At 42.0% G+C, this 111,846-nt stretch overlaps 3 protein-coding genes across 18 annotated transcripts; 1 reads left to right on the top strand and 2 right to left on the bottom strand.

The window, feature by feature from the left end:
* The first annotated feature begins 32,012 nt into the window (after nt 1-32,012).
* CTPS1 (CTP synthase 1) lies at nt 32,013-52,555 on the top strand. 3 transcript variants are annotated; one of them, XM_087939864.1, is made up of 19 exons: nt 32,013-32,242; nt 35,657-35,834; nt 36,773-36,943; nt 37,681-37,781; nt 38,191-38,307; nt 38,609-38,692; nt 38,934-39,014; nt 39,498-39,649; nt 41,769-41,901; nt 43,196-43,284; nt 44,315-44,409; nt 45,191-45,253; nt 46,293-46,336; nt 46,981-47,077; nt 49,124-49,179; nt 49,271-49,367; nt 49,784-49,928; nt 51,221-51,312; nt 51,507-52,555. In XM_087939864.1, the coding sequence occupies exons 2-18, from the start codon at nt 35,669-35,671 to the stop codon at nt 51,303-51,305; spliced, it is 1,776 nt and encodes a 591-aa protein (XP_087795990.1). In that variant the 5' UTR covers nt 32,013-32,242; nt 35,657-35,668; the 3' UTR covers nt 51,306-51,312; nt 51,507-52,555. The 3 variants fall into 3 exon arrangements, with proteins under 3 accessions (XP_087795990.1, XP_087795992.1, XP_087795991.1); XM_087939866.1 differs by having other exon boundaries at nt 32,064-32,242; nt 35,691-35,834; XM_087939865.1 differs by lacking the exon at nt 51,221-51,312 and having other exon boundaries at nt 32,064-32,242.
* Nucleotides 52,556-53,113: 558 nt separating this feature from the next.
* On the bottom strand, nt 53,114-58,125 carry SLFNL1 (schlafen like 1). The gene is made up of 3 exons (XM_026702431.2): nt 57,556-58,125; nt 54,413-55,090; nt 53,114-53,588 (listed from the first exon to the last, which is right to left on the bottom strand). The coding sequence occupies exons 1-3, from the start codon at nt 57,991-57,993 to the stop codon at nt 53,466-53,468; spliced, it is 1,239 nt and encodes a 412-aa protein (XP_026558216.1). The 5' UTR covers nt 57,994-58,125; the 3' UTR covers nt 53,114-53,465.
* A 2,324-nt stretch (nt 58,126-60,449) lies between these two features.
* On the bottom strand, nt 60,450-102,045 carry SCMH1 (Scm polycomb group protein homolog 1). Of its 14 annotated transcripts, none has more exons than XM_087939857.1 (16): nt 101,938-102,045; nt 97,286-97,350; nt 95,030-95,115; nt 91,338-91,406; nt 88,048-88,241; nt 86,261-86,495; nt 84,046-84,152; nt 82,192-82,435; nt 73,956-74,188; nt 72,945-73,071; nt 71,526-71,726; nt 70,905-71,087; nt 68,638-68,769; nt 64,939-65,142; nt 63,403-63,545; nt 60,450-62,435 (listed from the first exon to the last, which is right to left on the bottom strand). In XM_087939857.1, the coding sequence occupies exons 6-16, from the start codon at nt 86,457-86,459 to the stop codon at nt 62,310-62,312; spliced, it is 1,899 nt and encodes a 632-aa protein (XP_087795983.1). In that variant the 5' UTR covers nt 86,460-86,495; nt 88,048-88,241; nt 91,338-91,406; nt 95,030-95,115; nt 97,286-97,350; nt 101,938-102,045; the 3' UTR covers nt 60,450-62,309. The 14 variants fall into 14 exon arrangements, with proteins under 14 accessions (XP_087795983.1, XP_026558220.1, XP_087795987.1 ...); XM_026702435.2 differs by having other exon boundaries at nt 84,046-84,134; XM_087939861.1 differs by having other exon boundaries at nt 74,046-74,188; nt 84,046-84,134.
* Between the last annotated feature and the right edge of the window lie 9,801 nt (nt 102,046-111,846).

Below are 111,846 nucleotides of genomic sequence, written 5' to 3'. Positions count from 1 at the left end.
TTTGTGTGATTTATTTGCAGGCATGGCAGTTAAAAAAAAAAAAAAGCCTCGCAGCTTCTCTCATTTATGTCATGTGTCAACATTGTTAGGGCATGGCTAAAAAGGCATTCATCATCTCTTTCTGCCCCCTAGGCCCAGCCTTCCTCCTAATCTCATGCTTTCTAGATCTCTCAGATTAGACAAGGCATTTGCAAGAGCAACCTGGGAGCTGTAGTCCAAGAGAATTTGGAGGGCACCAGGTGGGGGAAAGCCAGCGCCTCCCTCTTCTTCGTTCTATTTGGTGGTAGAATCGTTTGATGTTGGTGTTGTTGCTTCCTCTTCCAGGTCTCCTTACATCCACCTTGTTTAATTGCACCCTCAAAAGCTCGTTCCGAAAAGAGTCAAGCACAAGAGCTGGCAGGAAAAGAGCAACATTGAATTCAGACCTAACAACAATACATTCCTGCCTCGATCAAAATTCGTGCTTTGCACAGCAGTCTGATTTGAATAAAACAGACTTTTAAGTTCTGGAGGTGGAAAAAACATTGCATCCGTGTTGTAGTGGCTTAACGTTCAAAGGTTTTTTTTTTTAAACAACAGGAGTTGCAATGCAAAGCCCGGTCTCTTCCTCAGCCTCTCCTCCGTGAATCATCTTTTCTTCCTTTCATAGCTCCTGCCAACGGTGGCTTTGCATTCAGCTGAGCGCCTGGCCTCAAACAATGAAAAAAGGCAGATCACAGTTGCAAATGACAGGAAAGGTTGAATTTCCAGCAGCGCACCAGGCTGTTTGTTTTGCAAAACTGCAGCTGGAGAAGAGTCACCTCTCCAGGAGGTGTTGCATTTGAGGCTACTTTTCTCCTGTGTTTAACTCAGTAACAGCTGGTAAAAACCTTGAGCCAGGGCTTCTTTTAATCACCCTGGGCCCTGGATGGCTCCAGCCACATGAATGAGCCGGCAAGGAATCGGAGAAGCAAGGGGTTATTTCTAACAGGTGGAAAGCCAATTGTACCGACAGAGGAGACTATGAGTAGCTCAGGGTTGAAATTGCTGGGGTGGGGTGATCCTTAGTGCTCTTTGAGCTTGCTTGTTTTGGGCACTGATGATGATGTTGCCTAATTTGGATAGATAACAACCAAGCTCAGAAAGCACCAAGGATCCCTCAAAGCAACTGTGGCTTACGGTGATACACGTACCCCTCCATCATTTTTTCCTGTTCTTGCCAGAGCTCCCAAGACCAGAACATCAAAACTGTGTCTGTATGTGTGTGAGAATAATTACTAATAATTATAGTATGGTTTGGGGGTCATTTGCAACTAATAAGTGAGATAGCATTGATCAACTTAATGAATACATGTATTAACACTAAAACGTAATCTTAGTTTCAATCCTTCAAGTCACTTTTTTGGGTCACCACTATGCTCCTTGCAGATCTCCACACAAACACACATCCAGAATTGATGGATCATTTAATAAATGTGTCTTCTGGCAGAAATAAAGTTTGTTCTCCCTGTTTTCTGCTAAAAGTATCAGCTTTTTCTCTCTCTCAAGACATTCCAATTCTCTCTCTCTCTCTCTCTCTCTCTCTCTCTCTCACACACACACACACACACACTCATTTATTTATTATCTGTCTGTTGTCTTTTTCTGTTTAATTTTTCTTAATTAAATAAATGTGGATATTAAAACATACTTTACAGGTAATAAATAAATTGATGCAGCCTTTCAGCCTCGCCAGCTTAGGGCTGTGATGTATCCATCTCCCCAAAGCCTTTTTTCTAAATATTTTAAAAACATGTGTGAATTCAAAATTTCCTCCAAAACCAATACCATAATGCCTCCTTCAGATGAAAATGATGATGAAAGCTTTGTCATAATAAATGAATTGTTTTTTAAAACTTCACTCTAGTCATTGATACAGGTTCATACAATATACTTACAATTGGGCTTACAAAATGCATTTCCTAGATTTACATAGTCTTGGGCCTAATCTATTAAGTCCATACAACATGTTGACCCATATATCACCCAAGACTAAGTCAGTCTAGGCCAGGGATGTCAAACTCAAGGCTTAAATCTGGCCCACGGGGCCATCCTGGAAATAGCAAAGGACCCACCCGCAGTGCCTCTGCTAGCAAAAATGGGGTGGGGGGCAGAGGTGGTATTCAGCAGGTTCTGACCAGTTCTGGAGAACCGGTAGCAGAAGTTTTGAGTAGTTCGGAGAACTAGCAAATCCCACCTCTGACTGGCCCCGCCCCCATCTATTCTCTGCCTTCTGAGTAACAGCTGATTGGCTGGGTCTTCTTTTGTTGTCCTGCACAGGAGAACGGAGCTGGAAAGCAGGTTAGTGGGGTGGGGAGGGAATGGGGATTTTGCAGTATCCTTCCCCTGCCGTGCCAAGCCACACCCACTAAGCCACACCCACCAAGCCATGCCCACAGAATTGGTAGTAAAACATTTTTGAATTCCACCATTGGTGGGGAGGAGGTGCCCCATTTTTGGCCTGGACAGCCTCCCGTAGCCCCCTGGCAGCCAAAATGGTTGACTCACTTAACAACATAAATTTTGGCCTCAATTGTGGTCATACATTGAGGACTACCTGTGAAGTGCTAATCGCAGAATAATGAGGTTGCTAAATATCTACAGCAGTGGCTTTGACTTACCTTGGAAAGTTAAGCAGAGTTGCACAGCCTAGCCAGTTCCTGGTAGGAAAACTCTTAGAAAATCCCAGGGAGGTAGACTAGACTGGGGAGTTGGAAAAGAAAAACCTAGAAAAGGGCAAGAAGAAATAAGAACTTCAATATTGCTGTCATGAAAACTACATGGATACATCCAGGTGGTCATCAGGAATTGATCTTGACCTGAAGGGATCTTATCTTTTATTTGCATGTGGGATCTATGGATGTTTCCTGGCACTGCAAAGGTGGGGTTTGATAATGGGGCTTCTGCGAAATCACCTCCAAATGAATATCCCAAAGGTGCTTTTTCAAGAGGTAACTGGACTTTCTGGTTTTTTCTTTCTTTCTTTTGCTTCTCACTAGAGCTGAAGAAGCTTCTGGGATGAGAAGCAAAATGTCTTCAAAAACAAAACAAAACCGGAAAGTCCAATTACCTCTTGAAATAGCACCTTTGGGACAACCATGACCTGGATGACTGAGAATCTCCATAAATACTCCAAAAGAACCTGAAATCATTTTCAGCATTGTGAGAAATCATTTCCCCTCTCACCTTGTGAAATGTTACCTCTTTTATGTATGATCGTGCAAAACTGCAATTTTTGCTAAGTCAGGCTTTCTGGACCAGAAAAATTGCCAACTATGAATGTTTTTCACTAGAAAATCAGGATAGAAAGAATAAAACAATGTCAATGCCACTAGAGACTTTTTGAGAAATCAATTTTTCTCTGCACTGTAGTCTGCCGCTAATCTGAATTGAAACCTTTAAGAAGTACTCGTGCCCTGGATACTTTAAAACAATTCTTTAATTTATAGGATACCAACAAGGTTAAATGGCTAGATGGTTGTAGAAAAAGATTGATAAAGGAAATAGCACAGATTGACTGAATGGCTTCAGATGCAAGCAGGAAAAAAAGTGTTTATGAAATCAAAGCTGGGGAAAAAATAATAAGAGAGATAGAGAGAGTTAGGGATATTTTGAAGAAGATGGTTGCTGGGATTGATTGATATGCCAGCAAGTTGCTTTGGACTCCTAGCAATCACAGAAGTAGATTTTTCTCCATGACAATCTGTCCATAACCTGGTTCTTCAGCTCTTACAATGGTGTGCCATTATAACTTCATTTCCACCACCACCCCTTCTCATTTCTCTTCCCTGGCATTACAGTCTCTATAAAAAGGAAGGACTTCAGTTGTGACATTGCTGCCTTCCAAATTTTTGACCTAAGAGAAGAGAATATTTGTAGGTTGTGGCTGATCTGTGGAGTCCTTGGTGCTTTCTGAGCTTAGTTGTTTTCTTGCAGACGTTTCATTACCCAGCTAGATAACAGCTTCAGTGTTAGCACTGAAGATGTTACCTAATTGGGTAATGAAACGTCTGCCAGGAAATAACCAAGCTCAAAGAGCATCAAGCACAGATTTTGACCCCTCCTACAGATGTCCCTGGATGATTTGGTGAGGAGAAGGGAGCGTATGGAAAACTACTGTATATCTAAGCTAATATATTAGAGAGAAATAGGCGTTCTCATTCATTCCGGTTTGATACAAAAGCATTTTTGTTGTCTTATCTATGTTGCCATTGAAACAAGCAAACAAACAAATGATGACAAGGATGCTTCAAAATGGGATTTTAATTTTAAAAAGCCATGCACTGGTGACCATATATTTCATCAGCTCCTTTTGATTTCAGAATGGAATAATGCTGCATTGAATGAATTCCTAATGTGGATCAAAATTGACTTTTTGTCAATGGCTGCATGTAGTATTTTCATGTAACGAACAGAATATCGTGGTGCTTGAAATTCATTTTTTGAAAAACCACACTCCTCCTGTGTTTTAAAGAAAGCAGAGAGAAATAGCAGCTTTGAAATCAAGCATACCTAATTGTCCATTTTAAGTGTCCCAGCTTCATTTGGGCTATTAAAACTTTATTAAAACTATTAAAATTCTAATCTGAAAGGATATGGCTCACTGTCAAGAATGTTACCATCAGTGATATTATTAGAAGCAGAACATGCCGCAAAATGTGGCAGGATGAAGTCCTTGCTTTTAGCTATGTCTTCATCCAAAATATTCCATTACATTCTTCCATTTGCAAGTTTTCAGTGTAGATTCAACTTCTCTCAGCCACAAAGACAGTTCTGACTTCAGACCTTGGAGGTCATCCAAACATGTTGATATATAGTACATTATATTTGGGGCAGAATCATGGAGCCACTGGGATCAAGTACTATCTGCTACAATGTCCTACCAGTCAATGGCTACTTCAGCTTCAACCACAATAGTACAAGAGCATACAACAGATACAAACTCAATGTAAACCTCTTCAAACTTGATTGCAGAAAGTATGACTTCAGCAACAGAGTGGTCAATGCCTGGAATGCACTACCTGATTCTGTTGTTACATCCTCAAACCCCCATTCCTTTAACCTCAAACTAACCACTATTGATCTCACCCATTCCTAAGAGGTCTGTAAAGGGCGTACATAAGTGCACTATCGTGCCTACCGTCCCTGTCCTATTGTCCCCATTTATTCGTACCTATTTATTCATATACTTACTCGTGTTTATACTTATACCTATTATCTTGTAAGCGATTTTATTTATTTTAAAATAAAATAAACACTATAAGGATCAAAAAACGAGTAATATATGGAAACCAGAACCCACTATCATACAGTTAGTTCTTGACTTGTTGAGTAACCATTTGAATTTAAAATGGTACTCAAATTTGCAACCGTTTGTTTAGCGACCATTCAAAGACCACGGTACTGAAAAAAGTGACTTATGACCATTTTCACACTTATAACCGTTGCGGCATACCCACGTCACTTGATCAAAATTTGGACTTTTGGCAACTGGCATGTATTTATGATGGTTGCAATATCCCTGTGGTCACTTTTTCGATCTTCTGACAAGCAAGGTTAAGGGGGAAGCCAGATTCACTTAAAATCCAGGTTACTATCTTAACTACTACAGGGATTTGCTTAACAGCTTCAATCAGAATTGAGCTGGAAGGGAACTTTGATGAAGCAGCCATAACTTCTGGAGGCAAGCAGTTCCACTGGTTAATTGTCCTCACTGTTAGGAAGTTTCTCCTTAGTTCTATGTTGCTTCTGCCCTTGATAAGTTTCCGTCCATTATTTTTGGTCTTCCTTCTGGTGCTTTGGTAAATAAGTTGACCCCCTTCTCTTTGTGGCAACTTCTCATTAATACTGGAATTCTGCTATTGTGTCACCCCTAGTCCTTCTGTCAGGATTCTGGCACTTAACCCCATTTAAATCATGAGTCTCGAGCCAAACTTCCAAAACTTCAAAATGATTTATTGGGAGTTAACATGCAAGCACTGCCTGGGTGTGGCTGACTCTGAGACCCATAATTCATTGTCACCCTTGACCCTGGTTTTCTGTCCACCCCCTGGGTGTATCATAATTCATATTCTCCAATGGGACACATCCATAGCTAAGAGTCATCAATCATGCTCTCTAGTTAGAATTTTGCACGGCAGAAACTTCAGTCACCTAGCTACTATCTTTGAAAACATTTATGGAATGCAGTTTTGATTTTGTAAGCTGCTGCACTGCTCCCCCTTCCCTTTCTGTTGGTAACTCCAAAAGACCATAGAAATATTTTATGAGTTGACACCTTCTTTTCTCTAGACTAGGCAAAGCCAACTCCTGCAACCATTCTTTTGTATGTTTAGGGTCTATGGTAAGAAAAAAATTCATAAAATGGAGAAAAACACACGTAACAACTGTCTTACTTAGCAACAGAAATTTTGGGCTCAAGTTTGGTAAGTTGAGGACTATGTATACAACAGCACTGTCCGTACACTTACACCCCTTGCAGCCTTCCACTGTAACATCATCAAAGATCGGGCTGGGTTGCCTTGAATTTTGAACATGAAGCTTCTTTAACCGAGAATGACACGAAAAGAAGAGACAAAACCAAGTCTATAAACTCTGCAGAAAATGCCAGATTGCTGCATCTCATGAGGGAATGGGGGAACAAGCAAGGAAAAAACAACTTGGGAGCATGGCCGGTTCCTCCCGATCCTTTTTACTCTTGCATGTAAATGATTAATGGGAGATATTGTGGAAGCAGATGTGGTTGCCACAGTAACCAAGGGGAGTTGTGGAAAAAAAAAAGCCATGCACAGAATACTAAGCCCGGCCTGCTCCTTTGCAATGCAGTAATCTTAGGCATCCTGAGATCCTGGATATCAACACCTAGTTGTCCTCACCCAAATGAGCACATTTAAGCATGTACATAGATCAAAAGCGGCCTAGTAGCACCTTTTCCAACCAATAGGTTTTGTTCGAGGACTTTCCTGGGCTGCAGCTAACTTCATGAAATGCATAGAGCCAGGGTGTCAAACTGGATTTCTTCAAGGGTTGGACAGCACTGTGGTTCTTCTCCATGGGCCGGCTGGGGTGGGGTGGGGGAGACGGGACAGATGCCTCCTGCTGCACTTGGCCAGCCAAAGCGGCCCCACGCACCCCGTTTTCAGCCTGGACGATCTCCTGCAGTACTCTGTTGGCCAAAATGGGGTGCAAGGTGGCCGCTTTGGGGTCCAGGGCAGAGGTGGGTATTCAGCAGGTTCTGATCAATTCTGGAGAACCAGTAGCAGAAATTTTGAGTAGTTCAGAGAACCGGAAAATACCACCTCTGACTGGCCCCATCTATTCTCTGCCTCCTGAGTCCCAGCTGATTGCCTGGGTCTTCTTTGGTTGCCCAGCACAGGAGAACAGAGCTGGAAAGCAGGTTAGTGAGGTGGGGAGGGAATGGGGATTTTGCAGTATCCTTCCCCTGCCACGCCCACCAAGCCAAGCCACACCCACTGAGCCACGTCCACAGAACCGGTAGTCAAAATTTTTGAATCCCGCCACTGGTGCAGGGTGGCCTGTTTTGGGCCTGGACTGCCTCCTGCAGCACTTTGCTGGCCAAAACAGGGTGCTGGGGTGTGTCGTGTGGCCCCCCTGCATCCCATTTTGATCGGCAGAGCGCTGCAGGAGGCCCTCCAGCCAAAAATGGTGCACAGGAGGGGAGAGCCCTGCATGCAGCCCTGCCATGCCCCATTTTGACTGCCAGAAGCACCCCAGGCCAGTCCTTTGCTATTTCCAGGCTAGCCCCGCAGGCTAGATTTAAGCAACCTGTGGGCTTGATCTGGCTCACAGGCCTTGAGTTTGGCACCCCTAGCATAGAGGCCAGACTGGTATAGGATTGGAATTGGGGTGAGGTGTAGGAGGGAGAGAGGGGAAGGGAGGTTGGTTTTGGAGAAGCAGGTTGCAAGAGAATGCATCACAAGAACCTTGGATATGTGTCCGTGCCTTTGAGTCAGTGTTGACTCCTTGTCTAGTTCCCGCAGTTTTCTTGACAAGGTTTCAGGAGTGGTTTGTCACCATACCAAAAGGATGCAGAGAGAACAGCAAGAAAGAGGATACAAGTTCTGGAGGCCACATCGTATGACGGACAGTTGAGGGAGTTAGATATGTCTGGTCTATCAAAGAGGACAACTGCAGGGGACGTGACAGCTGTCTTCCAGTACTTGAGGGGCTGTCACAGAGAAGAGGGATTGGCTTATTCTGCAAAGCTCCAGAGGGCAGGACAATAAGTAATGGGTGGAAAGCTTGCTAAAGAGAGATCCAACCTAGAAGTAAGGAGATTTTTTCTGACAGGGAGAACACTTAATCAATGGAATAGTTTGCCTCCTACAGCTGTGGATGCTCCATCACTTGAGGTCTTCAAAAATAGATTGGACAACTATTTGACAGGGATAGTGTAAGGTCTCCTGCCTTGACCTGTGGTTGGAGTAGAAGACCTCCGTGGTCCATTTCAACCTTACGATTCTGTCTTCTATTGCCTTCTTCCTATGGCGGAGAGAGAGAGGGACTGGCCCAAGATCTCCCACTTGGCTATGCCCAAAGAGGGACTAGAAGCCACCATCTCCCAATTTCTAGCCTGCTGCCTCAACCACTACAAGTAGCCCTCAACTTACAACAGTTCGTTTCATGACCTTTCAAAGTTTCAGCGGCACTGAAAAAGGTGACTTATGGCTATTTTTCACAGTTACGACCTTTCCATCCTCCCCATGGTCATGTCATAAAAATTTGGATACTTGGCAACTATCTCATATTTATGCCAGTTGCAGTATTCTGGAGTCACGTGATCCCTTTTTGTAACCTTCTGACAAACGAACTCATTGGAAAAGTCGGATTCACTTAAACCAGGTTACTAACTTACCAACTGCGGCGATTCACTTAATAACTGAGGCAAACAAGGTCACAAAATGGGGCAAAATTCATTTCACAAGTGTCTGACTAAACCACAGAAATTTTGGGCTCAGTTGTGGTTGTAAGTCGAGGATTATGTTCACACCAAATATAACCTTATATTTTCAAGTCAGTATTTATTCCTGGCAACGGACTGGACTAGTTGCTGCAGTTTTCTTGGCAAGGTTTCAGGAATGGTTTGGCATTTCCTGCTTCTTCCTCTGACTGAGCAAGAGACACTGGCTCAAGGTCACTGAACTGGTTTCATGAGTGAGGCTGGACTAGAACTCAGCAACTCTCTGATGTCCTAACTGTCAGAGTTTGCAGCAATCCAATCAGCACACAAGTAAATAATTCAGCAGGATTCATTTATCTAAGAAACTTCTTTATATGCAATAACATAAAGTATGATGCATGTATACAGTACCCATGCAGCAGAAGCCAGAACCAGAACTCAGAATCCAGAAGTCATAATCACAGAAGCAATATATCACAGAGGCACTCAACTCATGTGTGTGTGTGTGTGTGTATGAGAGAGTGGGGGAGAGTGAGAGGGAGGGAGGGAGGGAGGGAGAGAGAGAGAGAGAGAGAGAGAGAATGAATCTAAGCTATGCCCAGGCTCCGAAGCATCTGGGTCACCAAACGGTCCCCATTGGCTGACCTGTTACCATGTCTATTCCAATTTATGAACCTTATACACTGACGCTAACCACTACATCAAACTGGCTCTACAAGTACTTTATCAGATGAGAATTGTAACATCTTAAAAACCTCACTGAGTTTATTGAGAACTTTGAGGATTGCCTGAAACCTTTTGATGGGTTTCAGTTCTGCAATCTATTGCTCAATGGTGCTGTTAAAGTCTCCTTTTTCCAACCTGGTCTCTTTGAGGTGTGCAACGGAGGGCTGAAATGCGGTGATATGACTGAGAATGAAACGGTCTGAAATTACTTTGTCCTAGTTCTGGATCCTGATGTCAATCTTGTGCCCATTACAGGTAGTCCTTGGTTAAAGATAGCAGTAGCAGTAGCACTTAGACTTCTATACTGCTTTACAATGCTTTACAGCTCTCTCTAAGCGGTTTACAGAGTCAGCCTCTTGCCCCCAACAATCTGGGTCCTTATTTTACCCACATAGGAAAGAAGGAAGGCTGAGTCAACCTTGAGCTGGGTGAGATATGAACTGCCAAATTGCAGGCAGTCAGCAGTCAGCAGAAGTAGCCTGCAGTACTGTACTCTAACCACTGCGCCACAGAGATCATAGAAAAGTCGCTGAATGACCACTCATTCAGTGACTTTTCAAAATCATGAAGGTGCTGAACGAGGAGACTTGAATTTGAGAGTTGAAATCCACACATTACCAAGATTGTGAAACACAGCACTGTGAACCAGAATCCATTGTGAGTAAAAATGACGTCATGGCTTCCAGGAATCTCCAAAGATTGGATTTAAATTATTCATTGAATTGATTGAGTTCAGGTGAATCAATTCAATTCAGGTCAAAAACTGTGTTGTTTCAGTTTCAAAGTTTATTGGGTTTGAAGAATCAGGTTAATTCTGAATTGCCAATTCAAATGGTTGAAGTGACTTGATTTTAAAAATGTGTGTTGAAGTGTGTGAACATTGAATTTTCAAACCTATTTAAGGCCCCTTGTCTGATCTACTGAATCCGTTTAACACTTTATTCAAAGTGGCTATTTGTAACTTTCTCCAAACTTAATAAATTCCTTATTTGTATGTGGTTTTTAGTGAATTAACTGGATAATTAGTTTAATAAATTTAATTGGGTGGATTTTAATTGATAATAATTTTAATTTAGTGGAGTTTGGCAATTCGTCTTCTAGAAAAAACATAACGTATAAATTTTTATGCATCCAAGTAGCAATAGCAATGAGTCTATAGAGATTCTTATTCATCCAATTCATAGTTGTCCCAAAGGTGCTTTTTCAGGAGGGAACTGGACTTTCTTGGTTTTTCTTGGAAGACGTTTCACTTCTCATCCAAGAAGCTTGTTTCGCTCTGACTGGATGGTGGGGAATGGAAGGATTTATAGATCTTGCAGACAGCTGGTAATTTGCATCCTTTTAGAGGGTTGTTGAAGCTCTTGAAGGTTTATCTGTTCCCTCAGGGTTACCTGAGTAGTGCCAACCATTCTCCACACCATTCTTTGCACTACCCAGGTAACCCTGAGGACACAGATAAACTTCCAAGTGGCCTGAACGACTCTCTAAAAAGGATGCAATTGACCAGCTGTCTGCAAGGAATATAAATCCTTCCATTCCCCACTATACTGTCAGAGCTGAATAAGCTTTTTGGATGAGAAGCAAAACATTTTCAAAAGAAAAACCAAAAAAGTCCACAGTTGCCTCCTGAAAAAGCACCTTTGGGACAGCAAAAAGCAATAGCACTTAGACCAGTGATGGCGAACCTTTTTGTTGTGGTGTGCCGAAAGTGTGCGCACATGCCAGCACCCACAATGCAATGCAACCCCCCCGCGCATGTGCGTGCAATACCCCCACTTCACCCCCTTACCTGCGTTGCATATGTGTACACCTCCCAGATGATTTTCTGCCGTTTGAGGCCGTTTTTGCCCTCCCGGAGGCTCAAGAGAAACCTCTGCAGCCTCAGGAGGCCGAAAACAGGCCTCCTGGAAATACCGGAAGTGCCTGTTTTCAGCCTCCAGAGGGCCTCTGGAGCTCGGGGGAGGCTGTTTTCACCCTCCTGGAGGCTCGAGGGAAGCCTCTGGAGCCTGAAAATGGGCCCGTTTCAGCACTTCCAGTATTTCCGGAAGGCCTGTTTTTCAGTCTCCCAAGGCTGCATAGATTTCCCTCAAGCCTCCGGGAGGGCGAAAACGGCCTCAAACAGGCAAAAAATCAGCTGGGAGGTGCGCGCATGCGCAGTACAGTTAAGTTTGGCTGGGGCTTGTGTGCCTGCACAAATGGCTTTGCGTGCCGCCTGTGGCATGCATGCCATAGGTTCGCCATCACGGACTTAGACTTATATACTGCTTCGCAGTGCTTTATAGCACCCTCTAAGCAGTTTTCCATGTTGTTAGGGAAGCTACTGAAAAAAAAGATAACTTGACTGGATTGACCTGTAAAGGAAACAGACCTAGTTCCCAAGCTGAGTCTTGGCCTGCTGCCCTCTTATTTTCTTGCAGCTCAGGGAGCCTCTTCTATCTTGCTTTTCGATCAGCTCCTTGCTCAAGATGGCTTGAATGGAAACCTCTGTCCATGATAGTGGCATGGCTTTAGTGCTAGATAACAATTGGCCTTCATGGAAACGTTGACAGGCAGAGCAGGGTGCCAAGAAACAGCTCACATTGTCAGCAATGTCCTCACCTCCCCCATTGTTAAAACCAGGCAAACGTTCACCCCACCCACCAGACCCTTCCTGATTTCGATAATGGAGGAGATCTGGCATATTTTATGCGGCTCTGTCGTTGCTCCTGGGTTGCCATCGTCATTCTCCTTCAACGTAAATCATGTCTTCCGCACTTCCTCATATTGCTAGTGGTTTCCTATTATTTCATTTCTGGTTTTTGGTAGGATCTCCAGCTGAAGTGCCCTTTTGAACCCGGTCATTTTTCTTTCCCTGGGAACTTCTGGGGCTTTCAGAAACTACAATAACAACACAAAATGTTACCTGGAAGAGTGTGGAAGTCCCCCCAACTTCTGTGGAATGTTAGGTGTCCTCAGATTCAAGGAACGCAACTTTCCAAGGATCTAGTCACACTTCCTTGTTCTCCTGAACCTTGTTTTGAAGATTTACTATTAATGGGGTGGTGCTGGATTCAGAGGATCTACAAATAAATGCCTTGATGGCCTGCATATTATCCTATCTTCTATCTATAGCACATGCTTCAAAAGCAGGCTTATGCAGAAAATTATGCATGAAGTATAATTCAGCCCACTGTCTTAGTGCTGGTCCTTCCTCCTCCCTTCCTTCCCCTTCCTCTTCCCCTTCTTTCTCCTTCTCCTCCCCCTCCCCTCCCCTCCCCTTCCCTTCTTCCTCCTCTCTTCCTTCCCCTTCCTCTTCTCCTTCTTTCTCCTTCTCCTCCTCCTCCCCTCCCCTCCCCTCCCCTTCCTCCTCCTCCCCTCCCCTTCCTCCTCCTCTCTTCCTTCCCCTTCCTCTTCCCCTTCTTTCTCCTTCTCCCTTTCTTCTCCTTCCCCTTCTCCCTCTTTCTACCCCCCTTCTTCCTCCCTCCCTTCTCCTCCTCCTGCTCCTCCTCCTCCTCCTTCCCCTTCCCCTTCATATGCAATGAGGCCTCCTTACTCAATTAGTATGTCATCTCCTGATTTTCCCATCAACTGGAAAGAGCTCAGAAACTTGCCCGCAGAGATGAGCCACTCAGTGTGCTAACAAAGGCCAGGTGAGGTGGAGGTGTTTCACGGACAATGGAATGATTGACATTTCTCTGTCAGTAGGCTGTTCTGCTCAGCTGCATCAGTGTCTTTTATATAGACAAGTGCATGCCTGCCTAAGAGAAACCTCAGGGTTATCCCTCTGTCTAAATTTTCTTTCTTATTTACTGTATTGATTTCTCCGAACTCATTTGCCATGAACTGTAAATATGCTTCTAGTAAGGACCGAGGTTTCTCACAAACAAGACCAGGTTAAATGCTTCTGTCTCTGGTTATGCAGCAATATATTTCTGCTCCCCCTCCACCAAAGTCTCTACTTATTATTTTTTTAAAAAGAAACTCTTCAAAGAACCTTGTATTACTGGGCTAAAAAAAGGAGTGAAGAAACGGAAAAGACAAAAAAAAAATGGCCCTGCAGAATGTAATTATAGATTACTGGCCTTCATTTGTTTGGATAATTACCTCAAAGATACAATAAATAGCAACATCCTACCTTATGTAAGTAGTCCTTGGTTTACAAACGGTCATTCAGTTACAATGGTACTGGAAAAAGTGACATGATCAAGGTGGGATTCAAAAATCACAGCAACCAGTTCGCTGCTTGGTTGCTGGGTGGGCGTGGCCATGGTGGGCGTGACCTACTGGAACTTTTGGACGGGCTGTTTTTCACCTTCCTCAGAATCCGGAGGCTTCCCTCAGACCTCTGGGAGGGTGAAAACAGCCTCCCCCAGGGTCTGGAGGTGCTCCGTAAGCTGGAAACAGGTCTGTTTCCAGACTTCCAGAAGGCCCATTTTTCACTCTCCCAGAGCCTCTGTGCAGACCCTACACTTACCTGCATCCAAAACAGGCCGTGTGGAGATTACTGGGAGGGGCACGGCAGGGCAGGACAGGTGGGGCAAGTCGATCGGTTCAACAACCGGTTCGATGAACCAGATATAAATTTAACATCCGGTTCTGCCGAACTGGTCTGAACCGGCTGAATCCCACTCCTGATTTTGATGATCAAAATTCAGGGACTTGGCCATTGACTCATATTTATGACGGTTGCAATGTCCAGGGGGTCGCACGATCAACTTTGGCAACCTTCTGACAAGCGAAGTCAATGAGGAAGCCAGATTCACTTAACAACCATGTTGCTAATTGAACAACTGCAGTGATTCGCTTAAAAATGGGGGCAAGAAGATTTGTCAAATGGAGCAGAACTTGCTTAGCAAGAGAAAATTGGGGTTTCGTTGTGGTCGAGGACTACCTGGCATTAAAATAATTAAAAGATGTTGAGACTGTGGAAAAAGTGCAAAAACCCCCAAACAACTAAGATGATTAGTTGACTGGAAACAAAAACATGAGGAACAGTTGCAAGCATTGAGTATGGCTAGTTTAGAGAAAAGAAGGACTAGGGATGACATGATAGTATTTTGGTATTTGAGGGGCTGCCACAAAGAAGAAGGGGGGTCAATTTATTTTCTAAAGCACCAGAAGACAAGAAACAATGGATGGAAACTAACTTTCTTGTCCCAGGTAATCTTATCTTCCCCAAATTCCTGGGATAAGCAGCTAAATGCTACAGAGGCTTCCATACAAAGTTTCTTTATTGGATTATATCAGGCATCCTCAAGGTATAACTCACAGTTTATGCTGATAATGTCCAATCTTTGCATTGTTGTCTTCATAGTGTAAAATGAGAGTTAACTTCATCCCATAATGATACAGCAAGAGAAGACTCCAGCACGATGCTGCGGTTCAGGTAAGAATGACCAAAACTCCCCCCAACCCAACCAGAGATCAATTCAGTGACCAATCAGGATTACAGATGTGACCACATGACATGAACTACATCTACCAAGAGGCATTAACTACATTTCCCATGAAGCATTCCTTTAGGGGGACAGCTCTCATTCCCAAACTAACTATATACTGTCTAACCAGCACAGTAACCAAGGAGAGAAGCAACTTAGAATTGAGAAATTTCCCAATAGTGAGAACAATTAACCAGTGTAATAGATTGCCTTCAGAAGTTATAGATGCTTCATTACGGGAGGCTTTTTAAGAAAAGACTGGACAACCACCTATCTGAAATGGCATACAGTCTCCTGCTTGAGCGGGGTGGGGGTGGACTAGAAGACCCCCAAGTCCCCTTCCAGCTCTATTTTGATTGATTAATCAGAACAGGCTATTAAACCTGTGTATGAGTTGGGGCCAACGTGGGCATTTTGACCCAGTCGGTTGTTAGATAGGCAAGGAATAGTGCACTCCAGATAGGATGGGACACAACTCCTTTTTCGACTGCACAGCCCCTTGGCAGTGAAAAAAAAATAGCCCGGAGTTAGGGGGAAAGTATTATCCCTGCCTGAGTCTTTGATGAAACCTTTGCAGGAAGCAAAGTTGTTCATTCTGTTTGGATTAACCCTTGAAGCTCTGTGTGGACTTTATACTTTGGTTGGTTTTTTTTTTATAATTCATTTGGCACTCTAGTTGTTGGCAGCAATTCAAAGGAAAGAAAGGTGGGTGCTTATCTCAAAGGGACTGTTTGGGACTCATTACTAGCTGGGAATGAAAATAATTCCCAGTGTTGAAATAAAACAAGATTTGTTTTAACTAAGCGTGTGCTTAATTATGGTCCCAGGAAGCCTTGGTCAGAACAGCAGGTAATCTTCAACTGGCAGCCATAATTTTGCCCTACTTAATGGCCTCTCTTGTCACAGTTGTAGCAGCGAATCACAGTGTCCCTGGGGGTCATGGGATCCCCTTTTCTGACCTTCTGCCAAACAAAGTCAATGAGGAAGCCAGATTCACTAAATAACCATGTCACTAACTTAACAATAGCACTGATTCCCTTAACAACTGTGGCAAGGATGGTTGTAAAATGGGGCAAAACTCACTTAACACATGTCTCACTTAGCAACAGAAATTTTGGGCTCAATTGAGGTCGTAAGTTGAGAACTGCCTGTATTTTTCTCTCTCACTCTTATCTTTCTTATCTCTCTCTTTCTATTATCTATTTTCTATCTACACACATACACACCCACACACACACACACACACACATGTGACTGAGTGATGTGCAATGTTAAAAACACAGAAAGGTAATAAAATAAAAAAAATCATTGAAAAAGGCATTAAAAACAATAAAAAGTAATATATAAATCCCATCCATTCAGATGAAAAAGCATTGCCCTTGGGTTTTTTTTGCAAAAGGATTAATAGGGTTGCATAATTCTCTTCTTAAACCATATATAATTATGATATGTTAATTTGAGAACAAATGCATATTGGTGGAATTTGATTCCTCTGTTCACTTTTTTAACCAGTTACACTTTCTCTTTGCCCATGTTTGGCTTGTAAATAGCACCATTAATAGTGTAAGAAATCACTTCTCCACGTATCACTGGCACATTATTGATACTGCTTAGTTTTTAAAAACGGAGGCCCCTCTATTGGTTGAAAAACATATCTCTTTGGTAAATGGTGAAACGATATACCCTCTCTGGTAGAAAAAGTGTGACTACATTCATAATTAACCAGGTCAGTTACAAGCGATATTTTTATATTATGCGAAGATTAATTGATGTTAGCCTTGGTTAGGATTCTTGTGTTTTAAAATAATTTAATGCATTACGTGAATCCAAACAATTTAGTTCACTGAAGGATGTATACACAAAAATGGGTTTAAAGAGTCAGGTTAATCAGATAAGTATTTGTTGTTGCTTGCATTATGATTTGTTGCATCTCTTTTCCAGTTCTTGTTTTTAAAAGTCTTCAGGATTCAGGTTGCAACTCCACCGCCTTTGGTGGGAATCCATTCTACTGAACCGAGGGAGCTTTGCTTTTGAGAACATCTGTATAAGATTGTACTGCAATAAAGACAGACCAGCAATCCGTTTCATTGCTTTCTATTTCATATAGAGGAGGTGGCGGAGGAAGAGGAGGAGGAGGAGGATGAGATGGAGGAGGAGGAGGAGGAGGAGGAGGAGAAGAAAAAGAAGAAGAGGAGGAGTGGTAGAGGTAGGAGAAGGAGGAGGAGGAGGTGGAGGAGGAGGAAAAAGAGGAGGAGGCGGAGGAGGAGGAGGAGGAGGAAAGGGAGGAGGGGGAGGGGGAGAAGAAGAAGAAGAAAAAGAAGAAGAATAAGAAGAAGAGTAAGTAGAAGAGTAAGTAGAAGAGTAAGTGGAAGAGTAAGTGGAAGAGTCAGAAGAATATGAAGAAGAAAAGGATGATGAAGAGGAAAAGGAAGAGGAAAAGGAGGAAGAAGAGGAGGAAGAGGATGATGAAGAAGAGGAAGAAGAGGAAGAGGAGGAGGAAGAAGAGGAAGAGAAGGAGGAAGAGGCAGAGGAGGAGGCGGCGGAGGAGGAGGAAGAAGAGGAGGAAGAGGAAGCAGAGGAGGAAGAACCGGAGGAGGAGGAGGAACTGGAGGAGGAGGAGGAGGAGGAGGAGGAGGAACCAGAGGAGGAGGAGGAGAAACCGGAGGAGAAGGAGGAAGCAGAGGAGTAGGGGGAGGACATTTGGGGGCTTTTTATTTCTGTCCATTCTTTTGCCATCCTTGGCGTATTGACCTAGCAGAGATTTTTCTTCAAGGAAATAATTTTGCAAGCATCCAGGATTGTATTTTCAAAAGTTTCCCCAAAGAATATAGTTCAGGATTAGTGCATCTCCCTAGATGAAGAGATGTCTTCTAATGACCTCCGCAATATCAGATATCTCACCATAAAGGTTCAAGCATAGATATAAACACCTATGTAGGGGGGAAAAAATAGATAATTTATCACAGGTCTTCTACTGCCTCTTTTGCAGCAAAGCCTGCCATGGAAATGGCATTTCTAAATAAGTCATGAGGGCTTCAGAAGCAGTAGGTCTCCGGGCGAGAGGGGGAGAGAAGACAAAGGTTTTTCTCAAAAGAACCTTTTTTCAGGTTTCTCTCCTGGGGTGGCTACACATTCTGTGTTTCCAGGGATAATCTTATAACCAGTGGTGGGATTCAGCCAGTTTGCACCAGTTTGGGAGAACAGGTTATTAACTTTCTGAGCAATTTGGCAAACTGGTTATTGGAAGAAATCATTAGGGCAGAGAACCGGTTGTTAAATTATTTGAATCCCACCACTGCTTGTAACCCCCTTTTTTTGAAGGGCTATGCAATCCAAACAGGTTAAAGATGAAGAATTAGAATGAAAAGACAAGTAGACTCCTTAAAACCGTTGACCAAGAGGTAGTATTTTTAGAGCCAACTTGATAGACAGGAGCATGAGTCAAATCACCCCGATCACAGTCCTTCTGCTAAAGTAAGGTATAATGTCTAAATATGCATACCTAATCAACAATAATCTCTATTTATTCCTATAGCAGATAAGGTATGTACAGCATTCCTCTTATAAGTAATGATGGAGGCACTATTAGCAGGCTACAGTTTTAAAGATATCTGCAATGGCTGCAGGAAAGCAGAACAAGGTTTGCATTATTACTCTTCCTCTTTTCTTTACTGACATTTTTTTTTTGGTGGGGGGAGTAGGGAAACAACTTTCCAACATCTTTTGGAAAAGAGGGGAATACATTACCAAGAAAACTGGGGGGAGGGGACTTGTCCAGGGAGTTGCCAGGAGTCAAGACTGACTTGAAGATATCAAAAAGTTTAAGTGAGCTCACCAATCTGGGGATTAAAGCAGACAGGGTTATTAATCACTTGCAGATTCCTAGCATAATTCAAATGTAGATTAACATTGAAATTTTAGCACCTCCCAATGTTTCAAGTTGTCGTCCTTCTTCTTCTTCTTCTTCTTCTTCTTCTTCTTCTTCTTCTTCTTCTTCTTCTTCTTCTTCTTCTTCTTCTTCTTCTTCTTCTTCTTCTTCTTCTTCTTCTTCTTCTTCTTCCTCCTTTCCCTCCCCCTCCTCCTCCTCCTCCATCATCATCAGAGACTTGGAGGTCTTCTAATCCAACCCGCTACTCAAACAGGAGACCCTATATCATTTCAGACAGTCTTTTCTTAAAAACCTGCAGTGATGAAACACCTACAACTTCTGAAGAAAAGTTGTTTCACTGGTTAATTGTTTTCACTGTTGGGAAGTTTCCCCTTAATTTCAGGCTGCTTCCCTCCTTGATTAGTTTCTACCTATTGCTTCTTCTCTTCTTTTCTGGTCTTCTTCTTTGTGGCAGCCCCTCACATACCGGAATACTTCTATCATGTCACCCCAGTCCTTTTTTTTCTCCAGACTAGCCATACCCAATCCCTGCAACCATTCTTCATATGTTTTTTTTTGCCTCCAGGCCTTTAATTATCTTAGTTCCTCTTGTCTGAACTTTTTCCAAAGTCTCAACATCTTTTTTATAATGTGGTGACCCAAACTGGATGCAGTATTCCAGGTGTGGTCTTACTGAGGATTTATAAAGTGGTACTAATACTTCACGTGATTTTGATTCAATGCCTCTGATTATACAACCAACGATTATATTAGCTGTTTTGGTTGCTGTTGCACACTCCTGGTTGCAGCCAAAAAAGCTAACACAATCTTCCTCCTTTTCCTCTCTCCTCCTTCCTTTATTATAGCCAAGGACCAGAATATTAAACAGTAGTAAACATAGTAAAAGAAACATTAGATACCATCAAATTGGCTGACAAACAAACTAAATTATAGCTGTGGGAGAACTTGCATTAATTGGTCCCTTGTCTTTACTGCTGCTATACAGTTTACGGCTATAGCATGAGTGACAAAATCAGAAAAAGTTAACTAGGGTATAAAATATATATCTTCTTCCAGGGAATTGATGTCAGGATTACAGATGTCTCACAGATACTACAAAAAAAAATAACACACATGTAGCTGTTTTAATTTCTCCAACTCTAATTTATAAAACACCTTCACCTTATCTGTTGGCACAGCTGCCATTGTCTACCCACGTCCATTATCTGTTGTGAGCTTTTCTAACCCCCTGCCAAGAATTTCTCTGCAAAGGGGCGAAGATGGGATGTTCTCTGGACAAATTCCTGTAGACGGTTTTGCGTTGTAATTAGTATACGCCCAGCATTGGAGCATGGGGAGAAGGGCAAGCTAAAGGCAAGCTAATGAGGTCAGAAGATGGCAGGCTGCCATCCTGTGAATAAGGGGAACAAAAAGAGCAACGAGAAAGCCATCTGCCTAGAAACGTATCCCGGGGCTCTGGTGTCAAATGCAGATGGGTTTTGTTGAAGAAGCCAGAGACTTGAAGATCCTTCGCTCTGTTTGTTGTTTCAGAGGCTAATTGGGTCAATGGAAAGCTTGTCAAATGAAGGCAGCCTTTTTGCCTTTGTCCAACTTAGGGCTAATACTTGAATGGCAAGAAGGCTATAAGTTGGCTTGAATTTGTTCCGCACAACTCTCCCTTCCTTCTTAACCTTCCCTAATTAAGAGGCTTCGTCGATCATCCCATATACCTTCAATGTCTTCTGGCATCACGTTCCACATATACGATATCTATTTATTTAATATTTATTTGGAGTTCTTTTTAACGACTGTAGAGATTCTCAGTCATCCAGGTCATGGTTGTCCCCAAAGTGCTTTTTCAGGAGGCAACTGGACTTTCTTGCTTTTTTTTCTTTGAAGATATTTCGCTTCTCATCCAAGAAGCGAAACGTCTTCAAAGAAAAACAAAACAAAACAAGAAAGTCCTTTTGCCTCCTGAAAAAGCACCTTTGGGATAGTTTTTTTTAAAAAAACTGCCTTTATTATTTTTATAAATAACTCAAGGTGGTGAACATACCTCATATACCTTCTTCTTTCTCTTTTTCCCCACAGCAACAATTCTGTGAGGTTTGTTGGGTTGAAAGAGTCTGCCCAAAGTCACCCAGCTGGCTTTCATGCCTAAGGCGGGAATAGAACTCAGAGTCTCCTGGTGATTGGCCTAAAGTCACCCAGCTGGCTTTTATGCCTAAAGCAGGACTAGAACTCACAGTCTCCTGGTGATTGGCCAAAGCCAACTAGCTAGCTTTTATACCTAAGGCAACTAGAACTCAGTCTCCTAGTGATTAGCCCAAAGTTACACAGCCAGCTTTCATGCTTAAAGTGGGACTAGAACTTATAGTCTCCCAGTCTCTAGCCAGAACATTATCCATTATATTCCACTCCTTGGCCTCTAATAATTTGCTAATAGTGACAAATTTAGAATGCCTTGGATCACAAGCTTTGGATCAGAAAAGGTAATTCTTAAGGTTGTTGGACGAAGAATCAAAAAATATTTAGCTGGATGATATCTTTATTAGGACCATTTATTGTAATACAAATAGGATGTGTGAGAGGCAACACAAAACTTCCAAATTAGGCTTGATTGTGTAAACCATGAGGCCAGCTGTGCTCAAAACCAGTGCTCAAATCTATATTAAGGTCTGAATGGCTGTGTTTACATGTTTTAGTGCTATAAGCTGCCTGGAGTCACCACCAGTGGTGGGATTCAAAATACTACCAGTTCTGTGGGTGTGGCTTGGTGGGCATGGCAGGGGAAGGATACTGCAAAATCTCTATTCCCTCCCCACCCCACTAACCTGCTTTCCAGCTCCGTTCTCCTGTGCAGGGCAACCAAAGAAGACCCAGCCGATCAGCTGGGACTCAGGAGGCAGAGAATAGATGGGGTTGGTCGGGCCAGTCAGAGGTGGTATTTGGCGGTTCTCTGAACTACTCAAAATTTCTGCTACCAGTTCTCCAGAATAGGTCAGAACCTGCTGAATACCACCTCTGGCCACCATGTGTGAATTGGGCGGCCATGTAATTGTTTAGAATAAATGGATAGATGTTTAAATAAATCAACATTGCAGATGAACCAGATTTTGCATATCGCATAAATGCAGCTAATAGGTTTGTAACTGTCCATGATGTATACATTATTTGGATACAGTACTTTTATGATACTGGAAAGCCCCTGTTAACTGTTGCTGGTATCTTTATAGCTATCCCCAAGGACAGGAGAAATGTCTACTAATAAGCCCTAAAGCTCAGTTCAGTAATCCACTGGTGAATGTATATTTCATTCTCTTTGGTGAATTTGTTCTTGCTGGACAAGACGGGACCCCAATTCTCAGTGCAGAAGACACTTAGCTTCCTAATTGAATCTTAGTTAGCTTCTAGCTATTTGTGTATGCTTGGTGCTTGTTATATATAAAAATAATACAGGTGGGAAACAGGAGATGAGAGGAGAGGAGAAGAGAAAAGAAGAGAAAAGAAAACCCAGAAGAAGATTCCTGCCAAAAATGATGTTATAAAGGACTTTTATTTATGATGCAGGAACAACAATGCCAAATGAATGTTTGGAAAAACATCTCAAGAGCAAAATCACTTTTGGCCCTGCAGCCATTTTCCAAGGAAGGGTGTGGACTTCTCTACGTTGGATGTTTATTTCCAAGTGGACGTTTCATATAAGGAAATTCTCTGGAAGACGTTGTCAAGCAAAAATCACCTTAATGCGTCATTTAGGATTAAAAGTTATCTGGAAGTCAATCTGGAAGTCATATCACTGAGCAGGGAAAATCTGCTAAATCCCAAAGTGATTGGAAACAGGTCATTCAAACATTGCCACAAACAATGAAGGGTCATCACAAAATCTGCATGGTCATGCCTTGTTCATGATGATTGCAAGATCATTGTAAGAGGAAAAAACAAAGCTATTGTGTCACGTAACCTTAATATAATTCACCTAGAAAATCCTATTCCAATGTAGGGGTTGTTGGCATTCATGGGCTTCAAAGTTCTATGCCATGGCCATTGGCCTCCCTTTTTTGGCAAGCTGCCCAGAGACATTTTGAAGTTGGGTGGTCATAGATAGATGATAGATATATGATATATAGAAAATGATGAAAGAAAGAAAGAAAGAAAGAGGTAGGTAGGTAGGTAGATAGGGTAGGTATGTAGATGATAGATATATAGGTGTGATGGAAAACCTATTACATGTGTGCCGGAAGTGGCATGCAAAGCCATTGCTCCGGGCATGCCAGCCATCGCCCATTGCTCTTCTGGGTTCTGGCACGCATGCTGGTCTTCACACGTGTGAGAGTGTTGGAAACCAGAAGCTCAGATTCCCAACGTGCACATGTGTGCCAGGGAGCTGCTCTTCCAGTTTCTGGTGCTTTCCCCACACACGCGCACTCCCATTTTGGCACTCGGTGCTGTAAAGGTTTGCCCACACCGATATATAAGTAGTAGGTAGGTAGGTAAGGTAGGTAGGTAGACAGATTAGACAGATAGACATGCTTGCTGTCTATCACATTTGGATCTCTGGGCTAAGTCGAGAGGTGGACTTAATGACCTCAAACACTCTTTCCAACTCTAGGCTTCTGTCACTTGTGACCAGATTGACTGTCCTTTGTGACTTTATTTGGGAGAGAGAAGAGTCTTGTTCAAAAGTGCTTTGACAGAAGCCTCTTAAGAAAGAAGCACCGTGCCAATCTGCATTTCTAATCTGACATGGATAAAAAATTATTCCTAGAGAAATGGTGGATGACAGCCTACTTATTCTTTTCTCCTTAACTAAGAGGCCCCCATCCCATATTGTCGCTTGGATAATGGGTGGGAAGGACGTTCTTTCCATTTCATTTCCTTCCTCATCACCAGCCTTTCCTTTTGTCTTGCCTCTCCTTTAGAAATGTTAATTCTAGCGGATCTATCGACAGTACTCATTTTCCTGCATTGTCATTTCCAAGAGAACTTGCGCTTTTATTTTTGCAAAAATAAATGAAAGGGAGAGAGAGAGAGAGAGAGAGAAGACGGCAGAATCAGCCAAAGCAGCTGCAGTGCGGAAGGGAGGGCTACCATTAATGACTGGGATAATTAGAATAATAATAATTTCTTCAGGCGGCAGGGATGGGTGAGGGGGGAGAGTTGCTTGTAAACTACTGTTCTTGGAAGTTCGTGACTTGAGTACTTTCTGAAATGCAGAGTTAAAGATACAAAAAGAATGAGCGTGTTGGGCCTCATGTTGCTTCCACATTAGGAATTAGTGTCTTTTTGTTCAGTTTTTTTTTACTAGTGCATTGTTGCACAATCACACAAGGCCAGGCTTTTTTTTAAGGGGAGGGTGAGGAATTGTAGCCTGCATTAGCATGATATCTTTGTCTGGAGATTTTGAATACATCATGATTTCTTTCCCCATTAGCCTCCCTTCTCCTGTTTTTATTTTAGGGCTGACATATATATATATATATATATATATATATATATATATATATATATATATATATATATATATATATATGTGGAATTTTATACATTAATAAAAGCATTATAAAATTTAACAAAGAGAATACAGAAAAGTAATGAATAGATAAAGAAAAGAAAAAGAAAGGAACAAGGAAAAGAGAAAAGAAGGTATAAAGAAGTAACCTGGTTTTCATTATAGCACATACAAATAAATTTATCATCCATCCTTCCTCTTTACAGCTACAATTCCTTTCTTCCTATTTGAGGACTGATGAACTATTGGTTTACAGATGACATGAAAAATGCAGAACTTACAGGCATCAGATATAGTGTTGAATCTTTCAATCCTAACCAGTTATACAGCAGGCCAAGAATTGCTTTCTTTATTTCCTTCCTTCCTTCCTTCCTTCCTTCCTTCCTTCCTTCCTTCCTTCCTTCCTTCCTTCCTTCCTTCCTTCCTTCCTTCCTTCCTTCCTTCCTTCCTTCCTTCCTTCCTCTCTCCTCTTCTCATTCAAAATTATATGGCCACTCACCCCAAATACAGGTAGTCCTTGACCAGAGGTGGTATTCAGCAGGTTCTGACCAGTTCTGGAGAACTGGTAGCAGAAATTTTGAGTTCTTCAGAGAACCGGCAAATACCACCTCTGACTGGAGATTTTGCAGTATACTTCCCCTGCCATGCCCACCAAGCCACGCCCACAGAACCGGTAGTAAAAGAATTTGAATCGCACCACTGGCCCTTGACTCACGACCACAACTGACACAGTTTCTGTGTGAGATGTTTATTAAGTCAGTTTTGCACTATTTTACAACTTTCCTTGCCATCCTGGTTAAGTGAATCCCTGCAGTTGTTAAATTAGTAATATGGTTGTTAAGTGAATATGGCTTCCCCATTGGCTTTGCTTGTCAGAAGGTTACAAAACTGGATCCCTTGACCCCACTGTGATTGTCATAAGTCAGCTGCCAAACATCTGGATTTTGACCTCGTGACCATGGGAATGCTGCAACAGTTGTGAATGTGAAAAATGCTCATAAGTCCCTTTTTTCCAGTGCTGTTGTAACTTTCAACAGGACTACCTGTACAGAATCACAAATCTGGTGGACCATTACGTTCCACGAGAGTTTGGCTTCATCTTGAACTTCTCCCAGGTGCTCAGACATTAATTTGTTCTATTTCAACCTGGCCTTGAAGGTCATTTGGAGGTTTCAGCTAGGCGAGCAGATGGTTACCGAGTTAATTATAAGCACTCTGAGGATTGCCCATATAACACCACTACTATGACAGTTGCATTGTTCATCAGTTAGCTTCCAGATGGATATTTCTAAGACCACTTTCTCTGGGTTGAATTCATCTTGTGAAGTCAAGGAGAAAATGGCTCGCTGAGGATCGCACTCTCATCTGCGCTGGATCTGAATGTCAGATCTTCTCACTAATGACACCTTCCCTTTGGAATAGTTTAGCCTTGAATACCTATTCCTTACTACCTTTAAAATAAAACTGTGAAAACTTTTAGAATCAGTGCAACTATAATGTCATCAAATGGTGGGGCATCAGGTTGGTAGCACTACGTTGAAATTTATTGCTAAACTTTTACATTTATTTATGCTGGTCTATAATAAGTGGGGGGGACACAGAGGAAGGTAAACCAAAGCAAATCAGTAAATCAGTCAATAAATTCCTACAATTCTGTACCTACCTAGTTGGTTGAAGTAAATAGAAATTGTGTACATACATTTTCAGCAGCTGGAAGACTTTACATTTGGGAAGTATCTATGTTAGGAAAGATAGAGAATAATAGCACATCCATGCAGTAACACTTATACAGCATTAATCTTAATTTAAAAACCTCAACAACCCCTTAATTCTTGCTTTTGCTGAAATTCTAGCCTCTATTATTAAAAAGGTTCATTTTTTCCCCTTGCTTTTTGTAACAAGCTGTTCAAACACAATGCCTCCTGATGCCTGGGAAGTCCCTTTCAAATCTGTTTATTGTTTATAGTGAAAGGGCAGACTTCCAACCACTTTCCAAGGCAGAAGGCTCTCACAGTTGTAAACAAAGGGGCATCTCTCCTTAAGCAACTAGAAGAGAAAACCACCTGCTTTTTTCTTAGATCCAGCAAATAACATAGCTGGAAAGGATCTTGGAGCTCTTCAAATCCAACCTCCTGCTCAGGCAAGAAACCCTCAGCCTTATAAAATGATCTTGAATCTAGCCATTTAATTCATTAATTAACTTTTTAATCTTCTTTCCTCATGCATTTCACTAGTTTCCTCTTTGCTCATATCAAAACTTACATTTCAGCACTGTTTTTAGATATTATTTGACACCACATTATTAGAAGTACATTATTTGGCGGACTTCTGCACTAAGCACTCAGCTACAATGTCCGTTCCCTGAATATGAGTTTGCTAAATTCTTATATCATGAGGTTCCAGCCCTCCTTCATCCGGAATGGCAAATAATAAAATATACAGGAAGGAAGAGGAGAGAAATTTGCTGTAATTCACACTTTCTTGCTAGAAGAACAAAAGCATCTCATGGGGATAGTTGTGTGATCTTAAAAGGATTGGATTAGCCAGTTTTATACTATGCACACGGGACAAATTGCCTTCCAGCTAATTCAATCTCAGTTTCAGTTGACTTGCTGGTTAATTTGATCAAGAGACACAGAGCTAACCATTTGCATACCCAGTATCAAGGCTTTGCTGCACCTTCGGATCCATGTGGTCATAATTCACTTTAATATCTTAGTACAAGTAAGTGGGGCGGGGGGAACCCAATGTCTCATTTCTGGACTTGTTTGAGAGCTCATCCGTTTCATCAGTAATATTTTCTGTAATTTGTCGGGATTATCTTTGAAAGCGACAACACTGGAGGCTTACAGTATTACTGTAGCATTTAAAAGCTGCAGGGTTTTTACAAAACTGTAGCTCAGTTTCTGAAATGTCCTAATCAGGCAAGATAATTAGATGCCAGTAGAATTGCTGTGAAGTAGAGGAGACGGGAGTTTATGCAGTATTTTTAATATCAGTATTGTTAATAAATGGGTTTTTTTTAAAAAAGGATCCCAAGATTGGAAAAAGAGTGTGGTTTTGGTTACATGGCTATGACCATGATCTTGACTTTTTTGACCGCGCTCTCCAACAATGCTTCCAAATGGCAGTTCAAGCATTTTTTTTTCAAGCGTCTTCCAAGTGGTTGTTCAAGCATCTTTGATAGCAGATTCCTTCCTCCCTTGTGAATAGACATCGATCTGAACGCTCACTGACAAGCAACCTAACAGAGAAAATCCATTGGTTAAGAGACCTATAAGAGTGGAAAGGGCTTGGATCTCTGAAATCCTTCTAGAATGGTATAAGATTCTGGTGAGGTAGTTCTGGCTGACAATTGAAATGCTTAGAAATGGCACGTCAGCTGGAACTGTCAGGCCTCAGGAAACCAAGCAGGTGGAATGACTTCTGAACAGTTTTCTTTCTTGTTCCTCACCTGTAGACCAAAATCTTGCCAAAAGAAAGCAACTTATTTGCTTCACTTTAGATATCATTATTATTTATTAAATTAATTGACCACTTGTTTTACTACAAGCTAACTCTAGGTCAGTGGTCACCAACCAGTGGGCCAGGGACCACTGGTGGTCCATGAGAAAATTTTGGTGGTCCGCAAAGAAATGATACCCCCAAAGCACCTCCCAAAGCAATTAATCCAGGTGACGCGGGAACACAAGGTTTGGGTCACTTGCATTGCGAACAACACAAGGTAGTGAGGGGAGGGGGAAAAGGGCGGAGGGGGGGAAACTTGCCCCACGCACCTCACCTGGCCACTGGGCTGCTTCTTTCCATGTCTTCCTTCTTCTGCTTTTGGCTGCATGCAGGGAAAGCAGCAAAAGTCTTTCTTTCTCTCCCCCAAACTCCGCCAGAAATGAGTCTTTGGGATCCTGCAAGGCCTCCTGCTCCAAGAGGCTGTGCTGGCAAAGACTCCTTTCGGAGGCTGTGCCGGCGGAGTTTGGGGGAGAGAAAGAAAGGCTTCTGCTGCTTTCCATGCATGAAGCCAAAACACACTCACTCACACTCTCTCTCTCTTTCTCCCTCCCCGCCCCCGGGGACGGAGCTGGAAATGGTATCCTGCGATCCCAAATAAAGAATGATCGATCGGTAGGTAAACGGGGTGGGGAATTTTCCTGCAGACTTTTGGGGGGATTTTCCCAGGGTCTCTGGTCCATGGAATTTAAAATTATGAGTTTGGTGGTCCCTGAGGTCCAAAAGATTGGCGACCCCTGGACTAGGTGATTTACAATACTAAATATTATATACCCTGAGAATTACTAGGGAGGAGACTGTTAAATTCTCTTTTCCCCAATCAAACTATCAAAGTTTCACTATTACTTTGTCCTCTTGAATGAAGCCCCCCACCCCACAAAATAAAAAGTTAAGTTATATTCAGAGGGGCAGATTACTAGGAAATCCCAGGCTCTAGATTAACTTGGAAAGACGTTTTCAGAAACCCTGGAAGGTTGATGGCTAACCAGTTCTGCGGTAAAAAAAAAACTCAACATGGATACTTCCACATAGTACTGAAAGTAATATTCAGTTCTCTCTATACCTTTTCATGGGTCACCATCCCTGTCGCTGGAAATAGCAAATAACTAAGGAAAAGAGAAATCATTTGGTCCACTGAGTGACATGCCAACGTTTAAGGGCAAACAGTTTTCACAATCAGTTTCTCTCCCAAAGACCCTCAATTTCAAAGTAAAACTTGAACCTGTACAGGGCAAGTATTTCAACCTTCTTGCATTGGGCCAAATAACAGCTCTCTAGGGATGACACTTGGTGATGTTAACCATGTTTCATGGATTCATTCTGACATCTAGTGGTCGCATCCTCTATTTGCACACTTGTGTTGCACATCCATTATTTGCACAGAAAAGCAATGGCAGATTGTGTCAAGTAAAGTACACAAGATAGATGTGCCCATAAAAATCACCAGTAATGAAGCCTTTATGTTCCAGGGGAATGCCATAAACCTGATTCACATATCCAATCTAACATCCAAAGGAGCTCCTGATCCTGTTCTACAGAGGACTTATTGAGTCTGTCATCTGCACCTCAGTAACTGTCTGGTTTGGTTTTGCAACCCAACAAGACAGACACAGAGTTCAGAGAGTAATTAGGACTGCAGAAAAAACAATGGCTACCAACCTGCCTTCAATCGAGGACCCGTATACTGCACGAGTCAAAAAGAGGGCTGGAAAATATTTACAGACCCCTCACATCCCGGACATAAACTGTTTCAACTCCTACCCTCAAAATGACACTATAAAGCACTGCACACCAGAACAACTAGACACAAGGACAGTTTTTCCCCAAACGCCATCACTCTGCTAAACAAATAATTCCCTCAACACTGTCCAACTACTTACTAAACCTGCACTACTATTACTATTAATCCTCCCATCCTTCCTTTCACCCATCCCCTCTCACTTGTGACTGTATGACTGTAACTTTGTAGCTAGTATCTTTAGGATTTTTATTGACTGTTTCCTAGTATGATATGATTGCTTATTCTACTCTATGACTATTATTAAGTGTTGTACCTGATGATTCTTGACAGACGTATCTTTTCTTTTATGTACACTGAGAGCATTTGCACCAAGACAAATTCCTCGTGTGTTTAATTACACTTGGTCAATAAAGAATTCTATCTAATGTGAACTTTGGTTTTAGCTCAACTCAGCATGTTATTTGAATGTGGCACTGTGGTTTATAAGTCAAGGTTTGTGCTTAGTATGTTGTATGAATCCAGTCAATTGTGCTTTCTTAAAAAAAATCAAGATTAGGCACACAATAGCTTAGTGAAGTATAAAAACCAAGCCATCTACTCTTGCCTCTAATGAGACTTGAAAACTAGTTTTAGACTTTAATCTGAAGAGAAAAGTGGAATAGCTCTAAAATAGCCTTGTTCAGTTGCTTCTGATTCTTCATGAGCTGACAACAGATCAGCAGAATTTTATAACCCAAAGGGCTTCTCTGAGATCTCCTATTGGTGTTATCAACGATAATATCTAGTCATCTTGTACTCTTTGGGTTTCTTTTTAGTTTGCCTTTGATTTTCCCACACATTAGGATCTACTCCAATAACTTTTGCCTTGCTTTCATATGGCCAGATATTTTAGGTTTAGCTTTATTATTCCTGTATCCAAAACCAGTCTGATTTCACCCCTTTTTGAATGAGTTCTTTTTTGAATCTAAGATACTCTCAACTGTTGTCTCTGGCGCTACAGTCTAAAAGAGATTTTCAATCATCCAGGTCATGGTTGCTCCGAAGGTGCTTTTTCAAAAGGCAAGGATGATAACCGCAAGGAATATAAATCCTTCCATTACCCCAACATTTAATGAAAATTGAAGAAGCTTCTTAGAGAAGCAAAACATTTTCAAGGAAAAACAAAGAAAGTCCAGTTGCCTTTTGGGATAATTCAAAGACACCTATTTTTCTGTACTCAGCATTTCTGACGTCCAGTATTCAGAGTCATTTGTTACAACTGGCAAAGGCACGAACTTAACAATATACTTCTTGTTCTCATTGTGATGTCTTCAATATTTTGTCTAGATCTGTCATAGTAACAAACACCACTGTATTTCATGGCTACAATTACCATCTCTGTGAATTTTTGAGCCTAGAAAGATGAAACTTGTCCATTTTTAAATTTGTTCCACCTTTAAACATCAGGTAAGGTTGACACTACTTATCACAATGTTAGGGTTTTTAATTTTAGGTAGCAAAGCATCTCAACAGAGCTTTTGTCTTCATCTGCTTCCTTTCTACATGTGTGGCTATTTTTCTTCTTTAATAATGTCACAACTTTCAACCCATAATTCCTCAGGCAGTCAAATCTAATCAATTAAATGTTAAGTATGTCTTTGTATAATGTACCTGAAGTAAGATAGTTTGAGTGTAGTCATTATTGCCTAAAGTTATTGTATAAAAGTCCAACTTTCACTTTGGTAGACTGTATTGCTATCTTTATTTTCATATACATGTGTGTATGTGTGCGCATATTTTTATACACACACACACAATCAGGGCTGCAAAAAAGTTCCGCAGAAAATCTTTGCTGGCAGGAGAGATATATGAACGAAGGTGACAGCGAGAGGATAGTGCAATATACACATATACACAATATACACAATATACACATACAATATACATTCATTCCGCTGTGTATAGATAAAACCAATACAAATATAAGAAAATAAAATGGTACAAATAATAATAACTCTTTATTGATTATCCCTTGGGCCATATCAAAATGCAAAGTTCCAGCAACAGTTTGTTACTAAAATTTAATAAAAGCAAATCAAAATGAAATTGGATAAACACATCCATTCATTCATTCGTCTATGTTCAACCTCGGTCTCTCGGAGACACGCCCACTCACCCCGCCTCCTCCCGAAACCCCAGCCTATAGAAAACAACTTTGGGAAGAAGGCGGACCAACCGCGCTCTCCAAGTTAGCGCAGGCGTATAGACCCAATCCGAAAAAAAAAATTGTATGTGTAAAATGCTTTTCCATCGCGCCCGGCCTCACTCCGCCCCGCCTTTCGCTCCGCCCTTCTCTCCCCCCCTCCCCCGCCTCCAGCGTGCGTTTTAAGCGCGCGCGCGCCGGCTCCATGCGTTTGTATCTTTGATTTCGCCCCGGCCTCGCAAAGATTCTTCTGCAGACGCGGACGGGCTCTTTTTTTTTTTTTTTAAATTAAGAATAAAGCCTTGGGAGGGCTCCGCGTCCACGCGCCTGCGCAGTGGCCAGGACCGGTGGAGGGTCAGTATCGGGGGAGAGGAATTTGGGCGCGGGGGAGGGGGAGGGCTTTCCTGGGCCTGGCCCGGGAGGAGGGGGAGGCTCTCGGGCAGCAGCTGTCAAACGCCAGACCCGCCCTGCTTCGTGCTGGGATAACAGTAGCTGCACCGGGGCTGGCCCTTGACACGGCTACAAGAAGCGGGGTGGGGGGGCTCTTTTTCCTCCCCTCCCCCTCCTCGGACAACAAAGCCCAGAGTTCCCGGCTGCCTGCGCGGGGATGAGTCCGATCTTCTGGGCGGAGGGCGGGTGGGTGATAAAGCGGCTGCCCTCGCTTGCCTTTCGGGGGTCTCCCCCGATCCTTTTGGGCGACCCCGTTTGCCACGTGGACGGAGGAGGGGTGGCGGCTGCAGACGAGCGGTTTGCCCGGGTCTTTTGCTCGGGTTCTCACGGTGTGCAGCAAGACGTGCAGGCGGGTTTGTTGGGTAAACTGGGTGCAACTGGTCGTGGGAAAGCAGCCCTGGAGAAGTCAGCGGAGGCTCTTGAAAAAGCTCCAGGAGGTTTTGCACTGGTGGCCCTAAATGCGGGGCTGCATTATGGCAGCATCTGGACACCCTCCATGCCTGCTATCTCCTAGTCCAGCTCTTCTGTCACTCGTTGGCCATCTTTCCTTTCTCTTAGCTGGCTTAGGACAGTCTTTCTTAAACTCTGGTCTCTCAAGACGCCTTCCTTCCTACTTTTAAGATGTACGTGTGTATGTATGTCTCTCCTCTCTCCCATCTACCTCAGCTCTCTCTCATCTCTATCTCTACCCCTCTCTACCTCTATTTGTGTATGTGTGTATGCTCAAATCAAAAGGTCTGTGGAGATTCTCCATCATCCAGGGCATGGTTGTCCCAAAGGTGCTTTTTTCAAGAAGCAACTGGACTTTTCTGGTTTTTCTTTGAAGACTTCTGACCACCCTCCAGTCAGAGCTGAAGAAGTTTCTTGGATGAGAAGTGAAACGTCTTCAAAGAAAAACCAGAAAGTCCAGTTGCCTCCTGAAAAAAGCACCTTTGGATGCTCAAGTCAAAAGGTTGACTCTTTGGCAAATGCCATCCCTGCGGTTTTCGTGACAGATGTTCAGAAGGGCTTTGCCATTGCTTGCTTCCTGGAGCTGAGTAAGACCCGCTGGCCCAAGATCCCCCCACCCCCGCTGGCTTAATGCCTAAAGCAGGATTGGAACTCCCAGCCTTTGCAATTTCTATCCCAGTGTCTTAAGCACTACACCAAATTGGGAGTTTAAAAATGTATTTTTAGGGTGTTTTGATTTTGCAGACCTGAGAGGGTGTTGGGGACTCCCAGAGGTCCTCAGATCACATTTTTTTAAAAACTGGCTGAGGAGGATAACATGGGTGAGGGGAAAAAACACCATGAAATCAGCAATGTGAAAATTAGCATCAGTTAAATGTAATGCATTTAATTATGCTCAGCCTTTCTCTTGTGTCTTTTTATTCATCTCCCCACCCGCAAATTGCAACCTTGGTTTTTAGTGAAATAGTCTATCTTATATTCAGACTCTTATTTCCAAATTCCTTTGTGGTTCCCAGTTGGTAATTAACTGGGTTCTGTTCAGCAATGACCTGAAATATCTCTCTTATTTCTAATAATTGTAATGGTTTGGTTGTTCAACAACAACAAAGCCCAGTCCAGGAGCTTTCATCTTGTCCTTTAAAAAAAATATTGTTATACAAAATGGAGGATAAATCTCTCAAAATAGCACAGAATGGGATCGTATTTGGTGTGGCGAAAGAAACTTGAGAGAAGAAAGACTTGAGTTTTAAAAAACGGACCACATTCATCTGGGACTTTGTGTGTGTGTGTGTGGGGGGGGATAAAAATGCTCTCTGCTTTTCCCATTGCATCCCAATGGGAGAGGCAGGGAAGCAGTGACTCAGGTTGTCATCACTGTTCCATTCTAAGGCTTCCCTTCTCCCTCTAGGCCACATGAGGCAAAGTGAAGCACATGCTGCCCACCCCATGCCTCCCAGGGCACGCATGTTTGCATAGTTATTGCTCCAGAAGAAGCTGTTGTTTGGCAGCCCTGTTAAGTTAGGGAGTAACAGACTGAAAAGTAGTGGAGATTTCAAGACTCAGGTTCGTCTGGTTCACCAGGTTACTTGCAATCGCATTCTTTGTCACCAACTCTGCCTGAAGGTGCCTTTATGTTGAGTCATGCAAACATCTGGGAAATTCTAGAACATCTTCTTTTGGCAGGTCTTACCTTCTACATCCCCTCTGATTTTTAATGGCAACATTCCTGTTTATTGAATTATTATATTGTTTTACTAAATCTTCATCCCTCTCACTTCTGATCTAAAAATTTTCTCTTCTCTTTTCCTGGCTATGCTTGGCAACAGTCCTTCAGTAACCCTGTTAGTGTGTCCCTCCCCAGCTGAATTGCTGCTTGTGCTTATATGAATTTTCTTTATGTGAGGCCTCTTGCCATGATCAGCATGAAGTAATTGTGCATCTTATATTGCTTTTTCCATGATTTCATTGAGAACATTATATCTCTAGAAGATCCTATATTATCTGTTTGTCCATCCAATTTCTACACCACCTATCACATTTGAGCGACTCTAGGTGGTTTATATACCTATAACTGAGGCTTCCTTATTTCAGAATTTTAATCTGAGGCAAAATATTTATTGCTGATGTCTTCTTAATCTTTCTCCTGATCCATTGTGCTCTTTGTTTATTTCAGTGTATATAATGGGCCCATCTTGTGGAATAAAAAGATATAAAATTAATTAGCAAATTGCTCCCATTTTCACTCTGTTCTTTAGTCTCATATTGATCTGGGAACCCGTGCATTTTGATGTCTCATGATCCTTTTAATAAAACATTGTTTTTCAACTTTGGTAGCTTTAAGATGTGTGTCAAGGTTGAAACACACTGTTTTAAAGAAAATGAAGGATTGTAAATTGAACAATTTGCTCAAGTCTTTAGTTGTTCTGACCTCTGTCAAAGTGAGCAACTTGGTTATGTATTGTAGAGGCCACGAAGGGTAAAGGTACATTTGTTACTAATTCCTTAAAAGTGCTAGTTTATGGGGAGAAGCAATAGTGAAAAGTGAGTCTGATTTTCATTAGTATCTTATTTATGAACTGGGAGCATGGTGCTTTATTAAACAGTACTGCATATATAGACAAAGTAGCTTGCAAAACATCAAGACAAGTGCAAAACAAGGTTAAAGTGAAAAGTTAGATGGAAAACAAATGGACAGACAAAATCAATAACAATTTAAAATTGAATTGTGGCTTTAAATCTGCTGGATGTACAATAAATATAACCTTGTTTTATATTAATAGATACGTATTGGTCAGCAAGACTGATCAAAGCCAAAAATAACAAATCAGTAGCTATATTTTATGAAATGTAACTTTTTTCTTTGTTTAGACATTGAAACAAATGAAGTACATTTTGGTAACAGGTGGTGTCATCTCTGGGATTGGAAAAGGAATCATTGCTAGCAGCGTTGGGACAATCCTCAAATCATGTGGATTACACGTCACTTCCATTAAAATTGACCCTTATATTAACATTGATGCAGGCACATTCTCTCCTTATGAGCACGGTAAGACAAGGTGAAAACGTCTTCTTAATGTAGCAGCAAGGACTGAGTATCTCCACATTCTAATTTTGAAGGTACATTTTGCAGAGTAGAGTAGAGCATAACAGTTGGAAGCATAACTTCCTGCTCAAGCAAGAGACCCTATACCAGGGGTCTTCAAACTTGACAGCTTTAAGACTTCAACTCCCAGAATTCCGCCTCCAGTTATGTTAGCTCAGGAATTCTGGGAGTTGAAGTCCACAAGTCTTAAACTTGTGCCAAGTTTGAAGACCCTTGCCCTATACCATTTCTGACAGATGATAGTCCAGTCTCTTATTTCTCTACTTAAAAAAAAAACACCAAATACAGTATAGAGGGTCCAATCTGTGTATTGGGCTACTTAAATTATTTATATTTATAATGTTTGCTTTTGTGTTTCTAATTTTATTTTCTTGAACCTCAGCTCCTCTCCTAGATGGGTAGAAAATGGGCAGCCATATACATGGCTTGAATGTGGACTTCAGTCCGTTGAAGTCCACTCATCTTAAAGATGCCAAGAGTGAGAAACACTGCTGTAGATTGTTCAGGCAACAAAAGTGACAGGCAGCAGAGTCCTTGGTGGGGTTGGGTCTACAGTGGGAAACATGTTGATTATCCTTCAGAAGGCTGTACAGTAGGTCCTAGGATGTCCAGCTACCCTTACCATTGCTAACCAACTGGGAATATGCTAGATGTTTTGGAGCAGGGGTCTCCAACCTTGGCAACTTTAAGACTCGTGGACTTCAACTCCCAGAGTTCCTCAGCCAGCTTTGCTGGCTGAGGAACTCTTGGAGTTGAAGTCCACAAGTCTTAAAGTTGCCAAGGTTGGAGACCCCTGTTTTGGAGGATGCTTTCAGTACACAAACATGGCTATATGGAAGAAGGTGACGAAAAGCTTACCTGTGGTTGCCATTTTGTTTTAGGGGAGGTCTTTGTGTTGGATGATGGAGGAGAAGTGGATTTGGATCTGGGTAACTATGAACGGTTTCTTGATATCCGACTCACAAAGGACAATAACCTGACCACAGGAAAAATATACCAATATGTCATCAACAAGGAAAGGAAGGGAGACTACTTAGGTAAAACTGTGCAAGGTAAAGTATTAAACATGGATTCATTTTCCTTTGACTGCTGCCTTTGGCTGGAGACTTTGTTGAATTTCAACCATAAAGATCATGGCTACTAGTTTATGTTCTGTAGCTACTGTCTCTCCTGGTTGTTTTTATAACCTGGAGATGAGAAATTTGGGCACTTTGAGACACAATTGAAAACATTATTTAAAAAACATTTTTTTTTCCAGTACTATAAATAAATAGAGAATAATTGTTAGAGCAATTCAAGGATGTTTTTAGGAGTGGTTTAAAAAAAAAAAGATATCAGCCATGGTGAAACAAAGCTTCACAGTGATCAATGCTTCATAATTTTTTATGTGTGTCATGTACATGGAGCTTCGATTGCATTGTTCAAGTCGCCATCTTGACTTTTTTGACCTTACTCTGCTGGCATCCCTGGAACACCTAACACTATTCTAGTTGTATTTGCATGTTGCTGTAAGCCAGAACAGTGGAGAGTTTGGGATTTTCACTCAGGAACATGTTCACAAGAATGCAGTCACGCTAGCCAACAGGAATGATAAGGTATCCAGTAACCTTATTGGGTAAAATAAAATAGCCAAATTGGTTAGAGTTGGATAGCATCCAGGTTGAATTCATAAAATCAAATCAGCAGAAATTCACCAAGAAATGAATGTTTAGTGTTAATGAGATGATTCTGACTGAGCATGTAGCCAGAAATTATTGAAACATTATCTTTTTTAAAAATGTTTTTACAGTTGTGCCCCACATTACTGATGCCATCCAGGAGTGGGTGATGAGACAGGCACGGATCCCAGTAGATGAAGATGGCATGGAGCCCCAAGTCTGTGTGATAGAGGTTGGTGTCCATGACCTTCTATGTCTCCTGCCAGGATTTCACCTGTAAGATATTGGTTGATGATTACTACCTGGATGTTTTTAAAGATGCTTTACAGTTATTACCATTACAATACTTTATGGTCATTAATCAGTACAAGAAAATTAATATGCAAATATTCAAAATATCCAAAGGTAAATTGATAATGTCTGGATGGCTGAGGGCAATATGTAAACCACTTAGAGAGGGCTGTAAACCACTATGAAGTGGTACATAAGTCCAAGTGCTGCTGTTACAGTTAAGAAAAGTACACGAAGGGATTTGGCTGAAATATTGCTAAACTTGAATATGGTAAAAGGAGATGTGGGGGACGGGATTTGTGCTTTTAAGAAAAGAGCATTGCATTTAATTTTAGATGTCTGTATTTTAGCTCGGAGGAACGGTGGGAGATATTGAAAGCATGCCTTTCATTGAAGCATTCCGCCAATTTCAATTCAAAGTCAAGCGCGAGAACTTCTGTAATATTCACGTCAGCCTAGTTCCCCAGGTAAGATTCCACAAGGCAGCTCCTTGTAGTGTTGGCCCTAGAGAACCAAGGTAGCTCTTTTTCTAAGGCTCTGGGGTTAGGACATCCAAAGGGTTGGGAATTGTTTTTCCTCTTGTTTGTTTTGTTTTTAACCGTATGAAGCTGTTTGTGGAATTGGCTGGCCTAGAAACTAGACAAATAAACAAATGAATAAACAGATTGCAGGAATGACCTGAGGGTTTTCAAAGAGATTGGAAAATGAATCTGATCTTAATTTGACACACTGTCTTCTTGTTTATATTTCTTGGCCTGGGTCTATTAGCCAAGTTCTACAGGGGAGCAGAAGACAAAACCTACTCAGAATAGTGTTCGTGAACTTCGGGGCCTGGGTCTATCACCAGATCTAGTAAGTTTTGCTATAATGTATGTTAAAATTACTGGCTGGATTTCAAACTGCTGTCAGGCTGAGGGTGGGAAGATGTTATTCAGCTATTTGAGAAATTGCTATGAAAGAGATAATAATCTGTTCACAGTTGAGAAAGTACAATGTGGTTAATTGTTCTTCAGTGAGCTAACCAAATTCTGTTTGAAGGCTAGATTTAATCCTTGGACAAATCTTTTGAAGATTTCACTATTTTCTTTACTAGATTGTGTGTAGATGTTCCACGCCCCTGGATACCTCAGTGAAAGAGAAAATTTCCATGTTTTGTCATGTAGAACCAGAACAGGTAAAGTTGCTTCATGTTAGCAAAGTAACTATATGTGTTTTCTGCAGGCTTTTGATTTCATGTAATAGTTTCTGCATGCACAGAACAGATTAAAGTTACAAACTCCTATGTAACATTAATTATCTAGAAAAAAAAAAGAAATGCACACGGTGGATTTTCAATCATTTATCACCAGATCACGGTGGTGACGAATTGTAAAACAGGTGTTGAAGCATTGCCTGTAGGCTGCTGGTTGCCTATCTTCCCTTTTCGTCAAAGCTCGGGAGACCCACATCTGGGTCAAATCAGAGAGTTCGGTGTAGCAGATTTTATGTATGTAAGCCCCCTTTTTTCCAGTTAGCTGTGACTTGCAATGCACCTTATTTTGATCTTCTGTTTGCCAGAGCAGCAATTAATTCTGTGCATCGTTATGTGTATTTGCGGATATGGTTCGGATATCTTAGTAATATTTGCTTAACCAAATAATTTGCTTTGCTTCAACAGGTAATCTGTGTCCATGATGTCTCTTCCATCTATCGGGTTCCTCTGTTGCTAGAGGAGCAAGGAGTGGTGGATTATTTTCGACACAGGCTCAACCTTCCCATTGAAAAGCAGCCCCAGAGAATGCTGATGAAATGGAAGGAGATGGCGGACAGGTGAGAGCTTCTTTGGGCAAGCAGTTATTCTGGTTACTTTCAAGCAATACAATAAAATAAACCTTTAAACCTAACACAACAAAGCACCATGGCTGTGCAGTTCGATATGCTAAAAGAAAGCATATTATTTGCTTGCAGTGATGGCCTGGTTACCCCAACCAGCTAAGACAACCACTGGACTCTCACAACAATGAACCATACAGCGCCCAAACTTAGATTGCCATAGTGTTGACCGCACCACTTCAGACCACAGATGAAAAGGAATTCTCTATTATAATGGTGCAGCCATGGTGGTGCAGTGGTTAGAATGCAGTATTGCAGGCTGACTCAGCTTACTGCCAGAAGTTCAATGCCTTCAGTCCTGAGTGGCTCAAGGTTGACTCAGCCTTCCATCCTTCTGAGGTCCATAAAATGAGAACCCAGATTGTTGGGGGAATAAGCTGGCTCTATAAACCGCTTAGAGAGGGCTGTAAAGCACTGAAGTGGTATATAAATGCTATTGCTATTTTTAAAAAGGATCTTTTGGAGAGAGATGCTGGACTAGTACTGTATTTTTGTTAGGAATATGAGTCACCTAACAGGTATTTGGGTTAGAAATATATAAACCAGGATAGACATTTTAATACCGTCTCTTTAAGAGCATGCTAAAAAATGCAATTGGGTGTGGTTACTCAAACGGCCATAAGATGGAGCCAGAAACCTGGGTTGTCTTAGTCTTAGTCTCAGAAGAGAGTGTGTCTGAGTGAGTCTCTCTTTCCTTCTGTTGGAAAGTATTGCCGTTCCTCCATTTTTCCTAATTGACTGATATTTCTGGATTTAATGTAAGTCTGATACTGAACTTTTTTTTTTCACACTGGACTTTGATATTTGGATTATCCCTGGATTGAAAAACTGACTGATCTACCTGTGAATGACTTTCGGACTGCTTATCTTGAACTTTGCTTAAACTGTCTGGAAGTAAAAACCTACATTTACTGTACAGTGTATCTGTGTGCTGTATGTGTATTATTCAAACACTACTCTCAAATACGTCTCCCTGTATGCGCTCATTCTCCTAACAGGGAATTACCTCAACAGTTTTCCCCGAAAATAAGACCCTGTCTTTTTTTTTTGCCACAAAAAAGGCACCAGGTCTTAATTTTGGGGTGGGATGTTGTCCACAGATTCACTTCATTTGCATATGTTGCCCCCGGCTTCCTTTTCTCTGTCAGAGGCCTTCAGGAACTTCTGTGGCTGGCAAGGCTTTCCGGAAGATCTCTGCAGCTGATAACAGCTCCGGATTGATCCAAGCTCTGTTATTGGCTGCAGAGGCTTTAGGAAAATCTTGCCAGCTGCAGAAGAAATGGCTGTCAAGGCAGGTGTCAGAGTGTATGAGGCCTGGCTCCAATGCTCCGAAGGTAAGTAGTAGGGCAGCTCCAACCCCTATCCCCATCCTAGCTTAATTTTTACCCGTGCACCCTGGAGTGGGTGGGGTCTTAATTAGGGCTTATTTTGGAGGTAGGGCTTATACTGGGTGCACATATAAAAATCAAGCCAGGACTTAACTTTCGGGAGAGGTCGTATTTTCCGGGAAACGGGATATCTCCTGACTTGTAGACCCAATTCGTTCAGCTTGGTTCTGCTAAGCTAAGTTTTAGTTTGCAGAACGTCTTTAAGGAAGCCACCTCTGCATCCAAGTGCCTAGTGTACCTTTTTAGATGTTACAGTCTACTTGCTTTGGACAGAGAGATGGGGCGGCATATAAATTTAACAATAAATTTAGCAATGTTAATAATTTGCATTTTGTCCAATTTATTGAATGTGTGGGCTGGGCTTAAGTGGATTTTGATGGGGTGGTAATGGTGATAGTGCTTTGAGTTGGAATTGAGTCCTGGCAGCTACGTGGACAAGCTTTTGTCATTTTTTAGGTAGCAGTTTCAGAAAGGGTTGCTCTGGCCTTCTTCTTAGGGTTGCGAGTCAGTCACCCAGCTAGTTTTTGTGCCTATCCATGTTTCCCTGTTTCTGGTCTGGCATATTAACCACTAAACTGTCTTGTAAGATGATAATGTTAATATTGGCTTTCTCATTCCATACTTTCGATATTCACTTTTTAAAGACGTGGTTTTGGTTTTTTGCACAGATATGATCGCTTATTGGAAACCTGTTCTATTGCCCTGGTTGGCAAATATACAAAGTTTTCAGATTCATATGCCTCTGTCATTAAAGCCTTGGAACATTCTGCTCTAGCAATCAATCACAAACTCGAGATAAAGGTATGCTTTTTGCACTGACTACCAACAAAACCCGAACTTTCTTGCTTGGTTTAGTTTGAAACTTAAAGTCTATGGGTATCTGCTCTAAGTTCATAACTTCTATTGCATCTAAAATGCTACTTCTGGCAAAAATTCTACTATGTTTACCAACAACAACAAAAACCAGCCTGTCTCATATATTCCAGCAATGTTAGAAATTATGGAGCTTATTAACGTGATAACTACGATGCAAGCATTGGTCACAATATGTAGGAAAATCTTTGTGATGTTGATATTGTGTCAGTGCCCTCAATTGGCTACTACTGTACACTTTTCCATAGCTATAATAAACACAATAGGGAAAATGAATCAAAAGACACACTGTACACCAGCATTTCTTAGTGTGATTCAAAGGCTCCTGAGGGTCCTTCATTGAGGGCCGCATCAGGGTTGTGTTTGACCTGGGGGGGGCGGGCGTAGCCAGCGTGTGTGTGGCCAGCTCGACATCACTCATGTCAGGGGTGCCTGTGGTGGCCTGAGTGCTCGTGGCCCTCTTGAGCTCCCTTTTCACTGGCAAAGGGTGGCAGGAGGGCGTTGCAGCCAAAAACTTAGCTCGGGAGGACTGTGCGTAGCCCTCCCAAGCTGGCCGGCTCCGACTCCTGGGCCTTGAGTTTGACCCTCTTGGATGCACGAAGAACTATTTTCCAGATAGTGGAGATGTACGTAGAAATGGTAGACATATCAGTCTTAGTTTTTTATTTGTTAAAATAGTTTTTTCCTGAAAATGCTTATGTTAATATGTTTAATATTATTTTTACATGATTCAATAAATAAATATTCTATGAATGTGTTAATTTTAATACAGTAGCAATCGACGTAACCCACACAAAAAAATGCTCTTTTGGGGTCCTTCATGATTTTTAAAAGTGAGAAGTGCTCCTGAGAGCGAAAAGTTAGAGATCGACATTGGGAATTTCCTCTGTTCCTCAAAAAAGGACCGAACCCTCTCTAAGAATGTTGATTGCTTTGAAGACATCATGATGATGTGACCATTTAAATGATCTTTTTTTGAAAAAAAAATCATCAGCTTCCTACAGAAATGTTTTTCATTGATTATTGAACTATTTTAAGATGAAAAACCTCCAAGGTCTATAACTTGGAACAGAAGTTTTTTTTTTTTAACTCATAAGGATTAGGGATGAGAATCATTCGGTCAATATTTTGTCAGTTAACAGAGTAATCAAGGCAATGATCAACAAACATTGACATTCAAGGTCTAAAATTAGACGATCTTTCTTTCTTTCTTTCTTTCCAGTATATTGATTCTGCTAATTTGGAACCAGTTACATTACAAGAAGAACCAGTTCGATACCACGAAGCCTGGCAGAAGCTTTGCAGTGCTGAGTAAGGCATTTGTCTTCCTTTCTATTATGAGAAAATGTCTCCTCATTTGATTGAAGCTGTTTTTGTACTTCTCCCAGAGATAACTTCATTTTTATTGTTGAGACAGTGTTTAAATACCTTCCTTTTATGAGCCAGGCCTTGATGTCTGTTTCTGAACAACAGGATGAAGTATATCACAAACAAGTTTATAATGCGGGCTCTAATTCCAGGTGGTTTGGAATTTTATTTAACATATGGGGTGACATATAGCAAGCTCCTTTAACTGTTTTGTTTTGTTTATAAATGTCATTATAAATAAATGCCATGGAGAAGTTCTCTGTTCACAAATCACATGCTGCAGATTGCCTCTGAGTGATGGTCATATGATTCTGCCACAGAATGGACAAATGGTATCCCGAGACTCTTGATACGGGTGGCAGGGGCTCTCTAAAACTCAAATATCAATAGCACTTAGGCTTATATACCACTTCACCGTGCATTTACAGCCCTCGCTAAGTGGTTTTACAGAGTCAGCCTATGGTCCCCAACAACGTGGGTCCTCATTATACCCACCTCGGAAGGATGGAAGGCTGAGTCAACCTTAAGCCTGGTGAGATTTGATCTGCCAAATTGCAGGCAGCCGGCAGTCAGCAGAAGTAACTTGCAATACTGCATTCTAACCACTGCGCCACCGTGGCTCTTAGTTGTTTTCCTAGAGGTTTCGAGAGGTTGAACTTTGGACAATCAACATTCAATAGAGGGGTGTTACTATCATCTTTCAAATGTCAGGTGCAAATTCCTGCTTGGCTGAAACATCTTCATTCATGGTGATTTCCATGAAAGTTGTTAAATAAAGCACCATGGCTGTGGTTTATAAACAACATGACTGGGATTGTTTTCACGAAGCCTCCTTAGTTCAAACTAGGCAGAGTGCATTGTGGTGTGTATTTTACTAGGTGAATGCAATTCATTTTCAGAGGACTAGGATAAAATATACTGCAAAAGTGAATGCTCAGGTTTATCCAATAGGCTTCCTCCTTCTTTTGTTTAGTGGAGTCTTGGTTCCAGGTGGTTTTGGTGTTCGAGGCACAGAAGGAAAAATTCAAGCCATTTCTTGGGCAAGAAAGCAGAAGAAACCTTTCCTAGGTGAGAAAATGTGCTTGAATGTTATTTTTTGTATGGAGTAAGTTATAGCAGAACTTTAGTTTACAAGGGGTTGGGTCTATTCTTTGAGAGATCTCTGTGTCCAACAGTTTCTGCCTGTCCAGTAGAACCAGTAGAATTGGGTGCCTTCCGGATCCTTTCTGGATGTCATCTCTTGAGATCTAAGAAGGATGCCTTTTCTGTCACGGCACATGCCTTCTGGAAGAGCATCTCTACAGAGATTCATGTGACTCACCCTTATGATGTTCCCAAAATCTTTAAAGACGTGGCTTTGTTCCCAGGCCTGGGGATAAAGTGGTTGTTGAGTCTGTTGAATGTTCTTTGGCAGGTTGATGTTTTTTCCTCTGCCCACACATGATCTTTTTCTCATAGTTCTTTATTACAGCATAAACTGTTGGTTGGCCTCTAAAGTTACTGCAATCAATTAGATAAATACTGCTTGATTAGATAAATAGCATTCAACTAATTGCTTTGAATGTGAACCAGAATTGAAATGATCCTTTCTGTACCAGCTTGCTTGAAATGATAAGTTAAAGAAATATTGTTCAGTATTATCCCAAGAAACTGTATCTGATGTCTTTGAAATCATGTGTGTCCAGACTGATGCATAATTGTAAGGCCATAAATTATCCCAAAGGTCCTCCTGTATCTGATCTTCAACTGCTCATGTAGAGTCTAATAAAGAAATAATGGGAATTCTGTTGGGTATATGATAATACCAGTGCATATTTTTTAATACATCTCCTGTCTCTGTTTTCTATAGGAGTCTGTCTGGGAATGCAGTTGGCTGTTGTGGAGTTTGCCCGCAATGTCCTTGGCTGGCAAGGTAAAAATGTGGGAAAATAAACATTTGGGCTTCTCTTTAAGAATTCTATTCCTTAAAATCATTTGTAAGACCAGACCTAGAATACTGCATCCAGTTTTGGTCACCAGACAATAAAAAAGATGTTGAGACTCTAGAAGAAGTACAGAGAAGAGCAACCAGGATGATTAGGGGACTGGAGGCTGAAACATATGAAAAACAGTTGCAGGAACTGGGCATGGCTAGTCTAATGAAGAGAAGAACCAGGAGAGACATGATAGCAGTCTTCCAATATCTCAGGGGCTGCCACAGAGAGGAAGGGGTCAAGCTATTTTCTAAAGCACCCGAAGGCCAGACAAGGAATAATGGATGGAAACAGAACAAGGAGAGATTTAACCTGGAAATAAGGAGAAACTTTCTGACAGTGGAAACAATCAACCAATGGAACAGAAGTTGCCCGCAGAAGTTGTGGGAGCGCCATCACTTGAGACTTTCAAGAAGAGACCGGACTGCCATCTGTCAGAAATGGTGTAGGGTCTCTCCTGCTTGGGCAGGGGGTTGGATTAGATGGACCTACAAGGTCCCTTCCAACTCTGATTATCTGTTATCTTTGTGATATAATTGCTGTAAGGTAGCAGTATACTGGGAACATTTAAACCTCAATAAAGCTTTTTATACTCTTTAGGTAATTCTACCTATTTCACTTTATCCATTTTACAAGAGTTTCTAAAGGAATGAGCTTTTAATTTTCTAAATTGTTTGCAAATTAAAATATAAATCTCCATGTTTTTATTGCTTTATTTACTAGCCTAAGTGTAGAGGTCTTAATAAGAAAGCACTTATTTACAACATTCAAACTTAAGTAGTGGATTATTAAAATATACAACATGGTATGTTAATGACTTGGGTAGGACTGCATTGACCATGTTATGTGAAGTGTTTGCTCCAAGTCTTGGGTTACATTGTCATTAATGCAAATTAATGGAAAAGCTGCTTTCTACTGGAAATGTAGATTTTTTCTTAAGATCTGAGACTTTATGTGATCAAAGCCTATCATCCACAGATGCCAACTCTACAGAATTTGACCCCAAAACTACACACCCAGTGGTAAGTGTGATGATACTTTTTTAATCCATTGAGCTTTCTTTTCATGTATACCAAGAATATTTTTCCCTCCCTTCTCACAATTATTTTGAAAGGAAATGTAAAAAATGGCCTAATTAGAATGAATTATAAGAATAATCAGACTTCCCCATAGTGCTACGATTCAATAACTTCTGTTAAAATGTTGTCTGATATTTGAAGTTAGTTGTTTCTCAGAGAATTGCTCTGCCATATTTTTTTTTGTAGATATGAAATTTATTTTATTTAATTTGGAGCCAGTGACTCTCAATTTGACCAATAGGATGTGTGTTTTTACATTTACTTGACTTTCTATTGCTTTAGATACCGTAAAAGTAACCTTTTGCATGTTTGTATATGTGTATATTACATACACATATAATTTTACACATAGGAATGCACTCTAAAACTCACGTTAGACGTGAAAAATATTGTATTAGCAGTTAGAATGGGGTTTAAGCCCTTCTGATGGATAACCAATGCCAGAAACCATTGTTTCGTTTTTAGATACTACTAATCCCATGGAAATGAAACAGCTTACAGATTTTGTTGCATACCTGCATACTTGCTTAACATCCTTAGTTTGTCTTAACTTTTTCTCCATCACATCATACTCTTCGATTTCTCAGGTAATTGACATGCCGGAACACAATCCAGGTCAAATGGGTGGAACCATGAGGCTGGGCAAGAGAAGAACTATCTTCCAAACCAAGAATTCAGTCATGAGTATGCTTTTCTTAGCCTTCCTTTTGTCCCCCCGACTTCCTTCCTTTTGACTCCTGATTGTATTTTGATTAAACAAATGCTGAAGCTGCCTTAAAGTGTGGGAAATTATAGCTACCGTGTTTCTCACAAAATAAGGCCGGGCCTTTTTTTTTTTTGACCAATGAAAAAACGGCTAGACCATCTTTTCGGGGGTGACTTAATTTCCTCCCCCACCTAGAGCGGCCCATATGCACATACCTCGCCACGAGACCGCTTCTATCAGCCAATGAAAGCTCCCTGAAGGCAGAGTCCCCAGCTGCTTCAGGGCGTGGCGTGGCTGCCCATGTCCCCTCGCCTTTAGGCAGTCTCTTTCGGGCGATGGAAGCTCCCCAAATGCAGTCACCAGCCACTTCAATTGGCCGGTAGAAGCGGCCTCGTGGCGAGGGGAATGTGTGTGCGCTTGCCCCGAGGATGCTTCTACCGGCCGATCGAAGTGGCTGGTGACTGCACTTGGGGAGCTTCCATCGCCCGAAAGAGACTGCCTAAAGATGAGGGGACACGGGCAGCTATGCCACGCCCTGAAGCGGCTGGGGACTCTACCTTCAGGGAGCTTCTATCGGCTATCGGGGTATTCTAGCCTAGGTTACCTGCAGGGCACTCCTAAAGGCAAGTTTCCCCCCCCGCCCTTCTCCCGCCCATTTTTCTTCATCTCGTGTAGTTCTAACGAACGATGTGAGAAATGGCGGGGAAACACATGATTTAAATAGGCCTAAATTTGGAGGTCGGGGCTTAATTTCACCTCATGCCTAGAAATCATGCTGGGCCTTCCTATTGGTGGAGGCCGTATTGTTGGAGAAACGTGGTAGCGGCAGTCCCACTTTCCTAGGCATTTGGGGCAACTTGATGACATTGGTAATAGCTCTACAAAGAAAAAAAAAAGATATACCTCAAACTTTGTATTATAAACTTAGGTATTTGCTAGACCACCTGTGAACCCATGTATCATAGTTTCAGAGATACTTCCTTGCCAGATTCCTCAGTGCTTTCAGCAGCGGCAGAGATTCTAGTGTGTACTTGAAAAGTTCTGTAAAATTCAGGGAAATATTCAGCGATCTGTCTGTCTTGAAAGGCGTCCATGTTGAACAGCATAGCACAGTCAAACATCAGGAGTTGACTACAGGAAATGTTCTATGACATTTAGTATTAGGTCATAAAATGATTTATGATAATGTTTAGGTCACAAAATGTTATATAAACGTGGCCAAATTTCAATTCAGCGGGAGTCATGGATCCTGGATTTTAGATGCATTCTGTAAACTAGCTCATTTGAGGCACTTTGATTCAAAATGTTTTGCCCTACGATGCATTGTTTTGTCAATTAAAGATTACAGATGAAAGTTTTAGTATATGGATAACAGCAAGCTAATGTGATAGCTACTTAGCAATTAAACACATTCACAGAGGAAAAGTCAGTTTGCAGTTGTTAATTGTAACATGAAACTCCAGGTATAGAGAGGGTATATGGCATCACTGAATAACAGCTGCTGTGGTATCACAGGTGGGAAAAGCTATTGTCTTCACACCATTGATGGACTTCTTGATGCCCTGGTTCAGATGAAAAGCTTAGAGATATAGCATATTTGAGAGCCAGTTTTGTCTAATGGTTTAAGGCACCAGGCTAGAAACAAGAGACAGTGAGTTCAAGTCCCGCCTTAGCTATGAAAGCCAACTGAGGTGACTTTGAGCCAACCTATACTCTCTCAGCCCAACTCACCTCACAGGGTTGTTGTAGAAAAATTAAGAAGAAGGTTTGTTGGTTCACTGCCTTGAATTACTTATGAAAACGATAAAGGCGGGATGTAAGCAAATGAATAAATATTAGACTAGAAGATAGGCTCCCGCATTCTTTTTTTTGTTGTATGTTGCTAAGCACAGGAACTGCTTTCCAATAAACTTTTCTGTAAGAAGAAGAAAATCAACATTATACAGGAAAAGGCAAGGGGAAAGTATGGTATTAATAAGTATGCTTCAAATAAGCAAATGGCCATTTATTTTCTCCATCAATAGGAAAACTGTATGGCGATGGTGATTACTTGGAAGAAAGGCACAGGCACAGATTTGAGGTATGGCTACTTGTAGTAGAGAAAAGCAGGGGTGGACCCCTTTTCTCCGAAGCCCAGTTTAAAAAGATGTGGTGTAATCTTCTCTTCATAGGTAAACCCAGAGCTGAAAAACTCATTTGAGGAGAAAGGTATGAAGTTTGTGGGCCAGGATGTGGAAGGAGAGCGAATGGAAGTGGTTGAGTTGGAAGGTGAGCACTGATCTGTCACAAGAAGGTTGCTATTGTTAATTGTGGAAAAGTTTTAGGGGTGTCTCTTGAGATTTGTGGAAGTGATCTTTCCTTAGATTAAAAAAAAACCTGAGCATTGCTATATTAGTCCTTTAAAAAATGAATTTCAGCGATGGCTAACGTGAGGTCCTTGGTGCTCTCTGAGCTTGGTTTTCTTGTTGACATTTCATTACCAAACTGGGTAACACCAGTCTGCAAAAGAAAAAAACGTCTCCAACCAAGCTCAGAGAGTGCCAAGGACCCCACAGTTCAACCCTGAGTATAAATATTCTCTTCCATGGCTACATACCGGTAGTTTTTTTATAGGATATTCATGCAGCCTTATGAATAGTTTTGGCCATTAAGCTAATTAAAGCATGCCTTATTTTCTCCTCTAGAGCATCCCTTTTTTGTGGGAGTTCAGTATCACCCAGAATTCCTATCCAGACCCATAAAACCGTCTCCTCCTTACTTTGGCCTCCTCCTGGCTTCTGCAGGAAGACTCTCACATTATCTCCAGAAAGGTTGCAGACTCTCTCCCAGGTAAGTCCAGCCTGCCGTACACCTTTGGAACGTGCTTTGGGAGTGTGCGAGCTCAAGGTTTACACCCACCTTTCACTGTAGCCTTCACGATACACCCTTTCCCCTTGCACCTGGGCTAAAATATTAATGGTGCACCGTGAGGAAAGTAAGTACACGATCAAGGCCTCCATGCCCTGACTGCGTCTGGTTTGATTCTCTCTGAAAGATACCTTAGTCTTTTAAAGATAAATCAGTCTTTTTCGGTGGTCATCAAAGATGGTATGTTGATTATATATTTGGGAAGATTTAGGGCGCCGGTTCATGGTTAAAGGAAGGTCACTTCTTTGATTATCCCTCTACTTTTTTTTTCATTGCCGCTAACAAAAAGCTTGGATCTCTCTCTGTTCCCAAGTCAGTTCTGGTCCTGTAAATTTGGCAAAGGATGAAAGTTATGACAAACCAGAAACGGCTTCTTTGTCAAATTATATTAGAAAGGTTAAAGGAGGAAGAAAACTCCTCTCTCTTTCCCTCCCTCCCTCTTTCTCCCTCTCCTTCCTTTCTTCTTCCCCCACCCCTTCCTCCCTTTCTCTCTCTTCTTCTCCCCTGTCCCTCCCTCTCCCTCCTCTCTCTCCCCATCTCTCCCTCTTTCCTTCCTTATCCTTGTCCCTTCCTCTCCCTCTCTCCCTCTCCCTCATTCCTCTCCCTTTTCTACTTCTCCCCGTCCCTCCTTCTCCCTTCCTTCTCCCCGTCGCTTCCTTCCTCTCCCTCTCTCCCTCTTCTCCCTCTCCCTGATTCTCCCTCTCCCTCCCTCTCTCCTTCTCCCTCTCCCTCCCTCTCTCCTTCTCCGTCCCTCCCTCCCTCTCTCCCTCCCTCCCATACACACATGCATGTTCAAACTATGAATTCTAATTTACAATTTATTTTTCTGCCTTTTATGTTGATGTTTGAATTCCAAGTATTTTGTTTTCCGCAACTAATCAAAATAAGTTTCTTTCATGTACTCCCGTTTTAAAAATTAGCAAAAATTTTCAAGACCCTTTGTGGCCTGGGCCCAGATGCTGAGTCATCCTGTAACAGATCATTAGGTTACCAAACAAGAAGGGATCCCCACTATGTAAAAAGGTTTTTTGTATAAATTCAGCCAAGCAACCTTATCTTCTGGAATGTTGAGGGTAGATCACAGTATGTTCTTTCTCTTGATTTTTCTTGCCTCAGTGGCCAGGAATTCTAGCTGAACCAGTAGACCAGGAACAGGGTTTGTTAATGTATATAAGAGAAATCCTGTTATTTTTCTAACAGCCTGAATTTTTCAGGGATACCTATAGTGACAGAAGTGGAAGTAGCTCCCCCGATTCTGACATCACAGAACTGAAATTTACTGCAGTGAATCTTGAGTAAACTGCTGGTAAAATCTTATTTTTCATTTTCTGGGTTTTTAAAATGGTTTCTTTCCCTCTTTGCTTGCCTCACATTTCCTGGGAACAGGGGATGGTGTGGGAGTCAAAATTACCAGGTTAAAGAATATTTTTCAAAATACCGATAAATTGGATATAAATATCTCTGATCTTCCTCTTTTTCTCTCTCTTCATCCCAACCTAGCCACCGTCCAGGTGTTTGGAAATTCTTCACTGGACAACCCTACATCCTGAGGATCTTGTAGATCATGTTATTATAATTGTTTTTATTTTTGGGGGACATCTTGTCATTATTTTTATTTTATTTTATTTTTTAAAAGAAATTATTCCGAGAAACTGACACTGCTGCTTTCTTGTGCTCAGCGGTGAGCTTACAAACCTGAAGTGCAGACGCTTGAGGGCAGGAAGAGACGTGAGGAGGACACGTGAGGAGCTTTAACAGGCCAATGGAGATGCTCGCAGAAGAGGCCACGCAGAATCTCTCTTCAGGGTTTTGATTCTTCTCCAGTGTTGGAGGTGCACCATGGCAGGCTACCCCAAGCTTTTAAAGTATTCTAAAACCAAACTGGTGCTACTAGACCTAACGTTGCTTATTAACCTTTCCCGAGAGTATGATTTCCCTGTTCACAAGATGAAGGGCACTCTGACGCCAAGCAAGTGTGGCCCCACATTTAAAGATGTTTTTGAAAATGCGAGTACGTCCATCCCCTTCCCCCCCCTGCCATTTTACACATTCACTGGGGACGGGGGAAGCATGGTTTTCTTTTAGTTCAGCTTCCTGAACTGATCCCAATTCCTTGCATCAAGGGGTGGGGGTGGCAGGGTGGGGGGAGTACACGTGTATGAAAAAGTGACTTTTCAAGAAGTTGCCTTTTGCACCTCTCGTGGAGAGCTTTGCCTTGGACTCGAAAGAAGCACTGAGGGGTTCGGGGAGAGACCTCCCTACACGGAACGAAGAGCCTCTGTTGGCGTGTGGGCCGTCCCAGGCACTTGTCATTTACAGGGGGATGCACCTGCCCAGCGACACGCAGGTGCAGCCTTAGGAGAGAGAAAGGATGAGCCTGCAGATCTGGAGGGGTTTTTTTTTTTTTTAAGAAAAATGTGGTTTGAGATCTTTTCCCAGGGGCAGGTTCTAAACTTGGTTTTCCAGCAAGTTAGGTGAAACAGTGTGTTAGTGCAAAGATATTGGATGTACAGATCCTTTTCAGTTCATTAAAACTTTGGGAAACAGTTGGTCTGCTCTGTCTGTTTATATAACTTGAAAACTCCCCCCCCCCATGCCCTCCCCATTTCTCTTAAAATTACATCATATTGTCCCTTCCTTCCTTCCTTCCTTCCTTCCTTCCTTCCTTCCTCCCTCCCTCCCTCCCTCCCTCCTGATTATTGCTGACATACCTGGAATACTACGGTAGAAAATGATGGTAGAAATAGTACCATCCCAACTCCACTGCCCCCAAATCGCATTAAAGGGCCAACTGAAAACTTCCCAGGACCCATTGTCTAATGTTTACTCAAGGAATTAACTTAGCTGCTGTTCATTAACACATGGAAAGGAGGTCGCTATTATTTATAATCTGAAACATCCACCCATATAAATGCAGGTAGATGTCAGTTAAAGAATATTAGCCATAAGCCAGGTTTAGACTTGCTTGAACATCACTGGAATCCCAGCAGTAACCCTGTTTCCCCCCCCCCCTTTTTCTAAGGGGAGAATTGCCCATAGCAGTGATAGCCACACGGTGAAAAGCGGCAGAAGGAAGGGCAGGTTAGAGAAGGGGAAATGATGCCGTGTTAATATAGTTGCAGATAATGTTTTTTTTCCCTTTAAATACCCATAACATGAAATGTATTGATGCACAAGAGTGCATGTGCAAAAGGGGTGGGTTTTCCTTCACTTTCATCAACCTGACTGGTTGGATAACACACACACACATGCAGAGAGAAGGGAAAAATTGCTTTCTCCAATGTTGGTTGCCATAGGATATTCTACATGGATTGGAAAGAGGTAAGCCAAGCCCAATAACGGCCACCATACTCTTGACACAAGATGACCGTAGGTAGATCCAAGCTTTTAACTGGGCCACGTTTTCTTTGCCCTGGTATGTGCTGTCCTCCAGCTGATTATGGACGGCATGGCTTAAAGTTACAAGATGACGCAGCATTTCGTGCTGTTACTCTGCGAACGTATTTGCTGTTGCAGGTTTTCTTTCTCCTTCAGCAAGTCACCTGTTTTCACTTCCAGCTTCTTGATTTCCTGTGTCCATTTCTGGGAAATTTACAAAGTCATGGTCATTCCCTTCCCCATAATAGTGATGGCCCAATGACCAGCTTGTTTTGCAAGTTGGACTCTGGTGATGGCATCAGGAAAGCCAGAAAGTCTCTTAAAGGCGTAAGGAGATTATCTGGCTTGTCCTTCTTTCTTGCATGAGCCTAGCAGGAACGTGTTATTTCGGAGCACCTTAATCTTTATTCTGCAGAAGGTTGACTTCAAAGCACCGTAGCAGGAAAAAAAAATTGTCTTGAATATTTTAATTGCTGGGTTGCTAGAGAGAAGATTGACCCCAGTGCTCATCAGTGGCTAAACTCTACCTATGATTTTAATTGGAAAGGATTTAGCAGTAAGGTAAAACTGCTTCCTTCCAATGGCCTTTGAGAGCTTTAAACTTGCTTTTCAAGGATGAAAGTATTCCTGAGAAAAAGCATCAATTCTGACACAAGCCACCTCCTTCAACCCCCTCGCTCCAATTTTATATGTTGGGGAACTTTCAAATTTACTTCTTTATGTCATCATCATTTTTTAACTACCCCATAATCCCTTGCGGGATGGAGTCTGGGCAGCTGAACGGAACTAGCAGAGAGTTTAATGGCCGTATGCCTTTCCTGTCACCAGTGTGGAGTTTTGTTCAGCAGATATATTCTCACTTGGGCCCAGAGAAATATCTGCACCTACCTAGGATTGAACTCACAGCCTCACAGAACTCCACCTCTAGGCCTCTGTGTGTGTGTGTGTGTGTGTGTGTGTGTTCAACAGCTAGAATTTGGTTTGGTCCCCAAGCGCTTTATACAAGATACACAAAATCTGAACGTTACCTGCCGGCACCACTCTTGGATAGCGCTTCCAGAGAGGGGTCCTTGGATGCTGCCATCTCGCCTCAGGTACACCTCCCCCTGATCTGTTTCGTACAGGAGAGGTTCTGCGTGCGGCTTGGGAGGATGGACGCTGAGCCGGATGACTTTGAGAAAGATGCCCGTGTCTTCTGCTTTGATAACTGGGACGAAGCTCAGCGTGTAGGCGGTGGGGAAAACCTGCGGCTTGAAGGTTTTTAAAAGAGAGTCGGTCAGCAGGCGGATTCTGTCTTCTTCTTTGTGGTCGCATTTGACGCCACGCACCAAGCCGTTGTCCTCAACCCCCACGAAAAGACTGCCCCCTTCACTGTTGAGAAAAGCACAGGTGTACTTCCGCAAGTGATGCTTCAGCGTTGTCGTCAGGTATTCTCCGCTTCCTTGCTTGAATTCCACGTTCCGCGTCTCTCCACCAATGAAAGCTCCGTAGAACAGGCATTCTCTCCCAACAATCTCTTTGTGGACAATGGCACTGTCAGAGCGGGTGCTGTTCAGGAAAGTCACTGGCCAGTCGACCAGTCTCCAAGGGTAACGAACACTTTTTCTGAGGGGATTAGCTCTGTTGTCATTTGGCAGTGGCTTCCTTCTCTCAGGTCCCGAGGATCCTCCTAGGATTGCATCTGATCTGCTTCCCATGGAATCACTCTGTAGGCATGATGAGTAAAATTCAAGCGTATAGTCAAATGTCACCAGAAAAAGGACTTGCGGCTTTGTAAGAATGTAGGTTCCTGTTTTGGTTGAGCAATTGTGATAAAAATTACATACCTGCATTGATCCAATCTTTCCTGTTGTGCTTTATATACAAACACTGGTGTTTAAATGAGGAAGGAAGGGCTTAAATATTGGCTCTGATTGTTTTTGAATTCTAAAAGCTGAATGGCTCTCCCAAAGGTGCTGTCATGCCCCTGTTGGAGTCTGAATCTGAGGAGGAAGACGAACAGCTGACAGGGAGCAGGAATGTGGCTCTATTGGCTGTGGAGGAAACGGGAAGAGCCAAGTCTGGCTGGGCAGAGCAGGGAAGAGGTAGAATAAGGGAGAAGGAGTTCAGAGGAAGACCCAGGCCCACCCCCTCTTCATCCTAGGGCACTGTGGGAACGGAGAAGAGAGCAACATGAGTTGCATGGCTTACCGGGAGGAAAGGGCCCTGATTCCCTTCATTAGCCACATCTGGGAATGTTTAAAAGAGTTTAAAAGAACTGAATGATGACTGCGGCAGCTGCTGGGAGCAAACATGACTATCTTGTGTTGACTTTGGTTATCTGCGTTCCTGGCATCCTCCCAACCATGTTGAATTACTGTTGTTCCTTCATGTCTGAAATTCCTTCTCTTTCCCTGCCAGACTAATTATCTCATCTTGATTGGACTTATAGTTACAATTTTTGTTGACCACATTTTCGACTTGATTCTCTGCAGCCAAAGGCTGTTTCTGGGAGAGTTTTTCTCCAGCCAGAAGGTAACCAGGATATTGGGGGGCAAAGTTGGAGCTAACAAAGGGACTCTACTGACTATCTGACTATGTTGCCTTTGTGCCAAGCCCCAGGTCATCATAGGTGCTTTTTCAAAAGGCAACTGAATTTTATTTTTCCTTGAAGACTTTTTGCTCCTCATCCAAGAAGCTTTTTCAGTTCATGAACTAAAGAAGCTTCTTGGACGAGAAGCGAAACGTCTTCAGGGAAAAACAAAGTCCAGATGCCTTTTGAAACATCTTTGAGGCAACCATGACCTGGATGACCGAGAATCTCCATAGACACCGAATGGCTGTCGTTGATGAAAACTCTGAAACTAAGCAAGAGTTTACAATTCCAGATCTATACTGAGTTTGTCTCCTTTGTTGATTTAGAATAGCCAATTGTTAATATGTATAGGATACTTTGGGTCTCTGGTGAGGAATCATAATTGGCCTAGGATCTTAATATGCCATGGACATATTTCCCCCAAAATTTATGGCTAATAGGGCCATAAATTCCCCCCAAAATACAAGTTTCCTAGAGCTATATGGTTCAGCAATTATGAGTGTGACAATCCAATACATTTATATGATGTATTGATGTATCACATTGTTGGTGAGGCCTATATAAAATAAGTCAGTTTGAAATAATCATACCACATTTGTCTAAATTTCTTATTGCCTGTTGGCAATAATATGCTCTGAAGCGTATTGCAATAACTTGGGAGTTATTTAGTCAAATGGAATCAACATCTCCAGAGAACAAATCTGTTCTGTGTTAAATCCATTTGAACTGACACTTAAAAGCTGACTTTACCTTGCCTGCTGCAAATTAAACCTTGCTTAAGGGAACACAGAATTGTGGTGATAGACTTGAGAGAAGGTAGCTGGGTCCAGGCAACATGCTAAACCACAAATCTTTGGGGGGCTTTTTTAAACAAAAAAACAATTGCTGCAAAAGGTACTGTCTGCAAACAATGCCTAGATTTACCGTGACATGCTCATTTTAAGTACCTGGTGGATGCGCAGTTAAGACTATTCTGCTTTAATATTATTTTAAAGGAACGTGGAAAAATATCTAGACGTGCTAGAAATATTTTGTAATACACGTCATAGTGAATTAGATTGGGTGCTATCGGTTTGCTGAGAGAGAAAAGAAAAAAGGGCTTATGTGGCAAGGAATAAATCCCTTATTAGAATAGCCAGGCTTCTCCTTGCTATTCTGGGGGAAGGGAATTTATTTCCTTGCAAGGGAGAGGAAAAAGGCAAAAGGTGTACATTTCATGCACCTTGCTTCTTACACATGTATGTACATCTTTCCCCTAGTGTGCTTGGAGAAGGGGAGGATTCCAAGAACTTTTAAGTATCAGTAGCAGTTCACCAGTGGACTTGGACTTTTCCACCGTTCTGGCCTGCTTCAAGAATGCAACCTGGTATTAAATACCTTTCATGGTTGGTTTTTAAATGGAAGTTCGTAGGGGAATTCTAAGTACAAGAACGCTCTAGCTGGTGCAGTTTGCGTGATTCTTGATTTCTTTCTTCTCAGTGTTGCACAGCTGGGAAGCTCTTATATATTCTCAAGACTTTAGTAGTATATAATAGCTATCCTGCTTTTCCCACATAGTGTGTAACGAATAGATAGTATAGCTTTCTGTCACCTTACCTCTCTGCTAATTTTGGTAGCAGGTGCAGGCTTTTTGCCTGGTCCCACAACAAGATTTTTCCCCTTCTGCACAAGCTCTTTGGAGAGGTTGTGTTCTGCCTCGGAAGCAAGCAGCAGTTGTTTGAGGACTTGCTCCAGGCTGGTTTCTGTGGCCACCTGAACAAAAGCATAGGCCTGCTTACGTTTCTTGATCACTTCAATATCGTATCTTTGGAATGTGACACTTGCCATACTGAGGGTGTCCTTCAACATACTGCAAAGATCTTCGCTGGAATGTTTGGGGTTTAAGTTTCCAACGTAAAGGAGATAGGTTTGGGTCTGACCAGAATGATCTTTCTCAGCGTTTGCTTCTTCCAAAGCTGCCTCTGGAACCTGATCGGCATTGCCAGCTACTTGTATGGCTTCTACTACGATTTCTGGAATTACGTCCATTTCCATTTTCAGACCTTAACGAAAGGTTTGCATTTGGTTGTATTTCTCAGGGGTGGCTGGATGGAGCGCAGAAGAGCTTATTAGGTCATTCTACGTTGGTCTTGCTTGAAGGTATCCGTAGTGCATGATTCAAGAATGACCTCTTCTTTTATGGCTTGCTTCTGCGAAATAGAAACAGGATTTTGCTCTTACAAATGGCCAAGGGCATAACCTCTCTGTATGGAGATCAAAGCTTATGGGAGAAATAACACCCATGCACCCCACACACAAAATAACACTTAGGAGAATGAGGGGTGTTAACATAGGAGATTGCTGCTGGTGTAACTTAACAGCTATCTCCCAAACAATAAAGAAAAGTTTACAATCAGATTTGACTTACTAGAGCATATAATGAAGATTCAGACATTAGACTGATGAAATGATTTCATGATTTTTTTTTCAGTGACTATTCTATTGTTATTTTTCCACACTTCTCCTGAGAAGTTTCTTCAGGATGAAGCAACTTCCCTCTCAGGGAGACATTAGTTGCAATTACTCCATTCTCCCAGGTAATTCTGATACTTCAGGGTTAGCTACAATTGTGATTGTGTCATCTATCCTAATTCCAGCTTGTACGTTTATTCTATCCTTGACTAGAATGTTGGGATCTATCTGCTTGTGGTTGTAAAAAGTGAAACATTATAAATTCAGAAATTGTTCGAACAGGAGTCAGTGTCATTCCTTACGTGAATCTGTTAGGATATTCTTTTCCTTCCCTTTCTCATCTTTCTTAATTTCACCAAAATCATCTGCGCCAGGTGGAGAAGTCCTTCCTTTGTTGCTGTTTTTAAGATATTGGGAATGACAATTGTCCTGCTGCAAGCTACCCACTGCCTACCTGCCTTCTATCCACCCCCCGTTTATCCTATCTCATCATGGCCAAATATCAGGCTTGTTGTTTGGTCGATGAAAAGAGATGGAAAGATAAAGACTGATGAAATGGCCTGAATAAATGGCAAAACTAACACAAGCCAGTTATTGTTACTATTACTGAGCTTGTAGCATGATTAACTTGACATGCCATCCAAAGCTGAACAAACTTTTGTCTTACCTTCAGTTTCACATCCTTAAAAACCTTGTGCCATATAAGGAGTTGGTTCTTATGCATTTCTTTAATAGCTCCAGGTTTCTTCAAAAATTGTGCTGCTGCTAGCCATGCTATTTCTCGGGCATATATTCCAAGTCTCTCTTAAGAGTTTAAATTATGAGGTCATAGATGTTCTTGTGACAATTCTAACATATTCACTTGAGCCCATAGTAGACTACATGGTTAGGAGGTATTTCCCCATATTAAAAGATGTCCTTTATTGGCTCCAGTCTGAATGTCTTTAAAAAAAAAATCAATGTACAGAGATATTAAAACAATGGGAAAGTAATAGTAGTTGCTATTGAAACTAACCAGTTTTAAGACTGGTATTTAGGTGGTAAACAGTGTATAGCAAACCTGTGTCACAAATTGCTTCTGCTGTGGCCATTAAGCAATTGGTAGTCATTAAGCAATCCTATTGTGTTAGCCATGGACTTTTGTTGCCAGACACTGACCATAAACCCTGATTTCTGAAAGAAAGTTGTGAATTATGACCACGTGATCACAGAATGCTGCAAACAGTTGTAAATGCAGTCTGGTTGCTGAGCAACCTTATCATGTATTTTGGGTCCAGATCAGCAGGTTCTGACCAGTTCTGGAGAACCGGTAGCAGAAATTTTGAGTTCTTCAGAGAATCGGCAAACACCACCTGTGTCTGGAGATTTTATAGTATCCTTCCCCTGCCACGCCCACCAAGCCACACCCACAGAACCGGTAGTAAAATTTTTTGAATCCCACCGCTGGTCCAGATGTAAGGTTTTTTTTTGGGGGGGGGGAGGCAGGCATTGTAACTTCAAATGGCTGCTGAGCAACTGGTAGTAAAGTTAAGGACTACCTGTAGTTATTCTGACCGGGAGCCATCCAAACTGGTGATAAGATGGGCAGCTAAATTAATGTTCTAAATAAATAAATTTATTGTGTATGTCCTGACAGTTCATGGGGTAGAAGTACAAAGCAATAATTCCCACCAATCCGAGACCATGCAGTTATCCCAGTAAAATTGTTTTCCAACATTACTGGCTTACTGAAGTAACTTTAAAGGTCTATGGAGCTTAAGTCATCCAGGTCATGGTTGTCCCAAAGGTGCTTTTTCAAGAGGCAGCTAGACTTTCTGGTTTTTCTTTGAAAAGGTTTCACTTCTCACCCAAGAAGCTTCTTCAGAGGTTTTGGGATGAGAAACGAAATGCCTTCAAAGAAAAACCAGGAAGTCCAGTTGCCTCTTGAAAAAGCACCTTTGAAGCAACTTTTTCCTTCTTTTGAGCTGTAACATGAACTGGGATCTCGGAAGGCCTGCATTTAGTGTTTTGTGATTGACTTTGAGCTGACAGAAACCCACTCGTCTTTTTTAATTTTATTTATAAACAAAATCATCAGAGTAAGTGCAGAATAGAACACTGGCAGGATTCTCCTTGCTACCTGCCGTAGGCAGTGCTTACAGAAACGGTACTCTGCAACCAGGCAGTAATAGCAGAAACAGATGGCTGGCCTGCCCCAGGGGGTTAAACTGGACAACCAAGATGGTGGCCGAGTCGCTCCATTCCAGCACTAGTTGCAGTCATTGCTGGATCTTCCTTCCTGGAATTTATTTATTGCCTGTGAATTTTCATTCTTTGTTTTAGAGGCCCTCCTGCCTTGCCTTCTGGCCTGGCCTGCGGAGCTCCTCTTCCGGAAGTGTCTGGGAGAGAAAGAAGCGACCCTGGGAAGAAGCGGCAGAGTGTGTAACTTGGCAGAAAGAAATGCCATGAAAGGCTTGTACCTTTGCCTAGCCCTTTTTTTCCAGTTCAGGAATCAGAGCAGGCGAACAGCCACGGGCAACTGAGTCTCAGCATTCATTTGTTTGCACCCCAAAGGACAAGCTGCTATGGTTATTCTGGAGGAATTAAAAAAAAAAAAAGAGCATCACATACTTGCTTTCCAGACACAAAGCCCACTTCAAGGGGAGGGTCTGGAGAAAAAGCAGAATTGTGGAGCATCAGGTTACGACCTCCTCCTCCTCCACTATTCTCACCAGCCAGCAGCAAAACCTCTCTTAACTACAGGACATTGGGGCCACCCACTCAAGTGCCATAAAAATAAATACATTATTTTCCAGCGTACACATACAATGATTCAGGTTTCCCTACTGGAATTGGTGGAGCCACGTGAAAAAAAGGAGGCCCATTTCTGCATCCCTCTGCTACCCCACGTGCCTACTAGGTAGCGATTCAGGAAGCACCCGCCAGGGTGAAGTAGGAGGTATATCTAATGGTACCATGGTAGAAGGAGGAGACGTGGAATTCCCCAGGGGAAAAGTTAAAATGGTTGCCATCCCAAGAGCAAAGAGAAAAATTTCAAGATGGAGGGGAAGAATGAGGGGGAAATGGGGGGTGGGGGTTGCTTAGTTGTTACGCCCCGGGCCACTTCAAGGTAGGACCACATGCCTCTCTGGCTCACTTGTAGTGCTGGAATGGTAAACAGCACAAACGCAGAGCCGCCGCTGCTTGTGTCAAAATAAATATAAAGAATCGACTGCCCATCAGCCAGCAGGGTGTGGGTGTTGTGTGTGTGTTGTGTGTGTGAAACAAAGCCAGAGTCCTCAATACAGGAAGAGATTAACAGCACCAAGTGAGCAGTAAGAAGAGTGATCTGCAGGCAGGGAGTAGAGTCGCTGGACGGGGCTCCTGACCACCCCATCCCTGCATCCATCCTCTGGAGAGCAGCAGCCCCTTGTCCTCCTCAGGTGGCTCCTAATCAGTCTCTTCTGTATGGCACAGAAAAGGGGCCTCTTGACGTCCTCCTCGTCCTCCTCCTCCTATGGCACAAAGAGGCTTCTCAAAGAGAGCGGCAAAAGAAGAGGGGTGTGATTACAAGAGATGGGCCATACAGCCGAGTTGAATGCGCGGGGTGGCCCTGCCACAGCTCCACCCACCGGAGGCGTCCTCGCCCCTGTCAGACACGGTCCCAGAGGCCACCAGCGGAGAGCTGAGGAGTCCTCTCCCTTTGCGAGAATCCATCGGAAGCGTCATACGAGGATTGGGGGTGCCTAGGACCTTCCTCCTGCAGGAAGTCACCTTTCTCCCACTGGTTAAGAAAGGTGTCCTAGGGATTCCGTGGACGTGGTGGCTGCAGAAGGGAGACACGTGTTTTACGCGCCTTTCGTGGAGAGCTGAGAGGGCCATGATTGTGCCAGGAAGAGTCTCTTTTTTTTTTCTTTTCTTCAGAACTTGCCCTGTTTCAACTTATCGATGTGGTAGGTGAGTTTCAGCGCTGGCCCCAGCTTCAAGCCCATGTACTTCATCATCATGTCACTACGCAACAAGAGTAAGGCCTTGCCGTCAATCTCCTGTAGGCATAGAGCAGAAAGAGGCATGTTTGTGTTGTGCCTGAAGTAAGAAGAGGCTGGAGGAGGGCGACTGCTGATCTATGAGGTGATACGTGACAGGGCTGCCTCACTCTGAGACATCGGTTGCAGAGAAAAAAAAGAATTTCTTTCACGTGCCTTGACGCTAGGAGTGACACTATATCAAAAAACCCTTCATTTGCGTAAGCGTTACAGGGAGATTAGAGGCTTAAGGTTGGGCTTCTTTCTCAGCTACTTGGGGGAAAGTCTTTAAAAGTGGAATTCAGCCTTTTGATAATACGCCTCAAGTAAAGCTCCTGGGAACAGCTGTTTACATCTGCACTGTATCAGTCCGTCTCTCTACTTCGGGGGGGGGTCAAACTCATTTTCATGGAGGGCCGCAGGGTCATGGGGGAGGCAGGGGAGGCGTGGCCAGGGTGGGTGTGTCCAGCTCGACATCACTCATGGTGGCCTAAGCACTCTGCCAGTGAAAGGTGGCTCCCGAGCTCCGTTTTTGGCTGTGACAGCCTCCTGCAATCTTCTGCCAGCAAAAACGGAGCACAGGAGGGCCGCATGCAACCCGCCAAGCTCCATTTTCGCTGGCAGAGGCACCGCGGGTCAGTCCCTCGCTGCTTCCAGGGTGGCCTGATGGGTCAGATCTAAGCACCCCATGGGCTGGATCCAGCCTTCAGGGGGCCTTGAGTTTGACACCCTGCTCTACTTAAAGTCTTACGTTAAGACTGATGGTCAAATATATTCATCCGACATTGCTCAAATAATCCTGTTTACCGCTGGAAGACACCAAAGCTTTGCCTGCTCAGTGCGTCACCGAGAGACACTGACCTTCTCGCAGGGAAGAAAACCCCACAGAATTATTAATAATGCAGGAACCATTTGCTAGGTGGCAGCACTTCCATCCGGAGGGAAGTACTACTCAAGCCAAGTCTGATGGCCCTGAAGTCATATTTACGTGCTTTCGGAAGAGATCTGCATGGGGTCCCAGCTGGGGGTCAGCATCTCTTACAAACTGCATGACATCTTCTACTGTCCAGGCAGAGGGATCCCGGGTACCCAACCGTGAAGTGTCTCGAGAACTCAGGTATCTGTCAGAGCCTGAAGGCACAATGAAAAAATACAAATAAACCCTGGCCGCAGAAGCTCAGGGACCCAATGCTATTGAAATAGCAATTTTTAAACATGCAGATTTTAAACCTGAACTGTTTCTATTAGGCATAATACCGGAAAAACGTGATAAGCAAACAATATATTTAATATTGCATGTCTTAACAACAGCGAGGATGACATTTGGACAATATTGGAAAAATGAAGAAACACCGTGAGACGAAGAGATAATTAGGACCCTAGATTGTGCAGAAATGGACAGACTTGCATTGAAAATTACACAGAGAGAAGATACAGAATATGATCAAACATGGAATTTATTTTACCAGTGCCTGGAAAAAAAGGGGTGGAGATTAAGAATGTAATCTGTCTTAAGCAAATTAAATACCCAGACAACACGGTGCTTATTAAGCCCTAACAAATGTAAACAACAGAAAATTAATAAAATTTATTAAAAAGAAATCATGGTTTCTGGTGACACTTTTTAAAAACCACCACCACTCTTGTCAAGTTTAATTAATTATGGGTGGTCCTCGACTTATGACCACAATTGAGCCCAAAATTTATGTTGCTATGTGACACATTTGTTAAGTGAGTTTTGCCCCATTTTACAATCTTTCTTGCCACAGTTGTTGGAAGGAATCACTCCAGTTGATAAGTTAGTCACATGAAGTGAATCTGGCTTCCCCGCTGACCAGGGATGGGTTGCCCCTCCCCTCCCAGGAGTCCCCACGCAGCCTGTTTTGGATGCAGGTAAGTGCAGGGTGCACCTGGAGGCTTGGGGAGGGCGAAAAACGGGCATCCTGGAAGTTCAGGAAGGCCAGAAATGGGCCTGTTCCCGGCTTCCAGAGAGACTCTGGAGTCCGGGGAGGCCATTTTCGGTCGTCACGGAACTCGAGGAAAGCCTCCAGAGCCTGGGGAGGGCAAAAACGGCCCCCTTCTATGGCGCAGGAGACCGACTAGGCCACACCCACTATGGCCACGCCCCACTCAGCAACCGGGCAGAGAACCCTTTGCTAAAATTTTTGAAGCCCACCCCTGCCACTGATTTTGCCTTTAAGAAGATCGCAGAACACTGCAACCGTCATAAATATGGGTCAGTGGCCAAGCATCCAAATTATGATCACATGACCGTGGGGATGCTGCAAAGGTCACAAGCGTGAAAACAGTCATAAGTCGCTTTTCGGTGCCACTGTAACTTCTAACAGTCACCAGACGAACGGCTGTTAAGTTGGGGATTTGCCTGTATTTGCACCAGACGCTTCTAGAGGGATAACAGGAGTGCCGCTTGCTGCCCAGGATTCATGAGGTCCCTGCCCGCCTTTTAGTGGGCTAAAGGCAAAGCTAGACTGCTTCACAGAAGGAGGGTTTTGAGGCCTCTTACCCCCAGCACTCAGCCTATGCCCAGCAGGGGTACTGCACTGAGTGAGGCTGGAGGGCTGATGAAGGTGTCGGTATCCCTGAAGTCGGAAGTCCCTGGAGTTCCGAATGGGACTGGAAACGCTAACGGCATTCAAGGCTGAGTCGATCGGGTCCAAGCGAGGCTCCAGAGGACCAGGGAGACTGTCCTTCAAGACAAAGGTTTCACCTGGAAGACATAAACAACTGGTGAGAGAGATGCAAGCAACAGCGATGGGTGCTGTCATGTATACAAACATCTCCAGTTGTTAAGTCAACAACATGGAGCAAATTTACTCAGCTAGAAAGTTGGGGAGGAGGAATTACGTTCATCACTTTGTATCGAGTTCTTCGAGATCATTTCTTGAGCCGTGTTGGTGCGGTGCTTAAAGTGCAGTATTGCAGGCTACTTCCGCTGACTGCCAGCTGCCTTCAGCTTGGCAGATCGAATCTCACCAGGCTCAAGGTTGATCCAGCCTTCCAGCCTTCCGAGGTGGGTCAAATGAGGACCCAGATTGTTAGGGGCAATTATGCTGACTCTCTAAACCGCTTAGAGAGGGCTGTAAAAGCACAGTGAAGCAGTATGTAAGTCTAAGGGCTATTGCTATTGCTATTCTCCCTACGAAACCAAGTTCAGTCATTCTCTTCATGTCCTAGAAGTTCTTCTGCATGGAAAACAACGTTCATCCTGGAACACTCCTGAGATTTCTTTGACCGGCAAATGCAGTGGACAGGCCAAATCTTTTCTTGTTAAAAGAGACCATCTTGGCATGTTATGGCAAGACTGCATTAAAACAAAGCACTAAAAACCCTATAACTTTGATTCTACTTTTTCTGTTGAAATAGGAAGCTATCTAGACATTCCTTCATCTGTGCTGCTCTTTTCGTATTCAGGTGCCAGCTCTTGGGCAGAATAAACACGGAGCATTATCTGGCACCCATTCCTCCTTTCCTTCTGAAAGGAAAGTAAATTGTGGCTAAAGAAGAAACTTTTCACAAACTCTGAAGTTCAGCACTGAAATATTCAAGCCAAATTCCAACAAACAGCCATTTCTTATCTGCTGCTGTTGGTTCAATGCTACATGAAGAATGCAGAGAACAGCTTGTGCCAGTAATGCTTCTGGACCATGTAAACCATCAAGCCCTCCCATCTTCTGTGTGTGAGATTTTGATCTGCTAAGCTATGGCATCATCTTTAAAACATCCCCAAAGGAGTGTCACACATCGGTCACCCAATGGTATCAGAGTGTGTGTTCATGGTTCAGTTAATGAGATAAGTTCAAGTCACTTTATTTTTTAAAAAAATCACATCTTACTCGAGCTGCTCATCATAAGCTTTTCAAGATAGTAAACAAGCCACAGTCCATACAAACTTTTCCTTTGGTTATACAGAACAACAGAATTGGAAGGGAAATCAGAGATCTTCTAGTCCAGGGCTCTTCAAACTTGACAGCTTTAAGGCTTGTGGATTTCAACTCCCAGAATTCCTCCCCCAGTCATGTTAGCTCAGGAATTCTGGGAGATGGAAGTTCACAAGTCTTAAACTTGCCAAGTTTGAAGACCCTTGTTCCAGTCCGAGCCTTTCCTCAAGACTATACCTATACCATTTCAGACAAATGGCTGTCCTATCTTTTCTTGAAAACCTTCCGTGATGGAGCACCTACAATGTCTATGGCCAAGCCATTCCACTGATAAATTGTTCTGTCAGGAAAATTCTCCTTAGTTCTAGATTTCTTCTCTCCTTGTTTAGTTTCCATCCATTGCTTCTTGTCCTACCTTCAGGTGCTTTGGAGAATAGGTTGACTGCCCTATTCTTTGTGGCAGCCCCTCAAATATTGGAACACTGCTATTGTGTCATCCCTAGTCCTTGTATTCACTAGACTAGACATACCCAATCCTTGCAACATTTCTTCTTACGTTTTAACCTAATCATTTTTGTTGCTTTTTCTGCACTCCCCCCCCCCCGACTCAACATCTGGTTTATATGGTGGTGACCCAAACTGGATGCAATATTCCAAGTGTGGTTCTGTTTTCCTGGCACTTTCCTACTGAAAGCAAGGAAAATTACTGCAAGCATAAGAAAGTACTATTTTTCCTCCTGAAACAGTTGTAGAGGCTTATGTGTCCATCGTCATATGGCAACATACATTCATAAACGAGAAGAAGTCTCTTCTCTTTTTACTGAGAAGAGACCATTTGCCGTTACTTGCCTGGAAGAAGCTGAGGGGAACTCTCAAAGAAGTAAGAGATTACAAATGTTGAGGGCTCGCTTACTGGTCTTAGTAAAGAAAGAAACAGCATTAATTAAGAGTTCAACTAGCTCAGAGACCTGTTCCATCCAATCATGAATCCTATTCCCAAGAATGTCCTTAGATGCTATCCGGGAAGCTCACTAGAAGATGAAGATGTTGTTCTTAATAGCTTGTATCCAAAGGCCCTTAAGAAACATGTTCCATACAGTTATCATAGATAAGTAACAGTGACAAAAAGTCATGGGCAACAGGCTTAATTTTGCCTTTCAAACCAGTAGGCATAAATGTCAGATGGGAACTGAACATTCACCTTCAGCCGACAAAACTCCTTGCAAGGAGATCCTTCTTGTGCTTGCTTGCACTGAGAAATAAGCTTGTACTAGAGAAGACCATTCACCCCAGCTTCACAGAAATGGTAGAACTGATCACATGCAAGAATCAAAAGGCGTTTTGCCCATCTGAACACAACCGAATAACACCTTGTATGGGGACAGGAGAGGCTGATATTTTACTTCAGGATATCGTGATTGCTAGAAGAGCCAGGGTGCCGCAGTGGTTAGAATATAGTATTTGCAAGCTAACTCTGCCAACTGCCAGCAGTTCGATTTTGATTGGCTTAGCCTCCCATCTTTCTGAGGTCAGTAAAATGAGGACCCAGATTGTTGGGGGCAATATGCTGACCCTGTAACCCGCTTAGAGGGGGCTCTAAAGCACTAGTGAAGCGGTATATAAGTCTAAGTACTATTGCTATAATAGCACATTTTTTGGATGACATCTTTGTTTGAGGAAGTCACACAACATTCTCAGAGACTCTTCCCATCCTGCTTACAATCTTTGTATTAGAACTTGGAGTTCTACAATTAGAACTCGGACCACACGTTTTCTGAATAGTTTTTATCCCAGAGCTATAATTGCACTTAACAATGAACTGAAGGACCACCATCAGTGAGCGTTGGATAGTATTACTTGGTCTGTTGTATGGATACTTGTATGTGTTTTTAGGGAGTGGGTGGGGGTGTGTTTGGGGATTGTCATGTGTGTGTGTTGGGTCTGGTCTCTGGGTGTTATGTGAATTTCGTTTTATGTATATATACGTACAATGGCAATAAATTATTGTTATTGTTATTATGTATAGAAAGAATCTCAGTTCTAGTAATTTAAATTTATAGATAGCTTTTGTTCTTATAGTTATGCACAGATAATGGGGAGCATAGGGATTAAGGAGCCCACCCAAGAAATTAGAAGGAAGGAAGGAAGGAAATGTGCTGCCTTGCTGTGGCCCACTGTCTGCAATCCAGCTTGACAAAGAGGAGCAGAAGGCCATGTCTACAGTGCACAGCTGGGCTAGGAATAGACCGCAGACGTGAGTTTCAACCTATGCTGCTTGTTAAAGGAATAATATCAGCAAGGCTGGGAAAAGAGGCTGTGCTCACCTTCCAAAGGGTGACGGTCATTCTTTGGTAACTTGGGGGACAGAGGAGCACTGTATGGAAGGAACTCTTGGGAATACCTCTTTGTACCCCGGCCTGGTCCCTGCAGAGAGCCGTCTAACGAAATGCTCCTGTCTAGGAAGAGAGAACAAGCCCTGCTTAAGATCAGCACCTTCTTTGGGAAACGGGACGTTCTGCCTCGTTTTCAGCAGAATTGCCATAGATTGGTCATTGGCTGCCATAAAGATTCTTTTGCTTCTCTCAAATGGCCTATACCAGCATCTATCACTCCACCAGCAGAAACGAAAACTCTGGGTGTTTCAACCAACCATCTCATTATTGGTTTTATACAATATTTGGAGAATTTTAGGAAAGGGACAGTGGCATTTCCAAGGCCAATAACTGCTTTATTTGGAGAGAACTTTTAATTTTTTAAAAAAGTCTTTTTATTCTCCTGACTGAAAAAATGGTGTACCATTTCCCATATATCTTAATTCTTATACACGCGATGGGGAATCTATTGCATGCTCTTAATAGAGTTAAGGAATGACAAAATGCCTCTTTATTGTTAATTTGCTCCCCTCGGTTGTTTTGTGCAATTGCTGGTTTCAAGCTTCCCGCATGTCATTATTCTTTGATTGTTTGCAGTGGTGCTTTTCAAAGTGATTCTTAAATGTATTTTTGCTCATCACAGGGAAATTTCAAAGCCCTTTGTTTGGCTGACTGGGTAAGCTTTAGAATATGAAGCTAAATGGCAAGACAGCTATTTGTGAAAATTGTGTAAAGCTCAATATACAAATACACAAAAAAGAAACAAAATATTCAACATTTCCTTCTTCATGCAATGCCTGCTTTTCTAACCCAAGACTGGCACTGGTTGGTATTAAAACATATGGGATCTCCTGCCACCCAAGGACATTGATTAATTAGATTTAAAATTTACCAGTGGTTCTCTAAAAGAAGAAATCAATAATATTATACAAATCAATAATATTATACGACCTAGATATAATGCCTAGGTATCTGATGATTGGCCACCTCAACTGGTCAAATGTAATATCTCCAAGTCATTCTAATAACATAATCCTCAAGTATTATGTCAAGTCGCAACTGGGAAACTCACACACGAATTATTTCAAAAACCCACATATTACATCTTTGACATGCCAAAGAGAATTCGAGGGGAAGCATTACTTTTCTGAAAGCGGTTCAAAAATAAGATAAATAAAGTGAAACTTCAACTTAATGGAACTTAATGGACTTTGGATGCAACAAATTTCCATCCAGAGATTCTTCTGAAATAACTGATAAATTCACTGTATCTGAAGTAGTCTGGACATTTATGTTAATGATGCAAGAGACACAACTGAAATAATTGCAATGAATGAGGTAAACTTCCATTTCCACAGATATTTGGAGTAATCAGCAGTCTCTCCCCCGCCAGCTGGTCTATTCAATCAAACTTTTATTATAACACGTTACTTTTTAGTTTTCAAGTGAGCTATCTGCCATATTAATCATCACTGTCGCCACCAAAAACAACCCACGAACAATATTAAGTCTGTCATTGCATTTTTGACTCAAGTAATGTACTTAGAACATAGAATCTGAGGCACTTAATATCATTAGGAGAAAGGCCCTATCAATATGTTCTGTGCTGTATCAAGTAAAATAATATGCATATAATCCTTGACTTATGACTGGTTGCTTAGCAGCCATTCAAAGTTATGATGGACTCCCCTAAAGGTATTTATGACCTGATTCTAAAGTTCAGACTGGCAAACAGGAAGCCCCCCCACAAATAGTTGTGACCATATGTCAGATACTCAGCATTGCATTGCAGCACGTTTTACAACTTTTTTTTTTTTTGCTAAAACTAGCATTTACTTCTGGTTTTCAGGAAAAAAACACCCCATAGCAAACAATGGGTTCATTTTACAACTAGGGTGTTTGCTTTTAAGATTCCAACAGTCATTTTAGGACCATGGCATTTGCTTAACGTCCTCTGCAAAAAAGGTCATAACATGAGGTCAGTCATGTGAGTGATCTGTTTTATGACTGTCGTGAGTTACAACTGAAATGGATGGGCTCTGTTATGGCCATAAGTTGAGAACTACCCATATAGCTTTGCTCCAAGTTTAAAAGAGGCACACAAGAACAGGCAGGTGGTAGGAATAGGTTCCAAATGATTAATGATGGACAACTGGTTTGGAATCTGTTTGGGAAACACTGTATTCCACCTGCAGAGTTTTCTCTGCCCCAGTCCTTACCGGGTAGGTATTTCTCATGGTCGTATTCCCTGGAATGATGCATGTGGTGCTGAGTGAAGGGCTGGTTCCCAAAGAGGTTGTCACCACGCAGGTTGTGGCAAAGCTTCTCAAGGAAACGGAGGACGTAAGTAATGCTATTCACTGCTGGTAAGTTTAGAGTGTGCTGCTCATGATCAAACACAGCTGGAAGAGGAAACCAAGAAAGCCAAATACATAAAAATGTTACAGAGATGACCAGCAAAACTCACCCCCTTCTCCACCCTCAGCTGTCTGCTTGTCACTTCCAGATTTTGTTGAGATTTCAATATTCCAGCCAGAATAAATTAGAACGTTACTCTATTAGACTAGAAGATTACTCCAATGCAGGGGTGGACAATAAGGACCCCTTTGCTACTTGTGGACTACAAGTCCCAGAATTCCTCAGGCAGCCAGAATTCTGGGAGTTGAAGCCAACAGGTTGAAAAAGGGCCACAGTTTGCCCACCCTTGCTCCAAAGGTTTCTGAAAAGCACACGATGCTGCATTGCTACTATTAGAACCTCATGGCTAGACTGTGGCTAGCAGACATGTTTCCCAAGAGATATTTTCCCAACGAAGCAGGACAGATCGACATGCATGTTACCTGAAATAACCTCTCCTCCGTGGCCTTGCTTAAGGAATGAGAAGACAGTCTTCTGGTGGTAAGCACAGTCAATGCAAGCTTGGACTGCTTGCTGTAGGACTACGGACGCTCGAGCTGGACCGAAATGGTCAGGCAATTGCTGGATTTTCTTTTTGTCCAGATGAGGCCCGGGGCTGCCGTTTTTATTCAAGTAGATGCAAACTGGAGGAAGCGGGGGGGAAATGCAGGGGAGAAAGGAGAAGCAAACACGTAAGAAGCCCCTAATACTTAATTTGAAAAAGCAGAGATAAATGTCTTGTAAACTCTAGATCAGGCAACAATCCTTTAATCTTTCTTTTCTGCAAATGAGTTCTCTAACCTGGCTGAGATCCAGAGAACAGATCCATATGCTGCATTAGTTTTTGAGAGTCTATACATCCTGAAAATTGCTCTTTTTTTCTCTCCGTTATATAATTTAATTTGCCCAAAGCTGCTTGATAAACTACGAGGATGAGAGGATGAGACTCGAGCTGCAGATACGTGCTCTGTTTCTCAACCATAGCAACTTTAAGAGGTGTGGACTTCACTTCCCAGAATCCTTTCATCCAGCATCCCTCTGTAGTGAATGAAAAGCACTGCACCTGTATCTGCAAAACAGCCTTGCCCCTTTTAATTGCGTAGGTCTCCTGGAGATTCTTCTTCAGGGTGAGTGATCCTACGTAGCTATGTTTGGGAATCCATTCAGCAGACTCTAACAGAGATATTTAACCCCCACAGAATGGATTGTTCAACGTATGTCAAACGTTCAGATTCCGCTCCTTTATAATAGTGAAATTTATCCTTAATTGGTTGATTTATTCCAAATGCATGAACAGGTGTAAATACAATTTTTTTTAAAAAAAACAATGTTTTCTAGCCTATGTAACGAAGATATGTCTTTCTTCTTCTTTTTAACATGCTTATGAATTCATCTTGAAATGCTGTCTCATAATTCCTGGAAAAATTGTCCAGTTAAACGGGTCAACCACAAAACACTCCAATATTTCTAGTTTGATGCCAGTTACACGAACACAATGTGAAGACCCCAAGGAAATAATTATTCTTTTTCCCTAATTGTTTTTTTCCTCTATCATATTTGAAAGTTGCTACTTTCAAACCCCCCCCCCCCTTATTAGGTTTATATATTTGTTCATTTGTTCAATTTCTAGTTCCATCCAAGTGCCAAATGACTCCAGGTGGCTTACAAAGAAAATGTCAAGATACTGTAATAAACCACAAAATCAAGATAGTAGAACAGCCACCCCAGAGGAAGAGAAAACTCAAAATACGCTGCCGCTGCCGTAAGTTCACTAATCATCCCAGCAAAAGTGCCTGCGGGAGGAGCCAGTTTTTAAATAAGATAGCAGGAACTTTCAGAATTAATAGGAGGCGGTTCTTTACCTGTAGGGGCCTGCATAGCAGAACTGGGAATAGTAGCTGCATCTTGGGGTACCGTACTTGTGTCAGGCTCAGGAGTGCTTGTTGTTGGGGAAGTGGGTGCCGGATTGAGTAACATTCGCTGCTTTCTCTGAAAGAAATTAAAAAAAAAAAAATTCAATGGAGGAACAAAGGCTACTTAGGTAAAAGGAAGAAGCTGTCCAGAAGTGATATTACTGCATCAAGGACAGGCTCTCGGGAACATAAAGAGGAAATGGTATGTATCTCTGTGACAAAAGGGTGCGAAGGCTAACCAGCAATAAAAATGTCTTGAGTCAACAGCAACCACCACAGGGACTGGCATAAATATTGTGATTTATAGCATTGATAAAGATTTTAAGCAGTCGGCTGTCTTGGCTTCCTGCTTTTCCTCTAGGGAGCGTGAAAGGCAGCCTACAAAGAACCCTGACCCCAACCCACAGCCTGCTCAGCTTTAGAATTCAAGCTCTTTCAAAGGTTTCAGTCCTGGGGAGTCCTTCCAGTGATTTTAAGGTAGTAAGCAGGAGTACACAAACAGTGTACTGTATCTAATCAAATGTTTTTAATTAATTGATTGTTGGTCTGGTGGTTAAGGTGCTGGTCTAGAAACCAGGAAACCACGAGTTCTAGTCTTGCCTTAGGCATGAAAACCAGCTGGGTGATTTTGGACCAATCACCAGGAAACTGTGACTTCTAGTTCTGCAATATGCAAATCAGCTGGGTGACTCTGGGCCAGTCACTCTCTCTCTCTCTCTCTCTCTCTCTCTCTCTCTCTCGATCCAACCCACCTCACAGGATTGTTGTAGGAAAATTAGGAGGAGGGAAGAATATTAGATATGTTTGCCACCTTGAGTTATTTATAAAAAGTAAAGTTGGGGTAATCAGCAAGCAAGCATTATTCTTCCATCGATGGACGTCCACTAATCTTGTTGCAGTGGCCATATTGAAGAGGGAGGCTTATGTCCGATAGTTCAGCCCTGCACATTGACCACCTACCTTCCCACCAGGCTTTGGCCCCCTCTTTTTTGGGAATTTTAAAGGCTCCGCTGCCTTGGAAGGGTTGGGGTTGGGGTGGCTGGTCAGCACCTTGGGTGTCCGGCCTCTTTTACGACCAGGTTTGCGGCCTCTTTGTCCAGGCAGATGTTCCAGGATATTCCTTGGGGTGTTGTGCATGGTGCTTTTTTCGGAGATCACGTCAGGGGCAGGGAACGGGGTCTTTGGAATGACAACTGGTATAAAAGAGGAAGGAGAGGAGACGGTCAAGGACCACCACAGCCTCATTCAAAAGACCGCCTGGAGGACCTAACATATACAATCATTCTGCTGGTGTGCTTGTAAGTAAGGTTTAAACTAGGGGTGTCCAACTTTGGCACCTTTTAAGACTGGTGGACTTCATTTCCAAGGACTGGTTGGAGAATTCTGGGAGTTGATGTCCACTGGTCTTAAAAGTTTCCGAAGTTGGACACCCCTGGTTAAACACTTTGAATTTTTTTTTGAAATAATTACTTGTTTTGTACATGAGTAGTTCTTTTAATCTGTCTCAGTAAGTAAAGAAATGTGACAATTGGTTAAATCAGCAAAATGAATGGACCCCTTGAAATAATGTCACAGTTTTCCTGCATTTTCAACATGAATCCATGTTACAAACATGCACCCAGTGTTCACAGGGTCTAACAACAAGTTTTAGCTGTACAACTTTTTTCCACCCTTTTAATCCGTTTCCATTTAATGAGACCATCTGGAAGATTATTTTTCATGGGACGGTTCAAAAACACGAAGTCACTCAACCTGAGATAGACCGTCTATATGAAAGGAGACTGAAGGAAATCCAGAATTAGAATATCCTCACAACATATCCAGTCTCTGTTCAGGGAGCGGGAGACTCCATATTCTTCTAGGAAATGGTCTTTGGTATCACCTTATGTACTTTCAAGGGATTTCTCCTGATGTGCTACCCAAACTGCCCGAACATACTTAAAAGGGAGGATGCTAATGATTTGCACATGAAGTATCTCGCCATTATATAAACGCTGTCTCTTTTCAACATGTACAGATACATATGGGATGTAAGCTAACACTCTGCAATCTGTACAGCATCAGAGTCTACTTTAAATAAGCCATCAAATGATTTTGAGCTATCAGTATCTCCAACTCAATGCTAATATTATATTCCATGATTGCCACAAGACCAGGGTAAAGTTTAATCCCTATTTTCAGTCCCATATTAGTTATAGCGCATTAAATAATCCTCTGCCTTGCTTCCTGGAGAGTTAACAGACTTTATAGATATAAGAAAAGGCATCAGACAAGGCTGTTGTTTGTGTTAACACTGGAAGTGCTGAATAGGAACATCAGAGAAGAAAAAGAAATAAAAGGAATGAAAATTAAAAAAGAAGAGTAAAAATTACAAGCTTTTGCAGATGACCTGGTTATTTATATTAGAGGATCCATTGGAGTCTGCACCTAAACTGATAGAAAAGATAGAAGAGTATGGGAAGGGAGCAGATAAAACAAAGATTTTAGCAAAGAACACGTTAATAAGACGAAAGAAAGAATTGGAGGAAGTTTTGGGGATCCAGGTCACAAACAAGGTTAAGTATTTAGGGATACATATAACACCAAGATGTAGCACACTTAAGGAGGACAATTATCTCAAACTTAAACAACAGATTGCGATTTGATAAAACCCAGAGTTTTACCTTTATCTATCCTCTAAAATGGAATTCTTTAACTTGAAACAGACAATAGAAATCTCCCTGTCATAACTCTCTTGATGGTTGCTAAAATCTATGTTCTTTATTTCCAGAATGCATTGTTCCAAGCATCTAATTATTTCTTACCAAAATCTTAAGGGAAAGTTAGTACAAATTTATGGTGGAATTTGGAACGTTGCAATCCAACAATATCAAACCTACTGTTACTTCCATTATTTGGAACCGGATATTTGACTGATTATGGACCATCAAGTCATTTTTCAACTCATTTTTGATTCTCTCCATGACAACCTGTCCATATCTTGGTCTCTTAGGTCTTCCAACTATCACTCATCATCACTGTAATTGAATCCATCAACCTTGCTACTGGTTGTTCTCCTCTTCACTTTCTTTCCACTGTTCTCAGCATTCAAGCCTTCTCTAGCGAGCTAGGTATAATAGCTTCAACCAACAGGAGGATGCGCATCTACTATGAACATATGAAATCCACAAAACTAGTGCTTCTCAACCTGGGCAATTTTAAGAGATGTGGACTTCAACACTGAATTCCCCAGTCAGCATTACTGACTAGTAATGCTGATTAGATGCCTGTGTAGACTATTATGGAATACAGAATGCACAACTCCAAAATAAACTAATGTTGAATTCTAGGGATTTTAATGATTTTATTTTTATTCATCAAATTTATATAGTTGCCCATTTCATACAAGGTGACTCTGGGCAGCATACAATAAAGCCAATTATCCAAACCGATTATCATCAATCATACTATCTAGACAAAGTAATGATAGTGGGCAAGCACATACTTTTAATATGCTGCCATATATTGTGTTTGATATTTTATGTTTCTATTTTTTAAATAATTGAAAGCTTTGCTGAACAGCGGTCTGGATAGCTTTTAAAAACAAGCCACACAGAGAAAATGTGTAAAAATGTGTGAGATGAAAAGTACTTCATTTCAGAAGATACCCGTGGGTAGAGCATAGCGTCACCTAAGTCAACATAGTTATGCCCAAGAGCAAACTCACTACTCATACTCAGAAGCAAGCATTTTCCTGAAGCCGTAATACTCAACAGCAAAGGCTACAGAATGACTCTGGTCCCCGATTACATCTTCTGCCACTACACAATACAGTAAAATACCAAGTTTTCCATTCAACTTTCAAAACAGGCAGAGAACTGGGAAATGGTAAAGTCTAGATAGACCAATCTACAATTACGTCAGGGTTTATCTTCTGGCAATTCAACTGAATGAGGAGGAGGAATAGAGATACAGATCTTCTGACAGAGACATCATTCCTACCGATTTCTGCCTGAAGCTATTCTCCCTTCCAGCCCAAAGTATTAAAGCTGATTAAACCCTTAATCCGTTCACAATTATTTTTTTTAAAAAAAGCCTGACAAGTAGGGGAAGAATTGTCAGGTGCCATTTAACACATAGCTATAGTAACTTTAAAAACAATTAACTTTTGCATGCCTGCTAAGCACAATAAAGTTGTTTCAATGGGTGACTGCCTCAACCAGAACAAAGGAAACTGGGAAAGATGCCTATGGTTGTGCTCCAGTGCTGTAACTTTCATTGCCCTTGGCACAGCAATGAAAAGAGTGCATCTTTTTAAAAAGTCTCCTTTGCTTGGCAAGACCTCCCTGCGTCTCTGCCAGCTGGAAGGGTACCAAGGTTGAAGCCCTACTCTTCACATTCCAGATCTCTTGATAATGCAGAAAACTGCCTTTAGCTCACAGCCTGTCCAAAGACAATTAACTCTTATCATCCTGTCTCCCAGCTGCTTAGGAACGCCAGGCAATCCAGCTTCATTAGTGTTGACTCTGAATCCAAAGAGTACTGCTTGATCCAGAGTGGTGCATGTTACAGTTAAAAATTCAGTACACGTCGATTTTTGCCAGGAATTTTTGAACATTTCTATTTAATTATAGGTAGTCCTCAACTTACGACCACAATTGAGACCAAAGTTTCTCTGGCTTAAGTGAGACAATTGTTAAGTGAGTTTTGTTCCATTTTACGACTTTTCTTGCCACCTTTGTTAATCACTACAGTTGTTAAGCTAGTGATGAAGTTGTTAAATGAATCTGGCTTCCCCACTGACTTCGCTTGTAAAAAGGTCACCAAAAGGCGATCACACGACCCTGGAATGCTGAATATGAATATGAATATAAATATGAGCCAGTTATGAAGCTTCTGAACTTCGATCATGTGACCAGGGGAATGCTGCGGCGGATGTAAGTGTGAAAATCGTTCAGTATCATTGTAAACTTTGAATGGCGACTAAACAAACTGTTTTTTCTGTAGAATTTCTCCATAACAAAGATTATTTGCCTGAGCTGCTCTTGCTGATAAAGGCATCCTCCTTGACGACTAACCATTCATTTTGCTCTCCATGATCTGGAAGATTTACAACAGGGCAACAAGCAGCACACAATCATTGCGTAAGTCCTAAAACCAAGACAGCAACAAAGATTAGGCAGAAAGGCTCCATCTGAAAATGGCACCTCTTGCCAGCCAAGAGGCATGTGAAGGGATCATTAGCTGAGGCAAGATCAGTTGTTAGTCGATCACGCTAAAAAAATAGGAACCGAGAATCTGGCTTGCCAGTTTCTCACTCCCTGAAAAAAAAAAACTTTGAAAATTAGATGCAAACAAAGAGAGAAGAATGAATCTTAGTCCTTTTTAAAAAAAAAGATGGTTAATTGTTCCTGTGATATGCATATATGTCCATAAAAATGTCATCAACATGTTGGGGTAATTATCAAAAACTGGTTAAATGTTGATAGGTAATTATAGATACCCTGTTTCTCCAACAATACGGCCTCCCCCAATAGGAAGTCCCAGCATGTTTTATAGGCATGAAATGAAATTAAGCCCCTCCCCCAAATTAAGGCCTATATTAAAACATGCGAAATGGTGGGGAAATGGTGGGGGGGCTTGCTGTTAGGAAGTACTTTTGTTGCACACCCGGATATGGTGCTGCCTGCGTTGACCCCGATACAAAGTGCCCCACCAACGCCGAGGTCAACATCCAAGCTGTCGCCGCCCGCCCGCCCGAAGATACAAAGGGGGGGAATTAAGTCACCCCTGAAAAGACGGCCTAGCCATTTTTTCGGGGCTCAAACAAAAAATAAGACCTGGCCTTATTATATGAGAAACACGGTAATAAGAAGTAAAAAGCAAACTATAGAAGATTAATACATTTGCCATTTTCAATTTTCGACACTGAGATTTTTTTGAATTTCTCCATCAGCCCACTGAAATACCGATTCACAGTTATTCTGATGGTTACTAAAACTGTGTGTACAGGATCACGAGGCAAGAATCCTTGAAATTAGAGCTTTGTTTTAAATGGAGAGTTGCTTATTACATACATGAAGCTGGCAGCTCCTGCAAACTCAAGATTACCGAACAGATAATCTGCTCCCTCTAGTGCTAAAGAAGCTAAAATGCTCCAGAGTTTTTTTTGCTTCCAACTAGCCAAACTCTAGTCCTAAAATATCAGCATATACTCATTTTTCAACTATTTTCAAAGCTTGCATTATCAGTTGATACGCTTGAACAGTAATAACCAAAGAAGGACAATTTGCAAGACTAGAGATATCCGTGGAATAATTGTCTTCAGCTGTCCCAGACCTCCCATTATCCTCAACTAGCATACCCAAGGGCATGGGATTGTGTAAACTAATTAGGAGGACATCAGATTAGAGAAAACTCATATCATTGTAGGACACCACTGCCCATTTAAGCTTCTACTGTTGAACTGCAGTTAACCTTGGGATCTTTAGCATATAAAGCACATTTTCCACCACTAAGCTACACTCCAACTATAGATCATTTCTTGCAATGGGTCAATAGCTGGGAAAATTAAGTGTTGCTGCTGAAGGGATGGAATGGATTTACAAATTACTACAAAGAATGAACTTGAACTACAATCTTCTAATTTACACGAGATCAGTTTTTAACATACACTGTAAGCAGAACTAGTGGATATATTTATTTATTTATCTGAATTTAAAATCCACCCAAATTCAACAGATTCCAAAGTTTTGCTTTCTAAAACACTATCAAAACTTGCAATTTTGTTCGGTGGGCAACTCTAAGCCATCTAGGGCCTCTGCCAGTGGTGGGATTTGATTTTTTTTTTTACTACCAGTTCTGTGGGCGTGGCGTGGCTTGGTGGGCGTGGCAGGGAAAGGATACTGTAAAATCCCCATTCCCTCCCCATTCCTGGGGGAAGGTTACTGCAAAAATCCCATTCCCTCCTCACCTCACTAACCTACTTTCCAGCTCCGTTCTCCCTTTTTAGGGCAACAAAAGAAGACGCAGCCAATCAGCTGGGACTCGGGAAGCAGAGAATAGATGGGGGCGGGGCCAGTCAGAGGTGGTATTTGCCGGTTTTCCGAACTATCCAACATTTCTGCTACCAGTTCTCCAGAACTGGTCAGAACCTGCTGAATACCGCCTCTGGCCTCTGCTAAATCTTATGGTGATTTGAACAGATGAGGAAGATTTATCAGCACAGATAAAAGCAGCACAGCATCCCAGCAAAGTGCGAGAAGGTAATGGGATCTTCCTTTGCAATCCTGTATATTTTGCGGGGGGAATATGTTTGCAATCTTGAGAAAAGAATGCTTTGGGCCCCTTATTATTGCACTTTGTCCTAGTCAAAAATTCCAGAAAATCCAGAAGAATATTCCACACCTGCTTCTAAACTTGGTATATGTTCAAGGAATCAAAAAAAATGTGTGACTGCATCGCTACTGCTTACTTCAATGTTTGTGGTGGAATTGCCAGCACTCAGATCAGAGTTGCAATATATTGTTAGTATTATGGGGATCCAGCAACGGTCAACCTAAACAAAAATGAAAGGAAGCACTAATACACGGCAGTTGTTATTATTGATGCTAACTGGAGCAGGGTTTTGATTTCAAAACATCTAATGGGGTGAGTACAAATGAGATGAAGGCCAAAAGAGAAAAGGATGCAGAGAAGGAGCAGGACAGAGATAGGCAGTTCTTCAGTGGCGTCTTCAGTGGAATCTTTCACACTACCAAAATGTAGTGCGGTGCAGCCGTTAAAGTGCACTATTGCAAGCAAACTCTGCCCACAGCCTGGAGTTCGATCCTGACAGGGTTTCAAGGTTGACTCAGCCTTCCATCCTTTCTACGACCTCAACAGGATCCAGATTTTGAGGGACAATATGCTGACTCTGTAAATCACTGAGAGAAGGTTGTAAAGCACTGTGAAGCGATATATATGTCTAAATGCTAGTGCTAGTGCTATGTTCACTCAAAGCAACGCTCTTTAGTCTAAAGGCCTGTAAGCCACCTTTACAAATCCTAAATAGTTCCCTGGGAAGTTACAAATCATCTAACTCTGGGCAAGAGAAGACCACTAAGAGAAGTGGCCACTAATGCACTAGTGCAATAATGGAGACTTTTCAAAAGATAGATAAATGAGCAAACAAACATGTTCTTCACTAAAATTAGCTTGGTTTAACAAGTAAGTTAGAGTGTAATAAACTATATTCCATGGAACATCAGGGTTCCCTGGACAGCTTGCAGATCTTCTGCTGTCAAAGACACTGAAGGTATTATTCTTCTTTCTGTCACCATATTTTATAAAACATGAATTTATAGCAATCATTACAACAGGAATGTTTACTGAAATAGGCTGAACGTTACAACTATAAAATTTTCTTAATAATTCTTAATTCAGACACTGATGAAATATTAAGATTTGTAACCAATGCTATTAAGATTTGTAACTAATGAAATAAATACATGGAAAAATAAAAAAATAAAATAAAAAAACAGTTGTCTTCTAAAGGTAGAGAAAAGCTGATTTAACCCAAACCAGTAATGCTGTGTTGGAGATATATATTCATTCTTGTGCTGTTCTTCCACTGCCATCTTTTTCTCCAGGGCTGTTAATTTATTGGATTTATACTCTGCCTTTCTACTCTGGCAAACAAAATCGAAAATGAAAAGAGAATACAAAAAATAAAAATACAGCAGAATGCTGGTAAGCTCTCTGATCAGGGAGGATTTCTACAAACCAGAGCCAACCCCTTGCCCTGTTCCTCAATCCTAGCTGGCTATATGACAAAACAACCTGGCATACAAAGCTGGCAGAGAGGCACACTTCCCTTGTATTTCAGTCAGGACTCTGGGACACATGGCAAGTTGGCACTTTCATCCAAGACTAAATTATGTCTAATAGAGATGTTTTACTAAAGGATCTGGAATTAAACAACCATTTTTAGCTTGGAGGAACCACCATCACTGTTGCTTTGTCTTCCTAGATTAGGTTACACCTGAAAGGAAGAGATGTCACTGGCTACCCTCCTTTTCCTAAAATGACCAAGGTGTAGCATCCTCTTATTAGGTAGTACTTTAAGGATTGGCCCAGGCCATTTTGAATGCCCCACTCTCTGATTTTCTGATCAATCTCATAGAGATATGAGATATAGATGGGTGAACAGCGGTAGAAACTGTGTTGGTGCACTTACCTTTTGTTCCAGGGGGCTGTAAATTGTCACCAGTCAGTGAGCACCAGCCAACGGGGAAGATGTCACGAGAATCATAGCGGCACCAGTAATCAAAGGCTCCCCTCCAGCCATCAAAAGTGATAAGGACTTCAGAACCCCGTACCTCACCAATAGTGGCTGGGCAGATGAAGTGTGGGTTCTTCCTGTCTACAGCCTCAAGTTTCATCCCCATCTTAAAGAAATTCTGGGATGGAGATGGTGGCTCCTAGGGGAGAAAGGTCCAGTAAGCATCCTTAAGTCAACCATAGGTCCAGACTTGTCTAGTCATGTTTCTCAAAACATGCACAAGGCATGATAAAAGGTCAAGATTCTGCATCAGAATGACTCAAATGCTTTATAGCTCAATTTCAGATGCATTGCGAAATTCTGGTTTTTTAAAAAAAATCTGATTAGGTTCTACATCTGAGAAATAATAGCCAGATACCATTTTTAAAAAAATTGACTTGATTTTAAGAAATCATGCTGCACAGGAGGGCTATATCTGGGGAGATTTTATCTAAGTTCACTGAAAGGATAACTTAGTTCAAACCAAGTGATCCTGAATGGTGGCAGAACAGAGATGTGCTGAAAAGTATCAAGTGCCCCATTTGAAAATTATGGAGAACAGAAAAGTCACAGTATACATAAGAGAAACAGCATTCTGCTCTCTTTCAGCATTCTGAGCAGTATCTGTTCCATTGGGCAGCATTAAAGTAAGGGGGTTAAAAATACATCCTGATTTTTAAAAAGGAGGCTTGAACGTTATGACTGCAAGTCCAGACTTCCTGAAATAGCCAACCAACCCTCCCTCTTCTAACATTCCTTCCCTTTTCCTGTTGTCAGGTTGAATCACCATTTCTCCCAAATGTCAAGGTTGCTGTCAGACACCTGCAATAATTCTCACTAAAACCTGGCACACTCTAAGAAAATGCAGGACTCAACTTGATTATATAAATTTCCTTTGTTGCAGTTAAAGCAAGCCAAAAAAGATAAAGAGCAGTTTCTACCAAGCTAGACTCCAGTCATCTATATAAGCGTAACACAGCCTAACATCTTGGTTCCCACACCTGCACACCCTTAGATCCTCAATTGTTTGGTAGCCATTTTTTTCTCAAGTGTATCTCTTGCACCCACCTTAATCCTTAAATGGATTTTTCTATATTCAGCTTTCCCTCTTGTTAGCCTTTAACACAAACACGTTCACACAGAATGAATCCCGACTTAACCCGATTCCATTTTATTGCCTACAGAGACACAGTTCTCCCAAGATTTATTTCTTCAGCCTACAGACATTACTCACAGGAACCTCATCCAGAAATCCCAGCAGTTGTCCAAATACAATTCAAGATGGTGATCGTACATAAAGCGAGTAACTTAGGGCCAAGTTACTGGCGGGTCTGCTTCTCCCTGATGGGTTTCTGTCTGTCCCGTCAAACTGGACAGTGGATGAGCTTTGGGCCCCAAATGAAACATGTCTTCTGTATCATGGCACTTGTCCTGGGGAACAGCCCCCTCCCAAATATGGACAACCAGTCAGCCTTCCAGAAGCACTAGACCAGCGGGCTAACGGAGCCGTCATGTGGGTGCAGTTTAAACTGTTAAGTGCTACTGAAATTTTTTTAGGGGCCTTGACTTGGTATTTTTTATGTAATGGATTGTGATGGTGTTTGGTTGTTTCCTGTTCTGTTTTTATGTGTGCCTCAGCAGATGGGCAACTGTATAAATATACCAAATAAATATATTTTTTCCAATGTGGTGTATCAAGCAGAAATAGCCAGACTTATTTATCACGACAAATGGAACCAGGGATCAGAAAAAGGCTGCATGCTACAGTACCTTATGGAAAATCCGAATGGGAGCCATTTCCGCTCCGTTCAGCGTCTTCAGAAGAAACATGGGCCAAGAGGAAGCATTCAGACGAAAACCTGAAGTGGAGACGGAGGCTGTTAAAAGAGAAGCTGCAATTGAGGGCATTCTAGCAGTCATCCTTCCATTATGAAGGCACCAATACAGCATTCAGTAATATTGATCTCCCAGTAACAAGGCTTAGTAAATATTTCAACAGGGCATTAATCTATGGAAGTACAGTATTTACAGACATGAGAAACAGAATAGAATAATCCTGACAAGAAAACTTTAGTGCAAAATGGAAAATTCATAACTGTAATGGCAATAAACAAAGGGAGTCAAAGGAAGTGGTGCTGATGTAGTTCAATAAAACAGAATGATGACTTTAATTTTAACATATTCTACCACCAATTCCAATAGCACCACCCTTACCCAGATAAACAATAAGAATTATATGAAAACACACTTCTAGACCAGTAAGTCAAATGTTCAAGAAATAATCAATTAGCTACATTCAGTGTCATGACCTACACTGGATCAAAAGCCTTTAAAATATTTAAATTTACTAGCTGCTATCCTAGTTACATGTGATAAGAACAAAATGACATAAGAACGAACAGACTAAGATCTTTTGCAATCAATACAGCCAACAAAAGAAAGTCCTTGAGATGGCTAAACAGTCCTCAGCTAATAGGAGTTGACTTACTTACAACTTGGGAAGTAATTCCTAAGAATCCACCATGGACAGCAAAGGGAAAGCAGAATTAACCTCAGTAAATTTAGGAATTGATAACAGAATGTGCTTCTCAGGAAGACAGAGCAAGACTCCTATAGAGTTCATTTTCAGGCATCTTCTGTTAGATATGGCAAAAGCACCAGGTGCTTGTGGTTTATTGAAGTCATGAGGGATTTTTTTCTCCGCTTCAGCATTAGCAGAAGCTAATAATAATAATAAGCAGGAGCTTTTCTGAAAATGGTGAGTGATTTATATAAAAGAGAAGGGACTTCCTCTATCAACACTAACCACAACAAAGAGGCAATTAGTAAAACTAGAGATCTCCTGGATTAGCAAACACCGTATTTAGAATAGAATAGAATAACAAGAGTTGGAAAGGACCTTGGAGATCTTCTAGTCCAACCCCCTGCTTAGGCAGGAAACCCTATAGCATTTCAGGCAAATGGTTATCCAATCCCTTCTTAAAAACTTTCAGTGTTGGGAGTATTTACAACTTCAGGAGGCAAGTTGTTCCACTGTTAGGAATGTTCTTCGTCTAGGTTGCTTCTCTCCTTGATTAGTTTCCACCCATTACTTCTTGTCCTGCCTGCAGATGTTTTGGAGAATAGCTTGACTCCCTCTTCTTTGTGGCAGTTCCTGAGATATCACAACACTGCTATCATGTCTCCCCTAGCCCTTCTCTTCACTAGACTAGACATACCCAGTTCCAGCAACCATTCTTTATGATTTATCTTCCAGTGCCCTAATCCTCTTTGTTGCTCTTCTCTGCACTCATTCCAGAGTCTCAACATCTTTTTTACATCATGGTGACCAAAGCTGGATGCAGTATTTCAAGTGTGGCCTTACCAAAGCATTATAAAGTGGTATTAATATTTCACATGATCGTGATTCTATCCCTCTGTTTATGCAGCTTAGAACTGTGTTGGCTTTTTTGGCAGCTGCAGCACAACACTGGTTGTTCCTGGTATTGGTGAAAGCAGTAATCCTTTTTTGGGCCAAAGGAAGCTTCAGCTGGACATACACTGTTTCAACTCCTACCCTCAAAACGACACTATAGAGCACTGCACACCAGAACTAGACACAAGAACAGTTTTTCCCCGAACTCTGCTAAACAAATAATTCCCTCAACACTGTCAAACTATTTACTAAGTCTGAATTACTATTACTATTAATCCTCCCATCCTTATTACCCATCTCCTCCCACTTATGACTGTATGACTGTAACCTTGTTACTTGTATCCTAACGATTTTTATTGACTGTTTCCTAGTATGACTTGATTGCTTATTGTACCCTATGACTATTATAAAGTATTGTACCTAATGATTCTTGACTCGATGAATTTATCTTTTCTTTTATGTACACTGAGAGCACCAAGAAAATTCCTTGTATGTCCAATCACACTTGGCCAATAAAGAATTCAGTTCTATTCTATTTCTATTTCTATTTCTAATTCTAATTCTACTTACCTAAAGGAGGCTGGAGCATCCCTCCATTTTTTTCACAGTTGCCAATGGGCTGGATTTCCGCAGAATCTACCAGACGCCAGAAGTCGTTCTTGTTGTCACTGCCATCGAGACGTAATCGGAGACGGGCACCTGTCAGCCCCACCACAGTGGCAATACAAGTTGACGTGGTGTTTCTGGGGTCTTGGGCTTCTAACTTCATGCTGATCTTGAATTCATTGCTGGGTGGGGCATAAGACTGAGGAGAACAAGGCTTTTGGTCACACTTTGTCCTTTAGGCAGTTCATTTTATGCTTTCCCCAAACTCCTCTTCCTTCCTCCTCATTCAGAACAGCATTGTTCTGAACATCTGAACCTCAATAAAACTTTTGGGGCTTTGATTAACAATCAGTACGCCAAGAGATATAACAGGATAAGCAATGGGGGAGGAGAGGAAAATCCAACCATGAATGGAAGATTAATTCTCTTCCACTGAAGACATTAAAATCTAAACTTTTCCTCTTCCTTTTGTTCTTCGGTATCGCTTGAGGTAAAACAGACAGAATTTCATACTCCAACCAAACTGTCCCACTTTATTACTACTAAAACAGTTCAATGCTTACCTTCTTCATTAAACACTCCCGAGGTCATGGCAAGCTGCCTTATGCAAGCTGCCTTATGCAGACCATTTACCCAATTCCCATGATATTGCCCATTTGATTCCACTGAATGGAACAAGCGAGGAATTACCCCCAGTGCCTTTACAAGCATATTACATCTGATACTTCCACAGAACTCCAAAGTCTTTGCTTCTTGTACTTTCACTTTGCAAATGATATTAAAACAACGGGCATGCTAAGAATTATACATTGACTTTTGGTGGGGCAATTATTCCCTTTGGTTACTACAGTGCATTCCATCTATGCATAAACGGCTTTTATTTTGAAATTCTAGTCAAAGACAATACCCAGCAGGCGACATCTGAGCTCAGATATTATGACAATAATCCTGTTTAATTTAGTCCAAAGCAAATATTGACATCAAGTCTAAACAATCATAAGGTATTATGAATGCATAGGCAAGGGTCTAGGTCCTTTCAGGCTAATTCCTCACATTGTCAGTGTATTTTCTATCTCTTTCCCTCTAATAGATTTCAATGTTAAAAACAAGTAAAAGCAGTGTGGAAAAAGAGGAGAAGTGGGAAGCAATAAGCCAATGAATTCCCTTTTCCTGGAATTATTTTGTAAGGAAAACACAGGAAATGCCTTATCTGGAAGTGCAGGTAGTCCTCAACTTACTACTATTCGTTTAGTGACCATTTGAAGTTAAAACAGCACCAAAAAAGTGACTTACAGCTGGTGCTCACACAACCATTGCAGCATCTCCAGAGTCAACCTTTGGGCATGCAGCAACCAGCAAGTATTTACAACGGTTACAGCATCCTGGAGTCATGTAAAGGGCACCTGCAATCTTCCCAGCTGGCTTCCAACAAGCAAAGTCACGGGTGGAAGCTGGATTCATTTAACGATGGCATGATTCACTTAACAGCTGCAGTGATTCACTTAACAATTGTGGCAAAAAAATATTGTAAAATTGAGCATGACTCAGCCTTTGGTTAGTAAGAGAAATTCTGGTCCCAGTTGTAGTCGTAAGGTGAGGACTACCTGTACCCTTAGGTACATACAGCCTATGTTAAATCAGCAATACCTGTGAACTAAGGTTCCTGAGCTATTTCATCAACTCTAGAACTTATAGTGCACCCTTTTTTTTTTTTTCAGTTCTGTTCTAGTATAGAATTTACAACCGGGTACCTGCTTTGTTTGTTCTTCTCCCACCAACAGAAGGCAGAGGAGTCTATTCCATACTTGTATATGAGCCGACTAGAAGCAGACCCCTTCATCCCAACTCTTTTAGAACATGGAATGCTCCATTACCTGCTTGAAGCAATGGGCAGGAGCTGGGATGGAACATGTCTCTTTCAAGTATTTATCCCAGGCAAAATGACCTGAAGAGAAGAGGGAGAACAAAGGTTGGCTGTGACAAAAGGTTTGGAGGCAAGTTTGGAAAAGCTGCTCGGTCTTCAATAAGCTTTCGGCCGGGCTGGTTATCCTTTTGGCCTCCTTGCAGAAAAAAAAAATCAACTCTTTTTCAATGATTCTTGATCTGGATGGAGTCTGAGACATGCTAAATTACCTGGGCATTAGTCACAAAAGGATCAGCACAAGGGGAGAACGTCTAACTTAGCCAAAGCTTAAATCTCATTTAGCTTTTAGTTTATGTGCTGCCCTTATATTATGCTCCAGTTTCATTTTCCCAGGGACACACAGCAGTTTATTTATTCTAACAAGTGGATTTTTTTTTGTAATGGAATCAGAGTACAATCACACTTGGCCAATAAAAGAATTCTAATTCTAACATGCTTTTATATTCTTCTTCCTTTATTCTTCATAAAATGTTCTCCATGCCTTTGGAATTCCAGTATTATTGCATGTTGTTAAAAATATTGTTGCTTACTTTTTAACATTCTATCTCACTCCTAGCTAACAAGTCTCCCAAAGCAACTTGTAAATGTCAGAAATAAAGGCATTTCTGCCACAAACAGCTTCCTCCTCCAAACAATGAATTCAAGATGGACTGTTAGGGTTGAATTACCTGTTATGATGTTTGAAATATGGCAATGTAAATGGCAGGCATGAATCAAGTCCCCTTCTCTAATGTGTACTTCAACGTACTGACATTTTACTGTTTTTGTATTATTATAACAAGATTTCCCTTGGCTCATCATTCTCAAGGATATGTTGATAGTACTGGTGTCAGGATATGGGGTATCATGAATTCAAGAAGGAGAAGGGAACACTCAAACCTGACATTTTGGCAATATTCTCACGTTATCTAAAACAGGTATTGGCTAGTTTGGATATTTTGTGTTTCAGACCATCACGTCAAACTCCAACATGATTTATTTAATGGGGCATAAATTATTGTATGGATAATCCTATTATATTTGATTCTTTGATTTACTATGGTGTATAAGCTGAGCCAGTATGAAAAGTCAAACACTGTACTTTAAACAATATCCATCTCAAGTATAGAACTTCACACTTTAATTACATGACACTTTAATATAGGGGGGAAAAGGGGTTTTCAGTTTATAAGAGAATTAACAAAACATCATTTGTTTTTATAGTTTTTCATGCAACAATTAGCTTCGTTACATTTTGATAATCATCCAACTGTTTTCAGTAGCAACCTGCCCTCTTTTCTCTTAGGGCTTGCTCATATTGCCAGCTCCATATGGCTCATACTATGGGAATGCTGCAAAATTAACTCAAAAGAAAAGATGCAAACCAACTCACATAAACAGCACACACACACACACACACACATATAACATATACAAGCCAATTAATTAAACATATCCAGCCTAATCACGTCTCCACAGTAAATAAAATAAAAAGGCAATTTTCTTCCCTACTGTTGGTTCCAAATATTAGGTATTAGTAGTAAAGAGGTCCTGGCTTAAGGGTTTCAGTTAGACATCATAGGCCAATAGTGATAAAAAAGCCATCCCTCTAAGAATCCAATCTCCTTTTGAGGTTATCTGGACTAATTACCACCACTTTATCAAAGTCAACAAGCTGAACAGTACGGCCTGCACAAAAGAAGGTCATCATCAGAAATTTGATAAGAGGGTTACATCCTTCCCACATATAAGCCCTGGAACCTTTAAAAAGCTTGAGCTTGTATGCTTAGAATAGAATGGAATAGAATAACAGAGTTAGAAGGGACCTTGGAGGTCTTCTAGTCCAGCCTTCTGCTTAGGCAGGAATCCCTAAACCACTTCAGACAAATGGTTATCCAATCTCTTCTTAAAAACTTCCAGTGTTGGAGCATTTACAACTTCGGAGGCAAGTTGTTCCACTGATTAATTGTTCTCTCAGTCAGGAAATTTCTCTTTAGTTCTAGATTGCTTCTCTCTTTGATTAGTTTCCACCCTTTGCTTCTTGTCCTGCCCTCAGGAGCTTTGGAGAATAGCTTGACTCCCTCTTCTTTTGGCAGCCCTTGAGATATCAAAACACTGCTGTCATATCACCCCTAGTCCTTCTCTTCACTAGACTAGACATACCCAGTTCCAGCAACCGTTCTTCACATGTTTTAGCCTACAGTCCCCTAATCATCTTTGTTGCTCTTCTCTGCACTCTTCCTTATGCTTATATGCAAACATTGAGTTCTGAGTCCATCAGAGATATTGCACTCATTAGCTATATCTATCCCTTATTGTGGATCACAAACTGCATTTTTGCAAACTGCTTGTCCAGAACAGACGTCTATGATTATGATTTCTGTATCAGTACAGAGACCAAGATTCTTCAAGTAAAAGCATCTGTTCTATAAAGCCTTGGAGGTCTCTGGCATTTTTTCCTGAACTCTTTTAAAAGAGCTAAGGAAAGCCTCTACTTCAGTGGTGGCTAACCTTTTGGGGTTCCTGTGCCAAAAATTGTGCACGCACTTGCATGCTCACACTCGCGTGCCAGCACCCAGAAGGCAATGTGACCCCCCCCACACCCCCTACGCATGCGCACGTAATCCCCACCCATTCACCCCCTTACCTGCACTGTGCCTCAAGCTGATTTTCAGTCAGTTTGAGGCCTTTTCGGCCTCCCAAAGGCTTGAGGAAGGCTTCTGCAGGCTGAAAACTAGCTCCATTTCATCCCTCCTGGTACTTTCAGAAAAACAGGAAGTGATGAAACCAGGCTAGTTTTCAGCCTGCAAAGCCTGCCGAAGTCTTCCTCAAGCCTTTGGGAGGCCAAAAAAGGCCTGAAACCGGCTGAAAACCAGCTGTGAGGCGCGTGCATGTCCAGTGAAGTAAGTTTTCCTGCAGCTCGTGTACCAGCACAAATGGCTCTGTGTGCCACCCGTGGCACGCGTGCCATAGGTTCGCCATCATGGCTCTGCTTGAAACTCTAGAGCTAGAATTCATTTTAATTCATCAAGTGAAGGATAACGCAGCCTTGTGGACACGTTAAATGAGATCATTTCATCTATTGGTCATTCCCTTTTCTTGAACAATTATGTTCAACAGAAACAGAAGCATCCATACCTTGATACTGAGAAGGGGGTTCAGATAGTCGTCCATACTTGTGCTTTTTGCCATCTTTCCAATCTATTGCTAAGATCATTAAAAGCAAGTAGAAAGAAAATAACCACATATTAATCATGTAACAGTATTATAACTTTTTTTCACCTAAGCAAATATGTGACGTATTGCCCACTAGGGCTTGGACAAATTCAGAGCATCTTTAACCTTCATTGTCGGACATCTTTCCTCTACTACACAAATCAAGTCAGCTTCTTTTTTCCCACAATCAAAGGAAAAAAGGATACCGTACCTGCCTTCCTTCAGATCACCCTGTTCTGGTTTAAGTGGGGTTTTTTTGTTTTAAAAAAATGTGTTAAAAAAAAATCTGCCTATCTGATGCACGATTATCCTAATAGTGGAAAGGAAATGAACAGAGAAATGACTGAGCAAATACGCTGGGGATCCAGAAGACCTGCAGGATCCAATCTGGGTCAGTCACTGGGACCGGAGGTTTTGCCTTCCGAGCTTTCAGACTTGTATTGGAGCCCATCCTCAGGGAACTTCTTTCTAAGAAGTGTGTGTGTGCTGGTCTCTGTGTGGTATTTATAGTGTCCGTTTTAAGTGCTTGAAGGCCCATCTCACAGAGCTATCTAATGTAGTCACAAAAGTCCCTTTTTGCAGACTTAAAGGTAAAGTTAAAGGTGCTAGTTGTTTCCGGGTCTAGGGGGCGGTGCTCATCTCCGTTACAAAGCCGAAGAGCCAGCGCTGTCCGAAGACGTCTCCTTCGTCATGAGGCCAGCATGATTAAACGCCGAAGGCGCACAGAACGCTGTTCCCTTCCCACCAAAGTGGTCCCTATTTTTCTACTTGCATTTTTTACATGCTTTCGAACTGCTAGGTTGGCAGAAGCTGGGACAAGTAACGGGAGCTCACTCCGTGATGTGGTGCTAGGGTTTCGAACTGCCAAACTGCTGAGCTTTCTGAACGACAAGCTCAACGCCTTAGCCACTGAGCCACCGTGTCCCCTTTTGCAGACTTAGGGCGCCTCAAATTTTCCAACTTTCAATTTCCAAACATTAGGGTTGCTCAAAAGTTGTGACATGCCTTGGGGATTGTAAAGATACTTTGGTTTACTTTAATATAATTTAGATGTGCTTGGAAAGTAGCTATGTCATAACTGTTTAACATTTTGTTTGTTTCATTTGAGTGCCACATCATCTTGTAAAATTCTCAAGGGCTGCCACAAGACAGACATGTCCACGGGTATGTGGATAAATCTTCAGGATGGTGGGACAGAATCATGTCAGAAGTTCCACTCTGTGTGTGTGTGTATGGGGAGGAGAGAGGGGGGAGAGGGAGAGACAGAGAGAGACAGAGAGCAAAGGAGGGAGTGAGAAAGAGAGAGAGAGACAGAGAGAAAAGGAGGAAGGGAGGGAGAGAGACAGAGAGATAGAGAAAGAAAGTTGCCATATGGGCTAAAGAGTTTTTGATTGTAATACTGGGGCTGACATTTTGCAAACGTATCTCTTCCCCCCACCCCAACGGGTTTGGGTTAGGCTGCCAAAACCAGGAATCAGCAATCAAATGCCTAGACACCATGGCATCCTTGGTCTAAATAAATAAATAAAAACTTCATTCATTTTCAATTAAATGCCAAACGAGAAACAATGTTTCACAAGACCTTACGGTGTTTTCATCTGAAAACTCTGATACTCTCTAGAGATTGTTTGGGTACTATTGGCCTTTTGACTGCAGAAAACTATCTCCTGGCTTTCAAAAGATGAAACTGTATTTGCAAGCTGTCACTGACTCCGAGAGAAACAAACCCTGATGAGGACAGATGTTTCAAAGTGAGAAAAGAGAAGCTGCTGCCAAAAATACCCTGCGACAATGACAACCGCTGTATGTACTGTATATCCTCCAATGGCTTCCGAGAGAGACACGTGCGGGGAGAGCAAGCTGCCTGGTTAAAAACACAGGTGCTAGTTCTGAACTGTGTTTGACAGTAGTCATAACCAGAGACCACAGCAGCAGTTTCAGCTGAGGATTTGTTCTCTGTGAAAACGATAATAAACTGAGCACGAGGCTTGCATCCCATCCGTAGAGGCCTGGTCGGGTCTTAACTAATCAAATAGCATCTTTACTATCCCTGGCTTCTCAGCAGGCTCACCTGGATTGCTCTCTTCCTCCATACGCTCTCATTTTAAGGGGCTACCAATCCTGAGGGAGGAGCCATCAGAGACACCAAAGCAATTCAAAGCAGGAGGAAGGAAAAAGCGGAGAAGCAGCGAGCAGCAGCGTGAGAAATGGTTCCAAAAGCTATCCTACTTTCTGTAGTAAATGAAGAGTGACATTAGTGGAGAGCGGAACCTGTGCTCTTCACTACAATCTCCTCTTATTTTATTCTGGGTAAATTTAGCAGAAAGCTACACAAACAAACAAACAAAATATTGGTTTAATCAGAAATATTTCTTCCCAAAGATGATTAGCTGTGGGGGTAGGAGGAGGCGGTGGCAGCAAAAGAGAGCAGTTAACAGACAGAGTTTTAAGGAAAATCTGTCTGATGTGTGCATACATCGCACAACCCAAGCATAATTTCTCTCGGCGAAGAAAAGATTACAGCCTCTAGAGGAAAGTGCTGTGAGGTAGCCTGGTTGTTGGTTTCATGCTTCATTAAAAGGCAAGGAGGCATCTGCCAACATAGTTCTGGCTTGCACCATGCTGGGATTATAAGCATATGGTGCCAAAGAGGCAGTAGAGGCTCAAAAGAGCTCCCTTCAGCCCTTTCACAGAATGGCAATCTAGGACTACCTTAAAAACGAGAGGCAAAAAAAAAAAGTCACTGATGAGCAAAAAGGTAGGGAGTTTGCAGGGGTGAAATCCAAAAGGTTGTCATTCACTACACACCCTAGGCAAAATAAGTGAATTGTCAGCATCACTAGCAGAGCATTCATTACAACACTGATCTTTAGTACTAGTTACACACATATAGCAGAGGATTACAGTATTTTTTTTAATTCCTGAGAACCAAGTAGAGCGGGGGTGTCAAACTGAAGGCCCGGGGCCTGGATCCTCCCCACAGGGCCGCCGTGGAAACAGTGAAGACTGGCCCATGGTGTCTCTGCCAGTGAAAATGGGGGCCTTCCTGAGCTCCATTTTCGCTAGCAGAGAGCTCAGGCCACCACAGGTGCCCCCGACATGAATGATGTCTATCTGGCCACACCCACCCTGGCCACGCCCATTCCGGTATCCATCCCGTTTCCCGCCCGCGAGGTCAAACCCAATCCTGATGCAGTCCTCAATGAAATTCAGTTTGACACCCCTGCACTAGAGAACCATGGTGAGAAAGAATGCAGGATTAGACAGCCTTGATTTGATCTAGAGAAGGGCCATGTTCTTATCAAAAGGGTTTTCACCATAAAGATAAAATCTTATACAGTTTTACTTAGAGCAGCTCCTTTACCTTTAATGAGGCTAAGAGAGTCTCAGCATGTACACAATAGAGGTAAAAAGGATGAAACAACAACTCAACCAAAGGCATGAAAGGAGAAAGGGATAAAAATCAACTTGGTCTTCTAGCTTGCTGGTATTTAAAGCAACCCAACGTCCTTCTTGTCTGGATGTTTGCTTAAGAGCATCCACTCCCTTCACCAATGGCCTTATTAATATGTCATTTCATCGAAGCGATTAACAAACAGAATGTCATGACTTACCTTTCTGAGGGCTTGGCTTCCGCATTATATTGCCTGATACAGGGCCTCCCTCTGCAACTGGCTCAGGTTTACTAATCTGAAGAGGACTGGAAGTAAAAAGAGAACACACACAAAACGGTCTTGAGAAGCGGTCAAGAATTTTAAGAAGGCCTACTGCAAATCAAGTTCTCTTTAATTCCAAACGTTCAACCAAATATTCTTTGCAAACATCTGTATTTTAGCTCCAGGGCTTAGGAATGAAATCAACTATTTGTAACCATTCCATTCTGTTTTTTTGAAGTGTTTTTTTTTTTTGTAGGGGATAATTGCCTTCGCTGCTTTGATATTGTACTCCCTTTGAAGGAACAGGTTTATCATTCATAGATTTCTGGGTTTTTTTTAAAAAAAAAACTATCTTTTTTCCCCTTGATTTGTCAAGTGGCAACTATGGCTGAGAATCCTATTTGTCAGCCTCACAGTATATGCAATCTATGACTTCACCAGAAGCCAACAGGTGACTTATCAGTCAGACTTCCAGACTAGACTATGGTAAAGCAGACTATGTATAACCTCAGCTCTAAAATGCCCTTTCACCTGAAATGAACATGTTTGGATGTCTTATGCAAAAATCAGATACTTTTGTTTTGACGTACAACATCCTAATTTGATGATTATGTTTTAATGTGTACTTTTCAAATTCTTGCAACTCAATTAGATTTTCCTTTATATGACTTTAAGGATCAAAACAGAACCCTTTTATTCTGTTACCAAGAATATGCTCCCTAAGTTCAAAAGACTTTTTTTTTGGAGCACACGTGTCCAAGAAGATCCTACTAAAAATCTTTTGGAAAATAACCAGGATTTATATGTGGCACTATCCCATAGTCCCAGGAACTTCAGGGAATGTCCAGCAAGCCTTTCTTCTGAGTTGCTCCCATGCAGACTTCTTCCTGATGACTGGCCTCCTCTTAAAATTGCAAAATAACAAGAAAAACTGGAAGGCTAGTACAGGCCAAAACACTTCTGGCAAGCAGCCCGGTCAAGCCTGGAGCTAACAGACATGCCACGAGGCAGGGAGCAAATGCGATTTTCCTGGCTACTAAAAGTCTCTTGGCTGTATCTTCTGCAAGGACAGAGAGAGGGGGACCGTTGGGGAGACGGCAAGAAGGATCTTTGTCAGCAGAAGAGGGCTATACGTTCTAAAGAAAGGAAAACAAGTTTGGCTCCTTTCTCACTGTTGATGTTAAAGAATCAGATCACGGGCAAGATTCAGGACTAATGAGCTTTAATAAATTCCACTACAGCCATTATTGTGCGCACTTGGAAAGACCATCTCTCTGACCCTCTCTTCTCTCACTGTCAATACCAACCCCACATTAGGAGAAGCCCTGCTTTATGCCTGCTCACAACTTGCTCAATGGGGCAGCAACGAACAGGTCCAGCAATTCATTAATCAGTACAGTTCCCTAGATACAGTTATCACAAAGAACTAGGAGCCTCCTGTAATTTCTGGCGCAGAGTCAGATGCTCCAATAGTAGAGAAGCTGAGTGTGTGTGTGTGTGTGTGTGTGTGTGTGTGTGTGTGTACACATATTATTCTGAATGGTGGAAGACTAACATACTCACAGGGTCACGAATGCCTATCAGCGTTGGAGGGTGAGGGGAACCACACAGCATGAAGAGATTCCTGGACTGCTTTGCTCTTGTAGACACAAGAGCAAAACAGAGCAGGAGCCAACTTTTTGAAAAAGTACAGCAGGAGAGAGAGAGGGAGGGAGGGAGGGAGGGACACACACACACACACAGAGAGAGACAGAGAGAGAGACAGAGAGAGAGACAGAGACTGACTAACCTCCAAGAAAGTGAGAATTCAATTTATTCTGATCACTAGAAGACACTACAGTTGTTAACCATTTTCAGATTAGAAATAGCCAGGGAAGTGAAAACTGAATTCTAATTAAATGCTCCCTTGTCTTCATATATTCTTGCAGACCAAGGATAGAAAGGGTATGTGTGTAAAACACGCCTTAAAAAGTTTGCCTTGTTCTGAGAAGAAAAAGAAGAAAAAAGCATTTTCTTCATGCCTGAATATCAAATATTAAAAGTTCTAAGAATTTGTAAAAATATCTATATTTTGCTGAGCATTAGAAGAATCAAGGGAGAATATATATATTTTAGACTGCCCAAGATATTTCATCTCTAAATTTTATAGAAAGCAGAACGATTTTGTAACGTCTAAAGTATCTCAGAAAAATCCATCAAAATATATATACCAACCAGATATGCAGCCTTCAGCAACATTGCAAATGGCCAATCTTAGGAGAGGAAGCCACACCCACTTCCTGTGACATGGAGACACAAAAGGGAAAGATACTTCACAATTAATGGGAAAGTGTTAGGTCTCATGTTTAGCAATCCAATTTATTCTCCTTTTCACTTGGCTTTCTGGATAAGAAAGCATCTTTGGAAGCCCCGAGTACTGAATCCTAAATCATGACCATCATTTCAACTATTGTCTATCCACTGCAGAATGAAGGCCTCTTCCGTGTGTGTCCAATCAATATAGTCCTGAGCTTTCCTTTGCCAATTGGGCCCACAATACTTGCTGATGTTGTCGATCCATCTTGTTTTAGGTCTCTTGTGTATGCTTTTTATCAACTGGGATCCATTCTATGACTGCCTTAGTCCACCTGCCCTCAGTTCTTCTTACTATGTGACCAGTCCATTTCCATTTCCATTCTTTTACTCTCTTGATGATATCATATACTTTCGTTTGTTCTCTAATCCATGTGCAGGTCTTTCTATCTTGTCTTGTAATGCTGAGCATGTATCTTTCCTATGGTATAAATACTGGATTTGCAACGTTGAATCTTCCCTCTGGCTCTGCAGACTATCAGCAAAGCCACTAGAAGGCACAGAAGCATCTATTGTATATTAAGGTGAGATGTTTAAATATCTGGGGAGCTAGCTCATGGCTTATATGTAATCTCCACATACACATAGCCAGCCCCCCTGTCTTTTCTCTTATTGTGAATAGTTTGGAGACCATTCTTTTCCAGAAAGAATTTAATTCCCACCCCAGCCCATTTCCCAATGCAACAGCTAGAGGTTATTTTTTAAAAACATCAATCACACGTTATCTCAAGCTATGTGACAAATGTTACATCTAACTTGGCTTAAACTGAGCACCTTTAAGTGCCACTTAATCAAGGTAGGATTCTTAGAGGTCATTCAAATAATGTTTCAACTATTTATGAATGCAAGAACATAAAACAGGAGATGGGGAAAAAATGCCAGACTTTTGGTGGATCTAATCCAGCTTTCTTTTTTGCATAGGAGACAGTCCAAATCTTCTTTGCTGTTTTCCTCACCAACCCGTGCAGAACCCATTAATGATTACAGCCAACAACCATAGACAATCCCGTCTCTGTGGATCTTTTTTTAGAAGCAAGCCTAATTTGCCATGACTTACATTTATTGAATAATGCATTGTACAAAAAGGTAGTTTTGCTTGTCTTAAAAATTACTGTTTACTTGGTGACTAGTAGTTCTTATATTATGAGAAAGAAAGGAAATTTTCTCTCTAGTAAGTTTCTGCAGCATGCTTATAATTGTGTACATTAAGGATGGACAATCTTGACTTCCAAGATTTTTTTGAATACACTTCCTGTAATTTAACCATTTGCCAGATTGCTGTGGAAGTTCAATCCCAAAACCTCTGGAGAATGGTATACACAGGTGACAATTTTGCAATACTGCAATGTTCCCTGGTAGTGTTTCAGATTTAAACTCCCCACAAAGCCCATTCCAAGTAAATTTGAGCACTCACAGCCTTATATTAAAGATAGTTATTACTTTTGGGACAAGTAAACTATTTTGTGAGCTTAATTCCAAGAACAAAACAATCAGAATTGACACAAATCTACAGAATCACCTCAAGTCTAAACTAAATGCTAGAAACAGATACCTCAGCATTGTTTCATTTAATCCAGGGATAAACTTTTATCTCTCTTTCCAATGTGAAATTAAATTATATAAGACGCAAGAGGCATTATAATAGCAAGGGCTTTAGGTAGTTTTATTTCAGCAAATGTAACCACGGCTACCTTCCAATATTTGGGCTCAGAAGGTAAGTCTTCCATCTCAGCATCTGTATCTTGTTCAAGATTTGCTTTTTCTTTTGAAAAATAAACCACAACTGAAAATCACAGCTTTTCTTGATGAAAAGATAGGGTTTCCATTGTCTTCTTTAAACTACCCTTTCTTAAAGCAATTTCATTTTGAACTGTGCTTAGTGGTCTGGAAAACAAATTGTTCATTTTCTTCTTTCACAGCGTGATAGACGGAGTTCCACATTTTTTAAAAAAATCTCTCCTTATGGAATTTAAGGCAACCTACATAAGGTTTTCAGATAACCTCCCATTTATTTGCCAACCAGATTAAAACCTCTTATCTTCAGCAAGGCAGCTGCATCGGGTACCTCCAAACAATTCATAATTTTAAAAAATTCTATTTAGAGTGAGTGAAAAAAGCCGAGGGAAGATTTTGAGGAAAAAAATAGCCAGGCAAGGGAAAAGAGGATTTCTTCTTTATGCAAAATGGCAAAACATTTGAGAAATTTCATTATATCTTTTTTATAGATACATTTGGCACTTTAACTATATATTCACTGTGCATCACTAAATCAGAAAAAGGTTCAGTCATGCAATAGCATTTCAGCTTTATGCATCTGAACTACAAAATGGATGATTGTCCATCCAATTGTATGGTCTTCATTTCAGTAATATGGAATTGTCTGAGGGAAAAATAGCTACCCCTTTAGGCCTCTTCTAATATTTATGTTTAGCCAACACCAATCCTTTTGTTGATAGATTACATGTACCCTGTTCTTGACAGGTAACCCAAATTTACAGTTGAATGAATAACCATCAAGACAGAGCAAATTAAAGGCCAAGCAGGTTTTAAAAATCAAAGGGACTATTAAATCTAGTCTATCAAGGGAATATACCACAGACCACTGTAATAAAGCTCTTTACCATAGACATACCCCAGACTTAAAATAGCTTTTGAAAAGTAAGATCCCTTTCTATGTGGCTGAATTTAGAAACTTTATTTTGTATATCAATCTATTTCTAAAACAAAATACTGGCATTGATCAGTGATATTTTTGGTTGAAGTTCAAACATGTAAGCCACATTTAAAATTAAGCATCAGAAAAAAACATAGTTTAAATTTCAAAAAGTAACCGTGATATGGGCACCAAAACTGTAACAGCATGCTTGCATGACAATCTGAAACATATGTACATACATCTGTAAACAAAATTGCTGAGTTCATACAACACATTTAAACAATTCTGTTCCAAACTAGCGCCTGGATTCATACAGCATGCTAAGCTTGGCTACCTGTAATACCTATTAGTTTTCTGTAGATTAGTGTGTTTTGTTAACCCAGACCATTTGGTTAGTTGACAGTTGAAAATATTATGCAAAGCCATAAAATGGATTATCCTGTTTGTGAAGTAGCCAATTCAAGCTAAATCTGCAGAAGAGTGTGTGTGTGTGTGTGTGTGTGTGTGTGTGTGTGTGTGTGAGAGAGAGAGAGAGAGAGAGAGAGAGAGAGAGAGAGAGAGCTATTTATTTCAGTAACTAGAATTGTTACTGTATCATTATTATTACATTTATTATGGCTGCCCACTCGAGACAATTCTGGGTGGCTTACAGTTGCCAAATGCCTCCCAAGAGGGAGACAATTTACCTAATAATAAAGTTGGATTTTTTTTTAAAAAAAGAACCAAGTTAAAAAAATCATATATGCTCTATTTATACTTAGGATTTCTTTTTAGTCCGAAGCCAGCTTTCCTCAGTAAACACCAGTCCATCATTTTAATCACAAGAAAGAAAGCCCAAAGCACCCATCTCACTATCCCAAATTGTTTTGGGGGGAAAAACATCAAACAATTAGTTAGGGAAGGTTTCTGATGAATCAGTGAGTATTCCAGAGCCGAGTAGAGGACAAGAGAGGAACCAGAGGAAATCCTTATCAAGGAGGGACAAATCAGAAGGGGGAGGGGGAAGGATTCAAGAAATCTATTAGGAAGAGACAAATTGTCTCTTAACTCCTGATTTCTGCAGCAGACAGAAAAGTGACCCCAGGAAGCCCAGCCGCTCCATGAAAAACAACTCCCCCTGTCCTGCTCTCATGTCAGCCTCCCCTCCCCCTGCTTTCCTGCTGCCCCTCACCCTGCGGACTCCATTTAGCAACCCTGGTCCACAGCTCCCCCCCCCCCACGGCCCCCCAACCTCACAACCGGGCTCCTTTTCAGGACCCCTAAACCACCCTCCCCAAATTGCACCGCAGGACAGCCCCTTCCCACGTGCCTCCATTTGGAGGGGCCTCCTTCCCCAAGGAGCGCCCTCCAGATGGGGCTGCCCCTTCAGACCCTCTCTGGGGTCTCCTTTGGAGAGCCTTCTCGTCTCCCCCTCCCCTAGGAAAGGAGGCCGTGGTGCCTCAGGCCGGAGGATGCTCCACAGAAGGCCAGGCGAGGAGGAAAGGCTCGGCTTCCTCCAAGACGAGGCGAAGGAGCCAGACCAGACACCCCCCCACGACCGAGGAAGCGAGGGGCTGCCCCCGAGGCAGGGGCGCCCCCATCCCCTCACACACACACACACACACACACACACACTACACCCCATCTCTCAAGGGAGGGAAGCGCCCACCCCGTAGGCCCGTGCGCGGCGCTCCGGGGAAGGAGCCAAGCCCGCCGAAGAGAGAACGGGCCGGCCGCTGTCACTCAGCCAGGATGGCCCGGGCTGCCCCAGGAGGGCCGGGCCTACGCGGGGCGGAGGCGTCCCGTACCCGCCAGGCCTCCCCCGCCCCCTGAGCCCGTCCTTCCCCCGGCGCGGCGGCCTCCCCGCCCGCGGGCTCACCTGCGGCCGAGCGCCGGGCTGCTTCAGTCCCTTGCCGCCGTTATCGCCGTCGCCGCCATGTTCCGAAGCGCAGGGAGGTGGGGAAGGGGAGGGACGGGGAAGGAAGCCTCCTGCCCGTCCCGACGCCGCCCCCTGCCGCCTGAGGAGGCGCTGGGGAGGCCGGCCTGAGGGATGTCAGGCCCGGGCCGCGGCGGGGCAGGCAAGCTGCGACAAGGGCCCGAACGGCCAAGCGGAATGGTCTCGTTTCCCCGTCCCTCTCGCTTTGGAAGAGCGAAAAGAGCGACCCGGGACTGGCTGCCCCGCTATTGTTCGCGGAGGCTCGGGAGAAGGCCGGGGCCCTTCTCGTTTGGGTCCCCCTTTTTTATTGTAACGTTATAAATCCCGATCCAAATGCAGATTTCAGCGCAGAATTGTGTATGTATATGTATATATATAAAATATATGAGAGAGAGAGAGAGAGTATGTGTGTGTGTGTGTGTGTGTGTGTAATACACACACGCGCACACACACACACACATATATCAGAGAGAGAGAGTGTTTGGGTTCTTTCCCCTTCCTCTTACTGTAACATTATAACTCTGTAATTGGATATTTCAGAGGAGATTTCAGTGCAAGAATATTTTAAGTTTAGGAGGTTTTTTTAAAAAAAATTGTAATGTTTATAAGGTCGATCCATTGCATTGCTTTAACGAAGGTTTCGATGCAGTAATATTTAAATTTGGCCTGGTCCCCCTCTTTTACTGAAATGTTATGCAGTGAATCTTGATCCATTGTATTATTTCAGGGCAGATTTTAACATTTAGGTTTGGTGATGTTTACCCCTTCCCTTTTTTATGTTATATGAATTGAGGTGTTATAAATCTCAATTCACTGTATTATTTCAGTACAGATTTCAGTCCAGGTATTTGGGGGTTTTGGGGGGTGGGGGGAAGGGGAAGGGGAAGATCTGTAGATAGACTTCGACCTTGTATCTGTTGCCTTCCCTGTGTTTTCCCTGAACATACTTAAAACACCTTCCTCCTCCTCTTTTCCCCACAACAATGACCCTGTGAGGTGAGCTGGGCTGAGAGCGTGTGACTGGCCCAAAGTCACCCAACCTGCTTTCATGTCTAAGGCTGGACTAGAATTCACCGTCTCCCGGTTTCTTGCCTGGTGCCTTCATCGCTAGACCTATGATGAGCCTAACATAAATTTGGGTCATCCCTGTCCATGATGGGTGGTCCAGAATCAGCTAAGGATGCTTGTATATGTATACAACGTGAATATAGGTGACTCTTCCATTAGCGGTATTTTGAATCAGGGTAGAATCAAATGAGTTGCAAGAGTGACTGGCATCAAATTTTAGCCTTTATGTCTGCACATCGGGCTTTGGAAGGCCCTTTTCCCCAGGATTATGGTACCATTCCCTGCCCCAAGCTCATAGAGAAGACCTCAGGAAGTTCAACCCTCTGTTCAGTGCATGACCTGCTCAAGTTATTGAATACAGAACAAAAGATGGATGGTTTTGCTCTCTGGGAATTTGAAGAAAAAGTAATAGTTTTAAAACAGTTATATTTTTACTAAGTGGTGATTATAACATTTGTCTTGGCAATAACTGACCTACTTGAGAGATGTTTGAAGTACTGATGTTAAAAATAAATCAATATTTCATATAGGAAAAATGCCTACATTGCTACATAACTGAAATAAACTTTACATGTGATTAGAGGAGAACATGATTAATTTATTGAATGATTAGATTTATATGCTGCCTTTCACGAGCTCAAGGCAGCATACATAGCACTTTCTCCTTTCGTTCCTGTGAAGTAAATTGGGCTGAGAGAGAATAACTGGTCCAAAGTAAAAACTATAGTATATAGAAAACTAGCTCTATACCCGTGCTTTACTACAAAACTATGTGATACATAGTTTTGGGTGAGGAAAAAAAAGGGAGGGGAAATTGTGTCTCTGCCTACCAGCATCCATCGGTATTCATCTGGCTAATGTCCTATCAGTGTGTGAGAGAGTTGAGGGCTGTTTGGAAACTGAAATATGGAAACTGAAACAGTATTTGCCGTGTGAGCAAGGAGACAGCAAGGAGCCTGGGTGTGGTTTAGCTCAACTGTTCTGTACTAAAGCTGCTTGGTGCTGTGAAAGTAACACTGAAACTGAAACTCTTTTCCTCTGCTTGTATTTTGCATTTGGAACAGATTTCTTTTCAGGTGGGGATGGGGAGTAGAACCCCTTAGCATTAGAACATGTTAATAATAATATATGAAATACTAATGCTCTGATGGTCATTTTGAAAAATCCTTTCTTATAGAAGAAAGAAGAACCAAGAGGAACACATGTGCAAATTTCAAGTCTGTGGGCTTTATGGTTCTGGAGATTTTGTGATGATGTATGACTGGTATTTCGCTATATATATGTGTGTGTATGTATATATTCTTAAGCTTTCGCGGGTACTTACATGTATGGTATTCAGCTTTGTTCGGGTATTTTCCCACGTCATTATAGTTGTGCTTTTAAAGTTGTAGCAACGTTTCGGCAGAATCTCATCTGCCATCATCAGGCTTCTGTATTGTGTTCGTCTGTGAGTCAGACTTTCACAGCGGTTTCAGTTTTAAATTTGGGGCTAGACTACTGCTGTGCCAGAATGGTTATTTCTTCATCCTGATTGGTTGGGAGTCTTGGTCTGTGTTTATTGGTCTTGGAGTTTGCTGTGTTCTCCTTGATTGGTGTTTCTAATATCTTCTGTCTGTTTTGTGGCTTTTTTTGTCTTGATTGGCTGGCAACATTGTGTTTCCTGTATTGGAGGCGTTTAGTGAGGCTTGGCTCCGAGTAAATTTTACGCGGAGAAATTTTCGGAATTTCTCCTTCAGAATTTTCTCCCTTGGAATTTTACGCGGGAGAAAACCCGAATAACCAAAGATCCACATACAAATATCCACGAAAACCTCAGAAAACACACACACACACACACATATATATATATTCATTAAGTGCATTTAATTTAATTTAAATAGCTTTTACATTAAAATGTAATATTTGTCTGGTCCTGCCTGCTTTCTGAATCTATCAGAAAGGCAGCTCAGATACCATTAGGCCTTAAAACTTAGTTAAGTTAATAAGAAGCCCCCAAATCACTTTCTACCACAACTCTGGAATGTACCTCATGATTTATGCAAGCACATGGTTTTATAAAAATCATCTACTTTGACCTCTGTGTGTGTTCCACTATGGATCTGAGGAAGAAGGCAGTAATAAGCCACACTTTTTTTCAGCTGTTGAAAACAAATCATGGCGATCCCTAAGTAATCATCACTATGATCTGTTTAGGTCAAAGACCCATAATCAGAAGAACTAATTCACTTAACCACAAAAGAAACGGAAAAGAGCTATTTTTTTTAAAAAAAAATACAATTAAATTTAATCAATGGATATAAAATACTAAAAAAAGCCCTCAAGCTAGTACACCCAGGAGCAGATGTAATCACTCATTGATGAGTCAGAGCCAGACTACAAGCCCCCTTACAGTGATTTCAGCTGCGCAAAACTTGGCTACCCTTCTTGAAATTTCAGTCGACTGTTGTGAAATTCTCATTTGACCCGTGCAGATGGTTAACCAGCAGAAGCATTAATATGTCTTTCCGTTTTGTAAGAGAGGCATCCCAATAGTGCATGGAAGACTGGTTCAATTGTCTGCTTTGGACAGGGGCAGGGTCAATCTTCTAAGCCCATCTTCTGTCTGTTTTCTACTACTGGGAGGGCAGGGCTTTGAGGCTAGCCAGAGAAAAGGCTATTCTGCAAAGAACAGGATGGAATATTTGTAAGATGATTAGCAGGGGTGAAGGGTCTTCTGAGCAGTCCATCTTTATATTAATGAGTTTGCTTCCATGTCACCAGGCGATAGATATTTTGATATGCTTTTTATAGTGTCGCGCATTAAATGTGAAGCCCAAGAAGCTTAAAATGGAAGGGATACCTTCCTTATGCCGAAGATCTGACACGAAGGAGAGTCTTTATGTGCCATGTGTATATCTTGGTGCTGTTTGGGCTAGCACTTCCTAAGGAAAAGAGCATTTAGCAACAGCTGGGAAATCTGTTCCAGTCCCTTCCTGCTCAGCCTCCATCTGTGCTTGTAACTGTCGAGGGCCTGCAAATACATGCATGTGTGTGTGTGTGTGTGTATGGAGAGACACGTTTCAGTGCAAAAAAGCACACTGGGTAGCATTCTCCAACTGGGGTCTATTCCTGGCTTCTTTCTGCTGTCTTTTTGTGAGGCCCATGAAAAGAAAAAAGAAAGGATATACGCATTGAATTTTATTCAGAGACACCCCCCGCCCCAAGAATCTGTCTGCAACAGGGAGAAAATTATTCTGTTTATGTATCTTGAATCCAAGTGCTCCATATGGAAATATGTAATCACTGAGATTTACAGCTTGGTTGTCTCAGAGGCTTGCAAGTGAGTAAAAGTATTATACAAATAACCCTTGTCCCAAAGGAACAGAATCACACTTAGCAAAAGAAAAGATATAGTTTGTGTTTGTGTGTGTGTGTGTGTGTGTGTGTGTGTGTATGGGGGTTGGGGGCGGTGAACAAAAGAAAATAGGAAAAATAAAGTAGTAGAATTAAAGTCGTTCCAGGTATTTCAGACAGCCATGAAGTCAAAGAGAATTTATAATTCTCTTTGTTTCACCCTCAGAAAATGTTTTTTGCTCTCCTGGGAATGTATATTTTAATGGCAAGCACAGATGTCCCTCATGCAGCAATTTTCTCTCACTTTCCAGAGATGTGTTAATTTTCTGCATTCATGGCCCTACTGTTAAATTAAAACTTGCAGCAAGACAAAAATTAGTTCTTAAAAATTAGCAGCTCCGTACCCCCACCGGCAGTACATATTTTGGTTCCTTAGGAGAAGGTACTGGAATAACCAGGCATTCTGGATTGGCAGTCCTTCGTGTCAAAATTTCACTCCTGTCGGAGTTTATTCAACATCAAAAAGAAAAGCTTTTAAATGGTTCACTTTTGTCACATTTTTGCAGCATCAGAAGAGGGAACATTGTATGCAGACCAGGGGTGGGATTCAAATTTTTTAACAACCAGTTCTGTGGGTATGGCTTAGTTGGTGGGTGTGGCTTGGTGGTCATGTGACTGGCTGGGTGTGGCCAACTCAACATCACTCACATCGAGCCACGCATCTCTTCACCTGGCCTCTCATGACTGTGGGAATGCTGCAACAGTTGTAAATGTCATAAGTCACTTTTTTCAGTGCCACTGTAACTTTGAATGGTCACTCCACACAAGCAAAGTACCAGCAAAGGAGGGAAAAAAACTCCAGAGACGTTCCTGAGATAGGAAGTCTAGTCCTGCCAAGAAGGTAATAAGGGTCAATGGAGAGGCAGTTTCTGTAAGCAACACCAGAATGTTTCCTTCCTGCCTTCCTTACAGGATTAGGCCAGTAATTTCTTCTAGCAACTGGTTCTCTGAACTGCTTAGAATGTTAACAATTGGTTCTAGCGAATAGGTGTGAACTGGTAGAATCCCATCCCTGATGCAAACCTCTATCCTACTTCTTCACCCTGGACTGAAATATTAGCTAGGATTCATGAACCAGAAGCAAGCAAACATTGAGAGACAGTGGGCCCCGTTTGGATTTTCTAGATTATGTCACTGATTTCCAAAATGGCTTCCACAGATAAATCTTACTTATTCCCAGAATGTTGGGTACAATCTGACACGAGCACCAAAAGGAAAACTGATATGCGCCAACTCAGAAAGCTCAAACTGCCCAAGGAGCTGCTGATCCATTTCTACAGAGGAATTATTGAGTCTGTCATCTGCACCTCTATAACTGCCTGGTTTGGCTCTGCAGCCCAACAAGACAGACGCAGACTTCAAAGAAAATTAGGACTGCAGAAAAAACAATTACTACCAACCTGCCTTCCATTGAGGACCTGTATACTGCACGAGTCCAAAAGAGGGCTGTGAAAACATTTACAGACCCCTCACATCCTGGACATAAACTATTTCAACTCCTTCCCTCAAAATGACGCTATAGAGCACTGCACACCAGAACAACTAGACACGAGGACAGTTTTTTCCCCGAACGCCATCCCTCTGCTTAAACAAATAATTCCTCAACACTATTTACAAAGTCTGCACTACTATTATTATTAATCTTCTCATCACTCCTTATCACCCACCCCCTCCCACTTGTGTCTGTATGACTGTAACCTTGTTGCTTGTATCCTTACGATTTATATTGACTGTTTCCTAGTATGATTTGATTGCTTATTTTACCCTATGACTATTATTAAGTGTTGTACCTTTTGACTCTTGATGAATGTATCTTTTCTTTTACGTACACTGAGAGCATATCCACTAAAGACAAATTCCTTGTGTGTCCAATCACACTTGTCCAATAAAGAATTATATCATCTGTCTGTCTGTCTGTCTGTCTGTCTGTCTGTCTATCTATCTATCTATCTATCTATCTATCTATCTATCTATCTATCTATCTATCTATCTATCTATCTATCTATCTATCATCTATAAAAAAATTCTATGGTTGGTTCTCCTCTCTCCTTTGCCCCTAGTTTTTCAATCAAAGCTGGAAGGGACCTCCATGGAGATCTTCTAATCCAACCCCCTGCTCAAGCAGGAGAGACCCTATTATACCATTTCAGAGAGTCTTGGTGGTGCAGTGGTTAGAGTGCAGTACTGCAAGCTACTCCCACTGCAAACTGGCAGATCGAATCCCACCAGGCTCAAGGTTGACTCAGCCTTCCATCCTTCCGAGGTGGGTAAAATGAGGACCCAAATTGTTGGGGGCAATAGGCTGACCTCTGTAGGTCTGTAAAGCACTATAAAGTGGTATATAAGTCAAAGTGCTATTGCTATTTCAGACAAGTGACTGTCCAATCTCTTAAAAACATTCAGCAGTGAAGCACACACAGCTTCTAATGGCAAGCGGATCCACTGCTTAATTGTTCTCACTGTTAGTAATTTTCTCCTTCATTCCAGGTTGTTTCTCTCCTTGATTAGTTTCTCTCCATTGTTTCTTCTGCCCTCTGGTGCTTTGGAAAATAAGTTGACCCTCTCCTCTTTTGAGAGACTGCCACAAATGCAACTATTTGTAGTTGCATTTGTATTTCTTTTTTCCTTCTGTGCAAGGCATTGAATTTCAACCCCAATTTGTTGTAACTACAGGTGATCTTGGAAAGTAACAGAGGAAAACATGCATAGGATTTCATTGAAGTTTCATCAGAAGAAGCCAACAAATTGATCTTTAGGCACCTTAGAAATGCATTGATTGTTCATTGCAAGATCCACTCAAACATCAGAAGAGACTATTTTCTACAAAACCGTCCTGAAATCATTATGCAACCCTATTGGGAATGTTAATTATGTTAGAAATCTTTCACATCTTACAAAACAAGAATTAAGATAGGGAATTTAAAGGTCAGGCACATCCCCAAATTCTGGGAATTTCACTTTTATGCATCTGGAAATAGATCTATGGAAAGGTAATTCTGTGCTATCGTGCCATCAGAAAGGGAAGAATGGATTAAAATTATCATTGTTAAATAAAATGAGCTGCAGTTACAATGGATGTACTCCTTGTAAGACGGTCTTTCCATTACATCTGAATATCATGTTTGTTTGGTTTCTTAATTGGCTGAAACGTGGACGACAAATATAGACCTTGATCATTAGTACCAGAAACTGATAGAAACAGTAGAACTCTATCACTGACTACTCTGTTTCTGCTTTTTGGTCTTTGTAGTAGGCTCCTGATGAACTTAATCAGGACCAGAAGGTGAGTTTCAGTTTTCTACTGCTGTGGGTTATGTTTTGAAGATGTCCTTGTTAATTAAAAGTAACCATCATTTCCTCTGAGATGGGGCAGTAATAATTCATGTCCCAGTGAAATTTCCTTCAAATGCTTTTATACAGTTAATGGCACCCTGCAAAACCCCTTGGGTGGAATGCGATGCCTGTTTTAATCAAAACCATTCTTTGGCTTTAATGAATTAGTGTGCAAGCTGAGTTTGCCACCCGGACAAGGCTCACCATATTAGAAGTTATGGATGACTCTGAAATAAGGTCACAGCTCTCTCAAGGATGCAACTGGACTTTCTTATTTTTCTTTTGAAGACGTTTCACTTCTCATCCAAGAAGCTTCTTCAGCTCTTAACAGGATAGTGGGGAATGGAAGGATTTATATTCCTTGCAGACAGCTGGTCATTTGCATCCTTTTAGAGGGTGGTTGAAGCACTTGGAGGTTTATATACTGCTCAAAAAAATAAAGGGAACACAAAAATAAGACATCCTAGATCTGAATGAATGAAATATTCTTATTAAATACTTGGTTCATTACATACTTGAATGTGCTGACAACAAAATCACACAAAAATTATCAATGGAAATCAAATTTAGCAACCCATGGAGGTCTGGATTTGGAGTTACACTCAAAATTAAAGTGGAAAAAAACACTACAGGCTGATCCAACTTTGATGTAATGTCCTTAAAACAAGTCAAAATGAGGCTCAGTAGTGTGTGTGGCCTCCACGTGCCTGTATGACCTCCCTACAATGCCTGGGCATGCTCCTGATGAGGTGGCAGATGGTCTCCTGAGGGATCTCCTCCCACACCTGGACTAAAGCACCCCCCAACTCCTGGACAGTCTGTGGTGCAACGTGGTGTTGGTGGATGGAGCGAGACATGATGTCCCAGATGTGCTCAATTGGATTCAGGTCTGGGGAACGGGCAGGCCAGTCCATAGCATAAATGCCTTCATCTTGAAGGAACTGCTGACATACTCCAGCCACATGAGGTCTAGCATTGTCTTGCATTAGGAGGAACCCAGGGCCAACCGCACCAGCATATGGTCTCATAAGGGGTCTGAGGATCTCATCTTGGTACCTAATGGCAGTCAGGCTACCTCTGGCGAGCACATGGAGGGCTGTGTGGCCCCATAAAGAAATGCCACCCCACACTATTACTGACCCACTGCCAAAATGGTCATGCTGGAGGATGTTGTAGGCAGTAGAAGGTTCTCCACGGCATCTCCAGACCTTGTCATGTCTGTCACATGTGCTCAGTGTGAACTTGCTTTCATCTGTGAAGAGCACAGGGCGGCAGTGGTGAATTTGCCAATCTTGGTGTTCTCTGGCAAATGCCAAATGTCCTGCACGGTGTTGGGCTGTAAGCACAATCCCCATCTGTGGACATTGGGCCCTCATACCACCCTCATGGAGTCTGTTTCTGACCGTTTGAGCAGCCACATGCACACTTGTGGCCCACTGGAGGTCATTTTGCAGGGCTCTGGCAGTGCTCCTCCTGTCCCTCCTTGCACAAAGGTGGAGGTAGCGGTCCTGATGCTGGGTTGTTGCTCTTCTACGGCCTCCTCCATGTCTCCTGATGTACTGGCTGTCTCCTGGTAGCGCCTCCATGCTCTGGACACTACGCTGACAGACACAGCAAACCTTGCTACAGCTCGCATTGATGTGCCATCCTGGATGAGCTGCACTACCTGAGCCACTTGTGTGGGTTGTAGACTCCGTCTCATGCTACCACTAGAGTGAAAGCTCTGCCAGCATTCAAAAGTGACCAAACCATCAGCCAAAAAGCATAGGAACTGAGAAGTGGTCTGTGGTCACCACCTGCAGAACCACTCCTTTATTGGGGATGTCTTGCTAACTGCCTATGCTTTCTACCTGTTGTCTATTCCATTTGCACAACAGTATGTGAAATTGATTGTCAATCAGTGTTGCTACCTAAGTGGACAGTTTGATTTCACAGAAGTGTGATTGACTTGGAGTTAGATTGTGTTGTTTAAGTGTTCCCTTTATTATTTTTTTTGAGAAGTGTATATGTCCTCAGGGTCATCTGAGTAGTGCTAATGGTTTCTGTAGTCTGCAATTT

Source organism: Pseudonaja textilis, chromosome 10 (genome assembly GCF_049901715.1).
Source record: "Pseudonaja textilis isolate UNSWEBS1 chromosome 10, rPseTex1.2, whole genome shotgun sequence".
In the NCBI taxonomy this organism is placed as follows: Eukaryota; Metazoa; Chordata; class Lepidosauria; order Squamata; family Elapidae; genus Pseudonaja; species Pseudonaja textilis.
Note: the sequence above shows the minus strand (reverse complement) of the source record. Positions and strands in the feature narration are given on the sequence as shown.

What these genes read in the sequence shown, in the direction of transcription:
- CTPS1 (XM_087939864.1), top strand. Translation starts at nt 35,669, where the DNA reads ATGAAGTACATTTTGGTAACAGGTGGTGTCATCTCTGGGATTGGAAAA. An exon ending in GTCATGTAGAACCAGAACAG is followed by an intron (nt 39,015 to 39,497) that starts GTAAAGTTGCTT and finishes TTGCTTCAACAG; the next exon opens with GTAATCTGTGTCCATGATGT. An exon ending in GGCACAGGCACAGATTTGAG is followed by an intron (nt 49,180 to 49,270) that starts GTATGGCTACTT and finishes TTCTCTTCATAG; the next exon opens with GTAAACCCAGAGCTGAAAAA.
- SCMH1 (XM_087939853.1), bottom strand. Translation starts at nt 95,054, where the DNA reads ATGCGGAAGCCAAGCCCTCAGAAAG. An exon ending in GAAGCCAAGCCCTCAGAAAG is followed by an intron (nt 91,407 to 95,029) that starts GTAAGTCATGAC and finishes TAATGATCTTAG; the next exon opens with CAATAGATTGGAAAGATGGC. An exon ending in CCATTCGGATTTTCCATAAG is followed by an intron (nt 82,436 to 84,045) that starts GTACTGTAGCAT and finishes TTTCTCCCCTAG; the next exon opens with GAGCCACCATCTCCATCCCA.
- SLFNL1 (XM_026702431.2), bottom strand. Translation starts at nt 57,993, where the DNA reads ATGGAAATGGACGTAATTCCAGAAATCGTAGTAGAAGCCATACAAGTA. An exon ending in CTACCAAAATTAGCAGAGAG is followed by an intron (nt 55,091 to 57,555) that starts GTAAGGTGACAG and finishes TCATGCCTACAG; the next exon opens with AGTGATTCCATGGGAAGCAG. An exon ending in TCCAAGAGTGGTGCCGGCAG is followed by an intron (nt 53,589 to 54,412) that starts GTAACGTTCAGA and finishes TAAATTTCCCAG; the next exon opens with AAATGGACACAGGAAATCAA.